Genomic DNA, 144179 nt, shown 5'->3' with positions numbered 1-144179 from the left:
AGAGACCTCCCCATTTATCTCTCTCTGTCTTTTATTCCTGCTCACCTCCAGGCACGTGAGGTGGCCTGTAGAACAAGTCACAACACACAGTAGGATGACTGGGAGTAAGGACAGAAAAGGGACCACACGGATGCACAAGTGTTAGTTCCCATGTCCTAGCCACGGGTGTGCTTCCATGATAAACGGTGTCCCACAGGTCTCCTGGGAGGGAGGCATTTGGGGGGGGGGACTCTTGGGGCAATTCCCTGTGGAGCCATATTACCCCCCAGCCCCATCCCCTGCCCCCAGTGGTGGCTGGAGCAGAATCTCTCCCTTCTGTCACCAGCAGCTGGAACAGTTCAGTGAAGCCCGCATGACTATGGAGAAGGGTATCAAACCCTGAGTGTATCACAGGGGCGTGAATCACAGTACCCCCACGTTTACAGTCTGAACCGGGAGGGTTGGTGGGCCATCAGCACACGCAGGCTGACCCCACCAGGTGCACCTAGCTTTGCACCAGGGGCGCAAAACCGAGCCTTGTCTGCCTGGGCACTGAGGTCCGGCTGGGTCTTCACACTCGCCGGAACTCACGCTGAATTAGCACCTCCCTCCCCCAGCTGTGCCAAGGCCCGAGGGCTGCGCTTCACTTGTGTATGTTTACTTTTCAGACAAGAAATTTGGTCTTCAACACAGGAAAGAACTGAAAACGCAAAAGAAAACTAGATCTATTGGTAAAAATGAACTTGTTCTTAGAACTAAAATCCTGGGCGTAAGCAGGTCTGCAATCTGCGGCTCCAGAGCTCTGGTCTTCTTCCACTTGACCTCTGTGCCCGTTAAAATTCAATTATTTTTCTCCCTCTAAACTTGGGATGAAGCTAGCAACGATGTGCTGCTCGTACTGGACCAGATTCCATAGTCTGTCTTCCCACCACTGAACGGCAGAGGTTGAGGGGCCACTGTGTAAGTCTGTGAGAACATCAAGTTCAGAGCCCAGTTCTGCCTCAGCGCCTGTGGGGGCGACCTCAGCACCAGCTTGGCGCAGAGCCTGTGCTGGCCTCGGTGGTGTGCTCTGTGTGGGCCCAGCTCACTGTCAGCATGTCCTTTCCTGGAGTCTCTGCCACCTTCCTCAGTCCTTCAGCTAGCAAGACATTCTGGTTTCTCTCAGAATCAGATTCCTCTCCCCCCATGCTCTGTGTTGAAGCTTCACATAACTGGGTGGTTTTCAGGGCAAAGTGGGAAGAGAAAAAATAAGCCAGATTTACCCAAAATTATGGAGCACAGGAGCCAATTTTCCAAGTCCTCACCAGAGATGGGGGATTTTTTGGCATTTTAGGAGCTTATGCCCAGCCCATAGCTGCAGCTTCAGGGTAAGAGCAGGACCAGGAGAGGAGAAGAGGGAAGAGTCCCCAGTAGACCCCCACTGTGGCTCCAACAGGCCCCCTGTCCAGTCCTCTCTGCATCATTCCCATCCTGCCCATGGAGCAGTGCTGAGACTCACAGCCTTTAGGGCAAAGCTGAGATCAAGGAGGGAAAACCAATCAGCTCATGGCTGTGCTGGTGGTTCATCAAGTTCTGATTCCCTGCCCCAGTCTGCCTGCTGCTGCCTCCAGTCCAGAGTGCACAGTCACCAGCCATTTATATTTTGTCCTGAGCTCGAGCTTGTCTTCAGTGGGGGGATGGCCGGGCTGTGGACCTGCTCCATCCTGGTGGCTCCAGAATGATGTGTTCTCATTTTTTAAGAAGAAGAAAGGGAAGGAAGAAAGTGAGTGTGGACAGGAAGCAGACTTTCTTTAGAAAGAAGTGGACAGTGTTTTCTTTTCTCATAGTCCTTTGAAGTGCTATGCTAGCTGCCTGGAAGTACCTTTTGTTCCTCCCTCTGGCTATTCTTCCTAAACAATGTGGACAGAGTTGACTGCACAGATATGGGAACAAGAGCGTGATCAAATCCCAGGGTGATCTTTAAAAAGTATAAACCAGATCATGTCATCTTGTGCCTTTTCCTCAGTGGTTCTATAACATTTCCAACCCACCCGAGGGCTCTTTATCCACCAGCCCTCTCTCCCCTGCACCCCAGCCAGCCTGGCTCTCTCTGTTTTGGGGCACTTGCTGTCCCTTAGGGAGTGGCTTCCCTAGTTTCCATGTGGCCAGCTCTGTCTCAGCAGCCAAGTCTGAATTTAAAAATGACAAGATCTTGGGAAGCCCTTCCCAGACTTGGGTGGGGAGTCAGTGCAGAGGTCCTAACCCAGCACTGTGGAGTAGCATGTGGCAAGAGGTCGCAGATGTAGGACAGGTCACAGAGATAACATGGCAACAATCTCAGGTCAGCCAGGTGGGCCAAGGTAGTAACCAGGTATTGTCAAAAGTGGGAAGAGGGCATGAGGCTAGGTTAGAGATGCTATGGGAAGGAATCAACCTGTGTTTCTGGCTTTGAAGCTGGAGGAAGGGACCACAGGCCAAGATAGAGGGTGGCCCCTGAAAGCTGAGAGTTCCTTTGTCAGGGACACAGAAACAAACTCTTCTGTCAGGAGTGGATCCTGTCAGCACCTCCAGAGCAGGGGATAGGGACTCCTGAAGTCTTTGGAAGGGAGTGCAACCCAATGAGCCCCCTTCAGGTTTCTGACCCATGGCACCTACAATCACACACTTTGTGGTCTAGGCCACTGCGTTTGAGGTCATTCATTAGGATAGCAATAGAAAACCATGTAGTTCCTATCAATCCCTAGCCACATCACCTAAGTTTTTTTTCTTCATGGCTCTTAGTATCTTCTGAAACAGTGTTTTTTTTTATTCTATTTTATTATTGTGCTATTACAGTTGTCCCAATTTTCCACATTTGTCCCCCTCCACTCAGCATCCTCACTCCTACAGGCAACCCCCAACCATTGTTCATGGGTCATTTGGCTACTCCATTTCCTATAATGTACTTTATATCCCTGTGGCTATTCTGTGACTACCTATTTGTACTTTTTAATCCCTTTTCCTTTTCACCTATTCCCCATAGCTCCCTCCATCTGGCAACCATCAAAATGCTCTCTGTATCCATGATTGTGTCTCTGCTCTCCTTGTTTGCTTAGTTTGTTTTTTAGATTCAACTGTTGATAGTTCTATCTGTTGCCATTTTATTGTTCCTAGTTTTGATCTTCTTTTTCTTAAATGAGTCCCTTTAACATTTCATATAATAATGGTGTGGTGATGATGAACTCCTTTAGTTTTTTCTTGTCTGGGAAGCTCTTTATCTGCCCTTCAATTCTAAGTGATATCTTTGCTCAGTAGAGCAATCTTGGCTGTAGGCCTCTGCTTTTCATTAATTTGAATATTTCTTGCCAATTCTATATAGCCTGAAAAGTGTCTCTTGAGAAATCAGCAAACAGTCTTATGGGAATTCCCCTGCAGGTAAACAACTGCTTTTTTCTTGCTGCTTTTAAGGTTCTCTCTTTATCTTTAACCTTTGGCATTTTAATTGTGATGTATCTTAGAGTGAGCCTCTTTGCATCCATCTTGTTTGGGATTCTGTGATTCCTGGACTTGCATGTCTACTTCCTTCACCAAATTAGGGAAGTTTTCTTTCATTATTTTTTCAAATAGATTTCCAATTTCTTGCTCTTTCTCTTCTCCTTCTGGCACCCCATTGTGTGAATGTCAGTATGCTTGAAGTTATCCAGGGGCAACTATCCTTGTGTTTTTTTGGATTCTTTTTTCTTCTTGTTGTTCTGATTGGTTGTTTTTTTGCCTCCCTATATTCCAAATAGCTGATCTGATTCTTGGCTTCATCCACTCTACTCTGAATTCCCTGTAAACTGTTCTTTGTTTCAGTTAGTGTATCCTTCGTTTCTGACTGGATCTTTTTATGCTGTTGAGGGCCTCACTAAGTCTATTGAGCATTTCCTTACAACCAGTGTTTTGCATTCTGCATCTGATAGATTACTTGTCTCCATTTTGTATAGTTATTTTCCTGGAGTTCTGATCTGTTCTTTCATTTGGGCCATGTTTCTTTGTCTCCTCATTTTGGCAGCCTCCCTTTGTTTGTTTCTATGTATTGGGTAGAGCTGCTATGACTCCTGTCTTGGTTATGTGGCCTAATGTACCAGGCATTGTGTAGGGTCCAGTGGCACAGCCTCCCCTATCACCTAAGCTGGTAACTTAAGGTGCACCCTTCCTGTGGTCTGAGTACAACTTCCTTTTGTAGTTGATCTTTGGTTGCTGTTGAAAGGTCAATGGGAGGGATTTACCCAGGCCAGTCAGCAGCAAGGACTGGCTGTGACCACTGACCACATACCTCTGCCCTCCATGGAGGCCCAGCTGTGCAGGGGCAGGGTAGTTGCACTCCATTGTGGTCTGTAGCTGTCCACTGGGTACTCAGACACTTGGATTTCCTGAGTGGTGCAGGCCAAGGTCAACCTCCACCTGTGTTTTGCCTGAGGCCATCCAGCCTGAGCTGTGAAGCAATCTGAGATGACTGCGACTTGTGGTAGGCTTGGAGGTTCCCAGGTGAAGCCAAGCTGTGAATCTAAGCTGAATCCTATTAGTGCCAGGCCTGGGGCCACTTAGCAAGAGGTACAGGGGCTGGGGGCTCACTGACACTGACTGTTGATTGTTTGAGAGGATTTAGGAAATTGTGAAGCATGAGCCTAAACCAGCTATTCATATTGAAAAGCAGCTTGGGTGGGCCAAGCTGTAATTAGGGTGGAATGGAGTCTCTGGGGATCTCCAGGGTGGGGCAAACAGTGTTAGCCAGGTTAATGGATTCTCAGATATGGCACCAGCCTGCTGGCTGTGTGTCCTTGTTGGGTAGGGTACAGAAAATGGGCATTGGCCTCTACATACCTTTCTGTGTGGCAGAAAGTGGATCCCAGCTCTCACCTTGGTGCCAGACACTTCAGTGCCTCCCTGTATGCCACTGGTGACTTTCAGGCTGCTACCTGCTTGCTGGAGCTCAGAGGGAGTGAGTCTGAGTAAGTCTGTTGTTGGTTAAGATAACTGCTTGGAACTCCAGAAGTTTCTTCCACTAACTCAATCCCTGATGGTTTTTGCAGCCAGAATTATGGGAACTTATATTCTTGGCACTGGAACCCTGGGCTGGAGGGTCTGGTTTGGGGCTGGGGCTCCTCACTCCTAAGATATCTCTACCAAACTTTTATTCACCACACGTGGATGTGGGACCAGCCCATTCTGCATCTTGGCCCCTCCTACCAGTCTGGATAGAGTGGTTTCTTTAATTCCATGGTAGTTGGACTTCCATCAACCTGATTTCTCATGCTTCTTAGTGATGGTTGTTCTATATTGTAGTTGTAATTTTGATGTAGTTGTACAAGGAGGTGAGCCATGTTTATATATGCTGCCATCTTGGTTGGAAGTCTCTACATGTGTGTCTGAAGTAAAGTGTTGTTCTTGGTTACCTGTCTTCCAGACTCTCTCAACAACTGAAAGGTAACCTGTGAAGCCCTGTCCCTGTGTCCCAGGTTCAGCAAGTGCCAGCACATTGCATTGAATGAGTTCAGGAGTAAAGGGGTCTTTTCTGGTTTCATAAAATTATATTTTTTAATAAAACTGATTCATTAACATATAAATACATATGATTTCTTAAACCTTTTTAGGACATCCCAATTAAATTTGTGAATGAAAAAAAAATCTTTTTTTTTGTCAAATCCTGTGGTCTTAGAGAGTATTATGCTAAGTAAAATAAGTCAGAAGAGAAAAACAAATACCATATGATTTCACTTATATGTAGAACCTAAAGAGTAAAATAAACAAATAAAATGTAAACAGACTCATAGGTACAGAGAATAGACTGATGGTTTCTAGAGGGGTGGGGAAGTTGGGGGAAGGGGTGCAAAAGGTGAAGGGATTGAGAAGTACAGATTGGTAGTCACAAAATTGTCCTAAAATGTAAAGGATAGCATTGGGAATATAGTCAATAATATTGTAATAAATAAGTAAGATGCCAGGTAGATGCTTGAAATATACTTTACACTTTTTAAAGTATATGATTATCTAACCACTACTACTGTACACCTGAAACTAATACAAAATAATAGTGGATGCAAACTATAGTTGAAAAATAAAATTTTAAATTAAAAAAATAAGGATTCCATTCATTGAAAAGACTTGGAGAGGTAGGCACATGTGCTCAGTCTGACATCTTGTTCTAATCTTTTAGTTGTACACCAGGGAAAGATGAAGGTTCAAAATAGTCAAAAGACAGAGTTGCTAAAAATCTTCACATAGAAACTCTCCAGGAAATTTTCCTCTTTTGGAAATCTCTGACCCTGAAATTTGCCAGTGGGCTCTGTGAACCATCAGCTGTAATGTTAATTTTTCTGTTGAATACCTCAAGCTGTGGGTCATAGACCAGAGGAGATAGATTTTTATATAATCCTAATGGATTAATGGCTCAAAATCAAATCCTGGCAGAGTATCAAAGACTCACAACAGAAATGCAAGGGTAAAAGTTCCCTCTCTAGAAAATATATGACTTTGGGCTTGTTTTTTTTTCTTTTAAAGATGTTGAATATATTTATCATATTCTTTTCATCTAAGAAGCCAAAAGAAAACCACATGATGCCAAAGTAAGAACTAAAGCCTCCAAAGAACACAGAATAACTTTGGAAGCAATAAAAATCTGCTTTAAAAGATCTGCTTGTTTTAAAGAGCAGTGAAATGACCCGCTGCTACACATCAAATTCTCAAATCTAGTCACAGGCATTCTGTTTTCTGTTTAAAACCTTGTGCGAGAGCCTAAGCAAATGTTTTTTGTTCAGCTGGTTTGTGCCTTGAGCTGCCTCTACTCTGACAGCATTTCACCTGCTTGAATCGGCAGGAAGGTTTCTTGCCACAAACTTCACACTCAAGGCTGGATCTCAGCAACATTGTACAGCAGAGATTTTTTTAGCCTTTGTCTTCCCAGTTTGGAAAGTTTTTCTCTTCATCCTCTGTCAGCTAACTATTAAAAGTTTTCCAGTCCTTAGCCCTGGCTGGTGTAGCTCAGTGGATTGAACATGGGCCTGCAAAGCAAAGGGTCATCAGTTCAATTCCCAGTCAGGGCATAGGCTTGGGTTGTGGGCCAGGTCCCCAGTCAGGGGTTGTGTGAGAAGCAACCACACATTGATGTTTTTCTCCCTCTCTACATCCTTCCCTTCCCATCTCTCTAAAAATAAATAAATAAAAACTTTCTGATTCTTTATTATTATTAGACTTAAGTGCAAATGACTGACAATAGCTTAAACTTTTACTCCTTTCTGAAATACTTGCATTTGAACATGGATGCTATTACTGTGGAATCCTGGTGTCAGAGAAGGTGAGGAGCAGGTGAAGCAGGACTCTGTGGGCACCAGGGTCCCTGAGTACATGAGGGGTATCCTCCTTCACCTGCTTGCCTAGGTGCCGATTTTATCTTCTCACCAGGTATCTCATCCTGCTGCAGTCAATAGCATGTTTTTATGTCCCCCTGGTTCAGAGAAGCAAGAGTCAGCAAGCTTTGGGTAGTAACTGCTTAAATACGAGCTCCTCAGGAGTATACAGGGGAGCCAAGTCGTGGGAGCAGATGGGACTCTGGTTTCTCCCCCACCCTCTTCTTCAACCAAAGTGACTCTTTGTTTTTCCTTCTTTTTTTCCCCCAGTGTAAAATGTTTGACAAAAGGGTTCTATCACCAAAATAAAGATGGAAAACAAAGCAGATAAAGCTCTCTGGAATGGAAAGCTCTGTGTCCTAATTCCTGCTTGATGCGGACCCCAGATCGTGAGGTCCACATCATTATGGATGAAATGAGACATTCACTCAGACTACCTAGTCCAGTGGAGGAAAAGGGACAGCATGGCTTTTCTCTCAAGGGAAGCAAATCCCTCCCCTTGCTCTAGTGAGCTTTTATTGTCTTACTGGACACATTACAAGAAGGTCCTCATTAACTATGCACAGGCTCGCTTTAGGTGGTTACCTTTTATAGAAAACAAAGGAGCCAATGCTGCTAATCACATCACAAAAGAGGGATATTTGCAAATGAAAAGGCAAAAGTAGTTGGACTGGTTACAGTCATCCTTGGAAGGTTTAGCTTGGATTTTAGGAAGTTGCTTTGCAGTAAATGTCCTCAATTCAGGGTGGGGGAGTTTTAGCAAAAAGCAAGACTCATAGCGGCCTAGGTACATTGCAGGTCTGATTCCCCACAAGAGAACATATCTGTGGACATGGGTCCTGTGCACCTCCAAGTGGGAGGTGGGCCCACACCACGCAAGATGGTCTACTACACCTGCTTCCTAGAGCTCAGGTGAGTTTAATATGCCGGGCTAATATGACTAAGTCTCAGGGCAACATCTGGCCAAAGACTATACGCTACAGCTGCCTCCCAGCTCAGGCTGCATTTGCAGAGAGGAGACCTGTCCTTGAGGCAGGAAAGATATGTATTTGAGAGAGGCATTTTCAGTGAGCATGGAAAACCAGACCATGGCAAATGACATGTTAGATTTTAACTGACACTCCAATCATCTGTAAAATGGGAATGATGACAGTGACCTCACAGGGTTGTTGTAAGACTCGAGTGAGTAACATATGCAAAGCTGTCTGCCCAATGTTTGGCCCAGAATCCCTGTACATGCCAGCTATTAACTATATGCTGTTCTATATCACTCTCCAGTCTCTTCCTGTGGGATCCTCCTGTTGCCCAACTGGACAGGAAGAGTTTGGATGGCATTATACATTTTATCTTATATTGTTAAACTCCCACCTCCCCGCAATACCTAGTACGGTGTCTGGCATATAATGACTTTTCAATAAAAACAGCATTGCCATAAATATTGCAGTTGAGATCATGGACCCTTTTTTCTTCCACAGTTGGTGAAACTGTGTCACCCTGGTTGCCCTCATTTCTGTTTGCTTTTTATATATAAAATGTTACCTTGTCTTCTAAGCATTTTTTATTTTTTTAGAAAAAGCAGTTTCTGCAATTTGATCTTGGGTCTACTTACACCAAAATGTAAAGGGAAAAAAAGGGATAAAAATCAAATTCTTTTATTTTTTTTTAATTTACTTTTAAGTCAACCCAGTAAGAGCTTGTATTTCCCACTCTCTAACTACAGAATACTGGAAAAATCCTTCACTTTGCTTTATATACTCCACTTATTTAAAAAAAGAGGAGAAAAATACATTCTTGAGTACTGCAGAAACTATCTTATTTTTACAAGATTAGAGAGGTAAATGTCAGAGAAGATCAAGTGTATTCAATAGTACGAACATGGAGAGAATTACATTCTCTTCTACCATTGGGTGAATTTGATGTAAAAATATTGTAGATCCAAGATTAAGTTTGTTATGGCAAAATAAATGATTTAACTACATTTAAAATATGCATAATAAATGTCATGGTTAATATTTAATGACAAAGGAATTTTCTTATTTACCATATACTTTAAATATAACTGGGAATAAAATGGTACAGTCAACACTTCAATATATAGTTTGGTAGTTTCTTTAAAATTAAACATGTACTTACCATGTGACCCAGCAACTGTACTTTTGGGCATTTATCCCAGAAAATGAAAACTTATGTTTATACAAAAAGCTTGTACATGAATATTCATGTCAGCTTTATTCATAATATCCACAAACTGTAAACAACCCAAATGTCCTTCAGTGGGTGGTGAATGGTAAACAAACTGTGGTACATCCATGCTCAGCAATAAAAATGACAAAATGATTGATTGCTGTGTGTATTGATACACACAGCAATAGGCATTGTGCCCAGTGGGGGAAAAAAGCCAGTCTCAAAAGACTGCATAATGTATGGCTCAGTTTATATAACATTCTTGAGATACCAAAATTAAATGGAGAACAGATCAGTGGTTGGCAGGGGTGAAGGGGTAGCAGCATGAGGGAGACGTGTTGATGAAGCAGTTCTGAATCCCTGTTACAATGGTGGTTACGCTTATGATCTACACATGTGGTGAGACTGCGTAGAACTGTGTACACACACGGAGCTTGTGAAACTGGTAGGACTTGAATAAGTTCTGTGTATTCTACCAATGTCAGTTTCCCAGTTTTGACTTCAAACTATAGATATGCAGATGATACCACTGGAATAAACTAGATGAAGGGTATTTGAGATCTTCATATAACATATATTTCACAACTTGTGAATCTATAATTACCTCAAAATAAAAACTTACACAAAAATATAAAAATAATAAATAAACAGAAGTCCTACACAAAATAAATTTCCATTGCAAACATTAGTGTTTTTCAATAGGCATGTAAGAAAGGGGAGTGGTATGATTTTACAGAGTATGAACCCCCCAGTATGCTGGAGGGCTCAAAACAGTAACCCAAGAGACTTCTTCCCTGACTTAGCTTGTTAATACAGATGGAGTAGATTTTATCATGCAAACCTTGCTTTCCAAATTAATAATAAAACTCTAAATCCAAGTGTTTTTATTAATCTTTAAAAATCCAAGGGAATTCCCCAGCATGAGCACACGTACCTATCTACATTTTCAGAGAAATAAAATAAAACATAAAGTTTCTCACTGTATGCATTTTGTATGCTACAAAATGTGTAACCCAGAAACCCTTTACTCTCCACAGTTCTCCATATTTCTTTCCCTTCTATTTGATTCTTGCAATAATTGCATGGCCTATATAAAGGGGAAAACAGAAGCAGAAAAATCTTAGGATGCTAATATTACCATTCTTCTATGAACTACCAAGACAAGTGTACATACCCAGACACAGGTGTCCACAGGAACCCAGAGACCCCAGGCATCCCTCAAATATCATACATACCAAAAGGACAAGAATGTGCAGTGACTGGACAGCATCCTGCTAATCTCTGCTGATGCAAGTGTTCAACTGTCTGGTTCATGCCATTCCCCAACCTTTAATTCTCTAATAAATACAGGACATAGGCATCCTGTAAAGAAACTAGATAACTCATACATTTGCCACAGATGTCTACACATGGCAAAGGGTAGGGCTGGTCCCAGCCCTGACACACTTGCAGTGACTCTGAGCTCAGCTTTCAGTGGCATGTTGCATGGGTGTAAACCTCAGCTCTGTAATGTTTGAGCTGTGCCATCTGCACCAGTTAGAGGGCCTCTCTCTCATCAGTAAATTAAGGGGCATAATAACAACTGGGGTGTTTTGAAGATCAAATAAGTTAATACATGTAAGTCATTTAGGTCAGGAGTCATCAAGATATGTCCTGTGGGCTGTATCCAGCCAGCTGCCTATTTGGGAAAATAAAGTTTCATTGGAACATAGCCAGTCATTCCTTACCTATTTCCTGTGGCTGTTTTCTCACTGCAACAACAAAATTAAGTACTTGTTATAAGAAGACCAGAGAGCCCACAAATCTAAAACTTTTATTTTCTGGTCTTTTACAGGAGAGGTTTGCCCACACCTAGTTTAGGTGGATGTTTGCAAAAACTGAGTGCTCAGTAAGTATTGACTGTTACCACTGTTCACACTGATGTCTTGGAGAACAGTCTCAACCCGAACAATGAGGGCCTTGTGCAAGTCATACTTCAAATAGTTTATCCTGCAATCATAACTCTAAAGTCACTCGCTTAGAAAATCTATTAATTTTTTCCTTATTTATTTATTTATTTGTATCATTGTTCAAGTGCAGTTGTCTCCATTTTTCTGCCACCACTTTCCCCACCCCACCCCTCCCCCACCTCCCACCCTCAATACTACCCCCCTTTGGCTTTTTTAGGCCTATGTTATGAGAGCAGTAACCTGGTAGACAGGTTTCCTACTCTCAGAGAAAACTACAGAGTCACTTTAATGAATCAAATATAGCTGACATGTCAAAAAAATCTTGGATTTTGGTGCAGTTGCAGCTTGGCTTTTTGAGGTCAAACAAACAAATATATTTGCTAGGAAAGCATGAGGCAATACTAGGTCATGTGGCCCCATACTAGGTCATGTGTCTGAAAAAAGGGGGTTTCTATGTGAAGTAACCTCACGGGGTGATCTGAACATAAATTCCTAACTGGACAGGTCATAGTGAGTAGTCATGCCCCAAGCCTATAACTTCTGTAATGAAAGGTTTTAGGCCAGCCCTATCTCTCTAGGTCAACACACCTTTGAAATACCAGAAGTAATTTCCCTGGAAGAGGGTATTAACCCTCTGGAGAACACATCATCTTAATCTACTCCCTGCCTTGCTTTCTCCAGTCTTCCTTACATCCCCTCCTTAATTTCAAAAACGTAAAACAATTTTCAAAACTGTTATACTTCAAAACATTTGAGATCTCGCTCCCTGGCATTTGTCATCAGTTTGGCTCAGATAAACTCTTATAAAAAATTCACTATAGGTTTGGGCATTTCTTACATCAGCGGTCATTATGATCATGTTCTCTGGAGATAGGAAAGGTTATTTACCTAAGTGGCTCAGCTATTTGTGGAGGTCACATCTAAAGAGAAAGAATAAGGAAAGTGATCATAAACTAATCTAGATTTTCAAAAGAAAAAAAAAGAAAGAAGGAAGGGAAGGGAAGAGAAAGGTAGGGGAGGGAAGGGAAGGGAAGGGAAGGAAGGAAGGAAGGAAGGAAGGAAGGAAGGAAGGAAGGAAGGAAGGAAGGAAAATAAAGTAAAAATAATTATTTTACTAACCTAGATAGTATCCGTGGATTGATTGGTATCCTTCCAAATTATAAAGTTAGAATAGATTCTTTACATAGAGTGCTGAGTGAACTTTGAAAACACAGTCCTTCCTTGACTAAAATCTGCCAACTTCTTTTAGCATAAAATCCAAATTCCATGATCTTGCTCTGCCTACTTTTCTGAACTCCATCTGCCACTGTTCTCCCCTTGCTCACTTAGTCCCACCACATAAGCCTTCCTTTGTTCCAAGCACATGCACCTGCTTTCCTCCCTCTCCTCTCTGCCTGGACCAGTGTCCCCACATCTTCACAGGGCTGGTTCTTGCTCACATCTTGCACCTCAGCTCAAATGGCACTTCCCCAACCAACTTTCTCTCAAGATCACCCACTCACATTCTCCATCACATCTTTCTCTTTTATTTTATTCATAACCCTCATCACTAACTGAAATTATCCTGTTTGCTTATTTGACAAGGCCTGTGTTCCTCCACCAGTACCTAAGCTTTGTGAGAACCTAGAATTTCCTCTGTACATATTGATAGTCAATGGATAGTTGTTCAGTGAATGAACTAGCAAGATTTTTACCCCACAACTTAAAAAAAGGTCTGAGGTAGATAATTAGAACTCTTTAGGAAAAGTTAATTTAGGTCAATGAGCAGTTATGTCTTTGGAGTATGTTAAGGCAACACAGAAAGACCGTCAAACAACTATTTAGAATGTGCTATCAAAATACATTATTCTGGGACTTCTGGACAAGACAGAGGCATAGGGAGATACACTGTACCTCCACACATAACCAAAAGAAGGACAACAACAAATTTAAAATAAAAAATAATCAGAACTGTCAGAAAATTGAACTGTATGGAAGTCCAACAACTAAGGACTTAAAAAAGAAACATTCATCCAGACTGGTAGGAAGGGCAGAGATGGGCAGCCATGGTGGAAAGGACTCGTGGCAAGGCGGCAGCTGGAAGACTGGGTGGTCCCACATGTGCCTGTGGATAAACTGAGATGGACAACTAGGGAGTGAAACAGACCACACAATCCAGGGTTCCAGCGCTGGAAAATAAAGCCTCAAAACCTCTGATTGAAAAAACCTGTGGAGGTTGCAGTGGAAGGAGAAACTCCCAGTCTCACAGGAGAGTTCATCAGAGAGACCCACAGGGTCCTAGAGAGTACACAAACCCACCCACCTGGGAATCATCAGCACCAGAAGGGCCCAATTTGCTTGTGGATAGTGGAGGAAGTGACTGAAAGCCAGCTGAGAAGTGAACAAGTGGCATTGTTCTCTCTCATACCCCTCCCCCACATACAGTACCACAATGTAGCATGTGGATTGCCCCAACCTGTTGTATACCTAAGGCTCCTCCCCTTACTGTGTAACAGGCATGCCAAGACAAAAACATATGGCCCAAATGAAAGAACAGATCAAAGCTCCAGAAAAAATACAGTGAAGCAATGAAGAGATAGCCAGCCTATCAGATGCAGAGTTCAAAACACTGGTAATCAGGATGCTTATAGAAATGGTTGAGTATGGTCTCAAAATGGAGGAAAAAGTGAAGGCTATGCAAAGTGAAATAAAGGAAAATGTACAGAAAACTGGGACTGAAACCAATGTTTTGGAACAGAAGCAAGAAATAAACATTCAACCAAAACAGAATGAAGAAACAAGAATTTTAAAAACATGAGGAGAGGCTTAGGAACCTCTGGGACAACTTTAGACATTCCAACATCTGAATCATAGGGCTGCCAGAAGGAGAAGAGGAAGAGCAAGAAATTGAAAACTTATTTGAAAACATAATGGAGAACTTCCCCAATCTGGCAAAGGAAATAGGCATACAAATCCAGGAAGTTCATAGATTCCCAAACAAGTTGGACCCAAAGAGGAACACACCAAGACACATCATAGTTAAATTACCCAAGATTAAAGATAAGGAGAGAGTCTTAAAAGCAGCAAGAGAAAAGGAAACAATTGCCCACAAAAGTATTCCCATAAGACTATCAGCTGATTTCTCAAAAGAAACCTTGCAGGCAAGAAGGGGCTGGAAAGAAGTATTCCAAGTCATGAAAGGCAAGGACCTCCATCCAAGATCATTCTATCCAGGAAAGCTCTCATTTAGAATGGAAGGGCAGATAAAGTGCTTCCCAGATAAGGTCCAGTTAAAGGAGTTCATTATCACCAAGCCATTATTATATCAAATGTTAAAGGGACTTATCTAAGAAAAAGAAGAAGATTGAAAATATGAACAGTAAAATGACAACAAACTCACAACTATCAAAAACTGAACCTAAAAAAAACAAAAACAAACTAAGCAAACAACTAGAACAGGAACAGATTCACAGAAATAAAAATCACAGAGAGGGTTATCAGTAGGGATGAGAAGGGGGAAAATGGGGGAAAAGGTACAGGGAATAAGAAGCATAAATGGTAAATACAAAATAGACAGGAGGAGGTTACAAATAGAATGGGAAATGTAGAAGCCAAAGAACTTATATGTATGACCCATGGACATGAACTAAGTGGGGGAATGATGGTGAGAGGTAGGGTACAGGGCAGTGGGGAATAAAGGGGAGAAAAAAATGGGACAACTGTAATAGCATAATTAATAAAAAATATATTTTTAAAATGCATTCTTCTGATACTTGTGTTCTCCTGCCATTTAGGCAGGAAATTCCTACTTTAAAGTCTGCAGAAGTATCTTTTAATTAGCAATTACATTCCTCCCTGTTAATCTTTATCAAACTACCTTTAAGGCCAGCAGACAAATGGAATTTCCTTGAGTTTACCTAATGCTTGCTAGTAATTTTTCCTTCACTGTCTCTGGGACCATGGTCAAAGGTCAAGTCCCTCTTTTAGAAGACAAGAAAAATCACTTCTCAACACTCTGAACTTTCTGTTTATGGTTCCATTTCCAGTTTTTTTTAAAATATGGAAAGTTAATATATAAAAGTCCATTAAGGAAAATAATGTTACACCTGAGAGTAGTTTAATATTTTCACAAAAAGTAAAAATTGACTCGTCATATGGAATAACCCTTGGAAATACCTCTTACAGAAGTTCTTTCATACTGCAACTAAAATTATGCAAACACTCCACACAGAAATAGAGATCTAAACAGCCTCTTGGGTTACCTACACTTATAAACTAAGGCTGTGGTGGAAGCAGGCATCCAGCAGGAGTCTCTCCTAAGACCCACCACGCCTAGTTCATTTGCCAATAGCACATGAATATTATCATTGAAAATGTATTTAAATTTGCATATAATGTAAAGTGCACTCAGTTATACATGGGAACTGAGTCTAGATTAACTTTATACATAAAAAGGAGGGAAGAATGAAAAATAATTTATTAAATTTAGAGAAAAACTACATGTAATACTCGGTGTATACCAATGAAAGGTTAGCTAAGTATATTTTCCAGCTCATACATTTTTTTTGTTGTGTGATTAAAACCTTGTTGGTTTTTTCATTTATTTACTAAAAAGTAACTTATTAAGTTCCTATTATTTAGCAGATAAAATTCCAGGTTCTCACAGAAGTTAGGTACTAGGGAAAGGAGATAGATACTCCTCAAATAAAAAATAAATAAATTTAATTCCATGTTTAAATCTAGAAGTTCTAAATGTCAAGCAAAATATCTGAAAAAGCTAGTCTTCACCAAGCTTCATTGGTCTTCATGTAAATTATTAACATTGATTTGGACAGACCCAGGGAACATTAATTCAGAATTTCACATAGACACAGATTTGAGTAAGAATTTCCACGTGGAACAGACGAGAAACATGGCTTTCCAGTAGGATTACAGTTTCATTGAACCAAAAGAGGTTTGGCCCAGATTTTACTGGAGCAAATTAAATATTGGGCATTTGTTTTAATTGCATAAAAATGCATTGTGTAAATGAAGTTTATAAAATAAAATAGCTTTTTATCTATTTGGTGGGTTAGAAAGATTAGTCTTCTTCAGAGTGACAAAATTTTGTCACTCTCCACAGAGATCACTCACTGAGATAGATCTCTTGAGGAGAGCACACGTGCTCGGGATAACCTGGGACCCGGTTCACTGACTGCTGGGTCTCTGCAAAGTACGGGGACCTTACTAAGGGCTTTAGCCCCATGGTCTCATTTAAACCTTAGGAACAACCCAGCCAGGCAAATAGGAAATGGACAGAAACAGAGAGTTGAGTAATTTGCTCAAGGTTAACTCAGCTAAGTAGGTCAGTAGGAGAACCTAGATTTGAATTTAGGTCCAACTCTAGAGTTCATAAACACACAAGCACTTCACTGGGGCCGCTCTCTCAGTTGAGAAATGTCATTTACTAGAATCTAAATCAAAAGTTTTATGGTCCATTTGGCTGTTTCCCTAAAGCCAAGTGCTCCGGACAAATTCCAGGGTATTTGAACAGCTCATTTGGCAATGCCCATCAAAGATATTTGGGCTTAGTGTTTTTTGTTTTCCACTGTGGACCTTGGTACAAAAGAAGTATTACCATTGAAGAATGCTTTCTGTGTCAGAGGAGAGCTTCTAGGCAGAGTTATGAGGCATTTACATTTGTCTAACTTCAAATTTTAGTTATGTAATATTTAAAATAAACAGAATAGTATAGAAAATAATGTAACAGTTGCCTATGTAATCACTCCTAGAATTAAGGAGATGCTTGTGTGAGAGGGGAGGTGGTACATTTTCCCTCATTCCTAAGATTTCCTCCTCCTCCGTGGAGGGAACTCAGCTACTGATGATGCACGCTTGCTGATGTCAGTTACTCCTGCTCACGGGAGGTGGAGGGTCTTCCCTAACTAGTAAGTTTGGGAAGAGGAACTACTCATGCTTAGGGCTCTTCCTTGCTATCTTCTTCATCTTGAAAACATGCTTGCCCTCAGAGAGCATAAGCTCTCGGTGGCTTTCTGCCGTGATAGGAGCGAAGTTTCAAAGGCTCCCTTGTGAGGGTCCAGCCCTGTTAATGACGGGCTCAGCACTGCTGTCTGTTCCTGGGGTCCAATATTTAAAATCTGAGAGCTGAGCCACATTCTTTATCATTTACTTACATAATTATAAATGTGATCTTTTGGTGTCAATCTGACTCTTTGTCTTTCTTTTATTCAATTCAGAACTTAGGTGCTATTTTGAGGGATTCAGGTGCTATTTTGAGGGATTCCTTAAACCCCAACATTAAAATTTAACCATGCTAAGAGCCTTCCTTCTAAAGATGGATAAAAGTTACAATTATAGCTAAAGCTCCCCCACCTCCAACCACCATATTTTTTCTTCCTTCCCTAGTACTAACCACTAACCTGACTGTATCCTTCCCATACATGTTTTGGTATTTTTACTATATAGGTATATGTCCACAAGCAATATTACATTGCTTTATGTATTTTAAATTTTTATAAAGTGGTATCATCCTGTGTGCATTCTTTTGTAACTTCCCTTTTCCATTAAATATTTTTTTGAGATTTTTCCTCATATGATATACATGTAGACTATTCATCTATATTGCTGTATAGTACTTTACTACATGACTAAACCTGTTTTTTTTTTCATTTTTTTCTATAGAGTAAGCAATGCTACAATTGATATTCATGTGTATATTTCTTTGTGAAAGAGTTTTTCTAAGGTAGTTATCTGTCTATATGAATTAATAAATGCTAGCTGATGTAACCTAAGTGCAGATAAGCTCCAAAACCTCAATGGCTTAATACAATGAAAGTTTCTTTCTTGCTTATATAAACTCCAAGTAGATGTACGAGGTTGGGGTGAGGAAGGGGGAAGACAGCTCTGTTCCACAGAACCATTCAGAGACCCAGGCTAAAGGAGAGTCTGCCACCTGTCAAGGTCAGCCTGTTTGCCAATGCCGGTCAGTGATGGAGAAAGAGTGGCGTAGGTAGTCTAGCTTTTTAACCTCTCTGGCCCAGAAATTACACACATTACATCTCCTCATGTTCCATTCTGGTATGAACCAGTGTGTCTAAATGCAAGTGGCTAGGAAATATGGCCCCTGGTTAGGCAGCCTCATTCCCCAAACTACTCATCTTCAGAAAGGGAACATCAGTTTTTGGAGGAGAGCTGACTGTCTCTGCTACAACAGCTAAAATTGGTGTTGCTGGTTCTGTCAAAAAAGAGGGTGTTTTCCCCTTACATTTAAGTAATATCTCCTGAAGTTCTACACTGACACAGACATCAAACCAGGAATTGGGGGTGTCAATGAGAACAAAATTAATATAACCCTGTTCCTCTGGGAGATTTAATCTACTAAATGAGACATATTCCAAACAAGGACATTATAATCTAGTGTAGAAATATTACAACAAGAGGATTTTAAGATGCTAAGTGAAGATCACATTAAGAGGGTCATTCAAATCAGACTTGGGAGGTTATGGGAGATTTAGTACGAACCCCAGAGTTCTGAGTTGGAGTTAGTCCGCTGTGGTACAGGTTGCAGAAGACTGAGGGAGGGTGGAAAGGACAAAGAAAATGTGAACAGTATTACAGAGATGCTGGGAGGTGGGAGAAAGCTTGGAATCAGTGAACCTGTAGAAACCCAAAGGAATCAATACCTGATTGGATTTTGAGGTAAGTGTGAAAATGTAAGTATTAATGATGATACTTTGCTTCTGGCTTGGATAAATGGTGAAAGTTTGATGATAAAGATGACAGATTTGATTTTAAACAAGTTGAATTTGAGGTATACATTTAACATGCAAGGGAGATTTCTAATAACTTCATGGCTATATGGCTCTTAATCATGGAGAAATGATAAAGATTAAATCTAATATCTAGATATGGAAATAATAAACACCAGAATGACATTCACAACTTATGGTGTGATGATATTGTATAGAACAAGATGAGAATAAGACAGGAGAGAACTCAAAGTGACAGCAGCATGAAAAGAAAAGGTGGAAGTAAAGGAGGTGAAAGGATTTGCTGGTTAGAGTTATTAATCTCTCTGATGATTAATCTCTAAAATGGTCTATAATTGCACAAAGTATTTCCCTGTTATTGCCATCTTTCCTTCTGCATCTCTCTTCTCAAAAAAACAGTTATTTACTCCAAGGTTTTTATTTTCTAGACTATTTTTGTACTAAGGATGATGTTACAGGCTTGTGAGTCTTTGTAGCAAGAGAAATAGGTAGAATTACTGTTAGCTTCTCTCTCTTGCCATTGCATTTGGTAGCATGATAAAAGAGAATATTGTTAGTTGTAAATAGTTGAGAGTGGTCTCAGGGGAGGACAGCACAGCAGATTTGATTCATTGTCACTTTCCTGAACTTTGAGACTTTGAGAGATCCCTTGATTACAGCAATGCTCAGTAACCCCATCAGGAAAAAAAAATTGTCAGCTTTAAAGTTGATAAAAAAAGATCAGCTTGTACCCAAATGTTAGGCCAACATAAATTCCAAGAGCAGGTTTTCCAAGGTCAGAGAAGCTAAAGAACCCCTTGGTGTAGGGCAGAGATGGAGTCTGGCTTCCACCCCATCCTTCAAAAGTTCTTTTGAAGAACTTTAGATCCTAAAAGTTCTTTAGGCTACTTTCAGACCTTGTGTCCTCTGGTCACCTAACCCTGACTGAAAATAGGAAATATAATTCTATCAAGGCACCTGGGATTAACATAAAATGAACCCTGCATGTATTTAGGATCAATAAGTAAAGGATTAATGCCCAGAGGAGAGAAAGTATTTGGGGGAAGAAAGTTTATAGTCTTTCTTTTAAAAACAGGTTTAAAAAATACAAAGGAAAAAAAACACAAAAATATGTCATTTTTAGCAAAGTGCCCTTCAACAACCTAAATGGTATTTCTTAAAGAAAGGTAAACTATTTAGCTAACATCAAATGCTGCTACGCTCTCTAATTACTTTAGAGTTGGCAGTGATGTGAGGCTGGGAAAGTGGAATGATTAGAGTTTAGTTGAGAGAGTATCAAGTTCTCTGTTATAGTCAAATATTCTGCAGCCATCAAAAAGAATAATTATGCTGATAATACAATTATCTCTAAGACCTTTGTTAAGTTTTTTAAAAGCATGTGTAAAAAGTGCATGTAGAATTTAAATATTTGTGTAACAATAGGAGAACAATATAATGCACACACATGTATTTGCTTGTATTGGAAAGAATATCTCTAGGGATAATACAGAGGGGGAATGAGAGACCAGGGGAATAGGTGTTAGGGACAGAAGGTAGACTGATGTATCACCATATACTCTTTTGTGTTTGAATTTACTGTGCATGTGTGTGTGTATTTCAGTGTGAGAAAAAGAAAGGTATGGTTGTTAGTCCCACTGCCTACTGAGAATAGCATTTCAAAGTAAGGATTAATATTCAGTGAAAGTAGACTTAGTAACTTTCATTTGAAATTAAGGAGAGGCCAGATATCATAAGACTTACCCTCTATTTGTTTCTAAGTTTGTGCTTCTCAATCTGATTTCGGCCCAACACAAAATATAATCCGCTCTATTAAAGAACAGCCATTCCTCCTCCTCAAAGTGATTCTCAGTTGGGAGCCACATAACCTGCAGGAGCAGGACAAGTGGCTTTGAACTTGTTCAAGGGGTCATGGGCAGAGAAGAATGGAGGAACAGGAAGAGCAGAATATTCCCAGAAATGGGATCACAGAATGGTTTATGGTAGAGAAACACATCGTTAATACAACTATTAGGCATGTTTTTGTCATTATGATTGTCTTGTCTCCTTTTTTGTGACCAAGGTAGTATATATTTTAAGATATTTCTAGGTATTCTGTTTGGGACAGAGTTCTCTGGACTACATAGGGCCATCTTACCAGCTAATGCATTTTGCTTTAAAATGTTTCTGACCAGCCCAACCTAACCCAGCCCAGAGCTCTGTTTCTCTCCCATCCTCACCCAAAGGGCCACATTCGGAATGTGGGGGAGGAGAGTGGTGACAGTGTCCTCTAGCAGTCTGGAGACCCACCTCAATCAATCACCCATACTCAGTCACTTAGCCATCCTTGGGGAATAAAGAGTTCTAAGTGAAAACCAAAATCAGTGCTTGTTGGCCACTGTAATCTTCCACTCAAGAGGGAAATTAAACCAATCAAAAGAATGTTTCATCAGATTTTTCTTGTTGTGCTAAAAAAAAGAAAAAGAAAAATTGCTGTAACAATTCTTATAACTTATGATCCTACTATAATACAGCTGTGGCATACCTAGCACATAGATGGATACTTTATGGACTGACATCCCCAAAATTCCTGTCGGTTTTGCTTTAAATTTTTGTTTTTCCTACCAATTTACTAATCAACCTTATCAAAAGGAAATTTGTAACATAGTTAAATGGTAAGAGACCAGGGAACAAAATTAGGGCTGGAAATAGTGACCTGGTTTCACTAGATATTGCAGGAAAATTACTGATTTATAGGTCACTGATTTTTTTCTACCAGAAGTGTCTGGCTAAATTGGGTTACAGCCTGCAGGTTCTTCACCTGTCTGTCACATAAATAAGATTTCCCAACAGCACCCTTTCAGCCCTACTCATTGAATGACCGGCACAAAGGCATTTCAGCCAGTACAAATTTTTGTTTGTTTGTTTGTTTGTTCCAGGAGACACTTGGTTCCCTGAAATGCATATGGTATGAACATTTGCTAAAAGCCAAAGGTGAGTGATAAGAGAGTGTCTAAAAGGATCTGTCTGCATCTAAGAGTCTAGAATTCTATGACTGTAGGATACAGAATAGAAAATAATGAGATGTGTTCCACATAAGTGAGCAGATCCAGGATTAGAGGTATGTCACAACTTGAAGACAATCCAAAATGTATTTGTAGGGTCCATCAATCTTTGAAGGTTCTTGATTTCAGAAACAAAACCCACTCTAGCTAGGTTATGCACACACAAAAAAGAATTTTATTAAAGGTTTTAAGTAGTTCTAAAAATCTCAGTTAGGGCCACAGAATCAGCCATGGATGTTCACTGAGACCAGGAGCCACATGCAAATTACACAGCACGACAGCTCCAGGGGATACCCCGCTGTTCCTGGGCGCAGACAGCCCAGCCCTCCCCGCCAGTGGTGGGGCCTCTGGCCCTGGTCCCCAGAAGGTGCTGCCTTTCTCTCCACCTGCCACGATGGATTGCTTGAGGCACCTCACTCACTTCTGCATGGAGATCTCAGTCAGGTGGATCTGATGGGTGGAACTTGGACTCTATAGCCTAAAATCTATTATGTCAAGACAGTTTCTGATTTCTTTGGAGAGCAGACTCTGAAATTAGGACACTGTCCAAATATAAAATGAACCCGAAGGGAAAGAGTGGTCAAAAGACCTTGGCAAATACCACTTCAGTAAAGTAGTATAACCTCAGCTTCCTCTAGGTGCCTGGAGAGAGAGTCACACATTTCCAGGGGAGTTAATGCCCCATGGGGCAGACTCTGACCAATGGGAGACCAGGAGGAGAAAAGAGATGGCAGATAAATTTCCTTCCTTTCCTCCCTCCTGACGGGCTACCTTGAGAAGCAGTATTTTGGCAGCAAGTATGGTTAATACCCCATGAGATGGAGTACTAACCATATTTTATGCCAACAGCTGACTGACTCAAGGCTCCCTCTTGTTTTCCCCAACATCAGTCTTTCTCTGTCTTCTCTGGGATGGCACCTCCCTAAAAAGCAGCAGCTTAGAAACTTGTCCCTTAGGCTCTGGTTTCTAACACAATCCAGGCTACAAGAGCATCTCACTGTAGATGCAACATATTCTCACTAGATCTTTGCCTGGGCTCTATGACCAGCTTCAGTTATTTTCCCTAGGAAACTAGTAACAGAAGCTCATGCAGATTTGTAAACCTGCACTTGCCATAACTGTCACTCATATGGAAAACAACTTTTCTACCGCCTCTAATTTGTTTTTTGCCTTATGTTCAAAAGCTAAATAAAATTCATTATTGGGAGGGGGTGAGCTGTGAGAGTGGACGTAGGAATTATCTTATGAACTTTCAGAATCACTAAGAGTGTCCTACCTTCCAGTTGAATGGGCTTTGTGCTTTGTTATAGCATGCTAACTTTTTCCTCGTTCCCCAAACAAGCCTTTGCTTCTGTTTCTCTGTGCCCTGCTCAGGCTGTTTTCTCTTCTGGGAAGCTATTTGACCTTCCCTTATAACTACAGCTAAATGTTTCTTGTCCTTGAAAATAAGCTCATGTGTCTCCTCTTTAAGCTCTCCTGGGACCTCCCAACCACAACCCTAATTTATGTTGAGCTATGAAATACCCTTTGCATTGTATTTATGTGCCGCACTGGACTTCAGCTGTTAGTCTCCCCTAAAGATGGTAAGCTTCTTGAGGGCCAGAATCATGCCTCATTTGTTTATATAGCCCTAGCTTTAAGCAATGTAACTGGTGTGAGATTATTCAATGGACAGTTGTTGAATGAATGAATGAATGAATGATATTTGTGGAATAACTGACAATTTCAGCTCAGGTCTCTGTGCCATGTTGTGGCAGTGCCTGAAAAACTCCCCTCTCCAAACCATTTCTTGGATGGAAAAGCTGCTCTGCCCTTCTACTCACAGGTGAGATCATCAGTAATGGCACTGCACCATCCTAGCTGAAAAAGTCCTGTAATTTCCCTCGGAAGGAGAGAAACCCTGTGAAAAGGTTTCATGTCACATTTGTGGTTGGTCCCTAAGTGAGTGAATGAGTGTCACAAGAAACCCAGTGTAATTTCACCCAGGACTTGCTGCACCGATGACTGGTATTTATGTCATCCACATACCACTTCACCAGTGGACAAAAATAGTTGTTAAAAAAAAGACATTTAATTGCTCCCATATTTGGCAACAGTTTGTCCCATATGTCTAAAGTTAGTCCTCATTTCATACACATGTTCAAATATGTCCTAATTTTTGGTTTGAAAAATATGTACACATTCATTTATTCACAGATTCACTTACCAGATATTTATGGATGCCTGCAGTGGGCCTGTGTCAGGCTGCAGATGCAAAAGTGAATGGAACGAAGATCATCCTTCATGGAGCTTGCATTCTAGTAGGGGAGGCTGCAAACACTGTAATTCAGTAACTGTCTTTAAACAAGTATTTGTTAAGTGACATTTATTTATACTTATTAAGCCCTTTATTTATAAATACATAAGTAAATATAAACTTATTTATATTTATTAAGATTTAATTTATATTATAAAAGTAATAAGTGAACATAAGTTTGTTTACTTATATTTATTGAGCACCACTAAGGACTAGATGGCAAAGGCGCAGGAGTGCTCAAGGCGGTTACTCTGTAGCTCAATCATCGCACAAATAGATAAGAACAAGTAACTGTTGTGAAGGAAAAACAGATTAGAGGGGCTCCTACCCTAAATGGGGCTGAAGCTGGCCCAAGAATTGACCTTCAGACTGTGTCCAGAAGGACCATGACTAATAGATAAAGGGAGGGTTAGAGGCCCACTCCAGGCTGGGCTGCTAATGTATGCAAAGGGGTGCTGGTGTATTTGGGATCTGAAAGCAGCCCAAGGTAGCTGGAGAACCAGGAGAGAAGGAGAGGGAGGCCAGAAAGGTGGTCAGGCCCAGATCATGCAGGGCTTGTAGGTCGCTGAAGGAGTCTGGTCACACACATCAGGGGATAACAGAGTGTGTAGGACTGAGTGAGATTGTTGGTAAAAATTAGTTCACAAACTTCGAAGTTACTTGTCTCTTTTCTTTTGGTTTACACTCTGGTGTAAGTAGTTGAGGTTTGCTTTTTTAAAACTGTTTATGTCATATAAAAATTGATAGTATTAAAAGTATTCTAACGACTTCCACTGACACAAACTCTTAGATTCTTAAAATAAAATTCAGGAAACTGAATCTGTTTAAGAAAAGTCTGTTGACTATACTGAGAGTTTGACTATGAGAGTAAATGTTTTCATCTGCCAGGGACTCAACAGCTACGTCCCTTCCTACCCCTAGTGCTGAAATATCATGAGAAGAACATTTGAATTTTCATGCATAAAAGATAAAAATATTTTTCCTCTGCAAAGAATCAAATACAGGGTCCGTACAGTTGTTCATTGTTTCTCAGGTGACATCTGCTGGATAAAAACTGAAATGCAGTTTTATGTAGTTTAAAAAAGGTGACGTTCTCAAATTCCATTGGTAGAAAATCATTAAAGAGTTTGAACTGAATTGGTTGAAGATTAATTTTACATATATTTTGGCATTATATTGTCCACAGTAAGTAGGCACTATGGTATCAGATGTGACAGAGAGAGCACTCCAGTGCACTAGTGGGTTTGACAGGCTTTGAGTCTCAGACAGTAAAGAGCTAATGATTTGATTAGCTACAGATGGACAAGAATCAGATAATAATGGATTTTTCAATGGCAATACTAAATAAAAGAGACAACAGAACAATATCTTCAGCATTCTGAAGGAAGTTTTCTTTCTATCTTGAGAACTCTACTGAGTCAGACTCTCTGTTGTGAGCAAAATAAAAGAACTTTTAGACACATATGAAAGTTAACCTTTCAGAAGTCCTCTGTGGGTTGCTAATTTAAAATGTCATCTTTATCAAATACTAGGATTCAGTTTTTGGGTATTTTCTTTTATGCTATTGAAATTTTGGTCTTTATTTTTTTAATTGAGATGTAATTGTTTGTACAGATGACAGCAATTGATTTTTATACACTAATTCTGTACCCACCCATCTCATAAGTTCTTGTATTATTTGCTATGGATTTATAGTTGAGTTTCTTGGGGTTTTCAGGTGCACAACTATCTGTAAACCATAATAAATGTCCTTCTCTTCCAGTGTTTATACCTCTTATGTCTTTCTCTTGTCAATTGGTTAAACTTCCAGAACTATGCTAAATACCAGTGGTGACTGTAGATATAATTGTCTTGATGTAGATTTTAATAAGAATGCATCTAGGATTTCCTTATTAAGCATAATGCTGGCTTTTAATAAATATCTATCTTTTCTACTTTATGAAGATTTTTAAGTCCAGTATGGATGTTGAAATTTATCAAATGCCTTGTCAGCATATTTGGATAAAATCATACAATTTTTTAAATCTTTTAATCTATTTTATCAGCCAGAGTTCAGCTGCAGGAAACAGAAAGGCATTTTAGTGCAGGGAATGAAAATCCGTAAAGAGCTGGCAGAGGAGGTTCTCTAAGAATAACTGCCAGAACTACACTGCAGCTCAGGCCCACCAAGAGACCTGCTCCCTCTCTCTGCCACAGTCAAGAAGTCACACTTACACTCCCATCATCCATGAGCTCTGGGAGCACACCATCTTACTGTGATCTGGGAATGAGAAGCTGCCACTGGAATTCTTAGCTCCAGGAGAACACACCTTCTTATCTGTCACCTCTGGATCAGGAAACTGATGTCAGCTCCAGAGTTTCACCATATCTGCTACAACCTACTCCAGCACAATGTATACCTCAAGCACAACTTCTTACTTTATTTACTTGAGTTCTGAAATCAAGTTTCACATGAGTGCATCTGATTGGCAAAACATAATTTACATTGAGGACCCTAGCTGCACGGGAGCTTGGGAAATGAGGATTCTGAGCTTTCCAGCCTCTGGAGTATAGGATGGCACCCTAAAGAGAGATGGGAATAGATGCTGATGAGCCAACAGACTGTACCCAAACATTCTAACATAGTGGATAATACTGAATTATTCTTACAATACTATGGAAAAAATAATTTTCTTTTAATTCTTCAGAGATGCTGCTAGATAATTTTGCTAAAACTTTGTTAAACATTTTTATATCAATATTGGTCATTGATTTTTGTCCATTGTTTTATGTGTGTGCGTGCTATTGCTGTCAGTTTTGGGTAAAAAGCATATGCTACTTTTATTATTAGAATTTGGAAGTTTTCTTCTTTTTCTCTCTGTTATGGAGCAATTTAAAATCATTAGAGCCTACTTATTCTATAAGATTTGGTAAGATTAACCTGTGAAGCCCTCTGTTGGTCTTTGGGACCCCACCATTTTGATAACTTTTCCCTTTTTCTTAGGTTTTAATGTTTAATGTTTGGATTTCTAATTTACCAATTTTAGTAAATTGTGTTTTTTAACAAGGGAAAAGGACCAAATTTCATTATATATGTATGTATGGGAACCCCACATCCTTGAGAGGTTCAGACATAGCAAGGTAAAATGAAATAAATGTGACGACTTAAACTTAGAATGAGGTAAGGTGCCTGAGGCTTCAGAGGGAAAGAAGGTCTTCACAGGACAATAAGAAGAACAGATGTTTAGTAATTAGATGTTTTTCCAGAAATATAAATATATCAGTAAAAGATTTCTGGTAATAACTCTTATTATGGGAAAAGGCCCAATTTAAACTCTTCAAGGGAGAAGGGAAAGTTTCTCTTTGGCCTGGCCAGTGTGGCTTGGTTGGGTGTCATCCCGCAAACTCAAAGATCACCGGTTCGATTCCTGGTCAGGGCACATGCCTGGGTTGCAGGTTTGGCCTCCAGTCAGGGTAGGTAAAGAAGGCAGCCAATTGATGCCTCTCTCTCACATCAATGCCTCCCTCCAAAATAAAAAATAAAAATAAAATAGTTTGTCGGGAGTGTGCAAGGTCTCCATTGCTTTCAGCTCAAGATAATTCATATGCTAACGTAGCACATCTTGGGGAGGCCTGTTCTGAACACCTGCTGAGGTTATCCTGATCAGCCACAATTGCATTAGTGGGTCATTTGTAAATGTCAGAACCAGGGTCCCAGTAATTATAATAAGCAAAGTTTCTAGACTAGATAACTCTGCTGGTGTGTTCATCAGTCTTTTAGTGAATGGGTAAATTTTTTTCTAAGTGTATCAGAAAATGTGTATCAGTGCTGTTTTCTTGTTTAATTATAGAGACAAGGAATAAGCAGATACATTGATGCAGCATTCAACTTGGAGTGCAGGGTGGAAGTAGAGAAATTATTACAGATGTCTGGATGGTGTCCTTAATTCCTCCCTCAGCTATTGAATCTCAGCTGTCTGAAATCAAATACCAAGTCACAAAATGGTTTACATTGTGTTGCTATTTTAGTTTGACAGACCGCCTTTCAGCATGGAAATCATGAACAATTCACAAGGTTGCATTTTTTAGAAAAAAATTATTTCATTTGGATTTTCAAATTTATTTGCAGGCAATTGAGCAAAATAGTCTCTTATGATTTTAAATTCTCCTTTGTATTCTTTATTATGTATATTTGTACTTTCTTAATATTAATTCTTGTTCAGGTTAGCTAGTAATTTAACCATCTTAATTTGTTAAATACATTCATTTAGATCATCATTTATCTGGTTTTTGTATTATTATGTTCTACTTTAACATTTCCTAATTCATTTTTCCTTCTTTCCTTTTTTGGTTGTTGATTTTTGCCCTAAGCTGTGTGGTTAATTCATTTATTTTTATTCTTTCTTATTTATTAATATAGTTATTGAAACTGCTAATTTTCTTGTGAGGATTGCTTCAGCTGTAATCCATGGAGACTAGAATGTAGTGTCACCAATGTTTTCTAATTAAATTGCAATTTTACTTTTCTTATCCTCTTTGACTCTAGAGCAGTGATTTTCATCTGGTGGCACACTGGTATGTCACAAAAAATTTTAAATGGTGCAGTCATTGTGGCAAACAGTATGGAATTTTCTCAGACAACTAAAAATGGAACTGCCTTTTGGCCAGCAATTCCACTGCTGGGATTATACCCTAACAATTCAGAAACACCAATTCAAAAGAACCTATGCACCCCAATGTTCATAGCAGTACAGTTTACAATAGCCAAGTGCTGGAAACAGCCTAGGTGCCCGTCAGTAAATGAATGGATCAAAAAAATGTGGTACATTTACACAATGGAATACTATGCAACAGAAAGAAGGAAGGAGCTCCCTCCCTTCACAACAGCATGGATGGAACTAAAGAGCATCATGCTAAGTGAAATAAGCCAGGCAGTGAAAGATAAATATCATATGATCTCACCTATAAGTGGAACCTAATCAACCAAACAAACAAGCAACAAAAATAGAATCAGGGACATTGAAATAAAGAACAAACTGACAGTGATCAGGGGGACAGGAGGAAGGAGATAATGGGGGAAAGAAGAGGAAGGGTCAAGTCAAGGAACATGTATAATGGACCCATCGACAAAGACAATAGGGGTGAGGATTGAATGTAAGAGTTGGGGAGTGAGTAGGGCAGACGGCAGAGTAGAGTAACTATAACTGAACAACAGTTTAAAAAAACATGCAATACCTGAATATTTAGTCAGGCACACTGACCTCTTTTTCCTTAGATTTTCAAATAAAAAAAAATTACAATAGCCAACACAACAATAACAGCCCAGTGTGGATAAATCAGAAGTACACCTAAATAAATAAATAAATATATATTTGTGTATATATATATTGCTTTGCTGCAGAATTTTAGTTATTAGTTTATATGTGCCATGAGATGAAAAAGATTGAAAATCACTGCTCTAAAATTTTAAGAGAGTTTTAAAATTCTAGGTAATTGGGTATGTCTGTCTTCTCCATTGGGTTGCTTTGTGATCAGAGAATTATATCTGCACTATTTCTGCTCTTGGGCATTTATTGAGGATTTGTGGTCTAAATATATGGTCAATTTTTGTGAATGTTTCATGACTGTTAAAAAAGAAGGTATAGTCCCTGTTTTCAATGAATAAAGATCAATATACTAGATCTATCTTACAAAATTATATTTACCTTATAAAATATGTTATTTAGTCCACTCTATATTGAGAGCTCCCTTCACTATGCCCTTCTCCAAGTAGTGTCCCCATGGATTGGCAGCCTTAAGGTAGAGCAGTTCTGCAGCAGGTGTCTGACAGCTACAATCTCAAGCTCTGCCAAGACAGTGAACATCCCATCTGCCCAAACTAAGAACCAGTCCTTGCAGAAATATTGATAAGGAGAGGAAACAGACCTACAAGAACTAGTCATTATCTCTCACTCGTTTACACTCACCAGCAGTCATGTCAAGCACACACTTGGATTTACATATTTTACAAAGCCAAAGTCTTCTTTTTGTTTTTCCTTTTTTTTTATTTGATCAGTTTTCCACCAGATACTTCCTTTAGACTGCTCTGTACCACCATCCATGCAGTGTCTCAGTACTGCCTACTTCCAAGCTCAAATCACGGTGGAACTTCCACTCTCCTATACTTCCCTATCCTTTTCAACCTGGTTTGGTATCTACAGTCTTTCCTCGGTAATGGTCCTAACACTTCTTGATTTTCTTTCCAACATAAGCGAGCCATAAAATGTTTCTCTACTCCAAATTATGCCCATAATTAGACATTCACTTTTTGTTAAATGTTATAGGCATCAGTTAATGTTAAGCTGGCAGTGTCAGGATTATCTCGTCAAAAGTACAAACAGAAACAGTTTAAAAAATTGTTGGCTATTCTTCCCAAATAAAAGAAGCCCAGAAGTAGCCAGTGTAACTACTCAAATTAACACATGATAATTATAAAAACAACAACAACCACAAATGCCTGCAACATTACAGAAGTCCCAACCATTCACTGTTTTCTTTATTAGTTTCTTGATGTATAACTTGTTAACTTTCACATTTTTGTATAGGGATGTTTTTAACTTAAAATTCTCAAGAATCAGGTAAAAGGAGAGGTGGGAGTGGAGTCCACTTCCCCCTGCACATGGGTGAAACACCTAGCCGATCTTCTGAGAAACAGAGTGAACAGCCAACAGTACCCCAGCATATATGAATATTGGAGAACAAAAATTGTAGAGGACATAGGAAAATCAGACAAGTAGGTGGAAGCTGTGAACACCAGGATACCTGCTGGAAGAGGAAACCCATCAACAAAGGAACCCCCAACAGATAACAACAGAAGAAAGTAAAGAAGGGAGTAGAAGCCACACTAACTCAACACAGGACCCATTTGGAAATACAACTAAATGGTGGAGAAATTACTCAAAACAAACAACTGAACAAGAGCAAGAGAGAATCCTCAAAACCTTGTACACATGGAAGAACCAGCTTCAACACCGCCTGCCCACACCTGCACAACAGAATATAAGAGGTGGTGGATGAAGTAACCCTCAGTTAACCAGCTGTGGGGAAGAACCAACCAAAGAAAGCCCCAACAACAATCAAAACCTAAAGACAAACACAGAGCCAACATAAATGACAGCCCAAGACCAGTGAGCTCAGGAGATCAAGGAGACTGCACCACTGAATCTCAGAGGTCTTCTACCATGGAAGTTCACACCAGAAACCCAGGGAAGCAGAACAGATCAATTTAAGAAGCAGAGGCTAACAAGAAGAGCCTCACAAACAATGGGAAGACAAATAAACAATCACCAAATGAAAGGAAAGGAGGAAGCCTCAGAAAGAATGCTAAATGAAATAGAGGCAACTCAACTATCAGATACTGAGTTCAAAGCAATGGTTATCAGGAAGCTCAATGAGCTCACAGAGAATTACCAAAAACTACAGGGAAACTACAATGAACTCACTGAAAACTATATCAGCATGAAAAAGGAAATAGACACTATCAACAAGGACCAAGAGGAAATGAAGAATACAATTTCTGAACTGAAGAACACAGTAGAAGGAATCAAAAGCAGGCTTGATGAAGTAGAGGATCGAATCAGTAAGCTGGAGGACAAGGTAGAAAAAAACACCCAGAACAAGCAAGAAAAGGGAAAGAGGTTCAAAAAGAATGAAGAGGGGTTAAGAGAAATGCAGGACAACATGAAACATAATAATATCCACATAATAGGGATACCAGAAGGAGAAGAGCAAGGGATGGAAAACCTGTTTGAAAAAGTAATGATGGAAAACGTCCCTAATTTGATGAGAGAAAAAGTCACACAAATCCAGGAAACACAAGAGTCCCAGTCAAGAGGACCCCAAAGAGGCCCACTTCAAGACACATCATAACTAAAATGGCAAAATTCCAAGATAAAGAGAGAATCTTAAAGGCAGCAAGGGAAAAACAGGCAGTAACATACAAGGGAGCCATAATAAGACTAGCAGCTCTCAATGCAAATGCTCCAAACCAGAAGGGAATGGCAAGAAATATTCCAAGTAATGAGAACTGCAACCAAGACTACTTTATCCAGCAAGGCTCTCAATTAATATGGAAGGCCAAATAAGGAGCTTCCCAGACAAAAGAAGCCTCAAAAAATATACCTCCTCCAAGCCAGCTGTACAAGAGATACTAAAGGGTTTGCTTTAAGAACAAGAAGAAAAACAGTGAAAGAGGAAAGACAGATACAAAAAATGGCAATGAATAAGTACCTGTCAATAATAACCTTAAATGTAAATGGATTAAATGCCCCAATCAAAAGACACAGAATAGTGGAATGGATAAGAAAACATGACCCACACATATGCTGCCTACAGGAGACCCACCTCAGAACAAAAGACCTACACAGACTGAAAGCAAAGGGCTGGAAACAAATATTCCAAGCAAATGGACAGGAAAAAAAAAGTCGGGATAGCAATACTCACATAGGACAAAATAGACTTCAAAAGAAGAGCCATAAAGAGAAACCCAGAAGGTCACTTCATAATACTCAAAGGAAGAATCTATCCACAAGACATAAACATTGTGAATATATATGCACCCAACATTGCAGTGCCCAAATACATAAAGAAAATCTTTGAGGACTGCAAGAAAGATATTGACAGCAACACAATCATAGTAGGAGATTTCAACACCCCACTGTCAAAAATGGACAGATCTTCCAAACAAAATATCAACAAACATGTTATGGCATTGAACAATGCTATAAATGAAATGGTCTTAACTGATATATATATAGAGCCTTTCATCCCAAAGAAGCAAAGTACACGTTCTTTTCAAATGTACATAGAACATTTTCAAAGATAGACCACATGATAGGACACAAAACAAGCCTCAACAAATTCAAAAAAATTGAAATCATATGAAGCATTTTCTCTGACCACAAGGGACTGAAACTAGAAACCAGTCTCAAGGAAGAAAACCCAAAACACTCAAACTCATGGAGACTGAATAGCTACTAAACAATGAATGGGTCAAGAATGACATTAGAGAAGAAATCAAAAAGTTCCTGGAAACAAATGAAAATGAACTCACAACAATCCAAAACTTATGGGACACAGTGAAGGCAGTCCTGAGAGGGAAGTTCATAGCAATACAAGCCTATCTAAAAAAGATAGAAACATTTCAAATAAACAACCTAACCCTACACCTATAAGAACTCAAGGAACAACAACAAAGACAGCCCAGAGCAAGTAGAAGGAAGGAAATAACCAAGATCAGAGCAGAATTAAATGACATAGAGACTAAAAGCACAATTCTAGGGATCAATGAATCCAGAAGCTGGTTCTTTGAAAAGATAAACAAAATTGGCAAGTCTTTAAGCAGGCTCATCAAGAAAAAAAGAGAGAGGACCCAAATAAACACAATCAGAAGTGAAAGAGGAGAGATTACAACTGATATCACAGAAATACAAAGGATTGTAAGAAATTACTAAAGAACTATATGCCAAGAAATTTGAAAACCTAGGTGAAATGAACAAATTTCTAGAAAAACATGATCTTCCAAAACTCAGTAAAGAAGAAGCAGAAAGCCTGAACAGACCAATAACAGCCAATGAGATTGGAACAGTAATCAAAAAGCTTCTGACACTCAAAAGCCCTGAACCAGATGGTTTCACAGGAGATTTTTACAAAGCATTTATGGGAGAGCTAACTCCCATCCTCCACAGATTATTCCAAAAAATTCAAGAACATGGAAGACTCCCAAACTCTTTTTATGAAGCCAGCATCATCCAGTCCCAAGGCCAGATAAAGACATAACAAAGAAAAAAACTTCAGACCAATATCGCTGATGAACATAAATGCTAAAATCCTCGATAAAATATTGGCAAACCACATCCAGCAATACGTTAAAAAGATCATACACCATGATCAAATGGGATTCATCCCAGGGATGCAAGGATGGTTCAATAGTTGCTGATCAATAAACATAATACACCACATAAACAAAACGAAACACAAAAATCATTTGATCATTTCAATAGATGCAGAAAAAGCATTTGATAAGGTACAGCACCCATTTATGATAAAAACACTCAGCAAAGTGGGAATAGAGGGAGCATTCCTCAACATAATAAAGGCCATATATGAGAGATCTACAGCCAACATCATACCCAATAGACAAAAACTTAAAGCTTTCCCATTAAGATTCAAAACAAGACAAGGATGCCTGCTTTCACCACTTCTATTCAACATAGTACTGGAAGTCCTAGCCACAGCAATTAGACAAGAAAAAGAAATAAAAGGCATCCAAATTGGAAAGGAGGAAGTAAACTGTCATTGTTTGCAGATGACATGATAGTGTGCGTAGAAAATCCTATAGACTCGGCCAAAAAACTACTTAACCTAATAAATGAATTTGGCAAAACATCTGGATACAAAGTCAATACTCAGAAATCAAAGGCATTTTTGTACACCAACAATGAAATATCAGAAATAGAAATCAGGAAAAAATCCCATTTGATATAGCAATAAGAAAAATAAAGTACCTAAGAATAAACCCACCCAAGAAGGTAAAAGACCTTTATGCAGAAATCTATGTAAACTGAAGAAAGAAATTAAGGAAGACACAAACAAATGGAAGCATGTACCATGCCCATGGATTAGAAGAATTAACATCATCAAAATGGCCATGCTCCCCAAAGCAATTTATAGATTCAATGCAATCCCTGTTAAAGTACCAATGACATATTTCACAGATACAGAACAAACATTTCAGAAATTTATATGGAACCATAAATGACCCAAATAGCTGCAGTAATTTTGAGAAAGAAGAACAAAGCAGGAGGGATCACAATACCCAGTATCAAACTGTATTATAAGGCCACTGTAATCAAAACAGCCTGGTACTGGCATAAAAACAGGCACATGGACCAATGGAGCAGAACAGAGAGCCCAGAAATAAACCCAAGTCTCTATGGTCAATTAATATTTGACAAAGGGGGAAGAAGCATAAAATGGAGTAAAAATAGCCTCTACAACTAATGGTGTTGGGAGATCTGGAGAGCTACAAAAAATGAAACTTGAAATGAAATGCAAAAAAAATGAAACTCGATCACCAACTTATATCATACACAAAAATAAATTCAAGGATAAAAGACTTAAATATAAATCATGACACCATAAAAGTCCTAGAGGAGAACATTGGTAGGAAAATCTCAGACATTCCAAACACCAACATCTTCACTGAAATTCCCCCTAAAGCAAGGGACATAAAAGAAAGAATAAACAAATGGGACCTCATCAAATTAAAAAGCTTCTGCATGGCTAAAAAAAAAAAACAGCATTACAATGAAAAGAGAACCAACTATATGGGAAAACATATTTCCAATGATAACTCAGACAAGGGTTTGGTCTCAAAAATATATAAAGAACTCATACTCCAAGAAGACAAAAAAAAATTAAAAAGAGAGCAAAAGACTTGAACAGACACTTCTCCAAGGAGGACATACAGAGGGATCAGAGACATATGAAAAGAAGCTCAGCATCACTAGCCATCAGAGAAATGCAAATTAAAACCACAGTGAGATACCACCTCAAACCGGTCAGAATGGCCATCATAAACAAATCAACAAACAAGTGTTGGAGAGGATGTGGAGAAAAGGGAACCCTGGTGCACTGTTGGTGGGAATGCAGACTGGTGCAGCCACTATGGAAAACAGTATGGAACTTCCTCAGAAAACTAAAAATGGATCTGCCTTTTAACCCAGCAATTCCACTGCTGGGATTATACCGTAAGTGCCCTGAAACACCAATCCAAAAGAACCTATGCTCCCCAGTGTTCATAGCAGCACAATTTACAATAGTCAAGTGCTGGAAGCAACCTAAGTGCCCATCAGCAAATGAGTGGATCCAAAAACTATGGTACATTTACACAATGGAATTCTACACAGCAGAGAGAAACAAGGAGCTTATACCCTTGGCGACAGCATAGATGGAACTGAAGAGCATTATGCTAAGCAAAATAAGCCAGGAGGTGAGGGGCAAATACCATATGATTTCACCTTTAACTAGAACATAATCAACAAAAGAAAAAAGCAAACAAAATATAACCAGAGACATTGAAATTAAGAACAATCTAACAATAGCCAGAGTGGACAGGGGAGGGGACTATGGGGAGAAGGGTTTTCAGGAACCACTATAAAGGACACATAGACAAAACTAAGGGGGAGAGTAGAAGCAAGGGAAGGAGGTGGGTTTGGCTGGGGTATAGGGGGTGTGGGGCGGAGAAAATGCAGACATATGTAACTGAACAACAGTAATTTATGAAACAAAAAAATTCTCAAGAATCAATATTTAATTGAAAAGTTATTTTGTTCCTATGAGCTAAAAGTTTCTGAAACATTTCCTATAAATCCAAAGGAATATATAGATGATATAACAGTTTAATTTTCTATCTAACTATAAAAGAATGACTTTATGGTAAGTTTTTCTGAAATTAATTTTTTAAATGATAGGCTCATGTTTATTGAGCGGTTTGGAATTCTCAGGGAAGAGTGTTCTATTGGGACTAAGTGGTATAGTCATAAACCTATCACCCACACTGAAGATATTTCATTTTCCTCAGGCTGATCTAGGGGATGTAAACCTGGGACTACCTGCAAATGACTAATCAACATCCATTTAAACATGACTGATTTTCTTCTTTATTTCCTTCTGTCTTCCAGGAAAAAGATTATTTTTCAAAAGAAGAATGGACTTGGATGTTTTTGTAGTTTTGGAAAATTAAGTATTAACTCTATAGTCATATTCAGTCTTCATGCTTGACTCTGCCATATTTTAGCTGTATTATCTTAAAAAATTTGTTAACTAAGGTTCTCAAAAGTTTGTTAGTTAAGGGTAGGTAGGCGAGTAAATAAGAGTGTTTGGCACACAATAGGCAATCAAAAGTAGGAACATTTTAAAAATATTCACAGTTTTTCATTTTATCTAGTTTGCCCTCAGACTGCCTTAACATTGAAAGTATTTTCACTGTTGTTGCTGCGGCTGTTGTTGTCACCATTGTATTGTTAACCAACAACACTTTTTGGCCCGTCCTCAGGAAGGTGACAGTCTGTTGGGGCGTATCTGGTTAGGGAAATTTAACCTTACTGAGAAACTGTAGAATGAGAGCAGAAAGACTGAAAACTCTTTAAACAACTACTTTTTTTTTTTAGTTTTCCAGAAGCCAAGTTAAGTTTAAACAGTCAAACATTTTGTATAGAAATAGTCATTTAAAGGTTGATAGAAGGAGCTCAAATGTTTTTATTTGAGAATGAAAATTGTGGAGGTAGTTGTTACCCATCTATGAGTATGTAAGATTGGTGAGCACTTACTGCATTTATTCTCATTTCAGAAGTCAGTATGGATGAAACCACTGTGGGACATTTACACAATGGAATACTACTTAGCTATAAAAAAGAAGAAAATTTTACCCTTTGCAAGAGTGTGGTTGGACCTAGAGAACATTATGCTAAGTGAAATAAACCAGGCAGAGAAAGGCAAATACCATATGATCTCACTCATATGTGGAAACTAATGAACAAACTGAACTAACAAGAAAAATAGAAACAGACTCATAGATAGCAGAATGACAGCTAAGGGGGAGGTGGGTACAGGGTAGAGGGATCGAGCAAAAAGGAAAAATACCAGTGTATAATGCACATCCACATTTTGTGCGCATTATACACAGGATTATTATACCCATGGTATGTAGTCGTTATACCCATGTATAGTGCACATCCTTATTTTTCCTTAAAAAATTGGGCAAAGAGTGTACATTATACATGGCAAGATATGGTACGTTGTGTTGGCATTTCGCCTTTGATTCCACAACTCTACTGAAGATATACTTGTTCAAATATGAAATACTAATGAATCATTACTTGTAGCAGCAAAAGATTAGAAATCACCCAGACATCTATCAGTAGATGACTCATTGAATAAAAAAATGGAGTATTATACATTCACTTTAAAAATGAGGGAGATTTCTGTAGACCGATAGCAGTGAGTTCCAGGATACAGTATGTGAAAAATGTCAGGTGTAGAGTATTATATATAATGTGTTAGGAGTTGAATTGTGTCCTCCAAAGAGATATGCTGAAATCCTAATGCCCAATGCCTATAAATGTGATCTTATTTGCAAATATGGTTTTTGCAGATATAATCAAGTTAAGATAAGGTTATGTAGGATTAAAGTGGACACTAATCCAATAACTTGTGTCCTTATAAGAGGAAAATTTGGACACAAATGCACAGGGCTTTAGGCCATGCAAAGATGGAGGCAGGGAATGGAGTAGTGCTTTAACAAGTCAAGGAACATTACTGATTGCCTACAACCACAAGAAGCTAAGAGAGAGGCATGGAACAGATATTCCCTCTGGGCCCTGCCAAAGGAACCAACCCTGCCACCACCTTGATTTTGGACTTTTGGCCTCCTGAAATGTGAGAGAATGAATTTCTATTGTCATTAACCACTCAGTTTGTGATACTTCATTATGGCAGCCCTAGGAAACTAACGCAATATGCTACATGTTTTTGTAAAAAAAAAAAAAGAAAGAAAAGAAAAAAGGAAAGTTAATGTAGGTATATATATTCATTTTTGTAAAAAAGAAACATAAAAGAACAAGCTAAGACATAAAAATGGTTACACATATAAGATCAGTTGAAATGGTACAGAGAGGCAAGGCAAGACTTCTTTAACCATACCATGTCATATAATTTTGGGTTTACCTATATTACATGTTTTACACATTTTTAAAAGAGTAAACCAAAAAGAAAATAAAAGATGAAACACTGAGATTGAGCCAAAATACAATAAAAAGAACCCAACTATATACAAATTGATTCTATAACCACAAAAAGCAAAAGATTTCAGAAAATTTTTCAACACAACACTCATCCTGTCTAGGAGATAGTCTAAGGACAAGAAGAAGAACTGCAAAACGAGTTTAAACTTCGCTTACTTGGTTAGAATTGGTGGTAATATTAGACTTGTATTTGAAACCACATAACTGTTGCAAAAAAGCAAAAACAGTAAATATGTTGATATTCTAAGGAACCCAGATTTTCAGTGTAAGAGAAAAGAAATGCACATATGTAAGATGTCAAGGAAAAACAAAAACCTCAAGTGCCCTAGCATTCTTGTCTCTGGTATCTGATAAGTGTGGGACACGCTTTGCTTTGTCTCTTTGAAAAGTGTGATATAGCTTATTGTTCAAGCCCATCAATAATACTTTTTTATTTAGGTTCCGTTTCACCAGCACTTAGTAGAAACCTAGAAAGAAGTTCTATTATGTAACATACATCTATAATACATATCTAAGAAAGATATAGATATTTCTATATATGACAAGAATACAGTAAGTATGAGAATGAAAGATAATGAATTTTCTTGGCAGTTAGGGAGAGGTGCGGTGTAGAAAGATTTTGCTAACAGGAGATACGTTTCTAGGGAAAGGTTAAACACAAGCGGGGAGCTCGCAGTCAAGCCGGGCTCCCACCGAAGCCGCGCCCCAGCGGCCCCGCCCTGCGCTCCGGCCCCGCCCGGAGCTCCGCCCTGTCCCCCTCCGGCCACGCCCCGCGCTCCCCCTGGGCGTCTCGACTGGGCTCCGCAGCCCTGAGAACCGCGGAGGCGGCCGCTCCTCCCGCCTGAACGCCCAGGTCACGGTGGTCGCTGCGCCCGGAGCAGCCGTGGGAGGAAAGATGGCCGCCCTGACGACAGTGGTGGTGGCAGCGGCGGCCACCGCGGTAGCCGGGGCTGTGACGGGGGCGGGCGCGGCCACCGGGAACGGCGTGGGAGCAGCTCTGGTGCCGCAACAGGTAAATCAAAGAGGGCCGGCAACCCCTACGGTGGCGGACATGGGCCCGAGGGGTCTGCAGGGCCCAGTGCCTCGATGGGGCTCCCGGCCGTAGTTGAACAGGTGTCCCTCTGCAGCACGGCCCTGGGAGGCACGGTGTCAGCCTCCCTTTCTTTGCTCCGGGCCTGGCACACACTCGGCATTGCGCTTTGTTCGTCTGTGTGTTAAACTGCTTTTACAGAGAGGCACCTCCCAGCAGTTTTTGGAGTCCAAGACGACCTGGGTGGAAACCCTGGCTCTGTCATTTCCAGAGTGTGATAGGAACATACCCTCCCGGCGACACAGTTTCTCTTCTAAAAAATTGGAGCTGGTAATATTCACCTTTCCGAGCCGCGGAGAAAGATTTCCTGCCGAATAATTAATTGGCGGCTGCTCTATTATTGTACCTGCGCTGGGAAGACAAGGAGGAATCAAATATGGCATGGTCCGAGGCACATGTGTTTCCAGGTTCTTTTCGGACCCTTTTGCCCACAGTGAGAAACAAAGGATCCCTCAAGGAGAATTGTTGGATCCAGTAACTCAGATCAAAGAGCTCGACTCCTCTTACTCCCTCACAGACCTCAGCTAAACCATGGGCGATTCCTGTTCCACCTTCAGAAAAAATCCGGAATCCCGCTCTTCTCACCACTATCCTTGTCCACACCCTCATTTCTCCGTGGCTGAAATACGGACTTTCCTAATCGGTTTCTGTTTTTCCTCTCTTGCCTTCCTAAAGTATTCTCAACAGCCAGAGTGATTCAGTCCAGTAATAATAACACTCTACTGCTCAGAAGCCTCCAAGAGGTTGTTGATCTCACTCAATAAAAGCCGACATCCTTTCAGGGCCTATTAGCTGCCCCCACCACCTCCCTGTCACCTCACCTCCAGTCCCCTGCTCTGAGTCTGCTGCAGCCAGTCTGGCTCCCCGGTGGTCCCTCAGAGCTGCCAAGCACTCCCCTACCTCAGGAGCTTTGAAATTGCGATTCCTTCTGCTCAGAATGCTCTTCCCCATGATTAGCACTGTCACTGCCTTCAGATATCTTTGTTCAGATGCCATCAGCTCACTGATTCTTTCCCTGACCTCCCCAAACTGAATTCCCTTACCCAACATAACTTGTTTTCTTTTCTTAGAGCATTTATTTACCATGATGTATTACATATATTATACCTATTTTATGTATTGTCATTCTCCATCCACCACCCACCCCTGGGAATGAAAACTCTATGAGGGCAGGAAATTTTGGAAGTTTTACTCACTATTGTATTCCCACCATGAAGGGTTCTGCATGTTTAGTCCTGGAACATAGTAGGTGCTCACTAAATATTTGTGGATTAGACCAAACCTGAAGGAAGGCTGTTGTGAGCTGAGGACAGGTTCCATTCTTTCCTTCCTCTACGGAAATGCAATGTCTTTACTTACATAAATTCAAGAAATTGACGTTAGGCAAATTTTCTCACACATCCTCCGTGATTCTCTTTACTATTCTAACTCCAGCCAAAATGACTCAGGGAAAAGATATTAAAATATATAATATGTGAAATATTTTTATTTATTTATTTTAATGATACTTTATTGATCATAGTGTTGCAGTTGTCCCAATTTTTCCTTCTTTGCATCCCCAAGTAGCACCCTCCACTCCCTCAGGCAATCCCTACCACTTTGTTCATGCTGATGGGTCATGCATGTAAGTTCTTTGGCTACTCCATTTTCTATGCTGTCCTTTACATTCCCATGGCTATCCTGTAACTACCTATTTGCACTTCTTAATCCCCTCACCTCTTTATCCATTTCCCCAAGTCCTCCCATATGGCACCATTAAATGTTCTCCGTATCCATGATTCTGTCTCTGTTCTTCTTTGCCTAGTTTTTTTTTTCAGTTGTTGATAGGTATGTGGTTATTGCCTATTTATTGTTCATAGTTTTGATCTTCTTTCTCTTAAATAAGTCCCTCTAACATTTCATATAATAATGGTTTGGTGATGATAAACTCCTTTAGTTTTTTCTTGTGTGGGAAGCTCTTTATCTGCCCTTTGATTCTAAATGATAGCTTTGCTGGGTAGAGCATTCTTGGCTATAGGGCCCTGGTTTTCATGAGTTTGAATATTCCTTGCCAATCTCTCCTAGCCTGCAAAGTTTTTTTGAGAAAGCAGCTGACAGACTAATGGGAACGCCCCTATAGGAAATTAACTGCTTTTCTCTTGCTGCTTTTAAGATTCTTTCTTTATCTTTAACCTTTGGCATTTTAATTATGATGTGGTTTGGCATGGGCCTCTTTGCATCCATCTTGTTTGGGACTCTGTTATTTCTGGACTTGCATGTCTATTTCCTTCACCAAATAAGGGAAGTTTTCTTTCATTATTTTTTCAAATAGAATTCCAATGTGCTGCTCTTTCTCTTCTCCTTCTGGCACTCCCATGATGTGAATATTGGCATGCTTGAAGTTGTCCCAGAGGCTGCTTACATTATTGTCATTTATTATTATTATTATTCTTTTCTCTTCATGTTGTTCTGATTTTTTTTTTTTGTTTCCTTGTGTTCCATGTCATTGCTTTGATTCTTGGTTTCATCCATTCTACTGTTGATTGCCAGTAAATTGTTCTTTATTTCCATTAGTATATCCTTCATTTCTGCCCAGGTCTTTTCATCTATCGAGGTCCTCACTAAGTTCTTTGAACATCCTTACAACCAGTGTTTTGAATTGTGCATCTGATAAATTGCTCATCTCCATCCTGTTTAGTTCTTTTCCTGGAATTTTGATCTGTTCTTTTATTTGGGCCGTGTTTCTTTGCCACCTCATTTTGGCACTGCCCCTGTGTTTATTTCTGTGTATTAGGTAGAGCTGCTGTGACTCCTGTCTTTGTAGTGTGGCCTAAAGTAGTAAGTGTCCTGTAGGGTCCAGTGGCACAGCCTCCCCTGTCACTCAAGCTGGGTACTCGATGTGTACACTCCGTGTGGGCTGAGTACAACCTCCTCTTTTTTTTTAAAGACTCCATCTATTTTATTTTTAGAGACGGAAGGGAGGGAGGTAGAGAGAGAGAGAAACGTCAATGTGCGGTTGCTGGGGGTTATGGCCTGCAACCCAGGCATATACCCTGGCTGGGAATCAAACCTGCGACACTTTGGTTCGCAGCCCACGCTCAATCCACTGAGCTACGCCAGCCAGGGCTCCCAACCTCCTCTTGTAGTTGAGCCTTGATTGCTGTTGGCAGGTCAGTGGGAGGGTTTTACCCAGACCAGTCAGCTGTAAGGACTGGCTATGACCATGACCACCAACCTGCGCCTTCTGTGAAGGATCAGCTGTGTAGGTAGAGACAGAGTGGTGGTGTTCCAGCATGGTCTACAGCTGTCTACTGGGTGCACAAGTTCTGAGGTTTCCTGGATAGTGCAGGCCAGGGTCAGCCCCTACCCGTGTTTTATGCAGGGCCACCCAGCCTGAGCTATAAAGTAATCTGCAGATGGCTGCTACCTGTGCTGGGCTTGGAGTTTCCCAGGCCAAGCTAAACTGTGATCCACAGCTGACTGTTGTTAGTACTGGACCTGGGGCCTCTTAGCCAGAGGTACAGGGACTTGGGGCTCACTGAGACTGGTTGTTACTTGTTTGAGAGGATTCAAGAAGATATGAAGCCTGAACTGAAACCAGCCATTCATATGGAAAAGCCACTGTTAACAGCTTGGGTGGGCCAAAGTTTGGGTGAGTTGGAGCCTCAGGGATTCCCCAGGATGGTTTGGTATGAGCCAGGTTGACAGACTCTCAGATATGGTTCCCACCTGCCAGCTCTGTGGCTCTATAGGGAGAGGGCTCAGAAAAGGAACAGTGGCCTCTCCCCACCTTTCTGTCTGAGAGAAATCTGTTCCCCAGCTTTTGCCTTGATGCCAGACACTTTGGTTCCATCCCATATGCCACTGGTGCCTTTGAAGCTGCTGCCCCAGTGCCTGAGCTCAGAGGGAGTGAGTTTGAATAAAGTACCTTTAAGAGGCCCTGCTTGGGACTCCAGTAGTTCCTTTCACCAACTCAAACTCTCCTGGTTTGTACAGCCAGAAGTAATGGGAGCTTATCTTCCTTGCACTGGAGTCCTGGGCTGGGGGACCCAATGTGGGACTGGTACCCTTAACTCCTGAGATACCCCTTCTGAATTTTTAGACTCCTGCCAGTCTGGGTGGGTGAGGTTTCTTTAGTTCCATAGTTGTTGAACTTCCTTTCAACTCGATTTCTGACAGTTTTGTGTGATGGCTCTGCAGTGTAGCTGTAATTTTGATGTGGATGTGCACGGAGGGAAGCCATGTTTACCTTTGCCTCCATCTTAACTGGAAGTCCCTTCCTCAATGTGAAATATTTGGAGATGACCCAGAGGTTCCTCAGCCTATCCTCGTTTTTTGTTTTTTGTTTTTTAATTTTTGTTTTTCTTCTGGTTTAATGTTTATCTCTTCCTTATGTTCCAAATCATTGGTTTGAATCCCAGCTTCCTTCCCTTCTCTGTTTGTTTCCTGTGGATTATTCTGTATTTCACTTAGTATACCTTCATTTCTTCCTTTATTTTTTTTTTTTGCCATACTCAGTGAGTTCTCTGAGCATCCTTATCATCATTGTTTTGAACTCTGCATGTGATAAGTTAGCTATCTCTGTTTCACTTAGATTTTTTTCTGGGGATTTGTTCTGTTCTTTCATTTAGGCCATTTTTGTTTGTCTTGTCAATTTAGCGGCCTTCCTATATTTGTTTCTGTGTATTAGATAGACCTGCTTTTACACTCTTAGTAAAGTGGCCTGTGTAGAAAAGGCATCTGTAAATTGTGTGCAGCAAAGCCTTAGGTAATTGTGAGGGCAGGGTAAGCTGCTTCACCACTTTGTGGCTGCGTGGGGAGGGCTCCAACAGGAGACAGTGCTGCCGCCTGGCTTCTGGCATTTCACCTGGCACTCACCTCATTTCCAGTTACTTCAGCCCATGTGTAACTGGCACCCTTCGAGCTGCTACCCTGCTGGTGCATCCCAGAGTGAGTCAGCCTGCATACATACTAAGATCATGCTGGCCCTTTAAGCAGTGAAAACCCGGCCGTTCCTTCTGCCGCTGGAACTACCTCTGTTTTTTACAGCCAGAGGTAACGGGGATCTGCCTTCCTGGTGCTGGAAACCTGGGTTGTACGGTCTGGCCTGGGGCTGGGATCTCTCACTCCCAAGGCATCCTTCCCTGTTCCTGCTGCCACAGCCTTTCCGCATCTCACCACCTCTCTGCCCATCTCTGTAACTCCTCTGCGTGAATGTGTCTTCTTTAAATTTTTAGTTGTCGGACTTCCATACTGCTCAATTTTCTGATGGTTCTGGGCATTATTAGTTTTGAGACCTGGTTGTAATTCTTTCTATGGTTTCGTGAGATGGCAAAGTGTATCTACCTGTTCCTCCATCTTGGCCAGAAGTAAATCAGCTATTTTAAATACGTTTAAAAACCAAAGGAAACCATTTCCAAAGAACTAAAAATGTGAGAATGATGTCTTACCAAATAGAAAATATCTATAAAGAGATAAAAATTATAACAGAGGAATTAAATAGTAATTTTGAAGTTAAAAATATAATAACTCAAATGAAAAATTCATTAGAGAGACTCAACACTAGATTTAAGCTGGCAGAAGAATCAGTAAACTTGAAGACAGGTCAATTCAGATTATCCAGACTAAGGAACAGAAAGAAAAAAAGAATGAAGAAAAATGAACAGAACTTCAGAGCCCTGTGAGACACCATTGAGCATCATGTGTCATGAGAGTCTCAGAAGGAGAGAAAAAAGAAAGGGGGGAGGGGAAGAATATTTGAAGAAATAATGGATGAGAACTTCCCAAATTTGATGAAAATATTAATATATATGTATATGTAATCCAAACAGAATAAACTCAGAGAGAGCCACACCTAAGTACATCATAATCAACCTGTATAAAGGCAAAACGAAAAGAACATCTTGAAAGTAACTCAGCACATATGAGGGATCCTCAATAAGATCAATGGCTGATTTTTTAACGGAAACCTTGGCCTCCAAAAGGCAGCAGGATGATAGTCAAAATGCTGAAAGAAAAGAACAGTCAACCAAGAATTATGTCCAGCAAAATTATTTTCTAAATGTAGAGGACACTATAGCAAACTAAAAAGCTCCTGTATAGTAAAGGAAACCATTATCAAAATGAAAAGGCAACCTACTGAAGGGGAAAAAATGTCTGCAAATCATATTTTCTAAAGAGCTACTATCCAAAATACAGGATCTGGCACAAATAATGCCCCTCTTTTATTACAAAATCTTTTATTACAGAATCAGGAACAGGTAATTCTGTAACAAAAATATCACACTCAAGCACACTATATGACATTTTAGGTGAAATGTTCAAATTAAAATTATAAATTATTACACCCATATCATTACCCCACCAACCACACTCAGGCCTTACTTCTGCTGGACCCTGTATATAAAAAACTCATACAATTCAATAGCAGAAAAACAATTCAATTAAGAAATAGGCAGAGGAACAAAACTGACATTTTTCCAAAGATATACAGATGGCTAACAGGTACATGAAAGGTCACTCAATATCACTAATCATCAGGGAAATGCAAATCAAAACCACAATGAGACATGACCTCACACTTGTTAGAAAGGATATTATCAAAGAGACAAGAAGTAACAGGAGTTGGCAAGAATGTGGAGAAAAAGAAACCCTGTGCACTGTTGGTGGGAATGTAAATTGGTATGGCCACTTTGGAAAATTATAGACAGTCCTTAAAAAATTAAAAATAGGACTACTATATGATCCAGTAATTCCACTTGTGGGTATTTATTGGAAGGAAATGAAAACATTAACTTGAAAAGATATATTTACCTTATGTTCATTGTAACATTATTTACAATAGGCATCAATGGATGAATGGATAAAATTATCCCCTGAGGAACTCTATTATTGATATTTCATCTTTGAAAAAAAAGTCCACCTTCATGTCTTACCATTTTTATTATTGCAGATAAACTTATTTTTATTTCTTATGCAGAATGATGGCTGTTTTGGTACTTCAGGTGGAATTCGTCCTTTTCAGCTTCAAAACTGGAAACAGAAAGTTAGTCGGACTAAGAAAGTGGAATTCTTACGCACGGCAGAAAAACTTAAAAATCAGTAAGTATAAGAACATGATCTTCAAATACCATTACTAGTCATTTTGTTATGAGCAATGTATAAAATTAATTCTACTGTACCCTGTCCAATCCCACAGTAAATTAACAAAATTCTGGTCACTAGCCTTTCAAATATAAAACAAGAGAAAGATGGGAAGTGTGAAATAGACAAATGATAATAGACTATTTAATATAAAGTTAATTTTAAGTAGAGATATTTAAATTCTATTTATTTTTACCATTTCAAACCAGTGTATTTCAGAGGGGAAAAGCAGTTATTTCTTTAGACTGCATATATCAAATAACAGATTGAACACATTTTTGCTTAGCAAGATAAGCACTTGGTAAATATTTTTAAGTGAGTGAATGATTTAGTGAAAAGCCTGTACCCTCAAGTTATATTTTTGAAATGTCCTATTCTTTGGCCTCCTTCCCTCAGTCTCTATCCCTTTCAGATCTGTCCTGCACATTATAACTAGGCTAATTGATAACTTTTAATTTGTAGCATATATGTATTTTTGAAAAATATATCCAGTGATATGTATTGAATGTTCAGTGTTGCCAGCAGCACCATGATATGATATATATCATGAGGAATGATAAAAGAATTGGAATTCAAAGCACTCAACCCTACCCTATAATTGAAAATTTCATCAGAACACTGCTTTGAAGTCATGCAGTATCAATTTGCTAAAGAACAAGAAAAAAGGAGACTTGTGAAAAATGATCTCTGGACCAGAATTAGTGGCAGTTGTCTGTTTAGAAATTCTACCAGTAAAAAAGTATACCGTTTGACATTTGAAAAGTTATACTATAGCTTTAAGAGATAGAATTCTCAATTGCATTTATATAATACTTACATAGTATTTTTAATACTCAGAATTTGAGAACATACAGGTATTTTCTTTGATTTCCAAAATATACTACTTCAGACAGAATTAGACTCTAGGTTAGGCGTTCTGGCTTATGTTTCTCTCTAGATTGGAAATCTACAAAGCAGTTAAGGTCCATATATATAGTAAACCAGTAGATTATGCCAGTATTGATACCTTGTCTACCATTATATGTTGGTTTTATAGCTCTCATTAGGCTTTCTCCATCTGTTACAAGGTTTTGGAAAAACTTATTGAAAGAGTATTAGAAAAATCCATTGGAAGAATATTTCTATCTAGCACTTCTCATTGCATACCAAGAAGACAATTTGCAGTATAATTCTGTTCTGTTTTCAGAGTAGATAATGTTCAATACATTCACATGGTTTAATAATCAATACATGTCAAAGGATACACAGTGCAAGGTCTCTGTTCCCCTGTGACCCCAGCCACCCACTGCCCCACCCCCCAGACGACCACTGTTTCTAGTTTCTTGGGTATTATACCATTAGATATTTTGTAATCTGTGCTTATAAGAAGATAAAAATACATATTTATATTTTGTCTTTTTTATGTAAATGGTGACATTTGTTCTGGATCTTACTCTTTTTTTTTTTTTAACTTAAGAGTAATTCCTTGGATACCAAGGAATTGTTGATCTTGTCAGGCATGATAATGGCATTATAGTGATATAAACCAAATATCTGTAGACATGCACCCTGAAGTATGTTTGGGTAAAATTCCATAGTGTAGTGGATTTAATTTAGAATACTTAAGCAAACCAAAAAAAAAAAAAGAGAAGAAAAGAAAGATATATGAACCAAGAAAGGAAAAAGGTAAAATTGTGGAATCAAAGTGATATGAGAAGTATAATATCATTTGAGTGTATACAAGGGAAGTCCATTTAGCATTTTCTACTTTTGGGCATGACTAACATTTTCAAATAAACTGTTTGTTATAAAATGAGTATGTCTTGGAGATCTTTCCTTATCAGTACATGGAACACAGGACCACTGTATTGTATCTCAGTGTATGATTATGATGTAATTTAACCTGCCCCTTAGTGATGGGCATCAAGGTTATATTCAATCTTTTATTATAACAAATGATGCTACAATGAATTGCAGTATTCACATATCCACAGCATCTTGCATATGTGTGAGAGCGTCTTTAGGAAATAATCCTAGAAGTAGAAATGCTGGGTCAAGGGTATATGAACATGCATGTGACATATTGCCAAGTTGTCTTCCATAGACAATTTATGATACTTTCTCACAGTTTTATCATTAGTAAATATTATTTAAACTTGGATTTTTTTTGCCAGTTTGATAGGTGTACAGTGTTATTGTGGTATGCTTTGGATTTTAATTTCTTCTATTGTAAGCAAGGATGAGCATCTTTTCATATGTTTGGCAATTTGTCTCCATTATTGTCTTTTGACTGTCTTTATAGGTTAGTATTTTCTAACCCAAGAATGGCTCGACTTAACTAACTTACTGTCATAGCATAACCAGTGCCAATGCTAGAAATTTCTATTTGATCATAGGACTTTCCCCCACCCCCAAACCAGAGCCTGGGTGGGCTTCCCAGTCCTGAGCATTGGCTCAGTAGCCACCCTCAGTCCATTAGGGTTGACTTGCAGGCTCAAATCCGTATGACGTCTCTGTATTATCCATTACTTCCTCTCTGAAACACAAGTACTAAGTTAGATCCCCTCGGCCTGGGGCAGCCAGGTAGGCCTGGAGCAGTCTCATCTGTTTTCCCAGGTATGCCGTATAAATATCAAATTTTTCTTTTTGTGTGCCAAAGTGAAAAAGGTTGGGGGCTCCACCTTAGATAGTTGTCCCTCAGGTTGTAGGAAATTAAGTCAATGGCCAGAGCTACTCCACCACTCCTTATATCCAGGATTAGTGGAGAAGTATTCATATTAATTTCCACCTTCTAGGAGAGAGAGAACAGGTATTGAGAAAATAAATTTCTTTGTCCAACCAAAAAAGTCTTGATAGTACAGTGCTTGTTTGTCTTACCCCAGGATTCAAACTAACATTGACCTTCTTACTGGAGGTGGACTTAAATCAAAGAAGCTGTGAAGTAAACGTAGACAATATCTTTTACATATACTAAAATTTCTGTCTTCATAGATTGTTTGCCTCTTAAAGTTTTAGTTTTATTAATAATATTAATAACTTGCAGGTCCATGCTACATTTTTACTGTATAAAGATCCCTCATGCATATTATCTCATATAGTGTTAATCACACACAGCACTGTGGAGAGGTGTAATTATTCACATTTTAGTGCTTAGGAAATTCATACCAGGAAAGGGTAAATAAATGTCTTGGTTCAGGTTACAAAGTTAACAATGTTTTCTAACAAAAGCAGCTGTCAGCAGTGGCAGCGATTTTCAGGCCACAGTGAGGTTGAGTTGGAATCCATAGTCAAAGGCCTATGTATTTTCAAAGCAAGTCTATGACTGCATTGTCTTAATTAACATTTTATAATTTAAATAATTCAAGTTACTTGTGATTTTAGTTGAACTCTCTTCTAACTATTTTGAGTCCTTAGATGAATGAATCCAAATATAAAGTGCTGATTATTGTGTCTTCATATTATAAGCAATTAAAAATATATTTAAGTCATATTTATACCATTTGTTTCTTTTCCTAAAGAGTTATTAACATAGAAAAAGATAAACACAGTCATTTCTACAACCAAAAAAGTGACTTCAGAATTGAGCATAGTATGCTGGAAGAATTGGAAAATAAGTTGATTAACAGCAGGAAAACAGAAAGTAAGTTGAGTTTATGATGAACAAAAACCATTAAGTGATATAAAGTTGCACTTTTGCCCTGTGCTTTGTATTTGTGCTTTGACTGTTATATTTTCTATCAAGGTAATTTCTAGTTAGTAATGAGTTTGTCTTTTAGGGATATGTATTTATTTCGTCAGGTTACTATTTAGTGATTCTAGCTGGATTATTTTCTATGTGAATTTCTTCTAATTTAATAGGAAAAGAAGGGTTTTTTTGGTTGACAAACTAGTTAATGTTATTAAAATTCCTTAAAATTAACAGAAATTTATTCCTGGGCTATCTGGTCTTAGCTCATCACCCCAGTATTGTTGACTGAGACCTGGACTAAGAGAACGGCAACAGAATCAGAGCCCGTACTTAATAGCATGAGGTGATCAGGTCACAATCTCGTAAACCTGAGTTTCCTGTGTGTGATATAACACCTACCACGTCTTCCTCAGGGGAACTGTCCTGTGCATCCCATGAGATAACATGTGAGAAAGTGCCTTGTAGATTGCATAGAAAATGTTTTATTGTTTGCTATGAATATCAGTCATTGTTAATAGTATACTAAATGTTGGCCTTAAAAAAGAATTCTACAAGTATACCTTATTTCATTGTGGGGTAGATTTTATATATTGAAAGATTCTTAGATTATAATTAAAAACTGCTTAGCATTGCTTAAAGGAAAAATAATGGTTATCAACTAAACTTTATAAAATATTAACTTATGTAGAGATTATACAGCTTGTGGCAATCCCTTGTAACCAATTAAAAGAAATTCTTCATAACTTCTTTCAGAATGTAACATTGCACTGTTTTAAAAAGTTATCATTTTTTCAGGTAGTGGCAAGAATCATTCTCCCTCTTCTGTTTGAATGACAACAGGACCTAATATGAAAACCAAATTTTCGGTTCTCCTCTTTGATTCATAGAGCAATCTAAACATTCCAGCTTTACTATCTCTTAATTTCCCTTAGTTCCTTTGTAGACAACTGAGAGGCTGATCTATTTCAGTCATGCCACTAAGTAGAATATCTTCATATTCTGCATTTTAAGTCATTTCAGTTTCTCTCTTAAGACCTCTTTATTTTTACCTTTTTATTTATTTTTCTGCTATACTTCTGCCTCTCTTTATTCACACTTTGTGTTTATCTTCTTTAGGAGAGGAAGGAATGCACTGAGTATAGGGATACAGAAGTTTTCCCTCCCCATATTACAGTCTAGAAATAGAAAATACTTTTTTCTTACCTCAAATATGGTGCCACAATTTTAGCCTGCATTTATGTACTATTGTATTTAAGTGCTTTGCCTGTAGAATGGCATGGCAGTTCCAAATGAATAAATAAAAGATGACTTGCTGTATAGTGGTGTCACTGCAGCTGATCACACTGGCAAAAACAAAACAACAAAAATACTTTTCTAATTACTTAACTTTACTAGAGAACTTTCTTGACCTGAAGTTCCAACAGTGAATAAGACCCTATTAAAATACATTGGATAAAGTTTCTCCTTTTCTGGGACACTTGAATTTTAATTCAAAAAATAAGCCAATGCCATATTTTTGTTTTAGATATTAGCACTGGCTTTAAGCCCTTATATAATGGTAATTTTTTTAACTGCTTTTAAGGACTTTTGGACAGAGCTATGGGGTGCTTCATATTCATTTGTGAGAGCATTGAAAAAAATGGAGGGGCATAAATAAAGTACCAAAAGATGATAAAATGACATTACTATTAAATGTATTGTACAAATATAGACTTGTACATGTAAATACATGGTTTTAGCCAAATAAATAAAATACTAAAGTAAGATTATTAATTCAGAGAGAAAATATAAATGAGTAATCCAGTCTTTCTGTTGCTGATACGGAACATCTGAAAATGTATGCAAGGCCTTTCTTTGTTTTTCAGGCTTTTATTGTGGGCCTAACATTTTCAGGCTGGTCCTTTGGATGAGCTAGGCAACCTGTAGGGCAGGTACCACTAACTGGCACCTGAGGCACTTTATCAAGGCTGTAATAGTGGGTATCATTAGCCCCCACAGCTCAGAGGATATGGTTAGATGAAATTAATTCTCATAGGAAGTTTGTCAGTATTCACAGAATTAATATTGTTTAGACAGTTTTAATATTTCCAAAAATAAAGTTGAGATCTATTTCAAATTCTATTTCAATAAATTATAAAAAATTAAAGAAAAATCTGTTGAAGAACAAAACATGACTAAGCCTAAGTTTCTAATCCATGCATTTAAAACAGTGTCCAGCCCTGACTGGCTCAGTTGGCTGGAGCATCATCTCGTACACCAAAAGGCTGTAGGATCCATTCCCAGTCAGGACACATACCTTGGTTGTGGGTTCAGTCCCTGGTCCCAGGCATGTATGGGAGGCAACTGATTGATGTTTCTCTCTCTTTCTCTCCCTCTTCCTCTCTCTCTCTAAAATAAAAAATATATCCGGGTGGAGATTTAAAAAAAATAAAAATAAAAAAATAAAAATAAAACTGTGTCCAATAAGTCCATCTCCACAGAGTAAAAAAAAGAAAAAACATTTTCATGGCACATGTTATAGTACATTTAACCCATTGTGCTTTTAAATATTGGAGGAAAATGAGAAAAGCTTTATTTAGAGCAAGGGTATTTATTAAAATGTTCAGGCTGTTTTGATACCTAAGGAACCATCTTTTGTTCATTACTTAATTGCTCTTGGCTATCTTTTACTAAGTGAAGATGATCTGTCCAGGTGTAGAATTCTGAATTGTAACCATGTTTGCCATACAGTTATTTTAAAGTACATACTTCTTCCTTTATAGGAGCAAAAATCCAGCAACAATTGGCCAAAATACATAACAATGTAAAGAAGCTTCAGCATCAGTTAAAAGATGTGAAGCCTACTCCTGATTGTAAGTACATTTAGATTTTATATTCTTTTCTGATATATTAGTATTTTCTGTTGTTCATTAGAAGAGTGTGTACGTCTAAAAAAATTTTATTTATTTGTTTTTAGAGGGGGGGAAGGGAGAGAGAAAGAGAGAGAAACACCAATGTGTGGTTGCCTCTCACACTCCTCCTACAGGGGACCTGGCCTGCAGCCCACCCAGGAAGCGTGTGCCCTGACTGGAAATCAACTGGCAACCTTGTGGTTCATAGGCCGGCACTCAATCCACTGAGCCACACCAGCCAGGGCAAAAAATGTATACTTTTCTAATAAGAATTTTTCTATTTGGCATTAATGGAACTAAGCCTTTGTTGGTTAAGGATTCATAGGGATACATTGGAGAACTGTGCTATCCGACATTGATATGGTTTTTTAATCTTTAAAATGCTATAAATCCTTATAAATTATGAAGTGGGCAGGACAGATATTAGGGTCATTTATAGGATGAAGAATCTGTGCTATGTAAAAATTCAGATTGAGCCAATGAAGAGGAAAAAATGAAGAGGACCAATTAGGATCCTGATTCTTAGCCTAGTAGTTTTCCTGTCATTTGCTTTTTGAAATAGTTGCTTTAGGTGCTTTTCAAATACCTGAAGAAATGGTTAAATAGTATTGGGGCAAATGCTAGTCATTTTTAAAAAACAAAATTGTATCCTAACCTCTATACTTATATCAACATTCATTCCTGAATGATCAAAGCAGTAAAGTGCTTGCGATGAATGGACTTAATCAGATGTTCAGTCAAATCTTGATCTATCAGTTATGTGATTTTGGTCAAGTCATTTGATTTTTCTGAGCTTTCTTTTCCTCAGCTCTAATGTGGAAATAACTGCAGGACCTAACTCATGGAATTGTTGGGGTCTTGAAGTGAGACAGTTCGCACAAAGCATTTGTGCACTGCTTGTAACATAGTAAGCACTAAAAAGTAGCAAATATGAATATTATAATTTGTTAAATTAATACATGGAACCATAAAAATACTAGAAGAGAACATGAGTTAATATTTTTATAATGGTATTGTAGTTTATAAGAATGACAGTAATCAGGAACCGTAAAAAAAAAAAGTGGGCACTCCATCAACTTGGCTAACACTGTTTGCCTCACCCTGGAGGCCCCCAGAGGCTCTGCCCCACCCAACTTTCAGGCCCACCCAAGCTGTTTACAGTGGCTTTTCCATATGAATGGTTGGTCTTGGCTCATGCTTCACAACTTCCTAAATTCTCTCAAACAAGCAACAATTGAGCTAGGCAAGCCCCCAGACCCTATAACTCTTGCTAGGTGACCCTAAGCCCACACTAGCAACAGCCAGCTGAGGTTCACAGCCTGACTTTGCCTGGGAACCTCCAAGCCCAGCACAAATAGCAGCCATTTCAGATTGCCTTGTAGCTCAGGCTGGATGGGCCAGGGCAGAACATAGGTAGGGCCTGACCTTGGCTGGTACCACCTGGAATACCCCAGAGCCTGCAAACCCAGTAGACAGCTACAGACAACGTACTAGCACTACCACCCTGACCCTGCACAGCCACAAGAGAAAAGGGTAGTTTCTTACAAGGGAACACCAATTAGACTGTCATCAGATTACTCAACAGAAATATTTCAAGCCAGAAGGGAATGGCATGAAATATTCAAGGTGAGGAAAAGCAAGGACCTACAACCAAGGATACTTTACCCAGCAAGGCTATCATTTAAAATCAAAGGAGAAATAAGGAGCTTCCCAGACAAGAAAAAGCTAAAGGAGTTTGTTAACACCAAACCAGTACTGCAAAAAATGATAAAGGACTTGCTTTAAGAAGAAAAAAAAAGAGAAAGAAAAAAAAAACCCAGAGGAAAACAGCCTAACAAAATGGCACTACATACATGTCTATCAATAATCACTTTAAATGTAAGTGGCTTAAATGCTCCAACCAAATAGCATAGCATAGCCAAGTGGATAAGAAAACAAACCCATATATATGCTGCCTCCAAGAGACCCATCTCAGTTCAAAAGATAAACAGAGACTGACAAGTAAAGAGATGGAAAAAGATGTTTCATGCAAATGGAAAAGAAAAAAAAACTGGGGTAGCAGTACTTATATCCAACAAAATAGACTATATAATATAACCAAGGCTATAGTAGAGACAAAGAAAGACACTACATCACGATAAAGGGAACAATCCAACAAGAGGATATAACCATAGTAAACATTCATGCACCCAACAAAGGAGCACCTATATATGTAAAGCAATTCTTGATGGACATAAAGGGAGAGATCGACAGAAATACAATTGTAGTTGGAGATTTTAACAAGTTATTTACTTCAATGGATAGATCTTCCAGGCAGAAAATCAACAAGGAGACAGCGACTTTAAATGACACACTAGATCAAATATATTTAATTGACATCATCAGCATTTAACCCAAAAGCAGCAGAATATACATACTTTTCAAGTGCACGTGGAATGTTTTCTAGGATAGACCACATGTTAGAACACAAAACAAGTCTCAATAAATTTAAGAAGATTGAAATCATATCATGTTTTCTTACTACAATGCTATGAAACTAGAAATCAATCACAAGAACAGCACTGAAAAACACACAAAGGCATGGAAACTAAATAACATGTTATTAAACAATGGATGGGTCAACAGCAAGATCAAGGAAATAATCAAAAGATACCTTGGAAAAAATGAAAATGAGAACACAACAATCCAAAATCTGTGGGACACTGGGAAAGCAATCCTAAGAGGAAAATTCATAGCATTTCAGGCCTATCTGAAAAACCAAGAAAAAGCTCAAATAAATAATTAAGCCTGACACTTAAGAACAACAAGCAAAGGTCAAAGTAAGTAGAAGGAAATAATAAAGATCAGACCAGAAATAAATGAAATAGAGTCTAAAAATAAAAAATAAAAAAGATCAATGAATCCAGCCCCGGCTGGCGTAGCTCAGTGGATTGAGCGCGGGCTGCGAACCAAAGTGTCGCAGGTTCTATTCCCAGTCAGGGGACATGCCTGGGTTGCAGGCCACAGCCCCCATCAACCGAATATTGATGTTTCTCTCTCTCTCTTTCTCCCTCCCTTCCCTCTCTAAAAATAAATAAATAAAATCTTTTAAAAAAAAAGATCAATGAATCCAAGAGTTGGTTCTTTGAAAAGATAAAAAAAGATAAACCTTTAACCAGGCTCATCAAGAAAAAAACAGAGAGGACCCAAATAAGTAAAACAACAAGTTAAAAAACAGAAATAACAACTTTGAAAGCCTTTGTATTTCTTTGTAAGAAAATATTATGAACTACTATGTGCCAACAAATTGGACAACCTGGATGAAATGGATAAATTCCTAGAAATATACATTTTTCCAAAACTGAATAGGGAGAATCAGAGAATCTAAATAGACAGATTATACCAAGTGAAACTGAAGCAGTAATCAAAAAATTCCCAACCAACAAAAGCCCTGAATCAGATGGCTTCACAGGTGAATTTTACCAAACATTCTCTTTACCATGTCTCTTTCTCAAACTATTTCATAAAATTCAAGAGGAGGGAAGGCTCCCAAACTCATTTTCTGAGGCCAGCATTATCCTAATTCCAAAACCATATAAAGACACTACAAAAAAAAAGAAAATACAGACCAATATCCCTGATGTGCATAGATGCTAAAATCCTCAACAAAATAATAGCAAACCAAATATAGCAATGCATCAGAAAGATCATATAGTCCTGGCTGGTGTAGCTCAGTGTATTGAGTGCAGGCCTGCAAACCAAAGGCTCGCTGGTTCGATTCCCAGTCAGGGCACATGCCTTGGTTGTGGGCCAGGTCCCCAGTTGGGGGCACATGAGAGGCAACCACACATTGATGTTTCTCTCCCTCTCTTTCTCCCTCCATTCCTCTCTCTCTAAAAATAAATAAATAAAAATCTTTTTAAAAAAGATCATACACCATGATCAAGTGGGATTTATTCTGGAAATGCAAAGTTGGTACATTTGTAACCAATAACTGTCATTCACCACATAAAGAAAAGGAAGAATAAAAACCACATGATCATATTAATAGATGCAGAAAAAGCATTTAATAAAATCTAGCACACATTTATGATAAAAACTCTCAGCAAAGTGGGAATAGAGGGAACATACCTAAACATAATAAAGGGCATGTATGACAAACCCATTGCCAGCATTGTACTCAGTGGACAAAAACTACAAGCATTCCCCTTAAGATAAGGAACAAGACAGGGATGTCCGCTTTTACGTCTTTTATTCAACATAGTACTGGAAGTCATAGTCACAACAATCAGACAAGAAGAAATAAAAGGCATCCAAATTGGAAAGGAAGAAATAAAACTGTCTTCATTTGCAGATAACATGATACTGTTAATAGAAAACCCCAAGATTCTACCAAGAACCTACTAGAATTGATAAATGAGTTCAGTAAAATAGCAGGATACAAAATTAATGTCCAGAAATCGATTGCATTTTTATATGCCAATAATGAACTAACAGTAAGGGAAAGTAAGAAAACAGTCCCGTTCAGAATTGCTTCAAAAAGAGTGAAATACCTAGAAATAAACCTAACCAAGCATATAAAAGACCTGTATGTGGAAAATTATAAGGCACTGAAGAACGAAATTGAGGAAGATACAAGTAAGTGGAAGCATATACCATGTTCATTGATAGTTCATGTTCAGTGGAAATTAGCATCATTAAAATGTCCATACTACCCAAAGCAATCTATAGATTCACTGCAATTCCTGTCAAGATTCCAATGACATATTTCATAGAACTAGAACAAATATTTCAAAAATTTATATGTAACTACAAATGACCCTCATAGCAACAGTGATGCAAGAAAGAAGAACAAAGTTGGAAGAATCATACTACCTAACATCAAACTCTATTATAAGGAAGCAGTCCCCAACCTTTTCAGCACGAGGGACCAGTTTGGAGGGCAGGGATATAGAAGGTTCAGCTCAGGTGAATTTTGCTCGTTTGCCCACTAAGGAAGGCATAGGGGAGAGATAGTCAGCAGAGCTCAGGAAAGCTTTGCTCAGGGTTAGATTCCTGACAGGCCACCGACTGGAGACCCCTGCTATAAAGCCAGGGTAATCAAAACATCATGGTGCTAGAATAAAAACACACACATAGATCAATGGAACAGAATAGAAAGCCCAGAGATAAGCACACAACTTTATAGTCAATTAATATTCAACAGAGGAAGCAAATACATACAATAGGCTAAAGATAGTTTATTCAATAAATGGTGTTGGGTAAGTTGGACAGATATGTGCAGAAAAATGAAACTAGTCCACCTGCTTACACCACACACAAGAATAAATTAAAAATGGGTCAAAGACTTAAATGTTAGAATCGAAACCATAAAAATCCTAGAAGAAAACATAGGCACAAAATCTCGGACACTGCTTGTAGCAACTTTTTATTGGATATATCTCCTCAAGCAAGGGAAACAAAAGAAAAAATAAACAAATGGGACTACATTGAATTAAAAAGTTTTTGCACAGCAAAGGAAAACATCAACAAAATAGACAACCCATAGACTGGGAGCACATATTTGCCAATACATCTGATAAGGTGTTGATATTCAAAATTTACAAAGTACTTACAAAACAACACCAAAAAACCAGACAACCCAAATAAAAAATGGGTAAAGGACTGAATAGACACTTCTCCAAAGAGGACATACAGATGGCCGATAGACATATGAAAAAATGCTCAATGTCACTAATCGTCAGGGAAATGCAAGTTAAAACCACAATGAGATATCATCTCACACCTGTCAGAATGGCTATCATCAGTGAATCAACAAACAACAAGTGCTGGTAAGGATGTGCAGAAAGGGGAACCCTTTTGCACTGTTGGTTAGAATGCAGATTGGTGCAGCCACTGTAGAAAGCAGTATGGAGATGTACCTCAAAAAATTAAAAATGGGTCTGTCTTTTGACCCAGCCATCCATTTCTGGGAATATAGCTGAAGGAATCTAAAACACTATTTCAAAAGAACATAAGCACCCCTATGTTCATTGCAGCGTTATTTACAATCACGAAGATATGGTAGCAGCCCAAGTGTCCATCAATAGATGAGCGGATAAAACAAATATAGGACATTTATGCAATGGAATACTACTCGGCCATAAAAAAGAGTTAAATTTTACTCTTTGTGACAGTATGGGTGGACCTGGAAAACATTATGCTAAGTGAAATAAACCAATCAGAGAAAGACAAATACCACATGATTTCATTCATATGTGTAATGTAATGAGCAAATTAAACTAACTATGAAAACGGGGTCAGACTCATAGATGGAGAACAGATGACAGCTAGTTGGGGGATGTTAGGAGGTGGAGGGATTAAGAAAAAAGGGAAAAGGACTCATGGACATGGACAACAGTGTGCTGATTACTAGGGGGGAGGAGGTATAAGGGTACTAAGTGGAAATGGAAAAAATATAATAAAGATTAAACCAAAAAACAAAAAGAAAAAACATTTTTGGAAAACAGTAATGATGTAATGATATGTATACATAGGGGAAAATTTGCAATAAAAATTTAGAACCATAAAAATTCTCTTTTTAAAAGCACATTTTTCTTATTCTTTAGGCTAAGAAATGTTTTTAAATTAGGGGAACATTCCATTTTTTTCCCCAATATTTAACTGTTAGTCATTCTGAAATGATATAATTTTCCTTTTTCTTTTTTACAGTTGTTGAAAAGCTAAGAGAAATGATGGAAGAAATCGAAAATGCAATTAATACTTTTAAGGAAGAGCAGAGATTGATGTATGTTTTAAACACATTTCAATATAAAATTATTGACCTATATATATTTCCAAATTTCCACTAAGTTGTTATATATAAACCATTATATTGTTATGTATTTAATATTAGTTTTATGCAAACCCAACATAACACTTTTCTTCTTTTACGTTTTAGATTGCTTTTTGTGTTTAATGTGAATTTTCATTTATATTTGGACACTATAAAATCTCAGATAAGAATTTGAAAGATTGTTTTATTCTCTGAGGAACCTCAGGAACTATATTTATAAACATAAATAATGTTAAGTAGAGAAGATGACATGAAAAGAGCAATAATGTAAATCAGAGGAAAAATAAAGAGTTAATATGGATTGGTTTATATCTTATTATTCAACTTTATTTTTGAAATTTTAGATATGAAGAGCTTATTAAAGAAGAGAAAACAACTAAAAATGAGTTGAGCACCATATCAAGAAAAATTGACACATGGGCTTTGGGTAGTTCAGAAACAGAGGAAACTTTTAGGGCAATGTCAAGCAAAGTTCCTGTAGACAAAGTAACACCAAGTACTCTTCCAGAAGAAGTGGTAGATTTTGAAAAATTCCTTCAGCAAACAGGAGGTCGACAAGGGGGCTGGGATGATTTTGATCACCAGAACTTTGTAAAGGTGAGAAACAAACACAAAGGAAAGCCAACATTTATGGGAGAAGTTCTAGAACACCTTCCTGGAAGAACACACGATGAGGTTCAACAGCATGAGAAATGGTATCAAAAATTTCTGGCCCTAGAGGAAAGGAAAAAAGAGGTAATAATAATTATGATAGCCATTGTTTGTTGTATATTTCTGTGTTCTAGGTACTGCGCTAAATTCTTTAATGTTTATTAACTTTACAAGTCCATGAGATATATTGCAGTTTCTACCACCCCTCCCCCCCAAACTTATAGAAGGTGATACAGGCATTGAGAAGTTAAGTAACATTATTTAACTAATGGAACTATGGTTTGACTTTCTCAAGGCTAACATTTCTACCCCAAGAAATAACATAGTGGCCCAGAAAACTTCTGATTATGGGCAAAACCCCATGTGTCCACCAGAAATGTGGGAAATCCGGATCTGCCCAGGCTTTTGATAAAAGGCATCTTAGCAGCAAAGGCCACATGGTTTTCAATAAGAAATACAAAGGCAGCAGAAAAATTCTTTGACTCTTAAAAGTTTCATTGAGGTTTAGAACTTCAGCCTCATTGCTTATTTGAAAAGATTCAAATGTTGACTACTCCAGAGAAAAGAGTAACTGTTAAGTGTAGCAAATATCTAAAAAGTTCCATTTTCACAAAAATATTTTTCTGGCTTTGGTTTAGTTAGGATTTCTCAATCTTGCCACAGCCTGCAGAGCTCCCCAAGGCACCGCAGATGAGTATAAGTCTACCAAGACATGATCTGCTTGGGGAGGAAAGGCTGACAAGCCTCTCTCGGGAGAAAGGTGTCAAGCTTCTCTCTCGATGGGCTTTTATTGAGTTTAGCTTGCATAGGGATGCATATCAAAGAAAGGAGGTATGGCTTACAGATAACATTTCTGGGATCACAGGGGTCCTTTTGAGTCAGGGTCTGATAGATAGGGTGACTAATCGGCTGCAAAACCTTGGGAAACAAATTTATTTTGTGCTTGGACCATTAACATTTCAATTGAAAACATTCTTAGCAAAGCAGGTTTCACAGGACTTTATGCATTCTTTCTTAGGCCTGATCGCCCCCTGCTAGGAACCGCCGGTTCTGGCACAGGGTTGCACCCCTCTTCGGCATTGTTTCAGGTCTGAATCAGGCTGGGGAAGCAAGGCAGCCAAAAGATTAGGAAACATTTTACAGATTGAATGAGGACTTAGGCTATGATGAAGCCGAGGGGTGAGGGTCTTTTGTCCCTCCTCCACAATCCTCTAAGTCCTTCCCTAATGCCCCCCCCTTGCAACTGTGCCTGCCTTAGGTTGTTCCTTCCGTAAGGAATGTCACTCATCATTGACTATCCAGCCATCCTCCAGGGCCAAGCAGGGTGAAGTAAAAAGGGCAGAGGCTGGACCCCTGCCGGGAGGATAAGTTTTGTCTCCTTAGTGGTTTATGGTCCCAAGGTTCTCTACCCATGGAGCCTTTTTGTCTGTCAGTGGGGTTACAGCTCCTGAAACCAGGCAGGATGGTTCCCAACAGTTCCATTTTCATAATATTTTTCTGGCTTTGGTTTAGTTATGACTTCTCAATCTTGGCACAGTTGACTCTTTGGGCTACGTAATTCTTTGCTGTGACTGCTGTCATGTGCATTGTAGAATGATTAGCAACATTCTTAGCTTCCACCCACTAGATGCTAGTAACACTCCCTTAGTTGTGATTACCAGAAACATCTCCAGACATTGCCAAATGTCCCTACAGGACAAAAATTGCCCCTGGTTGCAAACCACAGGTTTAGATACTTGAAGTCTGAGTCACATTTTTTGTAGACTTCAGCTATTATAAACCTCAGCTTGCTTGAGGTAACAACAAAAGTATGACTATTCAACAGATGACATACCTACAGAGCATCAAAAAAATATTGATTCCATGTTTAGTCTAAATTTTTACAGGAAACAATAAATTGTTTCATCTCCCCTGAATCAGTTAAGTGTAGGAAGATTGAAATTTGGGACTTTAAGAAAATTTTTGAAAAATAAGTCATTTTTAAAAACTCAAAATAACAAGCTGTTAAGAATTATTTGGGCTTTTTTCCTGGATACTGAAAACATGGGGTTTTACTGGCCCAGCAAAGTGGTGTATAGACTAGCAAAATTAGCATCACTCGGGAACTTGTTAGAACTCACCAGGCCGCTAATCCAAACTCTGGGGATGGGGTCCAGGAATCTGTGTTTTAACAAGTCCTCTAGGTTATTCTGTTACAAGCTAAAGTTTGAGAAAAACCTCTCTAGGGGAAAAGAACAGACACAGTGCTTCGTGTAATAAAGGTAAAGCACCTTGATTCTAGCGTACTCTTCTTGTTCCCAACCACTCACTGTTTTCTGATATTTGATGATTGACTAAATGGTAGGGGTGAGGTAGGAGAGGCTGTGAAAATCAAGGTGCCATTTACTGAAGTAGAGCATGTTGGAGGAGGAGAAAGAAATTTGAAGGCAAACATCAGAAATGTAGTTTTAAATCTAAGATTCTGAGTAGGAGATTTATCATTTTTATCTTTATTTGCCTAAATAAAGATACTTATTTTCAGACATGGCCTGAACTTTCCCTGATATTGCTGTGCATCGCCACATTGAGTAGCACTGTACTAGATGGCAATTGGTATTACTTTAATCATCTATGATTTCTATCACATTGCCTTATATAGAGTATACATACAATAAGGATTTATTGAATGAATGAATGATACACCATGAGGAAAGATGAGGGAACACTTTTCTGACTTGAGGGTAAAGAAATTCAGTGGATATATCCTTTATGGCATATAGAAGGCTGCTAGTATTTTAAATAATCTTTACATACACTATGTAAATTAAGCTAATTTGTTTTTTTTTTTTACACTTACAAAGCACTACATGCCAGTCACTAACTCATTTTAATCTTTGCAATATCTTTGCTTAAGAGGTACTACCTACCACTTACAGATAAGCAAAATGAAGACAGAGTACTTGAGGGACTCACCCAAGGTCACACCTAGTAAATGGCAAAGCCACGATTTGATCCTGAATATCCTGGCTTCAGAGCCCATGCTCTCAACCTTGCCACTTTTAATTCCTCTTCTGATACTTGAACAAAAGGGTCACTCGGAAAGGATTCTAAGCTTAGAGGATTTGAAAGTGAGATGATAGAGGAAAAGGGTGTTTCCCATGCACACAAACAAATGAGATGCAGTACTTAGGCACCTGGGGATGAAGAGAGGAAGAGGAAGGCCAAAGGCATAAATCATTTTAAGACACATTAATTTTTTAAAACAAGTAGAAGAAGTACACTGGTTAAAAACAAACAACAATGACAAAAAGCACTTGGAAACTGAAGCAACCAGCATCCTGCAACCAATATTCTTTTTAGAAAGATGGACTTGAGGTTGTATTTTAAAGTGCTGTTGACTATTAAAAATATTCTTCTTTTGCTCTGTTTTCTTCATCAATTAGTCTATTCAGAATTGGAAAGCTAAAAAGCAACAAAAAAAAGAGCAAATTTTCAAGTTAAAGGAAAAGGCAGAGAACATACCTATGCTTTTTCATAACAAACAAGAAGATAATCAAAAGCAAAAAGAAGAACAAAGAAAGAAGAAATTGGCAGTGGAAGCTTGGAGAAAACAGAAAAGCATAGAAATGTCAATGAAATATGCTTCCCAGTTAAAAGAAGAGGAAGAGAAAGAGAAAAGGCAGCAGAAGGAACGCCAACGCCAATTTAAACTAAAATTACTACTAGAAAACTACACCCAGCAGAAAAAAGAACAGGAAGAATTTTTAAGACTTGAAAAGGAGAAAAGAGAAAAAACAGAAAAGGCAGAAAAAAGGAAAATTGCTGCTGATGAAATTTCCAGATTTCAAGAAAGAGTGAGTAAATATGTTTCCTAAATAATTTGCAATGCTGCACATAGAGGTATTGTTTCCAGATTCAGTTCAGGAAAAATTGAGTACTTCTGATATGTTAGACTTGTACCTACCAAAATGAATAAGCCATGCTCCCTAATTTCTAGTAGATTGTAGTTTAGTGGGAAAGATGTGCAAGTAGATTTCTGTATAATGTGGTAGATAGTGTAGTGATTGAGGTGTGACAGAGAATTTTAGGAGGCGGATATGTAGGGAAGGAAGCTTACCATAGCTATTAGTATCAGAGAGAAGTGATACTTGAGTTGAGTCTTGAAGGAGAAGAAAGGAGTGTAACAGTAGTTTGTGGGGGAAGCCCATTCTTAGGGCATCAAGTACAAGATGGGAACCAGTAGGAGACGAGGCTGGAAAGGTAGCCAAGGACAGGTCATGAATGTATTTTCTTTGCCAAACTATCTTTTCCTCACAGGTGACTTCCTTACTTGTTCTTTGTCCATCTTCCACCATAATAGAAGCTTCATGAGGGTAGAGGTTTTGTCCTCTTGTTCATTCTTGTACCTTGTATATTATAGATACTCAGTGTATACTTAAAGGAATCAAGAGTATTGCTGAGAGGTAGGACTATAAGTGATTTAGGCAAATATGTACAAGAAATATGCCAGTCAGAGAGATTATAATCTTATCAGACAAAGTGGAATTCGGTCCAAAGAGTATTAAAAAGACAAGGAAGTTTACTTTAAAATGAAAAAGGGTACAAATGAAATATACCTATTATGAATATAACTGCTATAAAATGATATATGCATCAAAATACATACCAACAGTACTCATAAAGCAAAAAGCAATGGAAGTACAAAAAATAGAAACATTATTAGTAGAATTTCTTTTAGTCTCTATAAAAAAAAATCTCCCTAAATAACAAAATACCCCTTTCCCCAAAAAAAGCAAGTAGGCCACATAAGACATGGGAAAAAAGAAAATCTGTGAAATAAAAAATATGAGAGATCTAAAACCAGACATACCTGTATTGATAAATGAAAGTGTGCTTAATTCTCCTATTAAAAGAAAAGGAGTTTTAAATTGAACATAAAATAAGAGACACAGAAAAGAAAGTGATTCCAAAAGGATGTGCATGTATTATATTTATATTCAAAGAAAGTAAAGCTTTTACTATTGTTGGAAAAGGTCAATATTGAAGGAATGTTAATATTTAGGGTGATTTCATTTTACTTCCAAGCCACTAAAGTTTGAAACAAATTCTAGTTATTTTACTTTCTTTTTTTAAAAAAGATTTTATTTATTTATTTTTAGGAAGGAGAAAGAGAGGGAAAGAAACATTGATCCATTGCTTCTTGCAGGCTCCTAACCAGGGACCTGGCCTGCAACCTAGGCACGTGCCCCAACTGCGAATCAAACCTGTGACCTCTCAGTTTGCAGGAGGATACTCAACCCTCTAAGCCACACCAGTCAGGGCTTTTACTTTCATAATGTTGCCTTTTTTGTTGGTGTATGTTTTTTAGGATTTACATAAACTTGAATTGAAAATTCTTGATAGACAGACAAAGGAAGATGAAAAGGCAGAAAAACAGAGAAGACTGGCAAAATTAAAAGAAAAGGTACTCAGTACTCAGATTAATTTATTTTTATTCTTATTATCCTAATTCTTTGATTTGCAAGGATACAAACATCAATTTTCTTTATATCCAGCTTTATTTCTGTATCATCTTTAAAATTTATACTTACTGACATAAGTATAGCTTAGTACAATTTAAGCAACTATTGTTTCAATTCTACCATTTCACAGTATAAGCACATTTTCTTCTATCCTAAATTAATTCTCTCTTTCTATTCTGTTCTTTTCTTCATTGTTTCTGTATGAGCCTCTCTTTTAGACCAACAGCATTGCTGAACCTCAATGGTGATACTCATAGCTAAAGATGCTGGTGACTCCTATGGGTAAACGAAGGACTTACTAGTGGTTATTTATCCTAAATTTATTGTCTGGTTGTGCCACTATCACACTCTGCTGCATCATATTTCCCTCATAATAGAAATAGAATAAAATAACTGAACTAAAAAAAATAAACTAAATTAACGGTTTATTAATAGGTTGATGTAGTCCAAATTTTATTTTAGGTATATGAATACATTGAAAAGTTTGCTGAAGAGGTTATTAACAGTTTTATTATTTAGTTCAAATCAGATATTTTTCTTAAACTGCTCTCTTATTAAGATCCTTACTACAGATGTTACTCAAAAGTACAAACAATATTTCAGGTAAATTAACTGGCACTCATTTTACTTCTCATTACAGGTTGAAAACAATGTTAGCAGAGACCCCTCTAGGCTTTACAAACCTACCAAAGGTTGGGAAGAACGGACTAAAAAGATAGGACCAACAGGCTCTGGGCCACTTCTACGTATCCCACACAGGTATAAAGGAGTTAGAATGGGTGTTCACTTTATGATAATTTAATAATTGCATGTTTATATTTTATGCAACTTCTGTATGTATTTTATATTCAATAGGGAAAAGTTGATAAACGAATCTATATACATTTTTAAAAGTTCACATTTAATGGGCTCAGGAGTTGGCCCACATCTACTCGGATGCATACTTTTCGCTTCTTTCACATCAATGCCTGCACCCTGGCCTCTTTATCTACTTGAATAAAACTTGCTTTATAAAAAAATAAAATAAAAGCTAACATTTAATCAATTAGGATTTTTTAAAAATTTCCCATGTATTTATAATTGCTCTTTTCTTCTTCTCCTTAGGGCTATTCCAACCTGGAGACAAGGAGTTTAGAAAAGAATATGAGACAATGAAATTGGTATTCAGTTGATGGAATGTTAGCATATTCAGCTATAACAGGACAGAGTACTAACCATGTTTTTAAAATATCACTAGCCCAGACAGACTGATTATTGTGTTGTATGTGAATTGACAGTCATTAAGTTCCAAGTGGTATTGTCATTAGTACTTCCTGTTTATACTAAGAGGGTATTTAATGTGTATGTTGGCCTATTATTGATGTAAAAGTTTTTTGAATGAGTTTATGTTACAAACAGTATTTCATTTAAAATATTGAAAACACTTCAAAGATATTTTGATTTTGTCATGTCACAGCAAAATAAATTGAGACAATCACAGAGTGACATTTTTCAAACCAAAATTTTGTAACATTTATATTTTGGAGGTAAGTTAGCTTGAGTAACAAAAATGTATGGGTTTTTTTGTTTTAGTTATGGAATAAGTACTTTTTCTAAGTTTATAAACTGGTAGTTTGTCAGTTACTAGATTTTTGTGTAATAAATACTTTGTATTTGTTTGAAGCATGCTTGATTTTATATAAAGAATATTAATTTTAAAAATATGCCTCACCTGACATCTCATATCTGCTCTGTTATTTGTATTATTTATAAAAATCTTTTTGGTTTCCTTTAGCTTTTCAAATTTCCCTCCAGCCTTTCTGGACTTTACACATTTATAAAATTGTTGTGTCTTTCACGTCTTCCTGGCTGATTCAGTTTTCTTCTTCTGTTTGCCTCAATATATTTGGTTAAAAGAGCTAATTAAAAAATTTCCAAACTTTTGTACATGAAAACACAATATAACAATTTGACTCAACTTTTCATATTATAAAATCTTAGTTCCTAACTTTAATTAGCTTTCATCTTATAGGAAAATTATCATATGCATAATAAACATAGAAAACTTATTTCTTATGACTTTTATCTTAGAGTATCTTTAATTATAACTTGATACATTTAGGCCCGATGATTCAGAAATTTACTATGAGTAGTGGTCAAAACCTCTTCTTATTTTACACTTACTATTCAAAGTAGATATAACTTCCAAAGGAAACTGAATTCTAATTGTACAGTTATTGGTGCAAAATAGGAAAATTAACATAAAACATCCTTAATCAGGAATGCCCATTTTATAGTATTCATTTTCCATGACTTTTTTAAATTATTTGAGGCACTTTAGAAATAAAATATATAACAGAACAAGGGAATTTAAAAATAGAATTGAACAGCTAGAAGATACAGAAAAGTCTAGGTTTTTATGTGCTGTTTACTAACATGTTGCTCTGTTTTGCACACAAATGCAGCTTTCAGTTTCCTGCATCTAAGGTAAGCGTACTAGGCAATGTGATTCTTATGGGGTTTTTTGTTTATTTTTATTTTGTTTTTTAATAGTTCTGTAGCTGATTCTTATGGGTTTTTTATTTTTATTTTGTTTTTTAATAGTTCTGTAGCTGATTCTTATGGGTTTTTTATTTTTATTTTGTTTTTTAATAAAAGAAGGTGTGGAAGTTTCTTTGAAGAAACTCATCCGTCTACCTGAATCTAAAATAAATGAGGAATTTGTTATATGGATCCTTTATATAGACTATGTAGAATAAACATAAAATAAATGTCTTCAGTTGCAAGCTTATAGAAGAGATGCCAAATAAACACTTCTTATAGTGGTTCTAAAAGTATGTTAAAACATTTAGCCCTGGCTGGTGTAGCTCAGTGGGTTGAGCATGGGCTGCAAACCAAGGGGTTGCCATTTTGATTCCCAGTCAGGGCATATGTCTGGGTTGCAGGCCAGGTCCCAGTATGGGTTGCACAAGAGGCAACCACACATTTATGTTTCTCTCCCTCTCTTTCTCCTCTTCCCCTCTCTCTAGAAATGAATAAATAAAATTTTCAAAAGAAAAGTATATTAAGACATTTAGAAAAAAACACTAAAAAATGTTATAAAGCACCTGTACTTCCACCACCACAGAGTAACTTTTTCCAAGAGTATGCTTACATACAATGGTACCTTGGTGCTTGTCTTTAATTCATTCCGGAACTCATGAAGAGTGCTGTAACTGATGAGAAACAAGCAAGCAATAAGTGATGAAGCATTTCTCTTATGGGACGACATCGTGGCTCATACACGCACTAGCAAGTGCAACAAATCCCAATCAAGCACCAAGTGCTGAAACACTTTTTTCTCATCTCAATGAGACAAGTACAGGATTTGATGAGTTCTGTAGCTGATGAGTACCGAGGTATGACTATTTTTCCAGTTCACAGGCTGGCACTCATTCTACTGAGCCATGCCAGTCAGGCCTGACTATTTTTATGTAGAGCACATTTTAGTTACTATATTGTAAGCACTTAATGTTACATTACACATATTTTTCTATCTTTCTATATAATTCAAACATCACTTAATGGCTAAATAAAATTCCATAAATGGACGCTTTGTCATTCTCCTACTTTGAAGACTTGAGCTATTTATACTTTTTAGCTAATAATGTGGAGTGGCATTTTATATAGGGGTTAGATTCTGTCATGCACATGTCAAAAACCTCGTATGATCAAAATCACCCACAAAAAAATCCTTTTATTTACCTAGGAGTATATTATATTATTTCTCAATGAGTCCATCATAGAAGTATTTCCTCCAGATTTGGATCAGATTGCTGGTTCTTGAGCTGAGAATCAGATGAAATATTTGACTTACTCTTAAGGGCCAAGTGGAATAGGATTGTCTTTCTGAGCACACACAGAGTGTGCAGAGTTGATTCTATTTATATATAGTAAGTTAAATGCATGTGATATGACTCTACTTTGAACATCTGCAGGCATTTGGTGGTGTGTGTGTGAGAGAGATCTTCATTGTAATAATGTTCTGAAAACTACTCTGATTGGGCATACCTGAAGGGCAAGGATTATGGCCTCCGTATTTGTAAGAATCACCAAAGACAGCCCTCTGCTTATACTTAGCTATTTGATAATGCAGTATTTGTTAAAGATACACAGGAAAAACTGTGAATAAGATAAGTAGTACCTAAAATTATATAAGGCACTTTGGATTGTTGAATAAGTATAACTCCAGTCCACATGGTACATTTTTTAAGAAGTACATTTTCTAAGAAAGCGATTAATTAAAATTATACCCAAAATTCTATTAGCTCAATTGATTATTTTAAAAAAAAGTATTTTAGGCCTGATCCTTGAGTGGATTTTTTCCCCTCAAGATTTCCATATGAAGTTTTATAGGGAACATGGCTGAAGCAACTTACATCCCTCTTTTTGAAAAAATAGCTAGAAACATGTTTTTCTTTTTTTAGTATATTCGTAATTGGAGAACATCTGGAACTTACTTGCTGTTGCAAATTGATAAAAGTGATGCTGAAGTCAAAACATTGACTCAAGCAAAGAGTACAACTCTTAAAAGAAGAGTGAGGCAAACAGCCAAACGTGCGAACATATGTATGTATAGTGCACTCAGATACATCTTAGAGTAATATCTGATATTCTAGAGAGGACTGGGAACGACTCAACTTTTATAGTGTCAATAATTATTTAATAGACGTTTATAAATCAAGCTATTTCCATAGCTTGAGTTATAGTTTAGTTTCCATATCCAATCAGGTTAAAACTGTGGCCTCCCCCAAAGTGAGAGTGTTGGAAAATTTATACTGAATCATTCCTGTTATTATATATACTATATCACGTTCTTCAGGTCCTTGATCTTCTCAAAGCTAACTTAAAACTATTGACATTGTGCTCCCTCTCAAATATCGAAGGAGTAGAAAAAGTTGGGCCGTGCGCCACTAAGAAAGAAACCGGGGCCACAGAGTGCTGCGTGTGACTTCCCGTTGACTGTACAGTAATTGCACTCGGTTCGCCTGTAGGGATTTCTTAGTACCGCTTTCCAATTCCTTCCGGGTCGCGGCAGACGTCGCTTCCGGAGCAGCATGGCGGCCACGGAGGGCGAGAGGCTGGTGGGGGACTGCGAGGGAGAGCGGCTGGATTTCCTGCGGGATCGGCACGTGCGGTTCTTCCAGCGCTGTCTCCAGGTTTTGCCGGAGCGCTATTCTTCGCTTGAGACCAGCAGGTAACTGGTGACCACAGTCAGTAGGGCCGTCCCGGGTCCCGGGCCTCAGCGGCAAGGAGCCCTGGAGTCCCACGGGTAACTAGGCGCCCACAGGGGGCTGCGAAGCCGCTGGCTCTGCATTGCCGGGCCCCTCCCCTCTCCGGCGGGCCTGTGGTCGCTCACTTCCCCCCGAACTACGGCGGAAGGGTTTGGGAGCTGTAAGTCTAGGGATTTTGGAATCACCAGTTTCTGCCTTTTTCACTTCCAATTTTTCTTGTCAACTTTGAGCTTCCTTTTTATTCCGTCTTTCCGGCCTTATTACTTTCGAGTATAAAAGGAAAAAGAGAAAGCGTTTGTCATCGTATTTTAAATAAACAGCCTCTCCTGTGTTTCCGTTTCCTAATTCATTGACTTTTTTTAATTGAGGTAACATCGGTTAATAAAATGCAGGTATCAGATGTACAACATTATAATCCGGTTTCTATATTCGTTATTGCGTGTTCATCACTAAAGTCTGTTTTCTTCCGTTATTATATATTGGACTCATTAATTCTTAATTGAGTGACTGTATTGTAATTGATGTATAGGAGCAGAAGGGATCTTCTGGGGTTTGAATAGAAATTAACTTTCCAAGAACTATAAATCTATAGAAGAAGATTGGCAAAGGAATTATAATGTTGTGTGAAGCAGCCTGGTAAAGTATATTTGCAAAAGCTTTGTAAGTTGGAGGTGGCTGAGGAGTTGTCTGGCAGAAGCTAAGAAACTATGAATTAGTCATTCCGAGTAAAAGTCTGGGGATGAGAAGAACGAAAGGAGGAGGCAATTTTGCTCTGCATTGCTGTGTTTTGTAGTGAGGCTCCCAAACTGCATGGGACTGGCTGGGAAGAAAGCAGATTGTTTTCTCCACATTTTTTGAACTCTTGGAGTCTCTGGTGTATTTTGAACACTGAGCGACTGGGTCCGTTTTGGAAGTTTTATAGAATACTTATGCTTACTTGTTCAAGAAATATTTATTATGTTAGATGCTGGAGTACAGCTGACCAAGACAAGCAGTTTCAGTAGGGTCTATGCTATGTTTGTATAGGGTTCATGGGAGCATATGGGAAAGGCAGGTACCTAATCCAGATTTCTTTAGAGATGCCTTTCTTAATTTTAATTACCCTTTGCAAAAGATTCCACTTCCAGTCACCACCTGAAATTATATATTCATTGGTTTACTTTTTAATATCTTTTTTTCACACTGTATTGTAAACTTCACAAAGGCAGAGTCTTTGCCTACCTTGTTTATTTCTGTAACAGTAGGGTTGCCCTGTCCAGTGTGGTAGCCATAAGCCACATTTGGTTATCTAAATTTGAATTAATTAAAATTAAATCAAATTAAAAACTCAGTTCTGTTTTCAGTAGCCACCATAGTACATCTGCTCTGTCACCATATAGACCAATGGTTTTTGTTTCTATTTCAGTTATTTCCGTCATCTCAGAAAGTTTTATTGGACAGCACTGTACTGGGACATTAAACAGTATTTAGCATATTAAGTAAATATTTGTTGAATAATGTGAGCTGAGCCCTGAAAGATGAAAAATATTCCTGTTAAAAAAAGTAAAGCATTATTTATATGCCTTTGTCTGTCCATAGGTATTGACTGACTAGCACAGCCCATACCTAGACTTAAGATTTCTATTTATATCTCGTGAAGCAATGTTACCTCAATAAATTTAATTTAAGAAAAAGTTCCAAAATTGTATGATATAGGATGTTAAGAAATATTTTAATAAATCACATTTATATTTTATTGGAATTAATTTTATGTGGATAAAATCTTTCATTCTATTGTGATTGTTGAACTTTACTTATAGCTATTATAGGTCTGTGGTTGCATTTTCAAAATGCAGGTGTGTTTGAGTGGTCTATTCCTTAAAATTTCAGCATGGACAAAACCATATAAACTAATGCATGTTGGCAGTAAACTGTGTAATCTTGGTCACAGCATAGGTAAAACAGCAAAATTGTTTGAACAACTAATGTAATAATTGACTTAACATTAGTATAATTTTAGGACCAGACATTACATATTAGATAATAGATATGTCATATTATATTACGTTAGCAAAGAGATATATCTTCTTTTTATGCTTTGTGTTTGTCACTTGAATAGAATTTTTACAAACCATTTTTGGTTTCTTAGGGCTCAGGAACACATTTAAGATAATCTGTGCTTATCAGTTTTTGTACTGATTTTTTAAAGTTTTTCAGTTTCCTGATTTACATACGGTCTTTACATTCATTAGTTTAGCATTAAGTTCTTTTGTGGTGTATGTGATTCATAATTGACTTTAAGATACTTTTGTCCTGGCTGGCGTAGCTCAGTGGATTTAGCGCAGACTGGGAACCAAAGTGTCCCAGGTTCGATTCCCAGCCAGGGTACATGCCTGGGTTGCAGGCCATAACCCCCAGCAACCGCACATTGATGTTTCTCTCTCTCTCTGTCTACCTCCCTTCCCCTCTAAAAATAAACAAATAAAAAAAATCTAAAAAAAAAAAGATACTTGTGAAGAAGCTCCAACCTTTTAAGCAAAGGCAACTGGTTGCAAAATTTTCTACTAATACTAGAGTTTTAAGGATAACAGTGGATTGACAGACATAATTCTTACCCAGTACTGCAGTTCAATTCTACAGGCATTTATTGAGTGCCTGCCGTGTGCCTGGGAGTGGGGATATGGTATTAAACTAGTTATTCAGGTGTTCCTGTGTTCATTCCTTTTTACTGATAGATATAAAACAGTTGATTCTTAAGAAGGCTCATATTTGACCTTATTTTCTGACCCACCATTTTGGCAAAATTATTTCATTTCCCTGTTTCCTTTAGACTGACCAACAGGAATAATTTTTACTTTTTTAATAGTGGCTTTATGAAAATTCGAATGTATATTGTTATTTCACTTGAGATTTTTCTTTATTAGCTTTGAAAAGTGATAGTTACTAGTTACCTCAAGGGAATACTAAACCTTGGATTGTGAGCTTTGTCAATTAACAGGTTTCTTATGGGTGGTTTAGAGAGATTTTTTTGGTTATGTGTTCTTATTGCCATTTGTATCTAGTTTAGAGGAATGGAGTAGACTTTTTTTATTGAGGAACAAAATATTGACCATTTTCTATTATGTTATTTTTACAGATCCAACTGTTCAAGGAGAAGGGTTTAGATAGTTATTATTTTACAAGACAGCCTTTCTGCTTCTAAGTCTTTCCGTATTCCCCTGTGTATCTTGTGTCGCAACTGTGGCTGCCAACCATCTGAAACTATTCTGTCTTTTCATTACCTCCCTTATCTGAAGAATATCACAGTCTAGCAATGTATCCCTCAAAGTATGATGGTGATGGTGAGAGGCTCTTAATCAGTGACATCAGGGTACTTATAAAAATGCAGGTACCTGGGCCTGTCCCCAGACCTACATAGGACGTCGTGCGGATTTGGGAGTCTGCATTATTGTAAGCATCCCTGGTGGTTCTGTTGCACACAAAGACTGAGATTATTTGCCTGATAGGAGAAACAGATTGCAATGGTGCTGCCCAGCTCTAATGTGTATATGAATCACCTAGAATCTTTTGAAAACGTAGGTTCCTGATTGCATAAGTCTGAGTGGTTTCTGAGATACTGCAGTTCTAACAAGCTCTCCGGTGATAACTGATACTGCAGATCTCCTGACCACAGTTTGAGTTTGTTTGTACAGTACTTGTATTCACGGGGCATTCTGGAACCCCCTATGTAACTCAACCAGAAGAAAGATGGGCTTAGAGAAGGCTTGTTAGAAGAAGTAACCCTGGAGCTAAATATTAAAGAATTTTAAATATTAATTTTTTTGTGTATGTATGCTGGTGCATTATAGGCAAATAGACAAAGACGATAAAATCAGGTAAGTGAATGTTGAGCAGAGAAACTTCAGTCCTCTAATAGTGGTTCAAAATGTAAGGTGGATGTGGTAGGAAGTTCATCTGAAGAGGTAGACTTGGACCAGATCACAGAAGGCTTTGTGTGCCAGATCAAGAAATTTGAACTTACTATCATGTAAGTAATGGGAAGTAGCCAATCACTGGATCTTTCTAGTTAACTATACATTTCAAAGTAACCATTGGATTTGAGATTGGTCTTTTGTATTAAGTGGAGCAAGACGAGAACTAAGAGACCAATTAGGAAGCTGTTACAGTAGTTCAGAAGCTGAGTTCTGGGGCAGTGGAAGTAGGGATAAAAGGAGGAATGAAGGAAAACAGAGGAGTCCCAGCATTAAAGGATTAAAACTGCCCTCAGGTCTAGGCAGAAGGGGCAGGTTTAGAAAGGAAGATGAGGATTAGAATGGAACTTATCATATAGCAACTAAGTTCCCCCCCTCCCCGTAACTTAACCTACTTAAGGTTAGGAGGCTTGTTTTATTCACTTTTGTCACAAAATCTGGTCTGTAGTGGATGTTCAGTAAATGTTTTTTATTGAAAAATTATTTTGCATGTTAACTCCCCAAAAATACTGATCTTAAAAATATTTACCAGATGAGTCAGCTATTTAAAAATACTACAGATGAAGAATAAGCCTTAAATTATGGAATTTACTCAGTAGTTCATCAGCCATTCCATAGTATTTATTTGGGCCTCTATCTGTTATGTATTTTAACTTCAGATTAATTCTAATGTGTCCTTTAAGGTTTTTCATTTCCATTGTTAAAATAATTTTATTGAGCATCTTTGTTCCTATTTTTTAAATGTAGCTACTTGTTTTTAATTTTAGAAGTCTTTGCAATATAATTTAGCTATAGTCCCACCTGAGGTCTAGGCAGGACTGTAGCCCACTGTTAAAGACACCTGGAGATGCCATTGAAGAGATTGTACTAGAAAGGGGCAGAGCAAGAGATCCGAAGTTTGGGAATCTAGTCAACTCCCGTAAGTCAGTGTTCCAATTGGTCACTCACCTGCTCTAGCCTAATAGTATCCTACTTACTTAGTGGCATAGGAAAATCATATTAATGTGGCTAAATTCTTTTTTTTTACTGCCGAGACTCATTTTCCTTTTAAAAAAATGTTTTTTGAGATTCTATTTGATCTTTATTCCTTTTTGTGGTTTTGCCCTCCACCCCCCCCACCCCCCGCGAACAATGTTCTTAAGCCTGAACATTTTGAGATCTTTTGGAGACGTCATTTATGATGCACTGGTGAAGCAAGTTGATGTAGGGACAAAAAATGGTACTTTTTCATCCATGAGATACCATACTTTTTATATGTATTGGTTAGAGTAGAAGAGGCAAGAAGACTTGGTTTGCTTTGGATTTTCAGACTACACACTTAAAGTTCAATTCTAGGGGAAAGAAGAAAGGAAGAGAACAGGCAGATGGTCTCCAAAGGAAAAATAAAAATAACCTCACTAGCCTGACTTTAGGTACATGCATGATAAGATTGCTCCTCTATATATATACCTGCACCAGGGCAGATTGCACAGCAATCTATGTCCCAAGCAGCAGTCATCAGGGCACCATAAAATCCTACATTATTCCTCTCAGAGGCCCACAGCCCAAAATTCCCCTGTATTTTCTGTGGCCTGTTTAATTTTCTACCTCTCAAAGTTTTAGTTCTACTTAACTCTAGTGTGATCAGAAAAGGAATACTTTCCTAACCTATCTTAGGATAGGCCCCAAATAACTTCTTGGTCCTGTCTTCCAGCCACTGCCAAGAGCTTCACTTTTTAAACATAAGCTTTGCTCTGTAGCTGTGTTAATCCTATAAACTTTAGTCTCAACTGCTATTGTAGTGCGGTGTAGGCTTAACGGGGGTGTAGGTTTAACAGAGCTAAACTGAGAGGCCCCAGGGCTCCCCTCAAGCTTAGTTTGGAGACTGGAAAAAGCAGCAGCACTGAAATTGAGAGTTATTTTGCATATCAATAACAGCTGACTAGCCTCCTGGGCTGCGTGGAGCCAGGAAGATGGGTATGACTTTGACCCTTGAAGTAACTGGGAGGTAGCTCCCTGATTACAGAACGTGTGTGGAGCTTGGAGTTGGTTCCTCCATGCCATTGGGCCATGCCGCCGGGACTAATTGGAAGCCAAGGAAGGCAAAGAATACAGAAGTGCTAGCAGGTGCAGCCGATTGTGGGGGGAGTCAGAAATGAGGTTACAGGGGAAGATCCGCACCACAGGGATTTAAACCTAGGCACAGCAGCCATGTAGGGGCTTAACTATGGGGTTTTGGGGAGCGGAGAGGGTCCTCCTTTGACCACTCGGCTTAGAAAGCAGGAAAGCAAGTTGTAGCAACCATGTGGAACTCTCTCTTAACAGTTTGAAAGGATGCAGAAGGATTCCCAGCCTCACCGGGACAATGTCGTTTTGGGTAAAAATGGGAGCCCAGGAGCTTAGCCAAGCTACCAACTTCTATTTTCTTTTCCTGAGATATGGTACCCCTTACTGGCCTGGTTTGGCAAGGGGAGGCAGGACTGCGTGTTTGCGGGTGTTTTGAAGGGAGTTTGGGGTGTAACAGCGACATTCCGCCATTACTCTAAACCTGTATAACTTTTGAATAAATAGTTCCTTTTCTTTTTACCAAACTCTGGCATGGAGAGCCCCAATTCCTACCCAGTGGTGAGTAGAACAAGGAAGAACCACAGTAACAAGACCCCTAGGGGAAGGGGGTTTGTTTCTGTAACACTGAGTTGAAAATGCTAGACTTTTAGAAGTCTTTAATAATTAAATATGCAAATTTTTTAAACAGTGTGTCATCAGATGACTGATTTCTGGTATTTGCCTTCATTCTCAGGAGCAAGTAAAATGAAAGATCATTTAGATAACACTTATAAACAGATAATATGATTTTAAAGCATGGTTTCTCAACCTCAGCACTATTGACTTTTGGGGCCAGATACCTCTTTACTTAATCAGATTGACCTGTGCAACATAGGACATGTAGCAACATCCCTGGCCTTTACCAACTAGGTGAAGCAAACTTCCCTATTTATGACAACCAAAAATGTCTTCAGAATGTTTCTGAATGTCCAAAGTGCCTTAGAACCACTCGCTGCCTTAGGGTATTAAGAGTTACTCCTCTTTTAGAATCTCCGTTAAAAAGTTAATGCCTCAAGCAGCCCTGCTATAAGATTTTAGACCAGACAGTTTGAAGTATTAATTTATCCATATTAGTCATAGGAATTACTAGAATATGGAAATGGGATAACCATGCTGAACTAAACAACATTCTGGAATGGATCTCAACATGAAAGGAATTATACATAACAAGCTCTTCATGTGAGAAGCAATCACTAAGGTACTAGTTTTTATATGAAAGCATAATGTTTAGATTTCTGATTTGTGCAGTCTTGGAGGGGGGATGAATATTGTCTTACGGTTTTTCCTTCCATCAAAGAATGGTTCTCTTTGAGAGAATTGAGTTGAAATGCATTTGTATTTTTTAAAGTGTTCTTTCTAAATTTCATTAAGTTTTTTCTAAGGTCACAGTATTTGTTAACAAATTTGAATAAAAATGGATTTAGTGTAACATTCCTTAAGAATTAAGCAGCAGCTATAAGCATAATTACTTTTGGCAAATTAGTGAAAATTGAGATTTTTATATATTTTTCCAAACTTTTGACTTCATTTGTATTTAACAAGTGCAAGAAACTCTTTTTTTAAAATCTACTTTTAACCTTCAGATTACTGATACAGAAGCTTCAGTAAATTCAGATGAGTAGGATTGGTTTCTTAACTCCAAAATATCCCTTTTATAAACATTGAAACAGAGATTTGATTGTTTTTACTAAATTATAAGAATATATTTGTTTTTTGGCTTTTGCAAAATGGGAGTTGTGTTTAAATTAATTGGAAAATTGAAATGAGTTTATTATTACTCTGAATTAGAAACTCTTCAGTGATTTGACAGTAAAGATGGAATCTGACGTTTTTTTCTTTTAGGTTGACGATTGCATTTTTTGCTCTGTCTGGATTGGATATGTTGGATTCCTTAGATGTGGTGAACAAAGAGGATATAATAGAGTGGATTTACTCCCTGCAGGTCCTTCCCACAGAAGACAGTGAGTGAGTTTTTAGCATTTTATTTTTAGTGTGACTAGTTGTACCTGGTGTAACATGTGTTGGGTGAGTGTATCTTTGCATTTATTCATAAACTAATAATATATTTTATTCATCTGTATTTTTCTTGTAATACAACACTCCCAGTATGTTCAGATATTACACTTAACAAGTCTAATCTGTAATCTTTTGGGAGAACAGTTTAGAATTGTCTGGGATTAAAAGATTCATAATTGTAGCACCATCCTGTGATGTGCACTTTCACATTGATGATTGCTTGTTGATTACTTGTATTTGATTTATGTTTGATTAGTTTTGTAGCATTTGCTCTTTTCTTTTGTCTCTTCAGTAAAAACCTCTTTGTCATCAGAAAGTTTCTTTTCAGTCTCCTGGTCATCTTCCCTCTAATGTTTCATTAGCATTTCTTGAATGATTTCATCAAGCTTGCTCTTACTCTTAAGTCATTTTTATACTTATTAAAACTGTACAGATTTTGATCAATTAAATAAATTCTCAAAATTTAGAAATTACCTGATCAACTAAATACATACAAGTTTTATAAACTACATTGTTCATTCTTTTAAGTGTAAAATAACCTAACATCAGTTTAACTTATGAATGTTAGAAATTCTAACCTGGAAAAGATCAAGCTAATAAGGAAATCACACCATTTTTATCAGAGATTACCACATATCTGTCTTTTAAGAGTCAGCATTTATAAATTAACAGTGTCGTTCTTTGGTTGGAGTAATCAAGTGTAAATCTCACCTAGATGAACTTTGCAAAAATAAGCTAAAGTTTTATTTAGAAAAAAAGAGGTTTGATCTGTTGGACATAGTTTATGGCTTTCTACTTTGTTGTTATTTTGAAGTTCCCAGTGTTTGTTTTTTTGTGACTTTTAAAATCTGTGCCTGTGGATGAATTTTTGTTAAAAATGAGAATTTTGCCCTGGCTAGTGTGACTCAGTGCATTGAGTGTCAGCCTGCAAACTGAAGCGTTGCTGGTTCAATTCCTGGTCAGGGTGCATGTCTGGATTGTGGACCAGGTCCCTAGTTGGGGCATGCAAGAGGCAAACAATCGATGTGTCTCTTGCACATCGATGTTTCTCTACCTCTCTTTCTCCCTCCCTTTCCCTCTCTCTAAAAAGAAATAAATAAATAATGAGCATTTGAACTAGATCTATCAGAACTTAATACATAAATATGTAATTACTTTTCACCAGCTACTTGAAGCAGCATATGTGATAAATTGCTCAGTAGTTGTAGATTCTAACATGTGGGCGAGTAGGATTTATTGAATGTTCTGCTAAGAGTACTTGGCTAAATGTATGCCAAAGAGCTTTGATAAATTACAAGATATGGTCCTCATTCTCTAGGAGCTTATGGATGACATGAGGTCATGGTTCTAACCTGCAAATGGAGGCAATTTGTATTTTCCCTTTGTACCAGGATTTTTTTTTCCTAGCTTAAGTGGATTTTTATTTTTACTAGCTTAAGTCTGGGGTTATTTTTTAAGTTGGATATTAGACAGATGTAAAGATAGTATTATAGATTCTGACTTTTGTTTTTAAACTAAAAATATATACCCTATTCAAACTATACACTGTAGTTTCTTAAAGAAATATATATAGTACAGGTAGGGTTTTATACTGTGTTATATAGAAAAGTTATTCTATAAGTTTTTACTAAAATATTGTATTTTATTTAGAAAAATGTTATTGATACCATCCACTGAAATAAAGTAGCCATTGTTTCTATAGAAAAGTATGGACTGTAATATCTTAGTGAGACAACTCATACTATAGGTTCCAATTACAGAACACTGACTACTTATTTGCCATGCTTCCTATTTTTGTCTTTTCTTATTTTTTTTTTCCTCCACTTTTAAGGACTGTTTGCTGGCTTTGTGATTGAGCTATATTTCTGTCTTTAGTATGTGTTTACATTCCCCTACCATTTTATTAGTGAAAAGGAGTTTTTTAAAACACCTTAAAACCCATATTATTTTTAATGGCTGCTTCCTTTTCTCATTTGATCTTTTGTTGTGAGAGATTTGCTGACTCTTTGAACTTTCGTATTAATTGTGTTTGCTACATACTTAGTAGAATGGCTAAAATGAAAAGGGGGGGGGAAGTGTTGATGAGAATGTAACACAACTGGAACTCTCATACAACACTGAAGGAGCTTTATAACCATCATTTATCTACCACTTGGCAATATTTACTAAAGTACATTCATAACATAACATACTCAGCAGTTCATAACATAACATACTCAGCAGTTCATAACATAATGTACATTCTATGACTCAGCAGTTCTTCCCCCTAGTGTATAGCCTAAAGATACTGTACACCCAGAGATACTTCAAGGTACTAGAATGTTCATTGCAGTACTTTTCACAAGAGCACAGAAGTAGGAACTACACAAGCTCCTCATCATTGGTGTAATTGATAAATGATGTATTCAAATATTTATATAATAGAATACTGTGCAGAAGGAAAGAAAATTTTATAGCTGCATGCAAGATTTGAATGAATATCATACACATTTTAAGAGAAAGAAGTACATGGTATATTACTCCATTTAAAAAATAGGTAAAACTAATCTCAACTTTTAAGAAGTGGCCAGAAGGAAGTGGGAGGGGGCTTTTGGTGCTGTCGTATGCTTTTTTTGAACTGAGTGCTGGTTTTGCAGGTGAGTTTACAGTACTTTGTAGAAGTTCATTGAGCTGTTTAATTATCATAGGTGTGCTTTTCTGATATTTATTATAGCTTGATGAAAGTTTTTAGGTTTTTTTTTTTTAATTACAGTTGGTACTCACCATCTCTTGAAACCAATCAGAATTCTCTTCTACATTGTACTGTCATCTCCATGGACTCCATTGATTTGAAGCCCATTGCTAATTTTTTGAAAAATTATTGCTGCTTAACTGTTGCTTAAAATGTTTTTGCTTACGTCTTAATTGTAAACTAGAGGACTGAAAAATGTGTTTGCCTTACATTTGTCTTCCCTCTCAGACATAAAGCATTGTTGTACATCAGCAGTTGATAAATTGTTAAATCACTTGTACCTTCTCCAACTTTGCTGTTCATCCTTTCTATATTTTCACATTTAGTCTAGAGCATCCTCTGGCACCTCCAATATTTTCTCATTAGTAATGCATTTACAGACTGAGTAGAATATGCTTTCTGTGACTCATAGGTCTATATTTGTCCTACTTTGTGATAGCATTTACAATCTTAAAAACTATTGGGTTGGCCCAAAAGTCCGTTTATGTTTTTATGTAAAATAAAAGACATGTTTTTCATTTTCACCAATAACATAATATAATGCTGATCTCAATTAATGTCTCGATTTGATTGCTATCAACTTCAACTGGTCTGCCTGACTGTGGAGCATCGTCCAGTGAGAAATCTCCAGCATAGAACCTTGCAAACTGCTTTTGACACATTTCATCAGTCATAGCAACTTCTCAGTACTCTGCACAAATCCTGTTTTACATTTCATTTGTGTTTTTACCTTTCTTGAAATAATAAAACATAACATGCTGAATATGTTGCATATTTTCTTCCATCTGCAATATTAAAATGGCTACCAAAAATTCACCAATTTTGATGTTTTCTTTTTTAATGCACACTGGTGTGACAGCTGTCACAATATAATCTAACAAAATTGTTTCAAATGAAGTTAAAGACAACTAAGTGCTACGTAAAGCCATCTTACAGGAAAAAACCCAACGAACATTTTGGCCAACCCAATAAAATATAAAATGAAACCCAGAGACCATAAAGGAAAATTTGATAGATTTGACTAAATAAATATTTCAGATGTTTTGTAGTGAAAGATAAAAATTAGATAAGTGACAGACTTGAAGGAAATTATAATATATAGAATAGACAAAATATTAACATTGTATATATTGCCTACCACAAGTCTGTCAAGACTGAAGAATTCTTAAAGATTGAGAAGAAAATGATATATCACTTTAGAAAATGACAAAATGTATGAATAGGTAATTCACAAAAAAATATAGTCAACAAATACATAAGAAGAGGAAGAGCCTTACTAAAAATCAGAGAGATATAATAGAAGCAGTGATGTTGCATTATTTTTTAACTAACATGTCAATTTAGCAAAAAGTTTTAAAAGTTGGCAAGAATGTGAGGGAAAGAGCACTTTATTCTTTTGGTGGAAGTGAAAATTATTACAACCTTTTGAAGGGCATTTTAGCAGTACAATTTTTTACTCTATCTGAGATATTCTTATGTGGGTTGAAAAATGGCACCAAAGGACATGTTGACCCAGAACCACAAAATATGACTTTATTTGGAGTAAGGGTCTTTACAGCAAAATAAATGTTCACCAAAAGTGAAACAGTTAAACTCTGGTCTAGTAAAGAATACTATGCAGTAGTAAAGTGATTGAGATAGATCTATATATATGTACTGACATGAAATTGTTCATTGCACATGGGTAAATTATAAATACCAACATATACAAAGGCATTTTGTTTTAATAAGTTCTAAATATAAATATACAGGAAAAACTCTGAAAGAGTACATAGGAAATCTTTGTGGAGGGGAAAGTAGGTGGGGATGCAAGAACAAGATACTTTAATTTTAGTCTATATATCTTCATTGCTTGAATGTTTACAATAAATATGTTTCAGTATTTAAAAATTCAAGTTAAAAAAGCTTAACTTCTCTTAAAAACACAAGAATAAACATTTAAAAACTAAACTTCAAAGTTATATTAAGGTTATACATAAATATTGATATTTTGCTCATGGCAGAAATAATGCTGTACATTATTTAATATTTTATAAATTTCAAAAGCATTGTCAAATACTTCATTAAATTTGTTCTTCCCCTGATCTGCCTTTTCTAAAAGAGGAAAATGAGAGGCAGTGTGATTAAGAGACCTGCCCTGAGGCCACACACATTAAGTGGTACAGCTAGACTGAAATCCCAGGCTTCTGACTCAAAAGTCCCAGTGCTGCTTTACTGATGAAATGTATATGTCCCTAGTGGAGACTGTCACGTGTGGCATTTAAGTACATTGTGAATAATTAATCAAAATTAACCCTGGCCTTTCATTTAGCTTTGGAGTTGTAAAGACCCTAGTGGTATCCTACTAATCAGCGTGTGGTCAGACCATTGGAGGGTTAGGACCCTTCTCATCAACCTCTGCAAGTATTTAGGAATCACAAGGGATCAGGCTGGAAATTCTGTGCTCCTTTCTCTGATCAAGAGCACAGCTAGAGAACTTTATAGCTAGAATAGAGCAGGCAATATTGTAGTCCATCATTTTACAAATGAGGATATTAAGGTCCAGAGAAATTAATCATGTGTTCACAGTAATATAGCTAGTTAAGAATAGAGGCAAATTAGAATACAGTTGTTGCCCTGGCTGGCGTAGCTCAGTGGATTGAGCGTGGGCTGCAAACCAAAGTGTCGCAAGTTCAATTCCCAGTCAGGCCACATACCTGGGTTGCAGGCCACGGCCCCCAGCAACCACACATTGATGTTTCTCTCTCTCTTTCTCCCTCCCTTCCCTCTCTAAAAATAAATAAATAAAATCTTTTAAAAAAAAGAATACAGTTTTCTAATCCTTTGTTATTTTTGTTACTAGTATCTGTTTTTTTAATAGATCTCATAAAATACTAGGGTTAAGTGTTTGGGAATGTAGATAAGGTGGTTTAATATTAAAAGGTGAGATGCTTACGATTTTATTTTTTAGTAGATTTTTTATCAGATTACTGCCCTTTAAAAATAATATGCTTAAAATGTAAGCAGTTTCCTGTGGCTAAATTGAACATGTTTCAAGTTTAAAAAATTCTAGAGAAACTTTTTGAAAGCATTGTGATCAAGAATTTTTTGCAAAGATCTCACAGGGGTTGGTTTGTATTCCCGACTGTCCCTACTCATATTGCAGGAAAAAAGTGGGGTTCAGCTGCCCACCATCAAATACAGGCATAAGACAAAAGTTGGTTGGGAAGGGAAAAGGTCTTTAATAAAATGTTCCACAACTTGGGAAAATGGAGGACTCCGAGGCTCCAGGGTCTTCTCTTCTGCAAAACACATACAAAACCTATTTGTCCCCCAAAAGGCTGAAACCCAAAATCAAGCCCAGAAATCCCACTCCATCCTTATCTGTCTGCCCCTCTGGAGACCAAGGCTGCTAAGCATACAGCTCTCTAGCTTCAGGCTCCCTCCTTTGAATTTGCGTGGTCCTGATCTGCAGCTTCCCATGCAGGGGGCCCAGATCCTCTGCCAGCCTCTGTAGCTGGTCATGCAGGGGCTCTGTCTGTGGATCCCAGAGGAAGGGAGCAGCAAGTCTCTGCCCTCCCTTTGTTTAAATTTCCCTGGGCAAGCCTGTGGCCACAGCTAACCCCTCCTTTTTTCAGATTAGATTGGAAGGTCAGCACCACCCCCTGCCCTCATGCTAACCTTTAGGTACACATGTTGGTGTGACCTGTGGTTTCTCCTTAAATCAGGAACCAGAAGAGGATAGGAGGGATTTTTCCCTTCACCACACTCTACCCTTGTGCAGACTCCATGCAAGGGCCACAGCCTGCAGCACCTCTGCCAAGGTTGGGGAAATCGGTCCTCAGATGCTTCCCTACATTGGTTACTGGAGCAATGTAACACTTGTTTACCCATTACCAGGGACACAGCCTCCCCTGTGCTGCTCCAGGAGCCTCCTCTGCAATCTGGTCATATCGCCCTGTGTCCATGAGTCTGAGGGCCACATCACAAATCTCTAATTCTAAATTTTCAGTTTACTGTGTTGTTAGATGAAACACTGTTAAATCTCTTATCTCTCTGAAAGAAAGTCTTCCACCTGCCTTTTCCTTAATTGGTCTAGGTCCATTTCTAAAAGTAATCTATGAAATTTAGCAAATGCTATTAAAAAAACATTTTTTAAGCTATAGAATTTTGCATGTACCTTGTCTGTATCTCTCTTGACATCCTGGAAAGAGTTGTATAAGGTGTGTCATTTTACTAGCAAACTTGTGTTTCTTTTTTTAATATAATTTATTGATTATGCTATTACAGTTGTCCCAATTTTTTCCCATTTGCTGCCCTCTGTCCAGTACCCCCATTACCTCTAGCAGACCCACCCCCTAGTTCATGTCCTTGGGTCGTGCCTATAAATTCTTTGGCTTCTCCATTTCCTATACTATTCTCAACGTCTCCCTGTCTGTTTTCTACTTGACAATTAGGCTTTTTAATCCCTGCATCTTTTCCCCCATTCTCACCCTTCCCCCTCCCAACTGATAACCCTCCAAATGATCTCTGTATCTGTGATTCCTTTCCTGTTCTGGGTGTTTGCTTAGGTGGTTTTTTTTTTTTTTTTAGACTCCGTTGTTGATAGTTGTGAATTTGTTGCCATTTTAATATTCATAGTTCTGTTCTTCTTTTTCTTTAATAAGTCCTGTTAACATTTTATGTAATAATGACTTGGTGATGATGAACTCCTGTAGTTTTACTTTATCTGGGAACCACTTTCTCTGCCCTTCCATTCTAAATGAAAGCTTTGCTGGATAGAGTAATCTTGGATGTGCGTCCTTGCTTTTTATCACTTTGAATACTTCTTGCCAGTCCCTTCTAGCCTGCAAAGTTTCTTTTAAGAAATCAGCTGAGTCTTATGGAAACTCCTTTTTAAGTAAAGGTAAGTCTGCTTTTCTCTGGCTCCTTTTAAGATTTTCTCTTTATCTTTAAACTTTGGCATTTTATTTATGCCCAGGGTGGGGCAGCCTGCTTCACCTGTTGTGGCTCTGTGTAGGGGGAGGGCTCAGAAAGGGGACAGTGCCACTGCCCGGCTTCTGGAGGTTTGTCTGGCACCCTGTTTCCAGTCACTTCACTTACTCTCTGTATGTGACTGGTGGCCTTTCAGCTGTTGCCCTGGTGCTGAATCCCAGAGGATTTGGGTCTTCGTAAATTCTAAGTCCATGTGGGCCCTCTAAGCAGAGTCTCCTGAAAATCTGCTAGTTTGTTCTGTTGTTCCAACCCCCACTGGTTTTTACAGCTATGAGTCATGGGGATTTATCTTCCTGATGGAATCCTGGGCTCTGTGGTCTGACCTGGGGCTGGGATCCTTCACTCCTGAGGTATCTTCCCAGTTTTTATCTGCCATATGTGAATAAGGGACTGCTTGTTTCACTGCCTTTCCACGTCTTTTTGCCATCTCTGCATCTCTGCTCCTCACACCTGTCTGGATGAATGTGGCTTCTTTAAATCCTTGGTTGTTGGACTTCCATACAGTTCTACCTCTGACTGTTCTGGGTGTTACTTGTTTTGAGGTGTGGTTACAAAATTTCTGTAGTAGTGCAGGGAGGCAAAGGATGTTTACCTACACCTCCATCTTGACAGGAAGTCTGAAACCTTGTGTTTCTTATGACCTATGAAGAATTATTTCTATAGTCATAAAATATAAATATCAATTTTACATAGAAATTGCCACATTATTATTCACTTGAATTGTTTGCTTAATGCAAAAACTGAACTTTTAAAATTGGGATTAGGAAGTTAGGAACATGACCAAATCAGGTTTTAAATTATATTTAAGCAGCATGACTACCATTGATAGTGTGCTGGTATTTTAGCCTAAGAGTTGTTCTTTATTAGGAGCCCCTAAGTATACCTTTTAATGTGTTTTTATTTTGTCTTTAACAATAACATTTTCTCTTAAAACAGGGAAATATACTTATGAAAAGCAACTCCACTAATTAAAACAAAGCTTTTAAAACTCTCATTAAATTTTTATATTCTATAGGTTTATAACTGTCTTATTTTTAAAGAATCTAAATGCACTGTCTTTACAATGCTTGACATATAGTTTGTGTTTATTATGAACTTAATAGTAAAACTTTTACGTTTTAAAGTGAGATATGACCCAATCATTAGGCAGGAATTAGCTTTGTAGCTTAATAATTGTCTTTCATGTGCAGGCATGCAAATAAAGGGATTGTTTTTCCTTATAGTTGATGGCTAAACATGGTTTATTCTCTAGTAACACATCCCTCTACATACTCAGCATATACAATATATACATATTACATCCACATTCACATTCCCAGTTTTGCTGCTGCTTCTTCCCATTTACCCAATTTTATTTCCTTACGTAATATGGATTTTTACGATATATTACTATCTAAACTACTTCCATGTAACAAAATAAGCTTGTTTGACATTATGGCTCTACCATGGTGGAGGATGCATCCATCAAATTAGTAGTTTTCAATTCTGTGTATCACACAGGGATTATTTTCTCTTTTCACATGTGATTGTCCAGGCCCCACTCTTAGGGCTTTTATGTGGGCCTGGGTTAGGACCCAAGAGACATCTGTATTTTTTTCCAACTCTAGGATTGAGTCTATTAGGCTGTCAGAACTCTTTCAGGCTTTGTTTTTTGTGTGGTTGGTTGGTTTTTGTTTTTTTCTATTACCGAATAGGAACACTAGGTGGTGCCATCTAATAATCTCCTAAGAAGTTTAAACTGTACCCTGAGAATGCATCCAGTAGTAAATTTGGAATGAATGGCAAGTTTATACTAAACAGTTGGTCAGTAACAAAAAAGGATCTAGAATTCTAACTTGTCATACAGTGTCTATTTTGTTTATTCTGCTCTGGGCTTTGATGATAAGTACCCTTTGCTTAATTATAAACATAATGCCCATACTTTGGTATCTTTTACTCTTGACTGTATACATTTCCTCATGTTGCTACATACTTCCCCCTAATTATTATTTTAATAGCGGTCTAATGTTCCTTTTGAGGAAATGCAGTAGGTTATATTTAATCTGTCCAACAATCCTTGTGTGGTACACAGTCAGAATTGAGAACCATTATTTGGTAGAAAGTTTTAAATTTGTGAGCAAGGTTTCCTAAGTTGTTCAAAGAATTAATGTATAAGTTACTATTCTGTGTATTTCAGAGTATATAAAGCTGAATAGAGCACAGCACCCAATTTAAAGAATAGAAGAGTGGCTAGAGCTCCAGGTCGGTCAGGCCTGAGTGGGTCCGAGGCAGACATGAGCAGGGTCAGACCCAGATGGCAGTGCAGGCAGTTCATCTTGAGTTACACACTTTCCTAGTTTGTCTCAACTATGTTGTGAGCACAAAGAAGGAGCAGGTGATGGGACTGTGTATAGGGAAGTTGAATGATGACACAAGGAATGACTCTAAATTTATGTGTCAGAACTAAAATAAGCACAGTGGCTGAAAAGGTTGACAGTAAGAATTGTTCACATTCATTCTGTCATCATCTCCCCACATTCTCATAAGAGGAAGGATCAAGTCAAAATTTCCCCAGAGCAGCTATCTGCAGCCTCAACAGAGGCAGAGAGGTTGGCTGAACTAACAGGTCACCCCATGAGAATTGTGGGCTGATATCATTCCCATCCTCATATAACTGTTTGGCCTTCACATGTTGATGTTTGCACACAAGCCATGTACCAGGTGATGCATCAAGGTTTTGTAGGACTTGTGTTTTCCTGTTTCATAGAAGATAAAAACACAAAAATTGGCTGGGTACTCAACACTTACTTTCAATCCATTCAGGCTCAAAAGAACTCAGAGTATGAGAGAACTGAAATCCCAATCCATACTGTACCTCATGTAACCATTGGGAAAGTATGCCTCGAAATCAGCAGTTGAGCTGCCCAAGATCCTGTGCCAAGAGGAACAGGATGCATATAGAAATATCACAGTCTTACACATCTGGACTCAGTAACCAAGATCCACAATGACTCACTGTTTACCAAGAATCTGTGCAGTCAGATGCCAGCAGTCAGCGGGCCTCTCCTACAGTGGTTGGAAGACAGACTGGAGCAAAACCAACAGCATTTACAGGAGTTGCAACAAGAAAAGGAAGAACTTATGTAAAAACTTTCTTCTATAGAATAAAGTGAGAGATAAAATGGGGGGAAATGAAAGTATCCAATGCATAAAATTAAATAAGCTAGGTCAATTTTGAAGAAGAAGTTGGAAGGACTCACATTACCTGACTTGAAGACTTACTATAAAACAAGAGTAACCAAGATGGCATAGTACATGACCAGCTGATTTTTGACAAAGGTGCAAAAGCGGTTCAGTGGATGAAGGATAGTCTTTTCAACAGATGATGCTGGAGTAATTGGACACACAAAGGCAAAAAACTGAACTTTGACATAAAATGCATACTTTATATAAAAATTAACTCAGAATGTGTCATGGACCTAGATGTAAGATGTAAAACTATAAAAATTTTAGAAATAGCCCTGGCTGATGAGGCTCAGTGGATTGAGTGCTGGCCTGCGAACCAAAAGGTCACTAGTTCAGTTCCCAGTCAGAGCACATGCCTGGGTTGCCAGCCAGGTTCCCCAGTTGGTGGCATGCAAGAGGCAACTGATAAATGTATCTTTCCCTCTCTTTCTCCCTCCCTTCCCCTCTCTCTAAAATAAATAAATAAATAAATAAATAAAATCTTTAATAAATAAAAGTTTACTTAAAAATTTAGAAATAAAATAATGGACAAATTTTTATTGTCTTGGGCTAAACAGCAAGTTCTCAGCCTTCACCCCAAAGCACAGTCCTAAAAAGAAAAGTTGATATATTAGACTTTATCAAAATGAAAAATTTATGCAAAAAAATTAAGAGGAGTAAATTATTGAATTATTTGCAAACCATATATGCAATGTAACAATCTACAATATATAACAGTAAAAACCAACAATCTAATTAGAAAATTAGCAAAAGTACATAAGTAGATATTTCACTAAAGAGAATAGCAAGTAAGCACAAGAAAAGATGTAAGTTAAACATACGTATACCATGTGACCCAACAGTTTAACTCCTAGACATTTATGACAAAGAAGTGAAAACCTGTGTTGGCAAGAAGATTGGACACAAATATTCTTACTGCCTTTATTTGTAATAGCCCCAAACAGGAAGCAACCCACATTGTCCTGCAATTGAGTTGTTAAACCAACCATGGAATATTATTCAGTGAAAACAAATATTCACACAACTTGGATGAACCTCAAGGGTATCATGATGAATTTTTTTTTAAATATGACACTCTCAAAGTGACAAAATTATAGCAATAAAGTACAGATTAATGGTTGCCAGGCATAGGGACTGCAGGAGTAGAGAATGTGTGTGACTATTAGGAATTGCACAAGGAGTTCCTTTGTGCTGATGGAACAGTTCTGTATCTTGATCGTGGTGTTAAGTAAATGAATTTATGTCTGTGCTAAAACTGCATAGACCTACACACACCCACATATGAATGCATGTAAAATTGAAGTTCTGCAATCTTGTAAGGAGTATTGTACCATTGTATCATGTGAAACTGTATAAGGTCTGCAGTAAGGAATATTGTACTACTTTCAGTACAGTGATCCCCCACCTATTGCAGGAGTTACATTCAGAGACCCCTGCGATGGGTGAAAATCCACAAAGTAGTGGTGTTATATTTATTTTATTATTTATATATATTTTAAGGCTTTATAAACCCTGCCCACACTCCTATAAACCTTTCTCACTCTCTTACTAACCTTTTCCACACTCTTATAAACACTTCATATGCTCTTAAACACTTTCTACACTCTTAAACCTACGTAATTTTAACAACGTGTAAAATTCTATATGGGTACTCACCAGTGAAATATACAGTTGTCCCTCGCTATATCGCAGTTCACTTATTGCGGCTTTTAAAAAACCCGCAATACAGTGAAGCCGCAGTAAGTGAACCACAATATAGCAAGGGACAACTGTATGTTGGTTTTGAAGTAGTACTATACTTAACATAGGATCTTATTACTGGGGATACTGGGTGAAGGGTACATGGAACTCACTGTACTATTTGCAACTTCCTATAAGACTATAATTATTGCAAAATAAAGTCATACGTATTAAAGTAATAGAAGAGTAAAAACTAGTTATTATGAATTAGTCATGCACCCGTCGTAAGAGATATGAAGCTAGTTTCTCAAAGCCTGTTTTTTAAATAAACTTGATTTTTTACTAGTTACACATGTCCAGCCTGTTGATACTACATTTCTACCTGATACATCAATCATGCTGATTTTTTAGTTGAGAGTGTGACCATTTTTTATTTTACATTTAAAAAATTTATTCCAGCTTAATTGGGGTATCACTGATATGACATGTAAGTTTAAGGGATACAACATGATGATTTGATACATGTATATTTTATGAAATGATTGCTACATAAGGTTAGTTAACACCTCTTCTCACAAAGTTACCTTTGTGACTGTGTGCTGATAACATTTAAGACCTACTTTTTCAGTAACTTTCAAGTGTACAATGCAGTACTGTTAACTGTAGTAACCATGCTATACATTAGATCCCTAGAACTTAAAACTTTGTACACTTTGGCCAACACTTCTTCCTCTCCAGCCCCTAAAAACCACTATACAATTTTTATGGTTTGATCTTTTTTATGTTTCACATATAAGTGAAAACAGTATTTGTCTTTCTCTGTATGACTATTTCACTTAGCATAATGCCCTCAAGGCACATTCATATTGTTGCAAAAGGCAGGATTTCCTTTTTATTAATGGCCGAATGATACTCCTCTGTGTGTGTGTGTGTGTGTGTGGCATTTTCTCTATCCATTCATCTGTTGATGGATAAATTTTTTAAAAAGTATTGTATTGATTATGCCATTATAATTGTCCTATTTTTTCTCCACTTTATTCCCCTCTGCCCTGTACCACCCTCTGCCCCATCAGCATTCCCCCACCTTAGTACATGTCTATGGGTCGTACATATAAGTTCTTTGGCTTCTACATTTCCCATACTATTCTTAACCTTTCCCTGTCTGTTTTGTACCTACCAATTATGCTTCTTATTCCCTGTACCTTTTCCCCGTTCTCCCCATCACCCTCCCTGCTGATAACCCTTCATGTGATCTCCATTTCCGTGATTCTGTTCCTGTTCTAGTTGTTTGCTTATTTGTTTTTGTTTTCTTTTTTAGGTTTGGTTGTTGATAGTTATGAGTTTGTTGTCATTTTATTGTTCATATAACTCCCTTTAACATTTGACATAATAATGGCTTGGTGATCATGAACTCCTTTAACTTAACCTTATTTGGAAAGCACTTTATCTGCCCTTCCATTCTAAATGGAATACACTTTGCTGGGTAGCGTAATCTTGGATGTAGGTCTTTGCCTTTCATGACTTGGAATACTTCTTTCAAGCCCCTTCTTGCCTGCAAGGTTTCTTTTGAGAAGTCAGCTGAGAGTCTTATGGGAACTCATTTGTAGGTAACTGTCTCCTTTTCTCTTGCTGCTTTTAAGATTCTCTCCTTATCTTTAATCTTGGGTAATTTAACTATGGTGTGTCTTGGTGTGTTCCTCTTTGGGTCCAAGTTGTTTGGGAATCTATGAGCTTCCTAGACTTGCATGTCTATTTCCTTTGCCAGATTGGGGAAGTTGTCTTTTCATTGTGTTTTCAAATAAATTTTTCATTTCTTGCTCTTCCTCTTCTTCTGGCCCCCTATGATTTGGATGTTAGAATGTTTAAAGTTGTCCCAGAGGTTCCTAAGCCTCTCTTCAATTTTTTGAATTCTTCTCTCTTCATTCTGTTCTGGTTGAATGTTTATTTCTTCCTTCTGGTCCAGATCATTGATTTGAGTCCCAGTTTCCTTCCCTTCACTGTTGGTTCCCTATATATTTCCTTTATTTCACTTTGCATAGCCTTCACTTTTTCCTCCATTTTGAGACCATACTCAACCATTTCTATAAGCATCCTGATTACCAGTGTTTTGAACTCTGCATCTGAGAGGATGGCTGTCTCTTCATCACTTAGTTCTATTTTTGGAGCTTTGATCTGTTCTTTCATTTAGCCATATTTTTTTGTCTCGGTATGGCTGTTGCGTAGTAAGTGGCAGAGCCTTAGGTATTCACCAGAGCGATGCAACCCATACACTACATGTAGCTCTGTATATGGGAGAAGGGTCCAAGAGGGAACAGTGCTGCTCACTCAGCTCTTGGCTGGCTTTCAGTTACTTCCCCTGCTACCAACAAGCAATGTGGGCCCTTCTGGTACTGATTCCTGGGTGGGTGGTTTTGTGTATGTTCTAGGACCCTGTGGGTCTCTCCAACAAACTCTCCTGTAAGTCTGGGAGTTTCTCCTGCCACTGCAACCCCCACAGGTTTTTACGCTTAGAGGTTTTGAGGCTTTATTTCCCCACACTGGAACCCTGGGTTGTACAGTCTGTCTTACTTCCCAGTTGTTATTTCCGGTTTATCCACATGCAAATGTGGGACTGCTAGGTCCGCCAGCCACCGCCTTCCCATGAATCCTCTCTGCCCCTGCTGCACAGCTCCACCCCTAGAAGTTCTGGTTATTTTTTATTTTTAAATTTGTTGTTGTCTCTTTGGTTGTGCAAGAGGCAAAATGTTATCTACCTACACCTCCATCTTGGCCAGAAGTCTCCTGTTGATGGATATTTAAATTGTGCCCTTTTTTGGTTACTGTGAATAATGGTACGATGAACATGAGAGTATAGGTATCTCTTTGAGATAGTGACGTCATTTGCTTTGGATAAATACCTAGAAGTGGGATTGCTGGATCATATAGTGGGATCATATAGTGGTTCTATTTTTAATGTTTTGAGGACCCTCCATACTGTTTTCCATAGTGTCCATACCACTTTATGTTTCCACTAACAGTGCAGAGGAGTTCACTTTTCATTAATATAACTGTATTAAGTTCCTAGTTGTATTTCATTAATATCTTAAAAATGAAAACTTTTAGATAGAAAAAAATTTCAGTAAAAGTTTGAATGAGTAGAGACTAAATGGGAATTTACTGTGTTCTATATACTTCAAAGCAAAATGGGTTATTAGACTCATAATGAGGCCTGTCCAGTGCTAAACTACAAAGTACATATATTTTTATGACTGTAAATCAGTTTATACCTTTAGCTTGCTCCCCTGTGAAGAAGCTATGAGTTAAAGTAAAAAGCAACTGGATGGGATAAGGATTCTAGATCCTCTTGTGTTACCAACAGTTACCTTGAACATGTCACTTGTAGGCTTCTGTGTTCTGTTCTATAAAATGAGGGATTGAAGATGTTGATCAGATAAGAAAAGTATGAAAACTTTTTATACACAGTGAGGTGTGTTGTAAGCTAAAGGTACGTGGTAGAAAATCATTATTTTGTCCTGACTTATTTGGAAATTAAATGAGCAAATTTCCATAAAGCTCCTTGAATAGACCTGGCACATAGTAAGCATTCAACATTAGCTACTATGAAAATGGAGCTAGTGATGACATAGCTTTGGTACTAAAATACTCTGTTTCTGAAAGATGTAACTGAACTGCTTTAGCATCTGTACAAAAAAGTAAGATTCTTTAAATAAGTCCATGTTTTTATTTTCTAGGATCAAATCTAAATCGCTGTGGTTTCCGAGGCTCTTCATACCTGGGTATTCCATTCAATCCATCAAAGGTCAGTTCTCTTTGGATCGGGAGAAAGGAAGAGGGAAGTGGGGAGATTTCAGTGAGAAAAAATACTAAGAAAGGATACCAGAAGAACCAGGCTTCTATGTTTCAATACAGCTACATACTGTCTAATGTATACTACAAACTGAAACTCTTTAAGTGAAAGCTATACCCACCTTACTTCCTGGAAGAATGCACAATACACATACACAAAAATTATGTCTGTCTTATATCCTGTGTGTGTTTATAAATTATTGGTAATTTCCTGGAGAGAATGAAATTAAAGCATTCAAGTGCTTGATACTTGCTATCTAAGAAGCCCATGCACTTATATATGCATTAGAGAGGGACTTTACAAATGGTTCTCATTTCTTAGTAAAACAAAAACAAAAAACAAACTTACTATAGCAGTAACTAAAGACCTAGTAGTGATGAATTTGTTGACCTTCGTGGCAATAGGCAGAATATCTTCAGGGTTTTATCCAGAGACTTTGGTACCAGCACACACAGATGTAGAAAGCAGTGAGTCCTAACAAAGTGAGGAGCTTTTTTCTTTAAAGAAGCAGACCCAGAATAAGCTTGGTAGTGTTTCATCTGCACACAAAATACCAATTTTTTTCTACAGTGTCAAGCATAGAAAAACTTCATCATTTTGTCAAGAGGGTTCACAAAATAGGAATTCCTTCCTTATGAGATCAATTTGCTTTTACATTGGTTACAAGCTGTTATCTGGCTGCATTCGGTGTGTCAAGGTTTATATCCAGTGGCAATCTGAAGGCAAACAGCATGCTGCCAGTTTTCCTATACTGTGCTTCAAAATTGAGAAATAAATAGTGATTTTAGAGAAGGTGACATGATTTGATAGAGGCACTGCTGAAACTTTTTTCTTCTGCCTTAAGCTATAGACCAACTTGCTTGTGTCACAGTCATGAATTTGCCATGGCGTTTTCAATCATGTGTGCCCATTGCTTTTAGCAGGGAATCTAAAAACAAAGGAAATATAAAATACGAATATATATAAAATTGAGGTTTGTTTTTCTCATTCAGATATCTATACAAATTAGTATAGACGTTTTAATTTTACCTATTTACTGAAATTATTTCATAAAATAAGCTTTTATTTCATTTTACTAATTAAGATTGTATTAATTTTAAATTCAGAATCCTGGAACAGCCCATCCTTATGACAGTGGCCACATAGCAATGACTTATACTGGCCTTTCATGCTTAGTTATTCTTGGAGATGACCTAAGCCGAGTAAATAAAGAAGCTTGCTTAGCAGGTTTGAGAGCCCTTCAGCTGGAAGATGGGAGGTATGGGTCATTCCTTCTTACTTTTTCAAAGAAAAATCTTTTTAAGCTGAAAAAAATGAATATAATTCTATGCTACTACCTTTTAAAGTTTATCATAAATTCTTATTAATCTGGACTTTTATTCCTTTGGTGATAGGAGGAGAACAGGATGAGCATTGAATACTATATTCCAGTATAGGTAGTTTTCTTGATATTTGCAGAAGACAGAAAAAGAAGTTAATGAGTTTATTAATATTTGATGTTTGTGTGGTATATCCAACTAAAGAAGAATTTTCCTGGAGTTTTAAGGTGAAACTTTTTAAACCCAGGAAGTTATAAAGCAGTATTGTTAGTGTCTAAAGAAAAGACTGCAAACAAGTCCTGCTGTGTTACTATTTCTCTGTCCCATCTACTGTTATCTCTATTTTCCTGACGGTATTTTTAAAATGCTGCTCTTGATGAGGGGAAAACTAATGTCAACATATAAGATAAATTGCCATTAATTGGAAATACTGTAATACTAAATAGTTACCTGAGCAGGCACATGTGATTAATTTCTCAATACTTCAACATAGTCTTTGTTTACTGCCACCTTATCTTTGTTTGTAAATGAAGGAATAGATAAGAGATACAGTCCATTACCCCTCTAAAATTAATTAAGTAGGTGAAAAATTAAATTAAAACACTGATGAATTAATGGTTATCTATATATAGTTAGAAGAAATTTCACATATCAAAACCTGCTATTAACTGTTACCATTTTTCCCCCCATTGTGCTGTAGCTGTTTCAGGCTGAGAACAAAACTTTGGTGGCATTTGGGAGAAGTAACTGTGGTAGTGTGTAAAGCTACCCAGAAATCAGAATTTTAGAGTAATGATTTAGAGATTATTTTAGATTATTCAAGTTAATAGTTCTTTATTGAATAATGCAAGTAGTATATGGTTTTTAATCCATATTAGGTTTTTAAATCTGTATTTGTGATAGAATAAAATTATAAAACAGTATTATTAGTAAATCTCATTGTTATTTTCAGTTTTTGTGCAGTACCCGAAGGCAGTGAAAATGACATGCGATTTGTATACTGTGCTTCCTGTGTTTGCTATATGCTGAACAACTGGTCTGGCATGGATATGAAAAAAGCCATCAACTATATTAGAAGAAGTATGGTGAGTTGTGTTGCTAAATTGACTTTTTTAATGTTATTATTATTGGTATATTAGGGCTGCAGTTTAATGCATGCCTCATCTCTTCCAGCAAGAATATGGAAATAAGGACAACAAGATTGCTTTTTGGGTATGTCATGTATCAGAATAGCCATATAGAAATAATCTTCAAGGACGGATTGACTCTTTGACCATTAAAATTTAAATGTTACCTGATGGTATCTAAAGAGTCAATATCTTTTTCAGAAGATTTGTCTGCCTTAGAAGCAGAAAAAAAAAAGTAAAATCTCAAAGGCAAATATTGATAGTTTATCCTAGCAAGGACCAGTGGGGAGCCTTGACCAAGCATAATGGAAAATGATGGCATCCTTGGTGAGATTATTCTCATACTGCATGTGAGGCATGAGTTCCTTAAGCCATTTTGACTTGTAAGACCCAAGTGTAACAAGGTTAACTGGACTGACAATAGAGTTTTTGAATCACGTTTGGTTTCTTAGTCCTTTGTTTTAGTCTAAGGTTTATTTTAAGGAGAATACCAAATATATTATTTTTTCATAGAACACAATTTAATCTTTTTATTAACAGCTGTAAGAAAATCTTAGTCTCAGCTAGAATTATCTTTTGCTGTACTGTTTAGTCTCATATAAAACTAGAGAAATGGAAGTGTTGCTTCCCAGGTTTATTATTTTCCAAATAAGAAATTTTTTACTTTTATAAATTAGAGTATTTTTGGCTGTTAATTTAACTCTTTTACTAGTCAGAATTTTAAAATGAAGATATAAATTCTCAGAGAAATGAAATTATTTTTAACTGAATGTGTGCATGTGAATCAGTTTATAGAAGGTACAAATAGCACAGATTTTTAAAAAGCTTTGGAGGCAGAAAGAACAAACCTATAAAGGAGTTTTAAAAGGAAAAGAGATTTATGTTATACACAAGGGTGGGTGATATGAATTTTCGCATGAATATTAAAGAAGTACTATTTTTTTTTTTGGTGCATTGTATTTGGAGGTACAGATGTTGATCTGTTTATTTACTGGTAATGTTAACTTGGATCACTTGGTTAAGTTAGTGTATGCCAAATTTTTCTTTGTACAGTTAGCATTTTTCCCTTTGTAATTATTGAGCATCTCATTGTGAGATATTTGGAGACTATATCTTTTAACTACTAGTTAATATTAGCACTAGTATTATGCATTGATGATTTTCCAGTTCTCTCATTTCTTCTGTAATAATCAATTGAAATGTTGTTACCAAAAGTTTTTCCTTTGCCCCTTTCTACATTTCACTGTGGACTCTAGATTCTTATTGTATTCAAGGTTATTATCTGCTACTGTTATGTATTGTGCTGCTCACATTGTCCCAGATTTGGCCATTGAGAAACCTTTCATCAGTCTCTCTGCATTTTTGACATACCTGCTTCATTCTTTAAGCATCTCCTTGCTTTCTGGCAGAAGATATTTCCAGGTTCATTGTTTGCTTTCTTAGCCTCAGGCCTGGAGTCGTTTATTTCTTCAAGGAGCACTGGTTTTTCTTATTGGAGGGTGTTGTTTAGAAACCAGGATTTGGGCACTGGATGTGCTCATTGGTGTGGGGATATCATTGCTTCTAGCCCCTTCCTCAGCAGGCAGAGCTAGAAAATGTATGTATGTATGTATGTATGTATGTATGTATGTATGTACACAGATACCCCCTTACAAACATCTGTATCTATTTCTATATCTATTTCTATATTAAAAACCAGGAGTCCATACTGATACCTCAGATTTCAATCCAACATCTCAAGGTTCATTTTAATCTTTCTTTTTTCATTTTAACTCCCTTCTCTGACACTGATAAACAGGGCTCCATTATCTAGAATGATTCTTTTTGTTTTAAAGCTTGAGGTTATATGTTTAAAATATATTTTAAAAAGACTTAGCTCCAGTTGGTGTGGTTCAGTTGGTTAGAGCATTGTCCTGTAAACTGAAAGGTCGCAGGTTTGATTCCTGGTCGGGGCACATACCTGGGTTGTGTTTTTGTCCCGGGTTGGGGTGTGTATATAAGAAGCAACCAATCGGTGTTTCTCTCTCACATCGATGTTTCTCTCCCTCTCTCTCCATCCTTTCCCCTCTCTCTAAAATCAATAAGCATGTCCTCAGCTGAGAATTGAAATAAAGAGAAAAAAGGCTTAATTTCCTTCTTTTATTTCCCCCTTTAGTATTCTGTTATTTACTGGAAAAAACAATTAGGTTCGGTTTTGTTTGGGTTTCTTTTTAGGACACTTCCTACCCCCACATATACACACATACACTTTGTTGATTTTATATATTTCTGTGAAATATTAACCTGGTTCTGAAAGTCAGAACTATACAAAAAGGTATATTAAGAGATTATAACTCTTGGGAGCCTCCAGTCCTTTCAGTATTCCACCCCCATTTTCAACCATGTTATTTACCACCTTATTCCCATGCACTCTGTGAGCAGCCATTGTTATTAATTTTGGGGTTGTCTTTCCTATGCTTTTTGATGAGCAGATATGTATATTTTCATTTCTCCTTAAATTTCTTACTAAAAGGTACTGTACCATAAATACTTTTTTGCAATTTGCTTTTTTCACTTAACAATATAGCTAGAAAATTATTCTATATCAGGTCATGGAGATTTTCCTCATTTTTTTTTTACAATAATTTTACAAAAATACTATTCCATTGTGTACAAGTGCCATAGTTTTATTTTTGGTTTTTTGTTTTTACTATTCTACATATAGAATACATATTTTCCAAGTACAAACAGTGTTGAAATTAATAACCTTCTGCATATATTGCTTATTATTATTCAGGATACATCTTTAGAGTAAATGCCTAGTAGTTGAATCACTTGATCAAAAGACAAAGACATATGTAATATTATTAGATGTTGCCCATTTTCTCTCCAAAAAGTATGGGCTAATGTATGTCCCCATAAGTGTAGAACAGTGCCTATTTCCATATAGCCTCACAGATGAAATATGTTTTCTTACTTTGATTTTTACCAATCTGATGGGTGAAAAAATGATATCTCAAATGTATTTTTAATTTGCATTTATTTTATTATGAGTAAGAGTGACCATTTTCTTAACTCCAGGCCTATATAAAACAAGGCCATAAACCATATTTAGCCTGCATTCCTGGTTTGGTGATCCCTACTTCTAATCTGTTATTTGGCTTTTTGCTGTAGGTATTCCAAATTTGTGTATGTTCTTTCTTTGCTTATCTTTCATATCAACCACTTTCTCTCTGACCCTTGTTTACTTCTTTATTTTAAGAGAATTTTTATTCTCTTGGCTGTTCTTAGTCTTTCTTTAATGTCTGTTATTGTGTTTCATTTGAAACTATTATTCTTTAGGCATCCTGTAATTTAGTCTTCTTTACTCAGCTTATTTGGTCTTTTTCTTCCCTTTCTTTCCTGAAATCATTAATTCTCTATTTCTTTTTACTGATTTTTTTTCTGTTTTTCATTTAGAATTTTCTTTTTGTATTCCCAGTTGCTTGTTTGAGGACACATAATTGACTTTGGGGTGCTGTATGAATTTTCTTCTGCTTTATCACTCTTTGGGGGAGGTAGAAGCAGATTTTCATATACTAAGATGTTTTCATTTAAATTGCTGTGTCTTTAACTTAATTTCTTTGCATAGACTTGTCTTTTCTTGTTTACTCATTTAGTGTATTATTTTTCCTTACAAGAATTTTTAGTTTGATTGCTAATTTTTCAATGCAGAGAAACAAAGTTTGATTTCTTTTTTATTTTATATAGCCATTTTATTTTTAAAGTACATTTTGTTGATCATGCTATTAAAATTGTTCCATTCCTTTTCTTTCCTCTTTCTCCCCTCTGCCTGGTACCCTCATTCCCTCCAGCAATTCCCTGCCCACCTTAGTTCATGTCCATGGGTCATACATAAAAGTTCTTTGGCTTCTCCATCACTTATACTGTTCTTAACCTCCCCCATTCTCACCACCACCACCCCACTGACAACCCTACAAATGATCTCCATATCTATGATTCTGTTCCTGTTCTAGTTGTTTGCTGTTTGTTTTTGGTTTTTTTAGATTTGTTGTTGATAGTTGTGTTTATTGTCATTTTACTGTTCATAGTTTTGGTTATCTTTTTCTTAGATAGGTGCCTTTAACATTTCATATAATAAGGACTTGGTTATGATAAATGCCTTTAACTTGACTATCTGAGAAGCACTCTATCTGCCCTTCCATTCTAAATGATAGCTTTGCTGGATAGAGTAATCTTGCCTTTCATGACTGAACACTTCTTTCCAGCCCCTTCTTGCCTCGAAGGTTTCTTTTGAAAAATCATCTTATAGTCTTATGGGAATTCCTTTGTAGGTAACTCTCTCCTTTTCTCTTACTGCTTTTAAGATTCTCTCCTTATTTCTAATATTGGTAATGTAATTTTGATGTGCCTTGGTGTGTGCTTCCTTGGGTCCAACTTCTTTGAGACTCTCTGGGCTCCTGAACTTCCTGGAAGTCTGTTTCCTTGGCCACGGTGGGTAAATTGTGCTTCATTATTTTTTCAAATAAGTTTTTCATTTCTTGCTCTTCTTATTCTCTGTCTGGCACCCCTATGATTTGGATGTTGGAACATTTAAAGTTGTCCCAGAGGTTCCTAAGCCTCTCTTCATTATTTTGAATTCTTGTTTCTTCATTCTGTTCTGGTTGAATGTTTATTTCTTCCTTCTGGTCTAAATCATTGATTTGAGTTCCAGTTTGTCCCTTCGCTGTTCGTGCTCTGTACATTTTCCTTTATTTCACTTTGCATAGCCTTCACTTTTTCTTCTATTTTGAGACCATACTCAACCATTTCTATAAGCATCCTGATTACCAGTGTTTTGAACTCTGCATCTGGTAGGTTGGCTATCTCCATTTTGCTTAGTTTTTTTTCTTGATTTTTGATCTGTTCTTTCATTTGGGCCGTACTTCTGTGTCTCAGCACACCTATTACATTGTAAGGGGCGGAGCCTTAGGTATTCACCAGGGCGGGGCAACCGACATGGATGCATTGTGGTGCTGTGGGGGAGGGGTCAGAGAGGGAACAAAGCTGGTGCTCGGAGCTCTTGCCTGGCTTTTAAGAGACTGACAGTTTCTTCCGCCACCACAACCCCCACAGGTTTTTACAGCCAGAGGTTCTGAGGCTTTATTTTACCCAGGCTGGAACCCTGGGTTGCGTGGTCTGTCTCACTCCCCACTTGTTCCTCCCAATTTATCCACACATGAATCTGGGACCACTTGGTCTGCCAACTGCCTTGCGGTGGGTCCTCTCTGCCCCTCCTACCAGTCTGGGTGAATTTTTCTTCTTTAACTCCTTGGTTGTCGGGTTTCAGTACAGTTCAATTTTACTAGTTGTTTTTGTTTTTAAATTGGTTGTTTCCTTCTTTTGCTTGTGTGAGGACACGAAGTGTATCTACCTATGTCTTCGTCTTGTTCAAAACTCCCGAAGTTTAACATCTTTAATGAATGTTGAGTGTTTTTTGTTTTTGTTTTTGTTTTTTTTCTTTTTTAGTGTTGGTGGGGTTCTGAGTTCTATGATATTCTGGTGGGAGAGAGGTTTTATTTCCCAGGTATTTGAATTTTGCTCTTTTGAGTTTCCCTTTGTACGCTGCCACCTTGACGTGCACTCTCTTAACTCCCTTCCCTGAAGTCAGTGCTCCGAAGTCTTTCAGTTCAGGCAGTTCTCTCTTGGCATGGTAGTGCCAGCCTGTAATAATGTTTGTGCAAGATGAAATGATACAGAGTGATCTCCATCATCAACTGGAAAAATTAGGGTTGTTTTGTGACCTTAACAATTTTTTTCTAAAACACTGAAAACTCTTTTACTGTCATTTATAAATATATAGAGGATTTTTTAATGGTAAGACCAGTATTTATTTAGTACACTGTAATTTAAAACATTAGCAAGATTGAGAAGTTAAGTATTTTCTTTGTAAAAACATTTATCAAGAGTAGTTTAGACAGTGCTTTGCTCCTTCTCATATGGCTTACAATGTGGAGTGGAGCAATCATCTTTTCTGTCTTGGTAAATGATCATGCTGCTTTATAAGTTTGTATCAGCTTCTAACATTTTATCCTTTGCATTTTCATTTTTGTGCTATATCTCTAAGAGTTTCTTTTATGTGAAGTTTTTTGCCATTATCACTTTTTAGAATATCTTTATTCTCTTCATCACAACCACTTTCTTCACCCATGTAGATGTTTGGCCTTTACTTCGTTGTTCTGACTGTAGCACTGTCAGCGTTCCCACTGTGCTTGACTTCACTGTCACTTCCAGTGGTATTGCTCTTGTTTTCTTTACTGCACTTTCATCTTTGTAGCCATTGTCATAACCTCTTTTGGCTGTGACTTTTTATAAATTGTCATGTGGGTTTATCACTAGGAGAAGGGGACAACACAACCACCCACCTGCTGTTTCTGTGTGAACTGAATAACGTGCAGTGACCAAACTACTAACAGACTTTGAAAAGAGTGATATGATTGGTCACTTGTCATAATGCAAATTTATTATTTATGTAGTGATTTGTGGACTGAGGAGCTATCAGGAAGTTTATATTTTATGCAGTTGCTCATAGTTAGTGTACTGTGGTTTACTGAAATTTGAGTCATACTGTGTTATTTAAGCCATGACACCTCGAATTTGTGCAGACGAGAACTGTGCAAAGCAAGGACTGCCTGTATTTCACACTTAGGGTGAAGTCTGTCTTTCAGGTAGTGAGTTTAGATTAGTCTCAGACCTGCCACTAGCTCCCCTCCTCTGTCTTCCTCAGGATTTTTCAGGTTGCCCTTGCTCTCTGCAAACTTGTCAAGAGTGTGAGAGATGCCTTACTGGGATTTGATGTTTATTTTTCTATAAACAGGTGATTTGAAGCTTGAGCATGTCTTCCAGCTTTGCTAAGGTTTCAATTTTATATAGTTGTATTGTTTTGATTTGTTATGATATGGGGGGGGGGCGGTTAAATTTTAGGCAGTCACCATTATCCTGAGCTACCCAAAAGCCTCAAGATAGATTTTTGTGTTTATAATGTGTTTTTAGTATAAAATCTTTACATCTTCCTTAAACACGTATATTCTTACAAGTGGGAGAGGAATGAGAGTTGAGTCTTTTTATCAGGTAGAAATGAATACAAATAAGGCGCCGTCATTGAACACTCTACTGTCAGAATGTGCCTAAGGTATGCATTTAGTAATTGGGTGTGGTGAGTAAGACAAGAGCGGGTACTTGAAAATGCCTATATCTACTACTTTGTGGAAAAGATATAAAGGAGAAATAAAATTAGATCAAGCAACAAAAATTTAGTATATTAACAATTTAATTTATTATTATTTTCCTATTAAACCAAACAATGTTTTTCTTTTTCAGTCCTATGACAATGGGTTGGCACAGGGAGCTGGACTTGAATCTCATGGTAAGGCATCTTAAAATAAACATGTAGTTTCTTTAAATAACATCATGGCATCTTCCACATGGAGGACCCCAGAAGTTTGTTTCAGCTCTTTGTTCAGCCTGACCGTCTTCTTTCTTCTCTCTTTTGACACTGTTGTGCCGATTTGAACCTCTTCTAGGTCAGGAGTCATTTATAAACTATTCAGACAAGAGTTTTCATACAGTGTTTTCTAGTAATCTTCTCAAGTGTTAGCTGTACAATAGTATCTTGGGGTATTATGTCTTTATTTTTTTTCTTGAGGTTTTATTTATTTATTTTTAGAGAGGGGGAAGGGAGGGAGAAAGAGAGGGAAAGAAACATCGATGTGTGAGAGAAACTTTGACCAGTTGCATTTCTCACACATCGCAGCTGGGGACCTGGCCCACAAGCCAGTCATGTGCCCTGGGTAGGAATCGAATCAGTGACCCCTCGCTTTTTAGGATGATTACCCAACCAACTGAGCCACACCTGTCAGGGCCTTGGGATGATTTCTTAAAACATTGTTAGAAAATAGGTTTCCATCTTTGGCATAACACTAAAAGGCTAGATGCAGAATATTAAACCTGAATCAGTGAATTTGTAAAAAAGTAAAAAAGTTTTATTTACCTTCCTTAATGTAATTATCCTAAATCATAGTCATGAAACATTTTGTTGCATAACATGTGTTCAATATATTGATACAATCTCTCCTTTCACATTTTCCCCCACTTTGGGCACAACCGAAATATAGAGATAATAGTCACTTCTTTGCCAGCACATCAATAGCCTAAACTCTTTTGTATTGAATATTTCCACATAGAAATAAATAAGCTTTCATGTTCCCTTTTTAAAAAGAAAGGCCAAATCAAGCAGGCTCTTGGAGTGAACTCCTTATTTCATCTTCATCGCAGCAGTTTTTTTTTGTGTTCCCCTGTTGTGCCCACCCCTCTCCCAGTGAGATAGAGTGGGAAGACCAGGTCAGTATTCAGGTCTCATCCCTGACATTAGCTGTGTGATCTTGGCTCCTCACTTAGTATCTCTAAAGGCTGCCTCATGAAGAAGTAGAAAAAACGGTTTGTTTGTTTTTAAGATTGTTGTTAGAATTATAAGAGATATGAGGTAAAATGGATTATAAACTATAAAACATGTATTAAAAGATATTTTTAGTATATGTTCCTCAATTTCATACCCTTGGAACCTTGTCCTATCAGGTATCTTTTCAGTCTCTCACATCTTACTCCCTCTTTCCATGTAGGTATTTGTAGAGTGTGTCACTAAGGGCTGCATAGAAGACTGTCTTGGATTTCCTCTGAGGCCACACTGTAATTAGGACATCGTTAATTCTTGTGTGTGCCTGCGTCTATCTGAAATTAGCAGTGAGGCAAGCTGGAAATAGCAGTTATGTCACTGGTCATCACCACCTGCTGAGGAAGGATACACTTGTCATTACATGACAAGAAAATCTAGCATTTGTAAGAATTTCTGAGAAGATAGGGTCTGCTGCTCACTCTTGTAAAGGATGTTAATGGGCATACTGGCCGAGGGGAGCTGGTAAGGTTACCAGTATAGGAGACGTGGGACAGGCGCTTGTTCCCAAGAAATTGGGGTTACATTCTCTGGGATGTGAAACAGAGATCTGCTCAAACATGATACTCTCTAAGGGATCCTGTCAGGAAAAACTTGCTGAGTCACACAAGCAGTGATCTTGAGTCAGTATGACTTGCCTGGGATTGAACCCATCAAGATCATCAGTGATGGACTGTGGTTCATGCCAGAAAGCTTCCATTCTTCTTTTATCTCTAAATTCAGTATGGTAGGTTGGAGGCCTAAAGCCCTAGAGGGGGCTTCCCTAACCATGGTGCTCCAGTTTATTGATGTACCACAAATGGGTCCTAGGTGTGCCAAGCTGTTGCTCCCTTAGCTTTTGGGACAGCCAAGCAGGACCTGGGTGTCTGGAGACCCTGGTAAAGTGGCCTCTGACCAGGAGCAGCCACCTCAGGACACCTCGGTATGTCCTACAAATATCAGATATTCTTGTTCTTTTGTGTGCTCTGAGGTTAAATAAAGTCCTTCTGGGTTGGTCACCCTGTGAAGTCATTGTACACTCCCATTTTCTTCTTTCTGTTGTTAATCTTTTTAGAATAGTGGTCCAAATACACTGTTTGCCCTTCTACAAAAATAGCTTGCTATTTAAATTTTTTGTATGAGCCTTCAGCAACTTGGGGTTTCTCTTTTAAAGTCATGAATAATCTTTATTTCAAATCCAGTGTCTCTTTCTCATTCTTTATCTTTAGTGAAGCATTTGAAGGTGTTAACTTCTTCCCCTTTTTTCTTGGGATACCACATTCCTCTTTTCCCACTTCCTGACAAGTTGTTTCTGGTTCCTTCACCATTTTTGTTCCTCATGCTGATCTCTTTACCTCAGTCCAACTTTCTTCTTTTTTTTATTGTATTTTCCAGTACCATTTAATGCCCTTATTTCCCCTCTCCCCTCTGCCAACTTTCTTCTTTTCTGTGGGTAGTTCCATCTTTCTAAATCTCAGGGCTCTTGTACTTGCTCTTCTTGTAGAGAATCCTCCATCCCCAGCCCTAGCATACATCTGGCTTTATTTCGCATCCCTTTAGATCTGGGTTCAAATAATTTTGGATAAGCCCCCTATTAAAATTGCAAACCACCCACATACATACCCCCTATTTAGAATCACAAACCAACCACGTATACACACCCTGTCCCTTATTCCCCTTTCTGGCTTCATTTTTCTCCATGTCACTTACTTATATCTTAGCGGTTTGTTCACTGTCTCTTCACATGACATAAGCCTCATAAGAACAGAGATTTGGTCCTGTTCTATTCACTGCTGTGTCCCGCACACCAATAACACATGTGGCACATGGTTGGATGAACCAGCAGATGGTTCTTTATCAATTATCCCTGTGTTGATGTCACTCAAACTGTTTTTCCAAACATGTGGTATTGCTTCTGAGCTGTATAGTTCCCTTTTCGTCTGCCTGCTAGGCATATCTACTTTGCTGTCACTTCAGCATCCCAAGTTGCACATGTTTAAACCATTGTTTTCCTCTTTTCTTCCTCCTAAGCCTGTTCTTGCTATTCAGGAAGGTAGAACTGCTACTACTAGATCTCCTGATTTTTCAGAGAAGCCAGAAATCCAGAATTTTTGATGAATTATCTCTTGTTCTGTTACTGTGTGTGTGTGTGTGTGTGTGTGTGTATGCGTGTGTGTAATTTGCTACATGTATGTTTTGTCCCCCATAATTTACCAGTTTATAATGTTTGATCCACAGACTGAAAGGAAAATAATTTTTCTTATTTAGCTGCTTCTGTGCCAATTACCATTTAGTCTCATTTAATCCTCATTCCAGCCCTCTGAGGGTAGTCATCTTTGTATTAGATTCAATCAGAGAAGCAAAATCACTATGAATATTAAAGAATAAGGAATTATTACAGGAATAAGATTTTACACAGTTGCAGATGAAGATGGAGGAGGAGTAAGAGGCTGAAATAAGTAGTTGTTGGACTGGGAAAAAGTCACTGACAAGCCCTTCTGAAGCCCTGATACAGGTGGGCAAGGGAGGCCTTGCAAGGGAATCTGGTAAGCCAGGTCCATCCAGCTGCCAGAATGGTGGAGTCTGTGGAGGGCTGTTGCTCCTACATCCGTTTATGAACCCTGTGTCACAGGGGCAAGAAGTAAGAAGAATTTGTATTCCAAGTATATGGGAGCAGAAGGTCAAGCAAGAATCTACCAGCACCTCTGTCTTTGTCTCTTACACCCCTAGAAACAACCAGGGCAGTGGCTGCTGCTTCACTTCCACCTTACCAATCCTACACAGATTTCTCTAACTTCAGGCCATACAGGAAGTTCTGGCTTAGACAAGTTAATATAGTACAAAACCTCTGCAATAATTGTTGTCATTTACTCAGAAACCTTCAATAATTACAGGCTGAAGAGTATGTAATGTATTCTCCAAGTGTTCCTACGTGCCTCTTCACCTCTGGACTTTGCTGATACTCTTCTTTTTTTATTTTGTCTGAAATGCTTCCCCTCTACCTGCTTTTCCTTGTTTCCCTTTTCTTAATCTCCACAGTTTTACCTGTCTTTCTATGCCTGGTTCCAGTGTCACATTCTCTGAAAACTTTTTATCATCTATTGTCATTCTCCTGCCCCAGCCCTGAGCAATTTCTCCCTCCTACATTTCCATAATCCTTGGTTCATACCATTTTCATGACACTTATCTCTGTTTACTTGATTTTCTCTGCTAAAATTGATCATGTCTCATTCATGTCTTATTCCACATGTCCTTGTATGTTGTAATGTTCAGTAAGCATTTAATGAATTGGTTATCCTATGTTTTACTTTGTATCTCAAAGCTGAGAAGGCTGAATTTGTGATATGTGCCTTTGCTACAGTTCGGTAATAATCAAGTTTCTTCATGCGCTTTTCTTCCTAATTCTGCAGTCTAAATGTTATTTAACACACTTGTTTGTTTGTTTGTTTGTTTGTTTGTTTGTTTGTTTGTTTTTAATTCATGTGTTTTTCTCCAGCTACTGCCTAGCCTAGAGCCTGTCATGAAAACTAAACGGGCATGTTATTACCCTTCTAGATCCTGGTCATGTGATGATTCTGTTTATCCCAGTGATTCTCTTATGATGGTACAATTCGTGTGTTTTGTAAGAATTGGATTTCCCTGCTTTTCTAGGATTAAAACTATTTGTTCTCTCAGAACACGTAATAAAAAAGTAAAAGTTCAAATAAATTAATTAGATTCCATTATTCTTTTAAAATATCTCTACTCTAATCCAGAAGAGAAATAATAGTAAACTGTTTTTGGCCTGATTTCAATCAAAGTATTCAACTTCTTTGAATTTACCTCACTTGACCCTTTTCATGTGATGTTCAAGTATAAAACAGTGTGCTTATTTATGTATCTAATTATTTATCTTTCTACTTCAGCTATGTGTTTCTTGACTTTTCATTTTAAGTTATATGTTTCAGAGCACATCAATTATTTGGTATGTACAAATAAATACTACTAAGAGAATGCTTAAAATTGAGCTGTACAACCTAATGGAAGCAATAAGTTAACTTTTAACTGTCTTACACTTTTAAAATATAAGTAAATCAGCACAGAGAAGCAGAGTCAGAAACACCTTTAGCCTACACCTGGAAGAACTGGAGAAGGTTGTTTAAAGAGAACCTCTTTTGTCCCTTCCTGTGATGTTTTATGACTGAGATATTGTACACACATTAATTATTCATATAAATGAAGGATATCACTTTAAGTGGCAAACTTTTAGTAATTTCAGAAGGAAATTTTTCTCTTATTTGTATGTGCCTTAATATTTTTACTTTTAATGCCTCTGAGAAGGAAGGCTGTTTTTTTTTTTCACTCTCTCCCTTTTTTTAATGTTTATGCTATTATACTTGTCCCACTTCGTACCCCATTTCTACCCTCCACCCAGCCCACCCCTCTTTCCATAATCAGTCCCCCTACCATTGTCCATGTCCATGGTTTTTTCTTATATGTTCTTCAACTAATCCCTTCACCTTTTTTCAATCAGTCCTCATCTTCTTCCTCCCCACTTAACAGCTGTCAGTTTGTTTCGTGTTTCTATGACTCTGGTTCTACTTTGCCCATTGGTTTATTTTGTTCATTAGATTCCTCTTATAAATGAGATCATATGGTATTTGTCTTTCACCAACTGGCTTTTTTTTTTCACTTAGCATAATAGTCTCCAGTTCCACCCATGCTGTTGTAAATGTAGAAATTCTTTCTTTTCTGCTGTGTAGTATTTCATTGTATGGAAGTACCAGTTTTTTTTATCTACTCATCTACTGATGGGCAGTTAGGCTGTTTCCTAATCTTGGCTATTGTAAATAGCACTGCTATGAACATAAGGGTGCATAAATTCTTTTGAATTGGTGTTTCAGGATTCTTTAGCTGTATTCCCAGTAGTGGGATCACTGGGTCAAAAGGCAGTTCCATTTTTAGCTTTTTGAGGAAATTCCATACTGTTTTCCATGCTGGCTGCTCCAGTCTGAATTCCCACCAACAGTGCACTAGGGTTCCCTTTTCTCCACATTCTCACCAGTACTTGTTGTTTGTTGATTTTTTAATGATAGTCTTTTTGGCAGGTATGAGGTGATATCTCATTGTGGTTTTAATTTGCATCTCTGTGATAGCTAATGATGTTGAGCATTTTTTCATGTCTGTGGCCATCTGTATGTCTTCCTCGGAGAATTGTCTGTTCATGTCTTTTGCCCATTTTTAAGTGGATTATTTGTCTTCCTGGTGTTGAGTTATATAAATTCCTTATACATATATTTTGGAGATCGAACCCTTGTCCGATGTATCACTGGCAAATATGTTCTCCCATACAGTCAGTTCCCTTTTCATTTTGATGATGTTTTCTTTAGCTATGCGGAAGGTTTTTAATTTGATGTAGTCCCATTTGTTTATTTCTTCCTTTATTTCACTTGCCCTGGGAGATATATCAGCAAAAATATTGCTATGTGAGATATCTGAAATTTTATTGCCTATGTTTTCCTCTAGGATTTTTATGATATCATCACTTATATTTATCTTTCTTATGCATTTTTAGTTTATTCTGGTGTATGATGGAAGTTGGTGATCTAGTTTCATTTTTTTGTATGTACAGCCTAGTTCTTCCAACACCATTTATAGAAGAGACTCTCTTTACTCTATTGTATGCTCTTGCCTCCTTTGTCAAATGTTATTTGACCATAAAGACATAGATTTATTTCTGGTCTCTGTTCTGTTCCATTGATCTATATGTCTTTTCTTAATGCCAGTATCAGACTGTTTTGATTACAGAGCTTCATAGTATAGTTTTATACCAGGTATAGTGATCCCTCCAACTTTGTTCTTCTTTCTCATGATTGCCAAGGCTATTTGGGGTCTCTTTTGGTTTTGTATATAAATGTTTGGAATATTTGTTCTAAATCTGTGACATATGACGTTAGTATCTTAATAGGAATTGTGTTAAATCTGTAGATTGCTTTGGGTAGCATGAACATTTTAATGATGTTAATTCTTCTAATACATGAACATGGTATATGCTTCCACTTATTTGTATCTTCCTCAGTTTCTTTCTTCAGTGTCCTATAGTTTTCTGAGTACAGTTCTTTTAGTGTGGCTCAGTTGATTGAGTATATCCCACAAATGTAGAATAGAGGAAGGTGGTTTTCCTACCTTCTTCAACCAAGGCATACTGAACACAATTTAACCTTTTCTTGATGAATTCAGATCATTACTGTGAGAAGCAATTCTTGTACTTTAATATAATGATGTTATATTCTTGAAGTTTTTGAAAGTTTGTAGGAATCATTGATCTAATCCTATTTAGCTCCCAAGAAGATATACTGTTTGAGTTCTTGTGCCTGCTGTTGTATCATATTCCTTAATTTACTTATTGTCGAAATGTTACTGTATTTTCTTTTTGTTTTTATGCCTAACATACTGCTTTTAATCTAGGTTTTTGGAACTAGTTTTTTAGAATTTTACGTGAAACAAGAACCTCTTAGGGATAAAATGTATTTTAGCTTAAGTATAGACTTTGTAATTACTTTTTATGACTACTCAGAGCCCAAACTTTAGAAGTTAATATTTTCAAAATCTGGTGATTTGGGCAAAGTAAAAAGTATTTTTACTTTGAATTATATGAGTTTGCTTTACAGAATCCTAACAAGTAATTTGGATAGTAACAATTAAATGTTTCATTTTGCTTTTTGGTAGTTAGTTTTAAAGAGGACATACTATGAAGCTTTATATTTAATGATCATATAATACCTGAAGTCATGTCTAAGTTTTCATGAAAGAAAAGTTGAGACTAGTTGGTTATTGAAGAGGAGATAAGATGTGGTTGCTTAATAGAAGTTATTCTAAAAGGTTATAATAATTTTTTTATTTTCTGTTTTAATTCACTCATGACTAGCATTGATCTCCCAACTAATTGGGAAAAATTCTAAAGATTAAATAATTCTTACTGACAGTAATCCATTTGATTTGATAGCTGCCTTAAGTTCTCTGCAGTGAATGCTCACTTTTCCTTTTCCAGAGAACACATCCAAGATTTGTAACAGCAAAAGGAAAGTTACAGGATGAGGAATGTTAGGAACTATCATCTATTTAAATAGCTGAAATAAATAAAAATTACTAAGTGAAATTGTAGTAAATTGAAAATATAAGTATTTTTAAATTGTTTGGAGATGACAACAAATAGTGTTGTTTCCTTTCTTTATGGAAAAGTACTGACTTTTCATTTCCTAGGAAAGTAATTAGCTTTGTGGGCATTTTGTTTTTCTATTGCTACTGTAACATTTTTACTGCAAACTTCAGGGTATAAAACAACACGAATTTATTCTCTTATAGTTCTGGAGGCCAGAGGTCTAAACCTCATAGAGCTAAAATCAAGGTGTCACAGGGCTGGTTACTTCTGGAGGCTGCAGGGGAGAATCTGCTCCTTTGACTCAGCCAGCTTCTGGTGGCTGCCGACATTCCATGACTGGTTGCCATATCACTCCAGTCCCTACTTCCATAGTCATGTTGCCTCCTCTTTCTGTAACTTAATCTCCTTCTGCCCTCCTTTTATAAGGAGCCTTGTGGTTATATTTAGGGCCCACCCAGGTGATCCAGGATAATCTCCCCTTCTCAAGATCCTAAACTTAATCACATTTACCAAGTTCTTTTTGTCATATATGGCAACATGCACATGTTCCAGGGGTGAGGACCTGGATATCATTGGAGGGGCCTTATTCATTCTACTGTAGTGAATATGGATACTCACTTTCCATCTACTTCCAGCTACTGTTTTCTTCTCCCCTGCCCACACATAACTCTCTCCCTGCCCCTACACTCAAGCTTTTTTTCCTTAAATTTCTTAAGCTGACTAGGCATCTCATCTATACACCAGCTTCTAGCTTGCATATGTTATACGTGAAAATTAGCCTATAGCTTCAGACAGATGGAAGTTCAATTCATAAGAAATATACTGTCTTTAAAGAGATTAAAATCAGACTCAGGTGGTGGAGTCCTGCACAGGGAATAGTAGTTCGTCCTACATTTCAGTTTCCACTCTGCCATTAACCGTTTAATTTTGAACAAGTTCTTAGTCTCCCCAAGCCTTACTTATTTTTATAATGTTTCTTATAGTTTTGAATTATTTCCAATTATTTTCTTTTTCATCAAATTAATATTAAAAACTTCAGTGCTAGTGACTATTTAAAATTACAATTTTCTTTTACATTTAAATTACTTTTATCTCAGTATTTTCTAGAATTATTTAATCACTTTTTTCTCCAGCCATTTTATATCATTTTGCTAGGTGTCTGTTTTGAAGTATAATGTGTGGTTTTGATTAACAGGAGGATCCACTTTTTGTGGCATTGCATCACTGTGTCTCATGGGTAAACTAGAAGAAGTGTTTTCAGAAAAAGAATTGAACAGGATAAAGAGATGGTGTATAATGAGGCAACAAAATGGTTATCATGGAAGACCAAATAAGCCTGTAGACACCTGTTACTCTTTTTGGGTGGGAGCAACTCTAAAGGTAAGAGAAGTAATAAAAATGAGAAACCTATACTCTATGTTAATATCAACTATGTTTATTGGGTTTGGTATTGGTACTGTTCATTAAATATTGTTAAGTTTAGGCTACTGCTTTTCCTGTTGCTCTGACAAAGCTAGTATCTGTGTGATTTTTCGATAGAATTCAGTTATCTGTTGTACTACTGGAAAATGTCCATTTTTATAAAATTCAGGTAGCCCAAAACCTAGCTAAAAAAATAGGTATAAGATCATAAAAAACTTGTTACTGAAAATAATCAGTAGTTCATTTAAAGCAAGAATCTGTCTGAACATACAGTAAAGATTTTATGGGAAGATATTCATCTTAAAAGATAAATAATGGGTCTGGTTTTTTAAATCATTTAAGGTTTTCTATTTTTTATTAATTTACTTGTATAAACCTTCTGAAATATATTGGTTGATATGTTTATGCATTTTCCTTCATCATACATACTGATTTACCTAATTCCAAAAGGTTATTTAGCTACTAAATACCTACATGTTTTCTTTTACTTAAAATGCCTTCACCTTTAGAAAGTTATCAGCTAGTTCTGACATTCTGTAATCTATTCTGAATTCTAACAAATGTCTATGTTCATCTTCTATATGGTTTCCTAATTTTTTCTCTTAGAATTCACACACATGTTGAAATAAATTCAGAAAACAAAATAATTTAAAATGAAGGCAAGAGCCTCCCTCTCTCTGGCACCATTTTTAATTTTTTTTAATTATGGAAAAAAAATGTCAGTATATTGAAAAGTAGGGGGAACAGTATATAATGAATCCCTGTACATCCATCAACCAGCCTCAGCAGTTTCATCCCTGAGCCAGCCTTCCTTCATCCACATTTGTACACCACTGCTCTCCCCTCCATCTATTATATTTTAAGGCAAATCCTAGATACTGCTTTTATATTACCTGGAAATGTTTCAGTATACTTGCTGAAGAAAAATACAGTTTTGGGGGGGGTGGGGAAGAACTGCAGTATTATTATTGCATCTAAAAAATTAGCCATGAGCACCTGACTTCTGGCGAAGATGGAGGCATAGGTAAACACACTGCCTTCTTGCACAACCAAAAGAAGGACAACAAATTTAAAAACAAAAAAGAACCAGAACTGACAGAAAATTGAACTGTACTGAAGTCCAACAACCACGGAGTTAAAGAAGAAACTTTTATCCAGACCAGTAGGAGGGGCAGAGACGGGCAGTCGGGCAGAGAGGACTCTTGGCAAAGCAGCAGCTGGAGGACCCGGTGAGGCGGTGGATTGTGGACTGGGCGGTCCCACATTTTCATGCAGATAAACTGGGAGGAACAACTGGGGAACGAGACAGACCACACAACCCAGAGTTCCAGCAGGGGGAAATAAAGCCTCAAAACCTCTGATTGAAAACACCTGTGGGGTTGAGGCAGCAGTGGGAGAAATTCCTAGGCTCACAGGAGAGCTCATTGGAGAGACTCACAAGCCCCTAGAATATACACAAGCCCACCCAGGAATCACACAAGAGGGGCCTAATTTGATTGTGAGCAGTAGGGGAAGTGACTGAAATCCTGCAGAGAGCGGAGCAGGCACCATTGTTCCTTCTCAGATCCCCCACAAACAGCCACAAGGCAGCAAGATAGGTTGCTCTGCCCTGGTGAACACCTAAGGCTCCGCCCCTTATTACATAACAGGTGCACCGAGACAAAAAAAAAAATTGGCCCAAATGAAAGAACAGATCAAAGCTCCAGAAAAAATACAACTAAACAACAAAGAGATAGCCAACCTATCAGATGCACAGTTCAAAACACTGGTAATCAGTATGCTCACAAAATTGGTTGAATATTGTCACAAATTACAAGAAGGCTATGCTAAGTGAAATACAGGAAAATGTACAGGGAACCAACAGTGACGGGAAGGAAACTGGGATGCAAATCAATGATTTGGGCCAGAAGGAAGAAATATTCAACCAGAACAGAAGGACGAAACAAGAATTCAACCAAATGAGGACAGGCTTAGGAACCTCCAGGACATCTTTAAACGATCCAACATCCAAATTATAGGGGTACCAGAAGGAGAAGAGGAAGAGCAACAAGTGGAAATCTTATCTGAACAAATAATAACGGAGAACTTCCCCATTCTGGCAAAGGAAATGGACTTCCAGGAAGTCCAGGAAGCTCAGAGAGTACCAAAGAAGTTGGACCCAAGGAGGAACACACCAAGGCACATCATAATTACATTACCGAAGATTAAAGAGTAGAGAATCTTAAAAGCAGCAAGAGAAAAGGAGACAGTTACCTACAAAGGAGTGCCCATAAGACTCCAGGTGACTTCTGAAAAGAAACCTTGCAGGCAAGAAGGGGCTGGAAAGAAGTATTCCAAGTCATGAAAGGCAAGGACCTACATCCAAGATTACTCTATCCAGCAAAGCGTATTCCATTTAGAATGGAAGGGCAGATAAAGGGCTTTCCAAATAAGGTCAAGTTAAAGGAGTTCATCACCAACCCCTTATTATATGAAATGTTAAAGGGACTTATCTAAGAAAAAGAAGATCAAAAATATGAATAGTAAAATGACAACAAACTCATAGTTATTAACAACCATACCTAAAATAAAAACAAAAGCAAACAACTAGAACAGGAGCAGAATCACAGAAATGGAGATCACATGGCGGGTTATCAGCAGGAGAGGGAGAGAGAGGGAAAAGGTACAGAGAATAAGTAGCATAAATGGTAGGTAGAAAATAGACAGTGGGGCCCTGGCTGGTGTAGCTCAGTGGATTGAGCACAGGCCTGCGAACCAAAGCATCGCCGGTTTGATTCCCAGTCAGGGCACGTGCCTGGGTTGCAGGCCATATCCCCAGTATGGGGTATGCTAGAGGCAATCACACATTGATATTTCACTCCCTCTCTTTCTCCCTCCCTTCCCCATCTCTCTAAAATAAATAAGTAAAATCTTTAAAAAAAAATAGACAGGGGGAGGTTAAGAATAGTATAGGAAGTGTAGAAGCCAAAGAACTTATATGTAAGACCCATGGACATGAATTAAAGGGAGTGTGGGAGGGAGTGTGCAGGTAGGAGGGGAATAAAGGGGGGGAAATGGGAAAATTGTAGTAGCATAATCAATAAAATATATTTTTAAAATAAATAAATAAAATAAAATAAAATAAAATTAGCCATAATTCCTTATTATCATTGATGATGTTTATTTCCTATTGCATCACATGAAGAGGTGCATGATCTCTTGTTGTCTTCTCCTTTTAACAGAGCTCTATAATTGTCAGACCTGATTTATCCATTATGAAGTTCCCCCTTAGCTTTTTTTATCCTTTATGATGATAAAATATATGTAACGTCATACAACTATTTGTAAGTGTACAAATCATTTGGCATTAATTACATTCACAATGTTTTGTAACCATTACCTCTATCTACACCCAGAAATTCTGTATCATCCTCAATATAAGCTCTGTACTTGTTAAACAGTAACTCTCTCCATTCTTTCCTCCTTCCAACCCCTGATAACTTCTGTCCTACTTTCTGTCTCCGTGAATTTGCCTATTCTAGGTGTGTCATATAAGTGGAATTATATAATATGTGTTCTTCTGTGTCTGGCTTATTTCACTTGGCATAAATGTTCTAAGAGTCCATCCATGTTATACCACATAATCAAAATATCATTCTTCTTTATGGCTAAGTAATATCTTTTGTTTATCCGTTGATAGACATTTGGGTCATTTCTACCTTTTGGGTATTGTGGATAAGGTGGCTATATAGTCAATAATATTGTAATATCTATATATGGCCTTAGGTACTTGACAAGTGTGATCATTTTATAAAGAATATAAATGTCTAGTCACTGTGTTGTATATCTGGAACTAATATTATATGTCAACTATAATCAAAAAGTAACTTAAACAAAAAAAAGGTGGCTTTGAATATTTAAGTACAAATTTCTGTTCATGTCCTTGCTTTCATTTCTTCTGGATGTTTACCTAGAAATGGAATTTCTGGATCATACAGTAGATTTATGTTTAACTTTTTGAGGAACCACCAAACTTTTCCACAGCAGCTGCACCATTTTACATTCTCACTAGCAGTGTATGTTGGTTCAGTTGCTCTACAAACTCATTGAACACTTGCACATTTTTTAATCAGGTTGTTTGTTTTCTTGTTGCTGGGTTTTACACATTCTTTATGTATTCTGGATATTGATTCTCTATCAAGATACATGATTTGCAGATATTTTCTCTCATTTCTTATTGTCTTTTTACCCTGTTGATAATGTCCTTTGATGCACAAAAGTTTTTTAGTGTGATGAAGTCTAATTTATCTATTTTTTCTTCTGTTGCTTGCACTTTTGGTTGTCATATCCATGAAATCATTGCCAAATCCAATGTCAAGCACATTTACCCCAGTGCATTCTTCTAACAGTTTTATAGGTATAGCTCTTGAGTTTAGGTCTTAAATCTATTTTAGTAAATTTTTGTATATAGTATAAAATAAGGGCCCAGCTTTATTATTTTGCATGTGGACATTCAGCTTTCTCAATATCATTTGTTGAAAAGTTGACTTTTAGGTCCTTCTGATAGAACCTTGATAGTCTTTGACAACTTTAAAGGCGACCACTTTTAAACCTTTTTTAAAAACTAATTCTTATTGATAACTTTATATAATATGCTAATTTCTTAACTCATCACCTTTAGACATTATTTTTGATTCCCAACTATGAAAAATGAAAATTTAGCCTCCCTTTTGTCAGCAAGTTATGACTAGTTTTCTGTGTGTGTGTGGTAGGGGGGGTCGTTTGTTAGTTTTTTAGTTGAACCTTTTCTCCTCTTTCACCGTATAATTTGGTCAGTTTGCCTTTACTTTTGTAATGTCAAATTCGGTAACATTCATATTTTGTATAGTAATAATAAAATATTTTATGCTTAGCCTGTAGATTGATTCTAAAATTTAAAAACTAATAATCACTTAGTATGATTAGATAAATATTGTTTTTTGCTGAACCAAGTATAGTATTAAGATGATTTCTTTTTATGTAGTGGTCCATGTGCTACTTGATGGAAAATATTTCCAACATCAAAATTCTAAAGAGTCTTTCCATATATTTTTTTATTATATTTTATTGTTTATGCTATTGCAGTTGTCCAGATTTTTTCCCCTTTGTCCCACTCCACCCAGCGTCCCTCCACACCCTCATACAATCCCCCCACCTTTGTTTATGTCCACTGGCCAAGCATATATGTCCTTTGGCTATAGTACTCCTTACACTGTACTTTACAACCCTGTGACTGTTCCATAACTACCAACTTGTACTTCTAATCCCTCCACCTTTTTCACCCGTCCACCCAAACCCCATACCATCTGGCATCAAAACATGCTCTGTATCTATGATTCTGTTTCTGTTCTACTTGCTTGCTTATTTTGTTCTTTAGATTCAATTGTTGATAGGTGTACAAGATCTGGCACAAATAATGCCCCTTTTTTAATACAAAATCATAAGCATGTAAGTCTGTAACATAATAATATCACACTCAAGCACACCATATGACATTTTAGGTGAAATGTCTAAATTAAAACTATAAATTATTACACCCATATTACTACCCTACCAGCCGCACTCAAGCAGGTGTTACTTCTGCTGACCCAGTATATTTATAACCATTTTATTGTTCATATTTTTGATCTTGAAGAAAACTCTTTAACATTTCATATAATATTGGTTTCGTGGTGATGAACTCCTATAGCTTTTTTTTTTTTTTTTGTCAGGGAAGCTTTTTGTCTGTCCTTCAACTCTAAATGATAGCTGTGCTGGGTAGAAGTAGCCTTGGTTGTAGGTCCTTGCTTTTTTGTAACATTGAATATTTCTTGCTGATTCCTTCTAGTCTCCAGTTTCTTTGAGAAATCAGCTGACAGTTGTATGGGAACTCCCCTGTAGGTAACTTAACTGCTTTTCTCTTGATGTTTGTAAGATTCTCTCTTTGTCTTTAACCTTTGGCCTTTTAATTATGATATGTCTTTGTGTGAGCTTCTTTGGGTTCATCTTATTTGGAACTTTGTGCTTCCTGGATATGTGTGTCTTCTTCCTTCACCAAGTTAGGGAAATTTCATTATAATGTTTTCAAATAGGTTCCCTGTTTGAAAATAGGTTCAAACTGTTTTCAAGACAGTTTCTTGCTGTCTCTCTTCTCCTTCCAGTACCCCCATGATATGAAAGTTGTGATGCTTGAAGTTGTCCCAGAGGCTCCTTACACTATCCTCATTTCTTTTTGTATTCTTTTATCTTGTTGTTCTGATTGGTTGTTTTTTTGCCTCCCTATATTCCAAATAGCTGATTTGATTCTTGGCTTCATCCACTCTTACTATTGATTCCCTGTAAACTGTTTTTTATTACAATTAGTGTATCCTTCATTTCTGACTGAATCTTTTTATGCTCTTGAGGGCCTCACTAAGTCCATTGAGCATCCTTATAATCAGTGTTTCGAACTCTGTATCTAGTAGGTTGCTTATCTCCATTTTGTTTAGTTCTTTTTCTGGAGTTTTGATCTGTTCTTTCATTTGGGCCATGTTTCTTTGTCCTCTTATTTTAGCAGCCTCTCTGTGTTTGTTTTTATGTATTAAGTAGAGCTTCTACATCTCCCAGGCTCAGTAGAGTGGCTTAATGTAGTAGTTGTCCTTTAGGGTCCTGTGGCACAGCCTCTTCTATTACCCAAGCTGGTTACTCAAGATGAGCCCACCATGTGGGCTGTGTATACCCTCCTCTTGATTTGAGCTTTGATTGCTGTTGGAAATCACATCCAAGGTCAGCTACCACCTGTTTTGTATCCAGGGTCACAAAGTATAAGCTACAAAGCAATCTGCAGATGGCTTCTACTTGTGCTAGGCTTGGAGGTGCCCCAGTGAGGCCAAGCCATGAACCAAGGCCAGTTGCTACTAGTGCCAGGTCTGGGGTATCTTAGAGGTACAGGGCTCACTGAAGCCAGATGCTTCTTGGCATGGGCCAGGACAAGCCATTTATAAGGCTTGAAAGCCTAATAGAAAAGCCACTGGAAACTGCTTGGATAGGCCTGAAAGTTGGCTGGGGCCAGGACTCCAGGAAGTCTCCATGGTGGGGCAAACAGTGATAGGCAGGTTAATAGAGTCTCAGATATGGTACCCACTTGCTGGCTCTGTGAGGGGAGGGCTCAGAAAAGGAAGATTGGCCTCTGCCAGCACTTCTGTCTGAGAGAAAGCTGCCTCCCAGCTCTCACCCTGATGCCAGACATTTCTGGTCCTCCCCATATGTCTGATGCCTTTCAACCTGCTACCCCACACTGGAGCTCAGAGGGAGTAGGTCCAAGTAAGCCCATGTGAGGCCCTTTTAAGAGGAATTGCCTGGGATTTCAGCAGTTTCTGTGTCACACAGCCTCAATCCCCACTGGCTTTTACAGCCAGAATTTATGGAGACTTCTTGGCACTGGAACCTGGTATGGGGTTGGGACTCCATCACTCCTAAGATATCCCTCCTGATTTTTATCTGACATGCATGGGTATGGAATCAGCCCATTCTGCATCTTTGCCCATCCAGCTAGTCTCTGTGTGGTTTCTTCTTTAATTCCATATTTGTAGGGATTCCATTTAGCTCAATTTGTGGTGGTACTGGATGATGGTTGTTCAACAGTTTAGTTGTAGTTTTGATGTAGTTGTTCAAGAGGTAAACCATGTTTACTTACACTGCCATCTTGACCAGAAGTCCTTCCATATATTCCATTAATTAAATCAAAATGAATGTTTCTTATTTTTACCATAACTTTTTTATTAGTTTTTTTAGTTTGAAGTATAATGCTTTTTTATTTATCACCGATATCTTCTGTGCCTCTCTGAGTGAGTAACAAACTTTCAGTGCTTTGTGTCTTAGAGAAATTTCTTGAACTCACTTGCCTACTGCTCACCATCCCCTTCTTTTTAAATTTGAATTAACCTTCATTTTTTCTACTTAATGGGATGTAAGAGAGAACAAATACTTGTCCTAAATCTGTAAGCTACATAGTTTTTATGCTAAAGTTATATCTGTGTCACCTTTTACTTTTCATAATTAAAGAACTATACATTGTTTTATTCTCAGAACTGTCTCTAGCATCTGGTTAATAATTTTTGTTGCTCTTTTTTGAAATATTTTTAGTTCTGGCTGCCGTCAGTTTGCAACTTACTAGCTCAGAAGCCTGTAAGAGCTAAAATATGGATAGGTAAAATTGTACTTTTTTAAATGACTGAAGAAGTTGAACTTATTGGGGAATAGCTGTGTCTTGAGCCTACCTAAAAGTGGTACAAAGAGATGGGCATGGTTCAAAAGAAGGAAACAGTGAGTCAAGAAATCAGGACAGTAGATTTGATAGGATAATAAAAAAGATAATGTGGTTGGCTACTTTTTAGTGCTCAAGTCCCCAGAGGCTTGCTCTGAGAGCCTTAGCTAGGAAAAAGCATATTTAAATGATACATATCAGAAAATTGAGCCCATGGTCGATATGAAAGTTTATGCCAGTAAATTTGTATATCTTGTCATTTCAGCTTCTGAAAATTTTCCAATACACTAACTTTGAGAAAAATAGAAATTACATCTTATCAACTCAAGATCGCCTCGTGGGGGGATTTGCCAAGTGGCCAGATAGCCATCCAGGTAATTTGTGTTTTGTATGAATCCAGAACAATTTTTCTTTTGTTTATTTCTTGACTAAAGCTTCAAGCCTCTTTGTCAGAAATGGCATATGGTAGAAAATTCAGCCATAGTTGTAAACTCACATTAAATAATATGTTTTTAAAAAGGTAAATTGTTAAGTTTAGGGGATTTAGAATATTGACAGTGTAAAGGAAGGGTTTGATCATCTAGATGTATTGGTATAGTTTACATTTTCCCAAATATTTTATTTAGCAATGTTTTATTTCATTTGAGGCAATAAGGCAAATAGTCTAAATAAGCGCTGTTCAAATTAGAGAATCACAAAATCTTTAGGATTATTGCTATCAGTTGAGCTACGTAGAATAAATTGTTCCTAATCCAAAAAAAGAACTTGTTTTTGCTGTTTTCAGATGTTATTAAATCAGAAATCTCAAATCCTGAATGAAGTATCCTTCACTGTCCAGACTTCTGTTCTTTGGTTTTTTGGCACATTGGTGTTACTTTTTTAGGTGAATACTTTGCTATCTGAATTCTCACCATTCACTATCTTAAACTCAGGAACCTACCCAGTCTATTCAGACAATATAATATTCCATGCTTTCCAAACACAGGATTGATGAAGATATAAAGAGCAAAGGATTCTTGTATTTCATAAGTACTTTTAAGTAATTTCTTTAGAAATATTGAAAAATCTGTATTAATAATGACATTTCTTCAGAATATGTGGATAATGCAACTATTTCTCAAACCTAAACAGACCTTATTACAAGCTGCATACTCTAGTATAAAACCACCTGCTGAGTAACTATGCAGATGCCATCTACAAGACATTCACACTTTGCCTACCAACAGAACTCATTATCTCCATGCTCTACCTGGCCCCAAAACATTTGTGCCATTGGACCCAAGTTCAAGCCTAGGATTCAGCAGAAGTCTTATCGTGTCTTCCTGCCTCTAGTCTAGTCCCCCTCATAGTGACACTTTGTGTGCATGTCTGTATATGTGCTTAAATGAGAGGAGAGGGATCAGAGCTTTTTTCAGACTCTCAAAAGGATCTTTGATGCAAAAAAAAAAAAAAGGTTAAGAACTTCTAATTTAAACTCTTCTTTTAAATCTATTTTAAAAAGTCAAAGACTTTCATAGCACTCATAGTCAGTTCTTTGGCATGGCACACAAGAAGGCCCTCCTGGTATTTGGCTCCTCTCGCACCTCTAGCATCATTTTCAGGCTACTGGCCCCCTCCCCCTTATGTTTTTACCTCCAGCAAAATGAATCTATTTATAGCTTCAAAAAATCAGTTGAGAATTTGTTAAAAATCATTCAGAAAACTGGTATGTTTGATAAGCAAGTTGAAAATTATTACCTATAAATATATGAAACTAGATTCAAGGAATGATCATTTTTGCACTAACACAGTAGAATTGTGGTTTTTATTATTAGTCTAGAACTTCTTCAGCTCATCTTCTCTCATAGAACTGCTATGGTCAGAAGTTGTACTTGAATCAGAATATAAATAAGGAGCTTATGAAATCATATTTTTGTACTTGAAATGAGCAAGAATATTTCCTCACATCCATACTTAATTTGTATTTTCATTCAAAATATGCTTTAGAAAAATGTAGAATGCTTTTAATTTCTAAAGCAAAATAATAGTTAAAGATTTTTGGTATGTATAACACGTAACCATAGATATGTTAGAAAAGTGACTCAAGAAAATAATTATTTTGGTCTGCATGCCACTGTTCTCAGTCACTGCATGATACTATTTTAACAAATAATGGGAATAGGAAATGACAGTCTCTTGGAAAGCATTTCTTATACAAACATACTTAAAATACACTTTGAGTATTTACAGTACCTTTTTTAAAAGAAAATTCTTGAAGCTTTTTTCTTGGGAGATCAGTTTCCAACTTTAACATTTGTGTGAATACTTGGATGTCATACTTTCTGTGGATATGTTACAATGTCTTCAGAGCCGGTACACTACAGAGTATAGAAAATCTTTGTATGATAAGTTGAACTCATGTGGATGGACCTGTTTCTAGAGTCTTTATTTATAAAAATAATTTTAACTAGTCTTTAAAATTAGCTAATTCTTGGTCCTATTAAATCTAGTGGCATATATGACACAAAAGAGATTGTATACACTTTATAGAGGAAACTTTTTTACGAAAAAAAAAAAAAACATTAAACATGTAAAGTGCTTGAATACATTACCACTTACCAATAAGGAGTTTTGTTTTGCTTTTTAACTATTTGAGGTTTAAAGCAGTTAACTGCTGGTTCATTTACAAAAATCCTTTTAAGAAAAAAATCAGTTAATTTTTACATTAACTGGAAAGTGTAAGGCCCTATTTTATGTTATTCTGGATGTACTTTATTTCTCTTTCTACTGCATTTTTTTATAGAAAAGTTTCTTCATTTCTAGATATTAAAATTTAATGTTCCTTTGTGTCTTTTATAATTTTACAGTAGCTGCAAGGAGCATATAATAGTTCAGGGAAATTCAATTTTGTGTGTGTGTGTGGTTTGAAAATTAAAGGAAAATAAGCCAGAAGAAACCCAAGCATTCTCTGAAAAGACAAAGAAGGGTCTCCATTAGTGAAATAACTTTTTCACAAATAACACTGTGTAAGCACAACTATTGGTTTTTCCTGTTTTTGAAAAGTAAATGATACTTGTATAAGTAAAACTTTTTCTTTAATTCTTTTGAAAAGTTTGACTTAGATGTTTTGAACTTTAATAGCTCTTGAGATCATAAATGATGGCTAGATCAAAAATAGAAAAAAAATTTTACTGCTACAAAATCTGTGTTTTGTAGTGTTCCCATAACTGGAAGAACACATAAGGCCCTTGGGCAAGCAATAGCCATGTGATTTCAGTGGTCACTTGAATGGAAGAGGGTTGCTGACCCCTGAAGGACACTAGTGAGGACAGTGTAGAAGAATTATTTTTCTATGAGCACTCACATTATTATAGCCAAGTAGAATATAAGCTTGTTTTTATTGTCAGGTCAGATACTTTTAGAATGACTGGCATTACCCTAAATTAGAAAATTAAATATGGTACAGCATTTCAGAATAGATTGTTTTGCTTAAGTGCCTTTCATTTAACACAATATTAGGATAGTGTATGTTTTAGGAACTTTAAGAAATAAGGGTAAGAGTACTGCTACCTAGGTTCAGAGGTTTGTTTCTTTTCATTTTTAAGAAAAAAAATTTCCTTTTATGATAATAAAGTTAAACTCCTTATTTCCATATTCTATAGTAAGCAAAGGAGAAAACCCACTAAAGTGAGTAGTCTTTTATATTAGTGCTACTCTTCTTTTTTGTCCTTTAATCACAAAGGATGTTGGGATATCTCTTCTTCAGCGAGGAACTATTTTCCTTTGTTAATGTTATTATCTTGAATCAAATATCATCTGATTTCAATTACCTGGTTATTTAAAAATTAGTGTTTGAGACTTCGTGAAAGCAAATATGTCAAAAACTGTATTTAGAATTTTTCTAAATTCATTTTTAATGTAGCGATGGGCTGATAGATATGTAGCTAAAGTGTTTTATAGCATGTACAAATCAGAATGCCTGTTGTAATTTTAAAAATGCTTCATTTTCAGATGCTTTGCATGCATACTTTGGGATTTGTGGCCTGTCATTGATGGAGGAACGTGGAATCTGTAAAGTCCATCCTGCCCTGAATGTAAGCACACGAACTTCTGAACGCCTTCGTGATCTCCATCAGAGCTGGCGAGCCAAGGACTCCAAACAGTGCCCAGAGAATGTACACATCTCCACATGACTGACTTTAGGTGGGGGTGGGGTGGGGTTTGTAGCATAACTGTAGCTCAAGGTTAAAAGCCATGTATAACCAAGTGTGCTCTTTTTTTAAGAGTTAGAGTCTTACAATCAAATCTTGTGCTGGTGTCACTTTGGGTATGGTCTTGAGCCAGTATTTGTAGTGGGTTTCAGGAAAATCTTTGAATTTTGAACTACAGTAGACTATCTTGTGGTTCTTAAATGTTTATACTATATTTCTAAGAAGTTCTTTTGAGGAAAATTAACTATGTATGTAGGTTATCTTTTTTAAAACTCTTCCTTACAAGTTGTATTATACTGTAAAATGGACACAAATCTTCAAAACAAGTTTACACTTCATGTAGCATTGATAATCTTTGAGTGGATAATTAGTGATCATTTTGAAAGCTTGAGTGCTGATGGTAGAAAATTGCTTTAATCAATTAAATATCTGGGATTATTCTTTGAAAACAAATGATCCTGTAATTTTTAAAAAGAATGACTTATTTTGTCTTATTCTTAAGTGTGTGCCAGTTAAACTTGTATGGCCTACTTCAGTGAAGTTAACTTGATAGCAAGAATGAACAGGCTTAACTAATACAATTATTTTCTAAAGGGAGATTGTTTTAAGAAGACTATTATGTAACTGAGGAAAGTAATTTAACGTACGGGATAGTGAATGGAAAAGTTTTGTGTTGTGCAGGTCATTTATTTAGATGTTACTGGGCTGAATAACAGTTATGTTTTATTTTAATCTCAAATTATTAGTTGCTTTCTTTTCTTAATGGGTAGAAAACAGTATTATCTGGAAGGAAAGATATTTAGTGGTTTTGTTTATTTTTCTGAAATGTGTGGTATTATAAATTATACTTGTACTTTTATAACTGAGTTTTTAGCCACTTTGATTATATTTTTTAGTTCGTTGCCCCGTTTTAGCTGCTCTGGTGTCAACTAATGACTTTCTAGTTTTTTCAACTTAAAGAAGTTGAAATGTAAAATAAGTAAAATAAGTTAATTAAATAAGTAAATTTTACTTATAAGTAATAAGTTTACTTAAATAAGTAAAAATGTAATTAAAAAGCAGGAACACTCAAGTAAATTTAGTGGTTTAGCTCCATACACGGTCATTGATATTTTTATATTTCAGGTAAGTGGGAGGCATTAAAGACTGGGGTTTTACTTATGTTCTTTTGTTTTCTTCATTCTATGAGCTTGCTAAGTACAAGTGAGGTAGTATAAAGAGTCATCCTGTTAGTAGTCAGTTTATCAGCAAGTCATATCAATCACTTGCTTGATGATGTTCAAAGATATGAAACTAGTACTGAAATGGAGAGGGAAAATGCTTCACTAAAGGAGCTGGATTTTAAGTTAAGATCTTGGTGATAATAAATGTTGAATTATGTGTTCTCCAAGTATCAGCATAAAAACTAAATTACTAATATCACTGTTTAGTAATAGTAAAGTGCTTAATTAGTTAAATAGTAATATTTAACATTTTATTTTCATATCTTTCCTAAATTGGGGAAAAAAATAACCTTAAATAATGGTTCTTTCCAAACAAAAGGATAACTACTTTATACTTGGAGAAAGGATTAGTTTTAAACTTCAGTTTGCCAGTCATTTTTTAAATTAATCTTTATTGTATTTTTCCATTACCATTTAGTCCCCTTATACCCCCTTCCCCCAGCTATCACCATACAGTTGTCCATGTCCACGAGTCCTTTTTCCTTTTTGTTCAGTCCCTCCACCCCCTAACCTCCCCACCCCCAGCTGTCATCCTGCTTTCCATCTATGGATCTGTCCCCATTTTCCTTGTTAGTTTATTTCCTTCACCAAATTAAGGAAGTTTTCTTTCACTTTTTTTTTTTCAGATAGATTTCTAATTTCTTGCTTTTTCTCTTCTCCTTCTGGCACCCCTATGAAATGAATGTTGGACCTCTTAAAGTTGTCCCGGAAGCTATTTATAGTCCTCATTTTGGGGGATTCTTTTTTCCTGTTGTTCTACATAGTGGTTTTTTGCTTCTTTGTGTTGCAAATTATTGATTTTATTCTCAGCTTCATCCATTCTACTATTATTTCCCTGTAAATTTATTTCAATTAGTTTATCCTTTGTTTCTGACTTTTTTTTTTTTTTAATGCTGCAGAGGTCCTCATTAAGTTCCTTGAGCGTCCTTATAAACAATGTATTGAACTCTGCATCTGATAGATTGCTTATCTCCATTTCATTTCGCTCTTTTTCTGGAGTTTTTATCTGTTTTTTCATTTGGGCCATGTTTCTTTGTCTCCTCATTTTGGCAGTCTCCCTGTGTTTGTTTCTGTGTATTAGGTAGAACTGCTTTGATTCCGTGTTGTGGTATTGTGGCCTAATATAGTAGGTGTCCTGTAGGGTCCAATCATACAGCCTCCTCTATCACTCTGGGGACATGAGGTGTGCCCTTTGTGTGGGCCGAACACACCTTCCTGTTGTAGTTGAGCCTTGATTGCTGTTGACAGATCAATGGGAGGGATTTTACCCAGGCCAGTTAGCTGCAAACTGACGGGGACCACTGACCACCAACCACTGCCCTCCATAGAGGATCAGCTGTGTGGGGGCAGGGTGGTGGTGCTCTGACATGGTTTGCAGCTATGCACTGGGTAGGCAGGCTCTGGGGTTTCCTTGGTGGTGCAGGCCAAGGTCAGCTCCCAATTTGTGTTTGGCCCCAGGGCACCCTGCCTGAGTTACAAAGCATTCTGAGATGGCTGCTACTTATGCTGGGCTTGGAGATTCCCAGATGAAGCCAAACTGTGACTCTAATCTGACTGAAGCCAGCTGTGGCTTGTTTGATAGTATTTAGGCACCAAGAAGAGCCATTCTTAAGAAAAAGCAGCTTGGGTAGGCAGGTATGTTGGGTGGAGTGGAGGGAGTCTCAAGGGACCTCCAGAGCAGGTCACACACAGTGTTAGCCAGGTTGATGGAGTGTCAGATATGGCAACAGTCTACTGGCTCTGTGGGGGGAGGGCTCAGCAAAGGGACAATGGCTCTGCTTGCCTTGATGTTGGACACTTCAGTTTCTCCCTATATACCACTGGTGCCCTTTAGGCTGCCACCCCAGTACTGGAGCTCAGTGGGAGTGGGTCTGAGTAGGTAAGTCTGTGTGCGCGTTCTTTCAGAGGAACCATTTAGGACTCCAGCAGCCTCCTCCACTGATTCAGTCCCCGCTGAGTTTTGCAGCCAGGAGTTTTGGGGACACTCTTCCTGGAACTGGAATCTTGGGCTGGGTGGGGGCTATTGGGGGGCACTGGTGTGGGTCTGGGACTCTTTGCTCCCCAGATATCCCTCCTGAATTTTTATCCGTATAGGTATGAAGCCAGCCTGTTCCATGTCCGCACCCCTCCTACCAGTCTGGATGGATGTGGTTTCTTCAGTTCTGTAGCTGTCCGACTTCCATTCAACTCAATTTCTGGTGTTCCTGAGTGATGGTTGTTCTATATTTTAGTTGTAATTTTGATGTGGTTGTATGAAGAGGTGAGCCATGTCTGCCTACATTGCCATCTTGACTGGAAGCCCCTTGCCAGTCATTTTTAAAAACAGAAATAAAATCAAAGTAATGGAAAATATTTTTTTTAAACTTGCTGATCAAGATTTTAAAAAAGAAAATAAATTTTCTGATGAGGAGGGGAAAAAATAAGTTTAACAACAGATGTCACCCTTCCATGAATTGCTTCTGCTTAAATTCCGGCAAGTTTAGACATCTGCATCTTGAGCTATATCACCTTGTAGCCATTGGGAGTTAAAACACCATGTGTGTAATGGCTTTAGCACTATATGCAAAGCTCAAACTGGTTTTCCTGAGTCACCATTAGTGTTTGGAATATTAGAAAGTCGGTAGCAGTAACTGTATTCATAGATGAAGAGAATTCCATGGTAAAAGTATTTCATAAAACTATTAAATATTTTTTTACTCCTTGTATAATTTAAACCATAATATTGTAAATTATAATATGGTTCTAATTGATATACTTGTGAGAGGCCTTCTTGTAAAACTTCATGCACCAGGGATTGCCACATTCAATAGCAGCATATTGACCAAACACATACCAGGCTAGTGTGAATTGTGGAGAAACCATTTCTAACTTTTTCTAAACAATTATTTACAAGAAAATTACTTACTAGTAAGTTATAAGGAGTATTTTACATACATGCTTTGTGTCTTAGCAGTGGTGAGGGAAGGAGAAGGGAAGTGTGAGGCCTGAAACCTCAGCTGTGTTCCCTGTGCTTTACCCCTGCTCCTAACACAGTGTTGTAAGGTAGTAGGAGGAGCCTTGCTTTGAGCGTGTTTGGGAACACTGGATTGACCAGATCACAACACAGTTCAGTCTGTTTAGCATCTACAGTGTTTTTAGCTTTGACCTGTAATATGTATGCATTTTTATTAGATGTTTAGTTATTTATAAATATTTAAATTCAGGTAGAAGTTTTGCTGACAGGAGTTCATAGTTTGAAAACTGGGACCAAGTGAGGGCAAATCACTGACTGACATAGTTTAAGCATCTGTGTGGAGAGAAGTGGAAGGCAGACAACTGGTTTCCAACAGGCCTTGAAAACAGAAGAACACTACCCTCAGCTGCTCATCATAAAGTGCAATGGGCCTGAGAACAGAGACTAAAAGTGGGAGGGGTTCTGTGGGCTCCCATTTGCAGGTGAGTGGTAAAGCAATATAATAAGGTGTGATGATTGTGCTAGAGCAGTCTGTACCTCTTAAGAGTAAGGAGACAAAGCCTAGCGCTGAGGAGAAACTGCTAGCATTAAACAGGGCAAGTACAATAGGACAGAGAATAGAAAGTCCAGATAAAAATTGGGAAGGCAGGCCAACAGAGGCATTATTTACAGACATATATAATCCCTTAAATCACTTTGTCAAAATGAACAGGAACAATTAGGGATCTAAGAAAAGTCATTAGTCTCCCTCCTAACAGTACAGGAAGACTCTTTTTAAAAAATGACCAACTGAAGGGGAAGGGGCAAGCAAAGGAACATGAAGAGAGGACTCACGGGCACACACAATGGCAGGGGGATTGACTGGGGCGGGGGGGCAGGGTAGGGGTGAGCAATGGGGAAAAAGGACAACTGTAACTGAACCATAAATAAAAATAAAGGGGCAAATGAAAAAGATTAAAATCAAACTCCATTCAAAGTTGTAAGAATTAAGCAGATCAACTTCCTCACAGGCAGTGAAAGCACACCAGAAAAACATGACCACAAAACTGGTAGAAACCTAATATATATATATATATATTTTTAAAAAGCAGTTATGACAGAAAATCTATAGTATTTAGAACTATATCAGTTAAAATGGAAGAAGCTGAAAATTAAACTACCGAGTCTTAAAAATGGGAAGAAAAAGCAAGACAAAAGAAAGGAGAAGAAGAAATTAGTAAAAAGCGGGGAAGGGGGGAGAATAACATACACAACCACAAGCTAACCTACTCAAGAAAAAGGGAGGAAACAAAAATTTAAATGACATCAGAGAAATAACCGTAAAACAGGAAAACTTTCAAAATTTTAAGACTACTTTGAGTAATTTTATATAATAAATTAGAAAAGTAACTTTTTTAGAAAAATGCCCATTTCCAAAATTTACCCAGGTAAAGAAATTCACAAACTAATTACCATGTATCATAGAAGAAACATAAAGGACTCCTTACCAAAAAAAGCATCAGTCCCAGATTGTTTCAAGAAGTTTTCTACCAAACCTGTATGATTAAATAATCTCAATGTTTAAAGAATTCCAGAAGCTAGAAAAGGTATCTTGAACTTCAAAGTGCCAAAAAAGAGAGACTCATTTTGTAAAGTGAATATGATAGTGTTGTCTCCCAAACCTGACAGATTGTACCAAAAAGAAAATTATAGACCACTGTCATTTATGAATATTATTGCAAAAATCTTAACAATATTAGCAAACAATTTAATAGCACTTTCAAAAAGTGATGCATTATCACTAAGTTAGGCTTATTATAGTAATGGAAGGAAAATTAGACATCCACTAATACTCATTATATTAAAAATTAAGGGGAAAAAATATGGTTATCTCCATCTTTGCAGAAAAGGTATTTGACAGAGTTGAGCACTCATTCATGTCAAATGTACTCAGGTAGAAGTTGATGGAAATTCATTGACATTGTACCTCTGCCCAAAACTAGCATCTTAATGTCAAAACAGAAGAGGCTTTCCAACTCGAGTCAGAACAAGGCTCACTATCTCCTCTAACATCGTGTTAGGGCGGTTCGTTCATGAAGCTTGACTAAAGGAAACAAAGACATAAGTTGGCAAGGAAGAGGTAAAACTATTAGCAGACACTATTTTATATCTGGAAAACCTAAAGAATTTGTTGAAAAATTCTGACATCTTTACGTAAACTAACAATTTATTAACAGAAACATCAGCAGTCAGCAGACAGAAAAGAGTGCATACTCGATTCCATTTAAGTTCAAAATAGGATAAACTTAGCTATGGTGTCAGAAATCAGCGTCCCTTTTAGTCACTGCCTCCCTCCCCAAAGGTACGTACTGTCATGATGTAATCACCATCAACTAGTTTTGCCTGGTTTTGAATTTTATGTAAATGGAGTCATAATGCATACATTATTTTTTCAGCTGTCCTCTTTAGCTCCACAGGGACTGGAAGAGTACAAGACAGCTTCTGTGGTGCTGGTGATGTTCCGCTTTATGACCTAGGTGCTGTTTCCATGGGCACATTTCACTTTATGAATGTGAAGCTATACACTTGATTTGTGCACTTTTCTGTATGTATGGTTATAGTAAATAAAATATTTACTAAGAAGAATGAACGACTTTGTATATAAACCTAAACTAGTTAGAAAATATACTTGAAGAGAATATCCTTTTTATGATTTCAACAAAGAAACTTATGTGTAAATTTAAGACATGTCCAAAACCTGTGAGGAAAACTTAAAAAATAAAATTCTTGAACAAATGAAAAAGATACACCGTATTCTTAGATGAGACTCAACATCAAAACATGCTTTTTTTCCTTTAGGTTAATTTATAAATTTAATTTTATCCCAATAAAAATTATGTTTATTTTTATTTGAGAGAACATATAAGAATAACCATGAAAACTGAAAAAGAAAAGAGTAGTGAGAAGGGACTAGCCTAACCAGATACTAAAACATACTCTTAAATCCTCCCAGTACCACATACATGCATAACACAAATACACACATATAAATATACATATGAATATGAGATACACTGTATATTCTTTAAATTGTTTCCATTTAATAATATCTAGGATCTGCCAGGAGTAACACCTGCTTGAGTATGGTTGGTAGGGTAATAATTTAGGTGTAATTATAGTTTTAATTCGAACATTTTACCTAAAATGTTATATGGTGTGCTTGAGTGTGATATTATGTTACAGAATTTCACACTTATGATTTTGTAATAAAAAGGGGTGTTATTTGTGCCAGACCCTGTATTCAGAATGCCTTTCACTATTTATACTTTGTTTTAAACAGTTGCATAGTATTGCATTGCATAAATGTATCAATCAGTTGCTTATTTTACACCTACACAATTACAAAAATATTGCTGTAAGATCTTTGAAAATGTGTTATTGCTTAAACGAAATTTATAGATGTGTGGTGGCTGGGTAAAAGAATATGCACATTATAAATTCTGGTAGCCTTTGCCACACTGCTTTCTAAGATTGTCCTGGTGTGCACTAAATTGACACTGATTTTTTAAAATATCTATTCTTTTATATTTTATTTATTTTTAGAGAGGGGAAGGGAGGGAGAGGGAGAAACATCAATGTGTGGTTGCCTCTCACATGGCCCCCACTGGGGACCTGGCCCAACAACCCAGGCATGTGCCCTGACTGGGAATCGAACCTGCGACCCTTTGGTTCTCAGCCCGCACTCAATCCACTGAGCTACACCAGCCGGGGCAACACTGTGATTTTTTAATGTGATCAGAAAGCAGTCTTAAAAGTCACTGTAGAAACTATGAGCTTAGGCTCAAAGCCAATTTCCCTCACTTAATCCTAGATGAGCAAGTTAGGGAGTTTGATAGAGCTTTATGAAGTCTCTAAGGAGTGAAGGAAAATAATCAATTTGGAAAAGTATACATAAGTAGCTTGCTCTAGAATGTTAATGGGTTTTCATCTTGCCATTTGAATTTCAGTAATTGCCATGCTATAATACTGTGTGACAGAATTCTGCTGTAGGAAATTATTCAGTGGTTAAATTATAGAAATGTGCATATAAGAATACTTGTTCAGGCAACATCTTTTTTTTACTTTTGTGGCTGACTTATTTTAATATTTCTCATCTTAAGGTTATTTCCAATTTACAAATGTTGGTGTGAACATCATATATTTTTCTATGGCTTTCCTACAAGGAAATTTCTGGATCAAATAATGTATACTTTAAAAATATTGGTGATAACTGTTAAATCACCATCTAAAACCAGCATAGCTTTTCATAAACTCATGAACAGGTTATTGGATTACCTGTTTCCTCATATCCTCTTCACTACTGTATGTTATCAATCTTAAAATTTTTCTATTCATGAAAAAATAAGTATTCCTTTGTCGATAAATAGCATATATAAAAATAAGTCTTTAAGTTTAGGGGGAAGTTTATTTTTTATATGTGTTGTATGACTGAATGCTAATTGGTGTATCTGATAGTGAAATTTTTTTTTTAAGTTTTTTTTTCTTAGCATAGGATTTATAGCAAGAGTTTACAAAGTGTGGTCTTTAGAGAGGAGCGGTGGCATCACCTGGGAACTTTGAGAAATGCAAATTCTCAGGTCTTACTTTAGACCTACTGAACCAGAAACTCTGAGGTGAGACTGGCTATCTGTATTTTAACAAGCCCTCCAAACAGCTCTGATGCACACTGAAATTTGAGGACCAATCAGTAATTTCGAATAAGCAACTTGGGCAGGAGAAACAAGGGAGAAAACCTCATAAATTTAAAGGGTGGGGGAGTGAGTTATAGAAAGCTCAGCATGATTCGACAATATGATCTTTATTCATACCCCAAATAGCTAATGATAATATTAGTCCATTTTAGTATGGTTAAAAATGTGATGAGTGCTCAGGTATACAAAGAAAAGATCACATTTATTTTCTCAAATGGGCCCAATCATCATTTGCCGGTACATTTGGCTATCAAGAGGTAGGAGAGCCTGGGAGCGGGGCCATTTACATTGGTCAAATAATAATTTCAGTCTCTTCCAATATCAGTGTTTTGTTTTGCCTTTATCACCTGCTCCTTGATGTCAGGGTATTGGTGGAGGCCTCTGTTGCAGGTTGCTGCTCAGTTTGTTTCCCGGACTGGTGCCTACAAGGTGCGAAGGTGTCTGCCACTGATCTAGTGTTGCCCTTGGAGGTGGGTTGCCTGCCATCTGCCTCTAAGTGCACAGTCCCAGCACTACTGCCCCTTTGCCCTGATGCCAGGCCTCCACCAACCCACCTGATCTTAGCAACTCTGAATCTAGACCCTTCAGCCCCCTACACACACACACACACACACACACACACACACACACACCCATCTTTGGCATACGCAGAAACCCCTAGATATTTATGCCTGAAGCACTGTCTCCATTTCATGTGTCTAGGGACCTCCCTTCCACTTCATGCTACCAAGCCCCTCTGGATATAGACAAAAGCTGAAACTCTCCCGGGACTCCAGTGGCTCCTAAGCAATGCCTGGAAAAGCAGTTCAGAGGGCCACTTCACATACCACATGTCTGCATATTTGAGTTACAAATCAAAGTAGAAAAATTATGTTTTATCATCAAAGGCTGTCAAATATAGCAGGTCATACTAAGTAATTGTGACAAACCCATAGTCAACCTCATGTTCCTCCCCAGGCCGCGATTTGGCAATGACTGCTGCTGGGCTGGAGCAAAGTGGGCAAAGGGAAGAGATTTCTCTCTGGCTTGCTGGCCCTGGCACACTGCAATCACTGGGGATAGCCGCGGAATAAAAGCCACTTTCCGTAGAAGGAGGGAAGAGGGTGGTCCTTTCATCCCCACAGGATCTCTCTTCAGCCACCTGCACCCCTCCCTCTGATCGCAGGCTTTCTCTATATTCCACTCAGTCTGAGCCAGGCGATCCTTGCTCACAACGCATACCCTGCCTCCTGTCCCACCAACACCACCCTTTCAAGCGCCTCAAAGGAACCTGATTTTTAAAGGCCAGGTTCAAATTTAGAAATCTTGGCCTCAGGGTTCCGAGCTCAAGGCCAGTCCTCTTTTTCCCACCCTAGGCACCCTTACACACCTTAAGGAGCTCCCTCACACTTGTAACAAGTTCCGTATCACTTCTGACTCCTCCAAACAGCTGTTATATCCTCACACCTTGGACCTAGGGGTACATACCCTGGCAGCACAGTCCAGAAGGGAGCCAGGGGAGGACCCCATGCAGGCTTTGGGAGTGGGCTCTGGGGAGAATTCCAGGATCTTTGGTACCTGGGGCATGCTCTTTGGTACCAGGTACCACACCTGGGGCATGAGGGATGGGCCCTGCCATGCATCTACTTTAGAGGGAGCCGGTGAAAATTGGAGGTTGATCTTAACGTATACCCCTCCGTAGCCTGGCTCCACCAGTAGTGACTGCACTGCTCAGAATTCTCAACAAGTAACATTTGTTGAATAATAGAATTAATAAATGAATCGCCGTGGGAAACAGCTCTGCAGCATCAAAGCTGCATGAGGCTGGACCAGCTATCTTGGTGAGTCCCTCCCTGTAGCTGGAGGGGATGAGGCCCAGTCGGATGGCAGGAGCGGAGCAAGAGGGCTGTGGCCTGGCAGTGCAACCGGACCCATTTTCAGACAGCATGTGGTCTGGACAGAGATGTTAAACAGGAAAACAGTTATTTTAGAGCATTAAGCCATTTCTCTAAAACGTAAGCACTTATATTGTCTCTTCTGAACAAGCTGCATTGTCAGAGTAAATAGATCATGCTAGTTGATAAAGAGACTTTTTCAAAAAGTTCTCAGTTCGTAAATGTGGAAGAAATGTTGGGGGTAGAAAAGAATTAACAAGGGCTGGTTTTAAGCAGCAATCATCAGAACATAGAGAAATTATTAGGAGAAAAGTTGGTGGAAAGCTTTCAAATGGAAGACTCACCTGAACCAACTGGCCAATCCTACCGTCTCTAAAAGGGAAATAGACATTACCGGCTTCCCCATACAACACCATGTAAGGTACACTTGGCACAGATCAATCTATCTAGCAGATAACACTTGTAACAAGCGAAACGGGAACAAGTGAAATGGCACCACAAGGAAGCAATCAGCCCTGTCAGAAGGTAGGACTCCCCAAAGCTGGTCAGTGGCATAAAAAGTAGAGGGGGAGGGAGATGCTTAGATTAAAAGAAGTGTAAGAACAACACATTGGGCTTTGTTGGAGTCCTAATTTGAACAAAAAGATATCTTTGAGAGGATTAGAGAAATTTGATTATGGACTAGATATTAAATGATATAAAAATTTTCATTTTGTTGTGATAATGGTTTGTGTTATGTACAAATATTTCTTCTGAAGCTTATTATTCAGAAAGCTACAGTAGAGACAAGAATCTTTTTGTTGTTTTAAGCTCCATAAGAATTTCTGATGAGAAGCCAGGTTTACGAAACCCTTTATTAAATAACTCAAAAAGTCCCTTCTTACATGGACAGTGCATGATCTTCAGGTGCCTTCTGGCTGGCTAATATATGTCTCCTAAACAGTAGTTATAAGCAGCATCTTTAGGAGGCAGTTAAATTTCTAGCAAAAATATTTTTTTCCTGAGAAGCTCATCAGTAATTGGAGTCCTGAGCATCTGAGGAAGAAAAAAGAAAAAGGATCCCAGTAGCTCTCTAGTCTCTACGTCAGGCCTGGCTGGACTAGGCCATGTTCAACTCTGGAGAAGGAAGACGTTTGTATTGAAAATATTTAAGAAGTAGGGTTTGGCTCCATGTTGTTATGTTGAAAACATTGTATTTTATCTCTATATCCTTCATAAATGAAACCTAAAAATGTAGGAAGAATTACTACATGTAAGTCCTATTAATATGTGAGTAGACAGATGAGTTTCAGGAAGCTCTGTGTTTAAGTTTTTTTCAAACAACATTTTACCGCCTATAGGGGGAAAAGTAACACATTACAGAATGTAGAGCTCCAAACCAAATTACTGCAGCTTTTATTTATGTAACAGCCATACACTGACATTATTTTAGTGTCTAAATGAGTTTGTAGAGCTTACTCCACTTTATTAAAATTAGATTTTACTTAAATCATAGGAGATTGCAAACTGGGTTATAACTGTACAATGTTGAATACTTGGTATTTATGGGAGGCACAATAACATTTCTCTGCTTATAAATATATAATAATATACTGGAAGATATCCATTAAAATTTTAATATGTAGAAAAGCATATATCTGGAATGTGCTTTCCCCCAAAGTCATATGGTAGAACATTGGGAGGGAGGGAGAGGTTGGTGGGAGAGGCATCAGTGAAGATGCTTGGCTGTTAAAAAGAAATGCCTTTCCCTCCGGTTCCTTTTTATTTTGTTATGTTACATCTCATTTCAATTATGTTTCACTGTTGTCTGTAAAAAGGGCAGAAATTGGCATCCAAGGACACAACTGAAATTCTGACTTACAGGGAATTTTTTATTTCAAAGATTCATTTCCTTACTAACAGACTCTGGGTAACTTAGTAGCCTGGCTTTAAACACTGGAGACCTAATGACGTTCATCCTTTCCCCTTAAGCACACAGCAAAAGAAGAGTTTCAAGCCTATATGCCCCAGGAGGAAATGGATGTTACTGCCCAAACCAGTGCTTCAACTCCTATCTTTTCTATTTTTTTAAAGATAAATAATTATATCAGAAAAACTTTAAACAGGACAAAAGGGGTACTGCCAACAACGAGGTCTCCTTCCCACACCCAATGAACGCCTCATTCCCCAGTTCTCTGCAGAGAAAACAAGTATGGGCAGTTTGTTTTCTAGAAATGGACCTGTGAATACAACCACATATGTATGAACATGTTTAAACTCACACACTTACATATAATGGTGACCGGGAGACCAATCGATTCAGAAGAAATTTCAATTTTCATTTCTTTGACATAACCTGCCATTTTCGTATTCCAGATATCTACTACCAGTTATTAGGGAAAATGGCCAATTTGCATTTAAATGATTGTACTTGAGAAAGGATTGAGGAATGATTTAATAAATAACTTATAAACCCATAAAAGTAATTAACAATAACTGGAAGGTCATAGAACAAGATTCTTATTTTTTAATTCCACCACTCCTTATTGCTGCTTCGTAAGGGTATCTTTTACCTTTGAGCCTGGTAGCATCGGGCTGCTGCAGACACTGCCACTGGCTGAGAGGAACTAAGTCCCACTGCAGAGGTGGACTGGAGCTGGGATTTCCATCTCTAGATGCTTAACGCTTGAGTAGGGAAGGCTCGAGACCATGCCAACAATCAATATCAGTTGCTTTGGGTAACTAGGACTATTTGCTGCAACTTTGCCGCTTCTTAGTAGAAAGCAAAAACACACAGACCTGGTTGTATGACTTTGCTTCCCTACCCTCTTCACATCATAGAGCACATAAAAATATTGTTTGTAGGGCACTCATAGGAGGCAGGGTGTAAACCCAGAAGGCAGCTTATGAAGAGAACATTCATCATCCTGGAAGCTCTGTTGGCCCAGGTCTTACCTAACACCCTTCCTTTCAAAGGGCTGAAGGTACATATTAGCACACATGGAATCCTTTCCAGGAACTGGAATTTGTAATCATTTGCTACATAAGTGATGCTGGAAGACCACTTTATTGCAGCAGCAGCAGCAGCATTTGGAACTTTTTAGAAAAGCTGACACTGAGAGCCATCAACCAATATAAGCCCCACAAGTGAGTCTTGTAAACATTTAAGTTTGAGAAGTGTTGTTCTACAGATAATATCTACCTCCTTAACATGCTTCTACAGTCTTTAGAAAGCAAAGCCCTATCTACCTTTCCAGCCTCATCTTAGGTCATTCCTCTCTCCCAACCTAACCACAGTGAAGTATCTTGAATACTGGAAATATTCCACTCTCTCTAGTCTTTCCTTTACACTGGCTGACTCTCAGTCTAGAATGACATTTACTTACCCTTCTGAACTTTTACTTGTCTTTCAACTCTCAATTTAAAAGTCAAGCATTTGCATTAAAGGCCTACCTAAAGAAACATGCAAAATCTCAAATAACCTAACCCTCTATTTAAAGGAACTAGAAAATGAACAACAAACAAAGCTCAAAGTGAGTAGAAGGAAATAATAAAACCAACAGAAACAAACAAAGCAGAGCTTGAAAAAAAAAAACAATACAAATGATCAATGAAGCCAAGAGCTGGTTCTTTGAAAAGATAAACAAGATTGATAAAACCTTTAACCAGATTCATCAAGAAAAAAGAAAACTCAAAATCCATAATGAAAGAGAAGTAACAACTGACATCACTGAAATACAAAGGATTATAAGAAAATATTATGCTGTGTGCCAAGAAATTGGACAATCTAGAAGAAATGTTTAAATTCCCAGAAACATACAATCTCTCAAACCTGAAACAAAGAAACAAAATATAAACAGACCACTCACAACTAATGAAATTGAAGCAGTAATCAAAAAACTTCCCCTGGCTGCCGTAGCTCAGTGGATTGAGTGTGGGCTGTGAACCAAAGCATCACAGGTTCGATTCCCAGTCAGGGCACGTGCCGGGGTTGCAGGCCATGACCCCCAGCAACTGCACATTGATGTTTCTCTCTCTCTCCCTCTTTCTCCCACCCTTCCCTCTCTAAAAATAAATAAAATCTTAAAAAAAAAAACTTTCAGTGAATAAAGTCCTGGACTGGAAGGCTTCACATCTGAATTTTACCCAACATTCAAAAAGAACTAACACATATTCTCAAACTATTCCAAAAAAAGCTAATAGGAGTGGAGACTCCCAAGCTCATTTTATGAGGCCAGCATTACCCTAATTTTTATAACAGGTAAAGACACTACAAAGAAAATTATAGGCCAATGTCCCCGATGAACATAGATGCAAAAATACTCAACAAAATATTAGCAAACCAAATCGAGCAATACATTAAAAAGATCATACACCATGATCAAATGGGACTTATTCAAAGGATGCAAGGTTAATACAATATCTGCAATTAACATGATGTACCACATAAACAAAATGAAATATAAAAATCATATGATCCTATCAATAGATACAGAAAAAACGTTTAACCCATTTATGATAAAAAGTTTCAGCAAAGTAGGAATGGAGGGAACATACCTCATCATAATAAAGGCCATATATGACAAACCCACAGCTAGGATCATACTTAATGCCAAAAAACTAAAAGCACTTCTCTTAAGGTCAGGAACAAAACAGGGATGTACACTTCCAC

At 37.5% G+C, this 144179-nt stretch overlaps 2 protein-coding genes across 5 annotated transcripts; both read left to right on the top strand.

The window, feature by feature from the left end:
* The first annotated feature begins 40141 nt into the window (after nucleotides 1-40141).
* Nucleotides 40142-69114, top strand: CCDC112 (coiled-coil domain containing 112). Of its 3 annotated transcripts, XM_045838004.1 has the most exons (10): nucleotides 40142-40377; nucleotides 47414-47535; nucleotides 51075-51196; nucleotides 54007-54096; nucleotides 60826-60901; nucleotides 61294-61684; nucleotides 65023-65433; nucleotides 66948-67043; nucleotides 67742-67860; nucleotides 68206-69110. In XM_045838004.1, the coding sequence occupies exons 1-10, from the start codon at nucleotides 40261-40263 to the stop codon at nucleotides 68234-68236; spliced, it is 1575 nt and encodes a 524-aa protein (XP_045693960.1). In that variant the 5' UTR covers nucleotides 40142-40260; the 3' UTR covers nucleotides 68237-69110. The 3 variants fall into 3 exon arrangements, with proteins under 3 accessions (XP_045693960.1, XP_045693962.1, XP_045693963.1); XM_045838006.1 differs by lacking the exon at nucleotides 66948-67043 and having other exon boundaries at nucleotides 68206-69112; XM_045838007.1 differs by lacking the exon at nucleotides 51075-51196 and having other exon boundaries at nucleotides 40244-40377; nucleotides 68206-69114.
* Nucleotides 69115-72158: 3044 nt separating this feature from the next.
* On the top strand, nucleotides 72159-129487 carry PGGT1B (protein geranylgeranyltransferase type I subunit beta). Of its 2 annotated transcripts, XM_045838141.1 has the most exons (10): nucleotides 72179-72316; nucleotides 79463-79586; nucleotides 80231-80349; nucleotides 96746-96813; nucleotides 97968-98119; nucleotides 99133-99265; nucleotides 106646-106691; nucleotides 116090-116274; nucleotides 124824-124932; nucleotides 128549-129487. In XM_045838141.1, the coding sequence occupies exons 3-10, from the start codon at nucleotides 80268-80270 to the stop codon at nucleotides 128728-128730; spliced, it is 957 nt and encodes a 318-aa protein (XP_045694097.1). In that variant the 5' UTR covers nucleotides 72179-72316; nucleotides 79463-79586; nucleotides 80231-80267; the 3' UTR covers nucleotides 128731-129487. The 2 variants fall into 2 exon arrangements, with proteins under 2 accessions (XP_045694095.1, XP_045694097.1); XM_045838139.1 differs by lacking the exon at nucleotides 79463-79586 and having other exon boundaries at nucleotides 72159-72316.
* The last annotated feature ends 14692 nt before the right edge of the window (nucleotides 129488-144179 follow it).

Source organism: Phyllostomus hastatus, unplaced genomic scaffold (assembly GCF_019186645.2).
Source record: "Phyllostomus hastatus isolate PE091 unplaced genomic scaffold, TTU_PhHast_1.1 phas_contig_254, whole genome shotgun sequence".
Lineage (NCBI taxonomy): Eukaryota > Metazoa > Chordata > Mammalia > Chiroptera > Phyllostomidae > Phyllostomus > Phyllostomus hastatus.
The sequence above is the reverse complement of the archived record's forward strand: the minus strand, read 5'-3'. Positions and strand labels throughout refer to the sequence as shown.

Coding starts and splice junctions, on each gene's coding strand:
- CCDC112 (XM_045838004.1), top strand. CDS start 40,261: ATGGCCGCCCTGACGACAGTGGTGGTGGCAGCGGCGGCCACCGCGGTA. Junction 40,378..47,413: donor CAGCTCTGGTGCCGCAACAG/GTAAATCAAAGA, acceptor TTTCTTATGCAG/AATGATGGCTGTTTTGGTAC. Junction 47,536..51,074: donor GCAGAAAAACTTAAAAATCA/GTAAGTATAAGA, acceptor CTTTTCCTAAAG/AGTTATTAACATAGAAAAAG.
- PGGT1B (XM_045838139.1), top strand. CDS start 72,177: ATGGCGGCCACGGAGGGCGAGAGGCTGGTGGGGGACTGCGAGGGAGAG. Junction 80,350..96,745: donor GGTCCTTCCCACAGAAGACA/GTGAGTGAGTTT, acceptor TTTATTTTCTAG/GATCAAATCTAAATCGCTGT. Junction 99,266..106,645: donor ACTATATTAGAAGAAGTATG/GTGAGTTGTGTT, acceptor TTTCTTTTTCAG/TCCTATGACAATGGGTTGGC.